General features: G+C 46.4%; 2 protein-coding genes across 2 annotated transcripts; both read left to right on the plus strand.

Moving 5' to 3' along the window:
• Positions 1–37,888: 37,888 nt before the first annotated feature.
• LOC306765750 (actin-related protein 2/3 complex subunit 1A-A) lies at positions 37,889–54,487 on the plus strand. Its single transcript, XM_079253250.1, has 10 exons — positions 37,889–37,955; positions 38,592–38,709; positions 41,954–42,058; positions 42,154–42,376; positions 42,732–42,839; positions 43,138–43,344; positions 43,424–43,499; positions 44,945–45,135; positions 53,221–53,311; positions 54,361–54,487. The coding sequence occupies exons 2-10, from the start codon at positions 38,646–38,648 to the stop codon at positions 54,364–54,366; spliced, it is 1,071 nt and encodes a 356-aa protein (XP_079109376.1). The 5' UTR covers positions 37,889–37,955; positions 38,592–38,645; the 3' UTR covers positions 54,367–54,487.
• Positions 54,488–55,096: 609 nt separating this feature from the next.
• On the plus strand, positions 55,097–115,958 carry wipi1 (WD repeat domain, phosphoinositide interacting 1). Its single transcript, XM_079252242.1, has 12 exons — positions 55,097–55,383; positions 94,975–95,057; positions 102,072–102,241; positions 103,857–103,953; positions 106,747–106,844; positions 109,468–109,560; positions 109,769–109,839; positions 114,221–114,328; positions 114,406–114,570; positions 114,712–114,819; positions 114,902–115,041; positions 115,826–115,958. Exons 1-12 carry the CDS (start codon positions 55,295–55,297, stop codon positions 115,945–115,947), a joined length of 1,344 nt encoding a protein of 447 aa, XP_079108368.1. The 5' UTR covers positions 55,097–55,294; the 3' UTR covers positions 115,948–115,958.
• The last annotated feature ends 16,219 nt before the right edge of the window (positions 115,959–132,177 follow it).

Below are 132,177 nucleotides of genomic sequence, written 5' to 3' on the forward strand. Positions count from 1 at the left end.
GAAGCTACAGTCAGGTGGAAGTTACAGTCAGATGGAAGTTTCAGTCAGGTGGAAGTTACAGTCAGGTGGAAGCTACAGTCAGATGGAAGTTACAGTCAGATGGAAGTTACAGTCAGATGGAAGTTACAGTCAGGTGGAAGTTACAGTCAGGTGGAAGTTACAGTCTGGTGGAAGTTAAAGTCTGGTGGAAGTTACAGTCATGTGGAAGATACTGTCAGGTGGAAGATACTGTCAGATGGAAGTTACAGTCAGATGGAAGTTACAGTCTGGTGGAAGTTACAGTCTGGTGGAAGTTACAGTCTGGTGGAAGTTACAGTCAGATGGAAGTTACAGTAAGATGGAAGTTACAGTCTGGTGGAAGTTACAGTCAGATGGAAGTTACAGTCTGGTGGAAGTTAAAGTCTGGTGGAAGTTACAGTCATGTGGAAGATACTGTCAGGTGGAAGTTACAGTCAGGTGGAAGTTACAGTCTGGTGGAAGTTACAGTCAGATGGAAGTTACAGTCAGATGGAAGTTACAGTAAGATGGAAGTTACAGTAAGATGGAAGTTACAGTCTGGTGGAAGCTATTGTCAAGTGCAAGCTATTGTCAGGTGGAAGTTACAGTCAGGTGGAAGTTACAGTCAGATGGAAGTTACAGTAAGATGGAAGTTAGAGTCTGGTGGAAGTTACAGTCGTGTGGAGGTTACAGTCTGGTGGAAGCTACAGTCAGGTGGAAGTTACAGTCATATGAAAGCTACAGTCTGGTTGAAGTTACAGTCTGGTTGAAGTTGCCGTCTGGTGGAAGTTACAGTCAGGTGGAAGTTACAGTCATGTGGAAGTTACTGTCAGGTGGAGTTTACAATCAAATGGAAGTTACAGTCAGGTGGAAGTTACAGTCAGGTGGAAGTTACAGTCAGATGGAAGTTACAGTCAGATGGAAGTTACAGTCTGGTGGAAGTTACAGTCAGGAGGAAGTTACAGTCAGGTGGAAGTTACAGTCAGATGGAAGTTACAGTAAGATTGAAGTTACAGTCAGATGGAAGTTGCAGTCGTGTGGAAGTTACAGTTAGGTAGAAGCTACAGTCAGATGGAAGTTACAGTCAGATGGAAGTTACAGTTAGGTGGAAGTTACAGTCATGTGGAAGCTACAGTCAAATGGAAGTTACTGTCAGATCGAAGTTACAGTCTGGTGGAAGTTACAGTCAGATGGAAGTTAAATTCAGATGGAAGCTACAGTCAGGTGGAAGTTACAGTCAGATGGAAGTTACAGTCAGATGGAAGCTACAGTCAGGTGGAAGCTACAGTCAGATGGAAGTTACAGTCAGATGGAAGCTACAGTCTGGTGGAAGTTACAGTCTGGTGGAAATTACAGGAAGATGGAAGTTACAGTCAGATGGAAGCTACAGTCAGATGGAAGTTACAGTCAGGTGGAAGTTTCAGTCAGATGAAAGTTACAGTCAGATGGAAGTTACAGTCAGATGGAAATTACAGTCAGATGGAAGTTACAGTCAGATGGAAGTTACAGTCAGGTGGAAGCTACAGTCTGGTGGAAGTTACAGTCATGTGGAAGTTACAGTCAGGTGGAAGCTACAGTCAGGTGGAAGTTACAGTCATGTGGAAGCTACAGTCAGATGGAAGTTACAGTCAGATGGAAGTTACAGTCAGATGGAAGTTACAGTCAGATGGAAGCTACAGTCTGGTGGAAGTTACAGTCTGGTGGAAATTACAGGAAGATGGAAGTTACAGTCAGATGGAAGCTACAGTCAGATGGAAGTTACAGTCAGGTGGAAGTTTCAGTCAGATGGAAGTTACAGTCAGATGGAAGTTACAGTCAGATGGAAATTACAGTCAGATGGAAGTTACAGTCAGATGGAAGTTACAGTCAGGTGGAAGCTGCAGTCTGGTGGAGGTTACAGTCATGTGGAAGTTACAGTCATGTGGAAGTTACAGTCATGTGGAAGTTACAGTCAGGTGGAAGTTACAGTCATGTGGAAGCTACAGTCAAATGGAAGTTACTGTCAGATCGAAGTTACAGTCTGGTGGAAGTTACAGTCAGATGGAAGTTAAATTCAGATGGAAGCTACAGTCAGGTGGAAGTTACAGTCAGATGGAAGTTACAGTCAGATGGAAGCTACAGTCTGGTGGAAGTTACAGTCAGATGGAAGTTACAGTCAGATGGAAGTTACAGTCAGATGGAAGTTACAGTCAGGTGGAAGTTACAGTCAGGTGGAAGCTACAGTCAGATGGAAGTTACAGTCAGGTGGAAGTTTCAGTCAGATGGAAGTTACAGTCAGATGGAAATTACAGTCAGATGGAAGTTACAGTTAGGTGGAAGTTACAGTCTGGTGGAAATTACAGTCAGATGGAAGTTACAGTCAGATGGAAGCTACAGTCAGATGGAAGTTACAGTCAGGTGGAAGTTACAGTCAGATGGAAGCTACAGTCTGGTGGAAGTTACAGTCTGGTGGAAATTACAGTCAGATGGAAGTTACAGTCAGATGGAAGCTACAGTCAGATGGAAGTTACAGTCAGGTGGAAGTTTCAGTCAGATGGAAGTTACAGTCAGATGGAAGTTACAGTCAGATGGAAATTACAGTCAGATGGAAGTTACAGTCAGATGGAAGTTACAGTCAGGTGGAAGTTACAGTCTGGTGGAAGCTACAGTCAGATGGAAGTTACAGTCAGATGGAAGTTACAGTCAGATGGAAGTTACAGTCAGGTGGAAGCTACAGTCAGATGGAAGTTACAGTCAGATGGAAGTTACAGTCAGGTGGAAGCTACAGTCAGGTGGAAGTTACAGTCAGGTGGAAGTTACAGTCAGGTGGAAGCTACAGTCAGGTGGAAGTTACAGTCAGATGGAAGTTTCAGTCAGGTGGAAGTTACAGTCAGGTGGAAGCTACAGTCAGATGGAAGTTACAGTCAGATGGAAGTTACAGTCAGATGGAAGTTACAGTCAGGTGGAAGTTACAGTCAGGTGGAAGTTACAGTCTGGTGGAAGTTAAAGTCTGGTGGAAGTTACAGTCATGTGGAAGATACTGTCAGGTGGAAGATACTGTCAGGTGGAAGTTACAGTCTGGTGGAAGTTACAGTCTGGTGGAAGTTACAGTCTGGTGGAAGTTACAGTCAGATGGAAGTTACAGTAAGATGGAAGTTACAGTCAGGTGGAAGCTACAGTCTGGTGGAAGTTACAGTCATGTGGAAGTTACAGTCAGGTGGAAGCTACAGTCAGGTGGAAGTTACAGTCATGTGGAAGCTACAGTCAGATGGAAGTTACAGTCAGATGGAAGTTACAGTCAGATGGAAGTTACAGTCAGATGGAAGCTACAGTCTGGTGGAAGTTACAGTCTGGTGGAAATTACAGGAAGATGGAAGTTACAGTCAGATGGAAGCTACAGTCAGATGGAAGTTACAGTCAGGTGGAAGTTTCAGTCAGATGGAAGTTACAGTCAGATGGAAGTTACAGTCAGATGGAAATTACAGTCAGATGGAAGTTACAGTCAGATGGAAGCTATTGTCAAGTGCAAGCTATTGTCAGGTGGAAGTTACAGTCAGGTGGAAGTTACAGTCAGATGGAAGTTACAGTAAGATGGAAGTTAGAGTCTGGTGGAAGTTACAGTCGTGTGGAGGTTACAGTCTGGTGGAAGCTACAGTCAGGTGGAAGTTACAGTCATATGAAAGCTACAGTCTGGTTGAAGTTACAGTCTGGTTGAAGTTGCCGTCTGGTGGAAGTTACAGTCAGGTGGAAGTTACAGTCATGTGGAAGTTACTGTCAGGTGGAGTTTACAATCAAATGGAAGTTACAGTCAGGTGGAAGTTACAGTCAGGTGGAAGTTACAGTCAGATGGAAGTTACAGTCAGATGGAAGTTACAGTCTGGTGGAAGTTACAGTCAGGAGGAAGTTACAGTCAGGTGGAAGTTACAGTCAGATGGAAGTTACAGTAAGATTGAAGTTACAGTCAGATGGAAGTTGCAGTCGTGTGGAAGTTACAGTTAGGTAGAAGCTACAGTCAGATGGAAGTTACAGTCAGATGGAAGTTACAGTTAGGTGGAAGTTACAGTCATGTGGAAGCTACAGTCAAATGGAAGTTACTGTCAGATCGAAGTTACAGTCTGGTGGAAGTTACAGTCAGATGGAAGTTAAATTCAGATGGAAGCTACAGTCAGGTGGAAGTTACAGTCAGATGGAAGTTACAGTCAGATGGAAGCTACAGTCAGGTGGAAGCTACAGTCAGATGGAAGTTACAGTCAGATGGAAGCTACAGTCTGGTGGAAGTTACAGTCTGGTGGAAATTACAGGAAGATGGAAGTTACAGTCAGATGGAAGCTACAGTCAGATGGAAGTTACAGTCAGGTGGAAGTTTCAGTCAGATGAAAGTTACAGTCAGATGGAAGTTACAGTCAGATGGAAATTACAGTCAGATGGAAGTTACAGTCAGATGGAAGTTACAGTCAGGTGGAAGCTACAGTCTGGTGGAAGTTACAGTCATGTGGAAGTTACAGTCAGGTGGAAGCTACAGTCAGGTGGAAGTTACAGTCATGTGGAAGCTACAGTCAGATGGAAGTTACAGTCAGATGGAAGTTACAGTCAGATGGAAGTTACAGTCAGATGGAAGCTACAGTCTGGTGGAAGTTACAGTCTGGTGGAAATTACAGGAAGATGGAAGTTACAGTCAGATGGAAGCTACAGTCAGATGGAAGTTACAGTCAGGTGGAAGTTTCAGTCAGATGGAAGTTACAGTCAGATGGAAGTTACAGTCAGATGGAAATTACAGTCAGATGGAAGTTACAGTCAGATGGAAGTTACAGTCAGGTGGAAGCTGCAGTCTGGTGGAGGTTACAGTCATGTGGAAGTTACAGTCATGTGGAAGTTACAGTCATGTGGAAGTTACAGTCAGGTGGAAGTTACAGTCATGTGGAAGCTACAGTCAAATGGAAGTTACTGTCAGATCGAAGTTACAGTCTGGTGGAAGTTACAGTCAGATGGAAGTTAAATTCAGATGGAAGCTACAGTCAGGTGGAAGTTACAGTCAGATGGAAGTTACAGTCAGATGGAAGCTACAGTCTGGTGGAAGTTACAGTCAGATGGAAGTTACAGTCAGATGGAAGTTACAGTCAGATGGAAGTTACAGTCAGGTGGAAGTTACAGTCAGGTGGAAGCTACAGTCAGATGGAAGTTACAGTCAGGTGGAAGTTTCAGTCAGATGGAAGTTACAGTCAGATGGAAATTACAGTCAGATGGAAGTTACAGTTAGGTGGAAGTTACAGTCTGGTGGAAATTACAGTCAGATGGAAGTTACAGTCAGATGGAAGCTACAGTCAGATGGAAGTTACAGTCAGGTGGAAGTTACAGTCAGATGGAAGCTACAGTCTGGTGGAAGTTACAGTCTGGTGGAAATTACAGTCAGATGGAAGTTACAGTCAGATGGAAGCTACAGTCAGATGGAAGTTACAGTCAGGTGGAAGTTTCAGTCAGATGGAAGTTACAGTCAGATGGAAGTTACAGTCAGATGGAAATTACAGTCAGATGGAAGTTACAGTCAGATGGAAGTTACAGTCAGGTGGAAGTTACAGTCTGGTGGAAGCTACAGTCAGATGGAAGTTACAGTCAGATGGAAGTTACAGTCAGATGGAAGTTACAGTCAGGTGGAAGCTACAGTCAGATGGAAGTTACAGTCAGATGGAAGTTACAGTCAGGTGGAAGCTACAGTCAGGTGGAAGTTACAGTCAGGTGGAAGTTACAGTCAGGTGGAAGCTACAGTCAGGTGGAAGTTACAGTCAGATGGAAGTTTCAGTCAGGTGGAAGTTACAGTCAGGTGGAAGCTACAGTCAGATGGAAGTTACAGTCAGATGGAAGTTACAGTCAGATGGAAGTTACAGTCAGGTGGAAGTTACAGTCAGGTGGAAGTTACAGTCTGGTGGAAGTTAAAGTCTGGTGGAAGTTACAGTCATGTGGAAGATACTGTCAGGTGGAAGATACTGTCAGGTGGAAGTTACAGTCTGGTGGAAGTTACAGTCTGGTGGAAGTTACAGTCTGGTGGAAGTTACAGTCAGATGGAAGTTACAGTAAGATGGAAGTTACAGTCAGGTGGAAGCTACAGTCTGGTGGAAGTTACAGTCATGTGGAAGTTACAGTCAGGTGGAAGCTACAGTCAGGTGGAAGTTACAGTCATGTGGAAGCTACAGTCAGATGGAAGTTACAGTCAGATGGAAGTTACAGTCAGATGGAAGTTACAGTCAGATGGAAGCTACAGTCTGGTGGAAGTTACAGTCTGGTGGAAATTACAGGAAGATGGAAGTTACAGTCAGATGGAAGCTACAGTCAGATGGAAGTTACAGTCAGGTGGAAGTTTCAGTCAGATGGAAGTTACAGTCAGATGGAAGTTACAGTCAGATGGAAATTACAGTCAGATGGAAGTTACAGTCAGATGGAAGTTACAGTCAGGTGGAAGCTGCAGTCTGGTGGAAGTTACAGTCATGTGGAAGTTACAGTCATGTGGAAGTTACAGTCATGTGGAAGTTACAGTCAGGTGGAAGTTACAGTCATGTGGAAGCTACAGTCAAATGGAAGTTACTGTCAGATCGAAGTTACAGTCTGGTGGAAGTTACAGTCAGATGGAAGTTAAATTCAGATGGAAGCTACAGTCAGGTGGAAGTTACAGTCAGATGGAAGTTACAGTCAGATGGAAGCTACAGTCTGGTGGAAGTTACAGTCAGATGGAAGTTACAGTCAGATGGAAGTTACAGTCAGATGGAAGTTACAGTCAGGTGGAAGTTACAGTCAGGTGGAAGCTACAGTCAGATGGAAGTTACAGTCAGGTGGAAGTTTCAGTCAGATGGAAGTTACAGTCAGATGGAAATTACAGTCAGATGGAAGTTACAGTTAGGTGGAAGTTACAGTCTGGTGGAAATTACAGTCAGATGGAAGTTACAGTCAGATGGAAGCTACAGTCAGATGGAAGTTACAGTCCGGTGGAAGTTACAGTCAGATGGAAGCTACAGTCTGGTGGAAGTTACAGTCTGGTGGAAATTACAGTCAGATGGAAGTTACAGTCAGATGGAAGCTACAGTCAGATGGAAGTTACAGTCAGGTGGAAGTTTCAGTCAGATGGAAGTTACAGTCAGATGGAAGTTACAGTCAGATGGAAATTACAGTCAGATGGAAGTTACAGTCAGATGGAAGTTACAGTCAGGTGGAAGTTACAGTCTGGTGGAAGCTACAGTCAGATGGAAGTTACAGTCAGATGGAAGTTACAGTCAGATGGAAGTTACAGTCAGGTGGAAGCTACAGTCAGATGGAAGTTACAGTCAGATGGAAGTTACAGTCAGGTGGAAGCTACAGTCAGGTGGAAGTTACAGTCAGGTGGAAGTTACAGTCAGGTGGAAGTTACAGTCATGTGGAAGTTACTGTCAGGTGGAGTTTACAATCAAATGGAAGTTACAGTCAGGTGGAAGTTACAGTCAGGTGGAAGTTACAGTCAGATGGAAGTTACAGTCAGATGGAAGTTACAGTCTGGTGGAAGTTACAGTCAGGAGGAAGTTACAGTCAGGTGGAAGTTACAGTCAGATGGAAGTTACAGTAAGATTGAAGTTACAGTCAGATGGAAGTTGCAGTCGTGTGGAAGTTACAGTTAGGTAGAAGCTACAGTCAGATGGAAGTTACAGTCAAGTGAAAGTTACAGTCAGATGGAAGTTACATTCTGGTGGAAGTTACAGTCAGGTTGAAGTTACAGTCTGCTGGAGGCTACAGTCAGGTGGAAGTTACAGTCATGTGGAAGTTACTGTCAGGTGGAGTTTACAATCAAATGGAAGTTACAGTCAGGTGGAAGTTACAGTCAGGTGGAAGTTACAGTCAGATGGAAGTTACAGTAAGATTGAAGTTACAGTCAGATGGAAGTTGCAGTCGTGTGGAAGTTACAGTTAGGTAGAAGCTACAGTCAGATGGAAGTTACAGTCAAGTGAAAGTTACAGTCAGATGGAAGTTCCATTCTGGTGGAAGTTACAGTCAGGTTGAAGTTACAGTCTGCTGGAGGCTACAGTCAGGTGGAAGTTACAGTCATGTGGAAGTTACTGTCAGGTGGAGTTTACAATCAAATGGAAGTTACAGTCAGGTGGAAGTTACAGTCAGGTGGAAGTTACAGTCAGATGGAAGTTACAGTCAGATGGAAGTTACAGTTAGGTGGAAGTTACAGTCATGTGGAAGCTACAGTCAAATGGAAGTTACTGTCAGATCGAAGTTACAGTCTGGTGGAAGTTACAGTCAGATGGAAGTTAAATTCAGATGGAAGCTACAGTCAGGTGGAAGTTACAGTCAGATGGAAGTTACAGTCAGATGGAAGCTACAGTCAGGTGGAAGCTACAGTCAGATGGAAGTTACAGTCAGATGGAAGCTACAGTCTGGTGGAAGTTACAGTCTGGTGGAAATTACAGGAAGATGGAAGTTACAGTCAGATGGAAGCTACAGTCAGATGGAAGTTACAGTCAGGTGGAAGTTTCAGTCAGATGAAAGTTACAGTCAGATGGAAGTTACAGTCAGATGGAAATTACAGTCAGATGGAAGTTACAGTCAGATGGAAGTTACAGTCAGGTGGAAGCTACAGTCTGGTGGAAGTTACAGTCATGTGGAAGTTACAGTCAGGTGGAAGCTACAGTCAGGTGGAAGTTACAGTCATGTGGAAGCTACAGTCAGATGGAAGTTACAGTCAGATGGAAGTTACAGTCAGATGGAAGTTACAGTCAGATGGAAGCTACAGTCTGGTGGAAGTTACAGTCTGGTGGAAATTACAGGAAGATGGAAGTTACAGTCAGATGGAAGCTACAGTCAGATGGAAGTTACAGTCAGGTGGAAGTTTCAGTCAGATGGAAGTTACAGTCAGATGGAAGTTACAGTCAGATGGAAATTACAGTCAGATGGAAGTTACAGTCAGATGGAAGTTACAGTCAGGTGGAAGCTGCAGTCTGGTGGAAGTTACAGTCATGTGGAAGTTACAGTCATGTGGAAGTTACAGTCATGTGGAAGTTACAGTCATGTGGAAGTTACAGTCATGTGGAAGCTACAGTCAAATGGAAGTTACTGTCAGATCGAAGTTACAGTCTGGTGGAAGTTACAGTCAGATGGAAGTTAAATTCAGATGGAAGCTACAGTCAGGTGGAAGTTACAGTCAGATGGAAGTTACAGTCAGATGGAAGCTACAGTCTGGTGGAAGTTACAGTCAGATGGAAGTTACAGTCAGATGGAAGTTACAGTCAGATGGAAGTTACAGTCAGGTGGAAGTTACAGTCAGGTGGAAGCTACAGTCAGATGGAAGTTACAGTCAGGTGGAAGTTTCAGTCAGATGGAAGTTACAGTCAGATGGAAATTACAGTCAGATGGAAGTTACAGTTAGGTGGAAGTTACAGTCTGGTGGAAATTACAGTCAGATGGAAGTTACAGTCAGATGGAAGCTACAGTCAGATGGAAGTTACAGTCAGGTGGAAGTTACAGTCAGATGGAAGCTACAGTCTGGTGGAAGTTACAGTCTGGTGGAAGCTACAGTCAGATGGAAGTTACAGTCAGGTGGAAGTTTCAGTCAGATGGAAGTTACAGTCAGATGGAAGTTACAGTCAGATGGAAATTACAGTCAGATGGAAGTTACAGTCAGGTGGAAGTTACAGTCTGGTGGAAGCTACAGTCAGATGGAAGTTACAGTCAGATGGAAGTTACAGTCAGATGGAAGTTACAGGCAGGTGGAAGCTACAGTCAGATGGAAGTTACAGTCAGATGGAAGTTACAGTCAGGTGGAAGCTACAGTCAGGTGGAAGTTACAGTCAGGTGGAAGTTACAGTCAGGTGGAAGCTACAGTCAGGTGGAAGTTACAGTCAGATGGAAGTTTCAGTCAGGTGGAAGTTACAGTCAGGTGGAAGCTACAGTCAGATGGAAGTTACAGTCAGATGGAAGTTACAGTCAGATGGAAGTTACAGTCAGGTGGAAGTTACAGTCAGGTGGAAGTTACAGTCTGGTGGAAGTTAAAGTCTGGTGGAAGTTACAGTCATGTGGAAGATACTGTCAGGTGGAAGATACTGTCAGGTGGAAGTTACAGTCTGGTGGAAGTTACAGTCTGGTGGAAGTTACAGTCAGATGGAAGTTACAGTAAGATGGAAGTTACAGTCAGGTGGAAGCTACAGTCTGGTGGAAGTTACAGTCATGTGGAAGTTACAGTCAGGTGGAAGCTACAGTCAGGTGGAAGTTACAGTCATGTGGAAGCTACAGTCAGATGGAAGTTACAGTCAGATGGAAGTTACAGTCAGATGGAAGTTACAGTCAGATGGAAGCTACAGTCTGGTGGAAGTTACAGTCTGGTGGAAATTACAGGAAGATGGAAGTTACAGTCAGATGGAAGCTACAGTCAGATGGAAGTTACAGTCAGGTGGAAGTTTCAGTCAGATGGAAGTTACAGTCAGATGGAAGTTACAGTCAGATGGAAGTTACAGTCAGATGGAAGTTACAGTCAGATGGAAGTTACAGTCAGGTGGAAGCTGCAGTCTGGTGGAAGTTACAGTCATGTGGAAGTTACAGTCATGTGGAAGTTACAGTCATGTGGAAGTTACAGTCAGGTGGAAGTTACAGTCATGTGGAAGCTACAGTCAAATGGAAGTTACTGTCAGATCGAAGTTACAGTCTGGTGGAAGTTACAGTCAGATGGAAGTTAAATTCAGATGGAAGCTACAGTCAGGTGGAAGTTACAGTCAGATGGAAGTTACAGTCAGATGGAAGCTACAGTCTGGTGGAAGTTACAGTCAGATGGAAGTTACAGTCAGATGGAAGTTACAGTCAGATGGAAGTTACAGTCAGGTGGAAGTTACAGTCAGGTGGAAGCTACAGTCAGATGGAAGTTACAGTCAGGTGGAAGTTTCAGTCAGATGGAAGTTACAGTCAGATGGAAATTACAGTCAGATGGAAGTTACAGTTAGGTGGAAGTTACAGTCTGGTGGAAATTACAGTCAGATGGAAGTTACAGTCAGATGGAAGCTACAGTCAGATGGAAGTTACAGTCAGGTGGAAGTTACAGTCAGATGGAAGCTACAGTCTGGTGGAAGTTACAGTCTGGTGGAAATTACAGTCAGATGGAAGTTACAGTCAGATGGAAGCTACAGTCAGATGGAAGTTACAGTCAGGTGGAAGTTTCAGTCAGATGGAAGTTACAGTCAGATGGAAGTTACAGTCAGATGGAAATTACAGTCAGATGGAAGTTACAGTCAGATGGAAGTTACAGTCAGGTGGAAGTTACAGTCTGGTGGAAGCTACAGTCAGATGGAAGTTACAGTCAGATGGAAGTTACAGTCAGATGGAAGTTACAGTCAGGTGGAAGCTACAGTCAGATGGAAGTTACAGTCAGATGGAAGTTACAGTCAGGTGGAAGCTACAGTCAGGTGGAAGTTACAGTCAGGTGGAAGTTACAGTCAGGTGGAAGCTACAGTCAGGTGGAAGTTACAGTCAGATGGAAGTTTCAGTCAGGTGGAAGTTACAGTCAGGTGGAAGCTACAGTCAGATGGAAGTTACAGTCAGATGGAAGTTACAGTCAGATGGAAGTTACAGTCAGGTGGAAGTTACAGTCAGGTGGAAGTTACAGTCTGGTGGAAGTTAAAGTCTGGTGGAAGTTACAGTCATGTGGAAGATACTGTCAGGTGGAAGATACTGTCAGGTGGAAGTTACAGTCTGGTGGAAGTTACAGTCTGGTGGAAGTTACAGTCTGGTGGAAGTTACAGTCAGATGGAAGTTACAGTAAGATGGAAGTTACAGTCTGGTGGAAGTTACAGTCAGATGGAAGTTACAGTCTGGTGGAAGTTAAAGTCTGGTGGAAGTTACAGTCATGTGGAAGATACTGTCAGGTGGAAGTTACAGTCAGGTGGAAGTTACAGTCTGGTGGAAGTTACAGTCAGATGGAAGTTACAGTCAGATGGAAGTTACAGTAAGATGGAAGTTACAGTAAGATGGAAGTTACAGTCTGGTGGAAGCTATTGTCAAGTGCAAGCTATTGTCAGGTGGAAGTTACAGTCAGGTGGAAGTTACAGTCAGATGGAAGTTACAGTAAGATGGAAGTTAGAGTCTGGTGGAAGTTACAGTCGTGTGGAGGTTACAGTCTGGTGGAAGCTACAGTCAGGTGGAAGTTACAGTCATATGAAAGCTACAGTCTGGTTGAAGTTACAGTCTGGTTGAAGTTGCCGTCTGGTGGAAGTTACAGTCAGGTGGAAGTTACAGTCATGTGGAAGTTACTGTCAGGTGGAGTTTACAATCAAATGGAAGTTACAGTCAGGTGGAAGTTACAGTCAGGTGGAAGTTACAGTCAGATGGAAGTTACAGTCAGATGGAAGTTACAGTCTGGTGGAAGTTACAGTCAGGAGGAAGTTACAGTCAGGTGGAAGTTACAGTCAGATGGAAGTTACAGTAAGATTGAAGTTACAGTCAGATGGAAGTTGCAGTCGTGTGGAAGTTACAGTTAGGTAGAAGCTACAGTCAGATGGAAGTTACAGTCAAGTGAAAGTTACAGTCAGATGGAAGTTACATTCTGGTGGAAGTTACAGTCAGGTTGAAGTTACAGTCTGCTGGAGGCTACAGTCAGGTGGAAGTTACAGTCATGTGGAAGTTACTGTCAGGTGGAGTTTACAATCAAATGGAAGTTACAGTCAGGTGGAAGTTACAGTCAGGTGGAAGTTACAGTCAGATGGAAGTTACAGTCAGATGGAAGTTACAGTCTGGTGGAAGTTACAGTCTGGTGGAAGTTACAGTCAGGTGGAAGTTACAGTCAGATGGAAGTTACAGTAAGATTGAAGTTACAGTCAGATGGAAGTTACAGTCGTGTGGAAGTTACAGTTAGGTATAAGCTACAGTCAGATGGAAGTTACAGTCAAGTGAAAGTTACAGTCAGATGGAAGTTACATTCTGGTGGAAGTTACAGTCAGATGGAAGTTACAGTCATATGAAAGCTACAGTCTAGTGGAAGTTACAGTCTGGTGGAAGTTGCAGTCTGGTGGAAGTTACATTCAGATGGAAGTTACATTCAGATGGAAGCTACAGTCTGGTGGAAGTTACAGTCTGGTTGAAGTTACAGTCTGGTGGAAGTTACAGTCAGATGGAAGTTACAGTCTGGTGGAAGTTAAAGTCTGGTGGAAGTTACAGTCATGTGGAAGATACTGTCAGGTGGAAGTTACAGTCAGGTGGAAGTTACAGTCATATGAAAGCTACAGTCTGGTGAAAGCTACAGTCTGGTGGAAGTTACAGTCTGGTGGAAGTTACAGTCAGATGGAAGTTACAGTAAGATGGAAGTTAGAGTCTGCTGGAAGTTACAGTCGTGTGGAGGTTACAGTCTGGTGGAAGCTACAGTCAGGTGGAAGTTACAGTCATATGAAAGCTACAGTCTGGTTGAAGTTGCAGTCTGGTGGAAGTTACAGTCAGATGGAAGTTACAGTCAGGTGGAAGTTACTGTTCGGTGGAGTTTACAATCAAATGGAAGTTACAGTCAGGTGGAAGTTACAGTCAGATGGAAGTTACAGTCAGATGGAAGTTACAGTCTGGTGGAAGTTACAGTCAGGAGGAAGTTACAGTCAGATGGAAGTTATAGTAAGATTGAAGTTACAGTCAGATGGAAGTTACAGTCGTGTGGAAGTTACAGTTAGGTAGAAGCTACAGTCAGATGGAAGTTACAGTCAAGTGAAAGTTACAGTCAGATGGAAGTTACATTCTGGTGGAAGTTACAGTCAGATGGAAGTTACAGTCTGGTGGAAGTTACAATCAGGTGGAAGTTACATTCAGATGGAAGCTACAGTCAGGTGGAAGTTACAGTCTGGTGGAAGTTACAGTCTGGTGGAAGTTACAGTCAGGTGGAAGTTACAGTCAGATGGAAGTTACAGTAAGATTGAAGTTACAGTCAGATGGAAGTTACAGTCGTGTGGAAGTTACAGTTAGGTAGAAGCTACAGTCAGATGGAAGTTACAGTCAAGTGAAAGTTACAGTCAGATGGAAGGTACAGTCAGGTGGAAGATACAGTCAGGTGGAAGTTACAGTCAGGTGGAAGTTACAGTCAGATGGAAGTTACAGTAAGATGGAAGTTAGAGTCTGGTGGAAGTTACAGTCGTGTGGAGGTTACAGTCTGGTGGAAGCTACAGTCAGGTGGAGTTTACAATCAAATGGAAGTTACAGTCAGGTGGAAGTTACAGTCAGATGGAAGTTACAGTCTGGTGGAAGTTACAGTCAGGAGGAAGTTACAGTCAGATGGAAGTTACAGTAAGATTGAAGTTACAGTCAGATGGAAGTTACAGTCAGGTGGAAGTTACAGTCTGGTGGAACCTACAGTCTGGTGGAAGTTACAGTCAGGTGGAAGTTACAGTCAGATGGAAGTTACAGTAAGATGGAAGTTACAGTCAGGTGGAAGTTACAGTCAGGTGGAACCTACAGTCAGGTGGAAGTTACAGTCAGATGGAAGTTACAGTCAGTTTGAAACTACAGTCTGGTGGAAGCTACTGTCAGATGGAAGTTAAAGTCAGATGGAAGCTACAGTCAGGTGGAAGTTATAATAAGATGGAAGTTACAGTCTGGTGGAAGTTACAGTCTGGTGGAAGCTACAGTCTGGTGGACGTTACAGTCAGATGGAAGTTACAGTCAGATGGAAGTTACAGTCAAGTGAAAGTTACAGTCAGATGGAAGTTACATTCTGGTGGAAGTTACAGTCAGGTTGAAGTTACAGTCTGCTGGAGGCTACAGTCAGGTGGAAGTTACAGTCATGTGGAAGTTACTGTCAGGTGGAGTTTACAATCAAATGGAAGTTACAGTCAGGTGGAAGTTACAGTCAGATGGAAGTTACAGTCAGATGGAAGTTACAGTCTGGTGGAAGTTACAGTCTGGTGGAAGTTACAGTCAGGTGGAAGTTACAGTCAGATGGAAGTTACAGTAAGATTGAAGTTACAGTCAGATGGAAGTTACAGTCGTGTGGAAGTTACAGTTAGGTAGAAGCTACAGTCAGATGGAAGTTGCAGTCAAGTGAAAGTTACAGTCAGATGGAAGTTACATTCTGGTGGAAGTTACAGTCAGATGGAAGTTACAGTCATATGAAAGCTACAGTCTAGTGGAAGTTACAGTCTGGTGGAAGTTGCAGTCTGGTGGAAGTTACAATCAGGTGGAAGTTACATTCAGATGGAAGTTACATTCAGATGGAAGCTACAGTCTGGTGGAAGTTACAGTCTGGTGGAAGTTACAGTCTGGTGGAAGTTACAGTCAGATGGAAGTTAAAGTCTGGTGGAAGTTAAAGTCTGGTGGAAGTTACAGTCATGTGGAAGATACTGTCAGGTGGAAGTTACAGTCAGGTGGAAGTTACAGTCATATGAAAGCTACAGTCTGGTGAAAGCTACAGTCTGGTGGAAGTTACAGTCTGGTGGAAGTTACAGTCTGGTGGAAGTTACAGTCAGATGGAAGTTACAGTAAGATGGAAGTTAGAGTCTGGTGGAAGTTACAGTCGTGTGGAGGTTACAGTCTGGTGGAAGCTACAGTCAGGTGGAAGTTACAGTCATATGAAAGCTACAGTCTGGTTGAAGTTACAGTCTGGTTGAAGTTGCAGTCTGGTGGAAGTTACAGTCAGATGGAAGTTACAGTCAGGTGGAAGTTACTGTTCGGTGGAGTTTACAATCAAATGGAAGTTACAGTCAGGTGGAAGTTACAGTCAGATGGAAGTTACAGTCAGATGGAAGTTACAGTCTGGTGGAAGTTACAGTCAGGAGGAAGTTACAGTCAGATGGAAGTTATAGTAAGATTGAAGTTACAGTCAGATGGAAGTTACAGTCGTGTGGAAGTTACAGTTAGGTAGAAGCTACAGTCAGATGGAAGTTACAGTCAAGTGAAAGTTACAGTCAGATGGAAGTTACATTCTGGTGGAAGTTACAGTCAGATGGAAGTTACAGTCTGGTGGAAGTTACAATCAGGTGGAAGTTACATTCAGATGGAAGCTACAGTCAGGTGGAAGTTACAGTCTGGTGGAAGTTACAGTCTGGTGGAAGTTACAGTCAGGTGGAAGTTACAGTCAGATGGAAGTTACAGTAAGATTGAAGTTACAGTCAGATGGAAGTTACAGTCGTGTGGAAGTTACAGTTAGGTAGAAGCTACAGTCAGATGGAAGTTACAGTCAAGTGAAAGTTACAGTTAGATGGAAGATACAGTCAGGTGGAAGATACAGTCAGGTGGAAGTTACAGTCAGGTGGAAGTTACAGTCAGATGGAAGTTACAGTAAGATGGAAGTTAGAGTCTGGTGGAAGTTACAGTCGTGTGGAGGTTACAGTCTGGTGGAAGCTACAGTCAGGTGGAGTTTACAATCAAATGGAAGTTACAGTCAGGTGGAAGTTACAGTCAGATGGAAGTTACAGTCTGGTGGAAGTTACAGTCAGGAGGAAGTTACAGTCAGATGGAAGTTACAGTAAGATTGAAGTTACAGTCAGATGGAAGTTACAGTCAGGTGGAAGTTACAGTCTGGTGGAACCTACAGTCTGGTGGAAGTTACAGTCAGGTGGAAGTTACAGTCAGATGGAAGTTACAGTAAGATGGAAGTTACAGTCAGGTGGAAGTTACAGTCAGGTGGAACCTACAGTCAGGTGGAAGTTACAGTCAGATGGAAGTTACAGTCAGTTTGAAACTACAGTCAGGTGGAAGCTACTGTCAGATGGAAGTTAAAGTCAGATGGAAGCTACAGTCAGGTGGAAGTTATAATAAGATGGAAGTTACAGTCTGGTGGAAGTTACAGTCTGGTGGAAGCTACAGTCTGGTGGACGTTACAGTCAGATGGAAGTTACAGTCAGATGGAAGCTACAGTCAGGAGAAGCTACAGTCAGGTGGAAGTTACAGTCAGGTGGAGGTTACAGTCAGGTGGAAGCTACAGTCAGGTGGAAGTTACAGTCAGGTGGAGGTTACAGTCTGGTGGAAGCTACAGTCAGGTGGAAGTTACAGTCAGATGGAAGTTACAGTCTGGTGGAAGTTACAGTCAGGTGGAAGCTACAGTCTGGTGGACGTTACAGTCTGGTGGAAGTTACAGTCGTGTGGAGGTTACAGTCTGGTGGAAGCTACAGTCAGATGGAAGTTACAGTCAGGTGGAAGTTACAGTCATATGAAAGCTACAGTCTGGTGGAAGTTACAGTCTGGTGGAAGTTACAGTCAGGAGGAAGTTACAGTCTGGTTGAAGTTGAAGTCACGTGGAAGCTACAGTCAGGTGGAAGCTAAAATCAGGTGGAAGCTACAGTCAGATGGAAGTTACAGTTAGGTCGAAGTTACATTCTGGTGGAAGTTACAGTCAAGTTGAAGTTACAGTCAGATGGAAGTTACTGTCAGGTGGAAGTTACAGTCAGATGGAAGTTACAGTCAGGTTGAAGTTACAGTCAGGTTGAAGTTACAGTCAGATGGAAGTTACAGTCAGGTTGAAGTTACAGTCAGGTTGAAGTTACAGTCAGATGGAAGTTACAGTCAGGTTGAAGTTACAGTCATGTGGAAGTTACAGTCAGGTGAAAGTTACTGTCAGGTGGAAGTTACAGTCAGGTTGAAGTTACAGTCAGATGGAAGTTACAGTCTGGTGGAAATTACAGTCATGTGGAAATTACAGTCAGATGGAAGTTACAGTAAGATGGAAGTTACAGTTAGGTGGAAGTTACTGTCAGGTGGAAGTTACAGTCAGATGGAAGCTACATTCAGATGGAAGTTACAGTCAGATGGAAGTTACAGTCTGGTGGAAATTACAGTCAGATGGAAGTTACAGTCTGGTGGAAGATACAGTCTGGTGGAAGCTACAGTCTGGTGGAAATTACAGTCAGATGGAAGTTACAGTCAGATGGAAGTTACAGTTAGGTGGAAGTTACAGTTTGGTGGAAATTACAGTCAGATGGAAGTTACAGTTAGGTGGAAGTTACTGTCAGGTGGAAGTTAAAGTCAGATGGAAGCTACATTCAGATGGAAGTTACAGTCAGATGGAAGATACAGTCTGGTGGAAATTACAGTCAGATGGAAGTTACAGTCTGGTGGAAATTACAGTCAGATGGAAGTTACAGTCTGGTGGAAGATACAGTCTGGTGGAAGCTACAGTCTGGTGGAAATTTCAGTAAGATGGAAGTTACAGTCTGGTGGAAGATACAGTCTGGTGGAAGCTACAGTCTGGTGGAAATTACAGTCAGATGGAAGTTACAGTCAGATGGAAGTTACAGTTAGGTGGAAGTTACAGTTTGGTGGAAATTACAGTCAGATGGAAGTTACAGTCTGGTGGAAATTACAGTCATGTGGAAGTTACAGTAAGATGGAAGTTACAGTTAGGTGGAAGTTACAGTCTGGTGGAAGTTACAGTCAGATGGAAGTTACAGTAAGATGGAAGTTACAGTTAGGTGGAAGTTACAGTCTGGTGGAAGTTACAGTCAGATGGAAGTTACAGTCTGGTGGAAGTTACAGTCAGATGGAAGTTACAGTCTGGTGGAAGTTACAGTCAGATGGAAGTTACAGTCTGGTGGAAGTTACAGTCAGGTGGAAGTTACAGTCTGGTGGAAGTTACAGTCTGGTGGAAGTTACAGTCTGGTGGAAATTACAGTAAGATGGAAGTTACAGTCTGGTGGAAGTTACAGTCAGGTGGAAGTTACAGTCTGGTGGAAGTTACAGTCAGATGGAAGTTACAGTAAGATGGAAGTTACAGTCAGATGGAAGTTACAGTCAGGTGGAAGTTACAGTCTGGTGGAAGTTACAATCTGGTGGAAATTACAGTCAGATGGAAGTTACAGTAAGATGGAAGTTACAGTTAGGTGGAAGTTACAGTCTGGTGGAAGTTACAGTCAGATGGAAGTTACAGTCTGGTGGAAGTTACAGTCAGATGGAAGTTACAGTCTGGTGGAAGTTACAGTCAGATGGAAGTTACAGTCTGGTGGAAGTTACAGTCAGGTTGTAGTTACAGTCAAATGGAAGTTGCAGTCTGGTGGAAGTTAAAGTAAGATGGAAGTTACAGTCTGGTTGAAGTTACTGTCAGGTGAAAGTTACAGTCTATTGGAAATTACAGTCATGTGGAAGTTACTGTCAGGTTGAAGTTACAGTCAGATGGAAGTTACAGTTTGATGGAAGTTACAGTAAGATGGAAGTTACAGTTAGGTGGAAGTTACAGTCTGGTGGAAGTTACAGTCTGGTGGAAATTACAGTCATGTGGAAGTTACTGTCAGGTGGAAGTTACAGTTAGGTGGAAGTTACAGTCTGGTGGAAGTTAAAGTAAGATGGAAGTTACAGTCTGGTGGAAATTACAGTAAAATGAAAGTTACAGTTAGGTGGAAGTTACAGTCTGGTGGAAGTTACAGTCAGATGGAAGTTACAGTCAGATGGAAGTTACAGTCAGGTGGAAGTTACAGTCAGGTGGAAGTTACAGTCTGGTGGAAGTTACAGTCATGTGGAAGTTACAGTCAGGTGGAAGCTACAGTCAGGTGGAAGTTACAGTCATGTGGAAGCTACAGTCAGATGGAAGTTACTGTCAGATCGAAGTTACAGTCAGGTGAAAGTTACAGTCAGGTGAAAGTTACAGTCAGATGGAAGTTACATTCTGGTGGAAGTTACAGTCAGATGGAAGTTACAGTCATATGAAAGCTACAGTCTAGTGGAAGTTACAGTCTGCTGGAAGATAACAGTCAGGTGGAAGTTACAGTCTGGTGGAAGTTACAGTCAGATGGAAGTTACAGTCATATGAAAGCTACAGTCTAGTGGAAGTTACAGTCTGCTGGAAGATAACAGTCAGGTGGAAGTTACTGTCAGGTGGAAGTTACAGTCAGATGGAAGTTACAGTCAGGTTGAAGTTACAGTCAGGTTGAAGTTACAGTCAGATGGAAGTTACAGTCAGGTTGAAGTTACAGTCAGGTTGAAGTTACAGTCAGATGGAAGTTACAGTCAGGTTGAAGTTACAGTCATGTGGAAGTTACAGTCAGGTGAAAGTTACTGTCAGGTGGAAGTTACAGTCTGGTTGAAGTTACAGTCTGGTTGAAGTTACAGTCTGGTGGAAGTTACAGTCTGGTGGAAATTACAGTCATGTGGAAGTTACTGTCAGGTGGAAGTTACAGTCAGATGGAAGCTACATTCAGATGGAAGCTACAGTCTGGTGGAAGTTACAGTCAGGTTGAAGTTACAGTCAGATGGAAGTTACAGTTTGATGGAAGTTACAGTCTGGTGGAAATTACAGTCAGATGGAAGTTACAGTAAGATGGAAGTTACAGTTAGGTGGAAGTTACTGTCAGATGGAAGTTACAGTCAGATGGAAGCTACATTCAGATGGAAGTTACAGTCAGATGGAAGTTACAGTCTGGTGGAAATTACAGTCAGATGGAAGTTACAGTCTGGTGGAAGATACAGTCTGGTGGAAGATACAGTCTGGTGGAAGCTACAGTCTGGTGGAAATTACAGTCAGATGGAAGTTACAGTCAGATGGAAGTTACAGTTAGGTGGAAGTTACAGTTAGGTGGAAGTTACTGTCAGGTGGAAGTTAAAGTCAGATGGAAGCTACATTCAGATGGAAGTTACAGTCAGATGGAAGATACAGTCTGGTGGAAATTACAGTCAGATGGAAGTTACAGTCTGGTGGAAATTACAGTCAGATGGAAGTTACAGTCATGTGGAAGTTACAGTCAGTTTGAAGTTACAGTAATATGGAAGTTACAGTTAGGTGAAAGTTACAGTCTGGTGGAAGTTACAGTAAGATGGAAGTTACAGTTAGGTGGAAGTTACAGTCTGGTGGAAGTTACAGTCAGATGGAAGTTACAGTCAGGTGGAAGTTACAGTCTGGTGGAAGTTACAGTCTGGTGGAAATTACAGTCAGATGGAAGTTACAGTAAGATGGAAGTTACAGTTAGGTGGAAGTTACAGTCTGGTGGAAGTTACAGTCAGATGGAAGTTACAGTCTGGTGGAAGTTACAGTCAGATGGAAGTTACAGTCTGGTGGAAGTTACAGTCAGATGGAAGTTACAGTCTGGTGGAAGTTACAGTCAGGTTGAAGTTACAGTCAAATGGAAGTTGCAGTCTGGTGGAAGTTACTGTCAGGTGAAAGTTACAGTCTATTGGAAATTACAGTCATGTGGAAGTTACTGTCAGGTTGAAGTTACAGTTTGATGGAAGTTACAGTAAGATGGAAGTTACAGTTAGGTGGAAGTTACAGTCTGGTGGAAGTTACAGTCTGGTGGAAGTTACAGTCTGGTGGAAATTACACTCATGTGGAAGTTACTGTCAGGTGGAAGTTACAGTCAGATGGAAGTTACAGTCTGGTGGAAGTTACAGTCTGGTGGAAGTTACAGTAAGATGGAAGTTACAGTCTGGTGGAAATTACAGTAAAATGAAAGGTACAGTTAGGTGGAAGTTACAGTCTGGTGGAAGTTACAGTCAGATGGAAGTTACAGTCAGATGGAAGTTACAGTCAGGTGGAAGTTACAGTCAGGTGGAAGTTACAGTCTGGTGGAAGTTACAGTCATGTGGAAGTTACAGTCAGGTGGAAGCTACAGTCAGGTGGAAGTTACAGTCATGTGGAAGCTACAGTCAAATGGAAGTTACTGTCAGATCGAAGTTACAGTCTGGTGGAAGTTACAGTCAGATGGAAGTTAAATTCAGATGGAAGCTACAGTCAGGTGGAAGTTACAGTCAGGTGGAAGTTACAGTCAGATGGAAGCTACAGTCAGGTGGAAGCTACAGTCAGATGGAAGTTACAGTCAGATGGAAGCTACAGTCTGGTGGAAGTTACAGTCTGGTGGAAATTACAGGAAGATGGAAGTTACAGTCAGATGGAAGCTACAGTCAGATGGAAGTTACAGTCAGGTGGAAGTTTCAGTCAGATGAAAGTTACAGTCAGATGGAAGTTACAGTCAGATGGAAATTACAGTCAGATGGAAGTTACAGTCAGATGGAAGTTACAGTCAGGTGGAAGCTACAGTCTGGTGGAAGTTACAGTCATGTGGAAGTTACAGTCAGGTGGAAGCTACAGTCAGGTGGAAGTTACAGTCATGTGGAAGCTACAGTCAGATGGAAGTTACAGTCAGATGGAAGTTACAGTCAGATGGAAGTTACAGTCAGATGGAAGCTACAGTCTGGTGGAAGTTACAGTCTGGTGGAAATTACAGGAAGATGGAAGTTACAGTCAGATGGAAGCTACAGTCAGATGGAAGTTACAGTCAGGTGGAAGTTTCAGTCAGATGGAAGTTACAGTCAGATGGAAGTTACAGTCAGATGGAAATTACAGTCAGATGGAAGTTACAGTCAGATGGAAGTTACAGTCAGGTGGAAGCTGCAGTCTGGTGGAAGTTACAGTCATGTGGAAGTTACAGTCAGGTGGAAGTTACAGTCATGTGGAAGCTACAGTCAAATGGAAGTTACTGTCAGATCGAAGTTACAGTCTGGTGGAAGTTACAGTCAGATGGAAGTTAAATTCAGATGGAAGCTACAGTCAGGTGGAAGTTACAGTCAGATGGAAGTTACAGTCAGATGGAAGCTACAGTCTGGTGGAAGTTACAGTCAGATGGAAGTTACAGTCAGATGGAAGTTACAGTCAGATGGAAGTTACAGTCAGGTGGAAGCTACAGTCAGATGGAAGTTACAGTCAGGTGGAAGTTTCAGTCAGATGGAAGTTACAGTCAGATGGAAGTTACAGTTAGGTGGAAGTTACAGTCTGGTGGAAATTACAGTCAGATGGAAGTTACAGTCAGATGGAAGCTACAGTCAGATGGAAGTTACAGTCAGGTGGAAGTTACAGTCAGATGGAAGCTACAGTCTGGTGGAAGTTACAGTCTGGTGGAAATTACAGTCAGATGGAAGTTACAGTCAGATGGAAGCTACAGTCAGATGGAAGTTACAGTCAGGTGGAAGTTTCAGTCAGATGGAAGTTACAGTCAGATGGAAGTTACAGTCAGATGGAAATTACAGTCAGATGGAAGTTACAGTCAGATGGAAGTTACAGTCAGGTGGAAGTTACAGTCTGGTGGAAGCTACAGTCAGATGGAAGTTACAGTCAGATGGAAGTTACAGTCAGATGGAAGTTACAGTCAGGTGGAAGCTACAGTCAGATGGAAGTTACAGTCAGATGGAAGTTACAGTCAGGTGGAAGCTACAGTCAGGTGGAAGTTACAGTCAGGTGGAAGTTACAGTCAGGTGGAAGCTACAGTCAGGTGGAAGTTACAGTCAGATGGAAGTTTCAGTCAGATGGAAGTTACAGTCAGGTGGAAGCTACAGTCAGATGGAAGTTACAGTCAGATGGAAGTTACAGTCAGATGGAAGTTACAGTCAGGTGGAAGCTACAGTCAGATGGAAGTTACAGTAAGATGGAAGTTACAGTTAGGTGGAAGTTACAGTCTGGTGGAAATTACAGTCAGATGGAAGTTACAGTAAGATGGAAGTTACAGTTAGGTGGAAGTTACAGTCTGGTGGAAGTTACAGTTAGGTGGAAGTTACATTCAGATGGAACCTACAGTGTGGTGGAAGTTACAGTCTGGTGGAAGTTACAGTCGGGTGGAAGTTACAGTCTGGTGGAAGTTACAGTTAGGTGGAAGTTACATTCAGATGGAACCTACAGTGTGGTGGAAGTTACAGTCTGGTGGAAATTACAGTCAGATGGAAGTTACAGTCAGGTGGAAGTTACAGTCAGGTGGAAGTTACAATCTGGTGGAAGTTACAGTAAGATGGAAGTTACAGTTAGGTGGAAGTTACAGTCTGGTGGAAATTACAGTCAGATGGAAGTTACAGTAAGATGGAAGTTACAGTTAGGTGGAAGTTACAGTCTGGTGGAAGTTACAGTCAGGTGGAAGTTACAATCTGGTGGAAGTTACAGTAAGATGGAAGTTACAGTTAGGTGGAAGTTACAGTCTGGTGGAAATTACAGTCAGATGGAAGTTACAGTAAGATGGAAGTTACAGTTAGGTGGAAGTTACAGTCTGGTCGAAGTTACAGTCAGATGGAAGTTACAGTCAGGTGGAAGTTACAGTCAGGTGGAATTTACAGTCTGGTGGAAGTTACAGTCTGGTGGAAGTTACAGTCTGGTGGAAGTTACAGTCATGTGGAAGTTACAGTCAGGTGGAAGCTACAGTCAGGTGGAGGTTACAGTCATGTGGAAGTTACAGTCTGGTTGAAGTTACTGTCTGGTGGAAATTACAGTCAGATGGAAGTTACAGTAAGATGGAAGTTACAGTCTGGTGGAAGTTACAGTCTGGTGGAAATTACAGTCATGTCGAAGTTACAGTCAGGTGGAAGTTACAGTCAGATGGAAGTTACAGTCTGGTGGAAGCTACAGTCAGATGGAAGCTACAGTCAGGTGGAAGCTACAGTCTGGTGGAAGCTACAGTCAGTGTGAAGCTACTGTCAGATGGAAGTTACAGTCAGATGGAAGTTACAGTCAGATGGACGTTACAGTCAGATGGAAATTACAGTCAGATGGAAGTTACAGTCAGATGGAAGTTACAGTCAGATGGAAGTTACAGTCAGATGGAAGTTACAGTCAGGTGGAAGTTACAGTCAGATGGAAGTTACAGTCAGGTGGAAGTTACAGTCAGATGGACGTTACAGTCAGATGGAAATTACAGTCAGATGGAAGTTACAGTCAGATGGAAGTTACAGTCAGGTGGAAGTTACAGTCAGATGGAAGTTACAGTCAGGTGGAAGCTACAGTCAGATGGAAGTTACAGTCAGATGGAAGTTACAGTCAGATGGAAGTTACAGTCAGATGGAAGCTACAGTCAGGTGGAAGCTACAGTCAGGTGGAAGCTACAGTCTGGTGGAAGTTACAGTCTAGTGGAAGCTACAGTCTGGTGGAAGCTACAGTCTGGTGGAAGTTACAGTCAGGTGGAAGTTACAGTCAGATGGAAGTTACAGTCAGGTGGAAGTTACAGTCAGGTGGAAGTTACAGTCAGATGGAAGTTACAGTCTGGTGGAAGCTACAGTCAGGTGGAAGCTACAGTCAGATGCAAGTTACAGTCTGGTGGAAGCTACAGTCTGGTGGAAGCTACAGTCTGGTGGAAGTTACAGTCAGGTGGAAGTTACAGTCAGGTGGAAGCTACAGTCTGGTGGAAGCTACAGTCTGGTGGAAGTTACAGTCAGGTGGAAGCTACAGTCTGGTGGAAGCTACAGTCAGGTGGAAGTTACAGTCAGATGGAAGTTACAGTCAGATGGAAGTTACAGTCAGGTGGAAGTTACAGTCAGGTGGAAGTTACAGTCAGATGGAAGTTACAGTCTGGTGGAAGTTACAGTCTGGTGGAAGTTACAGTCTGGAGGAAGTTATAGTCAGGTGGAAGCTACTGTCCGGTGGAAGCTACAGTCAGATGGAAGTTACAGTCTGGTGGAAGCTACAGTCAGGTGGAAGCTACAGTCAGGTGGAAGCTACTGTCCGGTGGAAGCTACAGTCAGATGGAAGTTACAGTCTGGTGGAAGCTACAGTCAGATGGAAGTTACAGTCTGGTGGAAGCTACAGTCAGGTGGAAGCTACAGTCAGGTGGAAGTTACAGTCTGGTGGAAGCTACAGTCAGATGGAAGTTACAGTCTGGTGGAAGCTACAGTCAGGTGGAAGCTACAGTCAGGTGGAAGCTACAGTCAGGTGGAAGTTACAGTCTGGTGGAAGCTACAGTCAGATGGAAGTTACAGTCAGGTGGAAGCTACAGTCTGGTGGAAGTTACAGTCTGGTGGAAGCTACAGTCAGTTTGAAGCTACTGTCCGGTGGAAGCTACAGTCTGGTGGAAGCTACAGTCTGGTGGAAGTTACAGTCAGGTGGAAGCTACAGTCAGATGGAACTTACAGTCTGGTGGAAGCTACAGTCTGGTGGAAGCTACAGTCAGGTGGAAGTTACAGTCTGGTGGAAGCTACAGTCAGTTTGAAGCTACAGTCTGGTGGAAGTTACAGTCTGGTGGAAGTTACAGTCAGTTTGAAGCTACTGTCCGGTGGAAGCTACAGTCTGGTGGAAGCTACAGTCTGGTGGAAGCTACAGTCAGGTGGAAGTTACAGTCTGGTGGAAGCTACAGTCTGGTGGAAGCTACAGTCAGATGGAAGCTACAGTCTGGTGGAAGCTACAGTCAGTTTGAAGCTACTGTCCGGTGGAAGCTACAGTCTGGTGGAAGCTACAGTCTGGTGGAAGCTACAGTCTGGTGGAAGTTACAGTCTGGTGGAAGTTACAGTCAGATGGAAGTTACAGTCAGATGGATGTTACAGTCAGGTGGAAGTTACAGTCAGATGGAAATTACAGTCAGATGGAAGTTACAGTCAGATGGAAGCTACAGTCAGATGGAAGTTACAGTCAGATGGAAGTTACAGTCAGGTGGAAGTTACAGTCAGATGGAAGTTACAGTCAGATGGAAGTTACAGTAAGATGGAAGTTACAGTCAGATGGAAGCTACACTCAGATGGAAGCTACAGTCTGGTGGAAATTACAGTCAGATGGAAGTTACAGTCAGATGGAAGCTACAGTCAGATGGAAGTTACAGTCAGGTGGAAGCTACAGTCAGATGGAAGTTACAGTCAGATGGAAGTTACAGTCAGGTGGAAGTTACAGTCAGATGGAAGTTACAGTCAGATGGAAGTTACAGTCAGGTGGAAGTTACAGTCAGATGGAAATTACAGTCAGATGGAAGTTACAGTCAGGTGGAAGCTACAGTCAGGTGGAAGTTACAGTCAGGTGGAAGCTACAGTCAGGTGGAAGTTACAGTCAGATGGAAGTTACAGTCAGATGGAAGTTACAGTCAGATGGAAGTTACAGTCAGGTGGAAGCTACAGTCAGATGGAAGTTACAGTCAGATGGAAATTACAGTCAGATGGAAGTTACAGTCAGATGGAAGTTACAGTCAGATGGAAATTACAGTCAGATGGAAGTTACAGTCAGATGGAAGTTACAGTCAGATGGAAGCTACAGTCAGGTGGAAGCTACAGTCTGGTGGAAGCTACAGTCAGTTTGAAGCTACTGTCCGGTGGAAGCTACAGTCAGATGGAAGTTACAGTCTGGTGGAAGCTACAGTCAGATGGAAGTTACAGTCTGGTGGAAGCTACAGTCAGATGGAAGTTACAGTCTGGTGGAAGCTACAGTCAGATGGAAGTTACAGTCTGGTGGAAGCTACAGTCTGGTGGAAGCTACAGTCAGGTGGAAGCTACAGTCAGGTGGAAGTTACAGTCAGATGGAAGTTACAGTCAGATGGAAGTTACAGTCAGGTGGAAGCTACAGTCAGATGGAAGCTACAGTCAGATGGAAGCTACAGTCAGATGGAAGCTACAGTCTGGTGGAAGCTACAGTCAGTTTGAAGCTACTGTCAGATGGAAGTTACAGTCAGATGGAAGTTACAGTCAGGTGGAAGTTACAGTCAGATGGAAGTTACAGTCAGATGGAAGTTACAGTCAGATGGAAGCTACAGTCAGGTGGAAGCTACAGTCTGGTGGAAGCTACAGTCAGATGGAAGTTACAGTCTGGTGGAAGCTACAGTCTGGTGGAAGCTACAGTCTGGTGGAAGTTACAGTCAGGTGGAAGCTACAGTCTGGTGGAAGCTACAGTCAGGTGGAAGTTACAGTCTGGTGGAAGCTACAGTCAGGTGGAAGTTACAGTCAGATGGAAGCTACAGTCAGTTTGAAGCTACTGTCAGATGGAAGTTACAGTCAGATGGAAGTTACAGTCAGATGGACGTTACAGTCAGATGGAAATTACAGTCAGATGGAAGTTACAGTCAGATGGAAGTTACAGTCAGGTGGAAGTTACAGTCAGATGGAAGTTACAGTCAGATGGACGTTACAGTCAGATGGAAATTACAGTCAGATGGAAGTTACAGTCAGATGGAAATTACAGTCAGATGGAAGTTACAGTCAGATGGAAGTTACAGTCAGATGGAAGTTACAGTCAGGTGGAAGTTACAGTCAGATGGAAGTTACAGTCAGGTGGAAGCTACAGTCAGATGGAAGTTACAGTCAGATGGAAGTTACAGTCAGATGGAAGTTACAGTCAGGTGGAAGCTACAGTCAGGTGGAAGCTACAGTCTGGTGGAAGTTACAGTCTAGTGGAAGCTACAGTCTGGTGGAAGCTACAGTCTGGTGGAAGCTACAGTCTGGTGGAAGTTACAGTCAGGTGGAAGTTACAGTCAGGTGGAAGTTACAGTCAGGTGGAAGTTACAGTCAGATGGAAGTTACAGTCTGGTGGAAGCTACAGTCAGGTGGAAGTTACAGTCAGATGGAAGTTACAGTCTGGTGGAAGTTACAGTCAGGTGGAAGCTACAGTCAGATGGAAGTTACAGTCAGATGGAAGCTACAGTCAGATGGAAGTTACAGTCTGGTGGAAGCTACAGTCTGGTGGAAGCTACAGTCTGGTGGAAGCTACAGTCTGGTGGAAGTTACAGTCAGGTGGAAGCTACAGTCAGATGGAAGTTACAGTCAGATGGAAGTTACAGTCAGATGGAAGTTACAGTCAGGTGGAAGCTACAGTCAGGTGGAAGCTACAGTCTGGTGGAAGTTACAGTCTAGTGGAAGCTACAGTCTGGTGGAAGCTACAGTCTGGTGGAAGCTACAGTCTGGTGGAAGTTACAGTCAGGTGGAAGTTACAGTCAGGTGGAAGTTACAGTCAGGTGGAAGTTACAGTCAGATGGAAGTTACAGTCTGGTGGAAGCTACAGTCAGGTGGAAGTTACAGTCAGATGGAAGTTACAGTCTGGTGGAAGTTACAGTCAGGTGGAAGCTACAGTCAGATGGAAGTTACAGTCAGATGGAAGCTACAGTCAGATGGAAGTTACAGTCTGGTGGAAGCTACAGTCTGGTGGAAGCTACAGTCTGGTGGAAGTTACAGTCAGTTGGAAGTTACATTCAGGTGGAAGTTACAGTCAGATGGAAGTTACAGTCTGGTGGAAGTTACAGTCAGGTGGAAGTTACAGTCAGATGGAAGTTACAGTCTGGTGGAAGTTACAGTCAGGTGGAAGCTACAGTCAGATGGAAGTTACAGTCAGATGGAAGCTACAGTCAGATGGAAGTTACAGTCTGGTGGAAGCTACAGTCTGGTGGAAGTTACAGTCTGGTGGAAGTTACAGTCAGGTGGAAGTTACAGTCAGATGGAAGCTACAGTCAGATGGAAGTTACAGTCTGGTGGAAGTTACAGTCAGGTGGAAGCTACAGTCAGATGGAAGTTACAGTCAGATGGAAGCTACAGTCAGATGGAAGTTACAGTCTGGTGGAAGCTACAGTCTGGTGGAAGCTACAGTCTGGTGGAAGTTACAGTCAGGTGGAAGTTACATTCAGGTGGAAGCTACAGTCAGGTGGAAGCTACAGTCTGGTGGAAGCTACAGTCTGGTGGAAGTTACAGTCTGGTGGAAGCTACAGTCAGATGGAAGTTACAGTCAGATGGAAGTTACAGTCAGATGGAAGTTACAGTCTGGTGGAAGCTACAGTCTGGTGGAAGCTACAGTCTGGTGGAAGTTACAGTCAGGTGGAAGTTACAGTCAGGTGGAAGCTACAGTCAGGTGGAAGGTACAGTCTGGTGGAAGCTACAGTCAGGTGGAAGTTACAGTCAGATGGAAGTTACAGTCAGGTGGAAGTTACAGTCAGGTGGAAGTTACAGTCTGGTGGAAGTTATAGTCAGGTGGAAGTTACAGTCTGGTGGAAGTTATAGTCAGGTGGAAGCTACTGTCCGGTGGAAGCTACAGTCAGATGGAAGTTACAGTCTGGTGGAAGTTACAGTCAGATGGAAGTTACAGTCTGGTGGAAGTTACAGTCAGATGGAAGTTACAGTCTGGTGGAAGTTATAGTCAGGTGGAAGTTACAGTCTGGTGGAAGCTACAGTCAGGTGGAAGCTACAGTCTGGTGGAAGCTACAGTCAGGTGGAAGTTACAGTCAGATGGAAGTTACAGTCTGGTGGAAGTTATAGTCAGGTGGAAGCTACTGTCCGGTGGAAGCTACAGTCAGATGGAAGTTACAGTCTGGTGGAAGTTACAGTCAGATGGAAGTTACAGTCTGGTGGAAGTTACAGTCAGATGGAAGTTACAGTCTGGTGGAAGTTACAGTCTGGTGGAAGTTATAGTCAGGTGGAAGCTACTGTCCGGTGGAAGCTACAGTCAGATGGAAGTTACAGTCTGGTGGAAGTTACAGTCAGATGGAAGTTACAGTCAGGTGGAAGCTACAGTCAGTTTGAAGCTACTGTCCGGTGGAAGCTACTGTCCGGTGGAAGCTACAGTCAGATGGAAGTTACAGTCTGGTGGAAGTTACAGTCAGATGGAAGTTACAGTCTGGTGGAAGCTACAGTCAGTTTGAAGCTACTGTCCGGTGGAAGCTACAGTCTGGTGGAAGTTACAGTCTGGTGGAAGCTACAGTCAGTTTGAAGCTACTGTCCGGTGGAAGCTACAGTCTGGTGGAAGCTACAGTCTGGTGGAAGCTACAGTCAGGTGGAAGCTACAGTCAGGTGGAAGTTACAGTCTGGTGGAAGCTACAGTCTGGTGGAAGCTACAGTCAGATGGAAGTTACAGTCTGGTGGAAGCTACAGTCTGGTGGAAGCTACAGTCTGGTGGAAGCTACAGTCTGGTGGAAGTTACAGTCTGGTGGAAGCTACAGTCTGGTGGAAGCTACAGTCTGGTGGAAGTTACAGTCTGGTGGAAGCTACAGTCTGGTGGAAGCTACAGTCAGGTGGAAGTTACAGTCTGGTGGAAGCTACAGTCTGGTGGAAGCTACAGTCTGGTGGAAGCTACAGTCTGGTGGAAGCTACAGTCAGGTGGAAGTTACAGTCTGGTGGAAGCTACAGTCAGGTGGAAGTTACAGTCTGGTGGAAGCTACAGTCAGGTGGAAGCTACAGTCAGGTGGAAGCTACAGTCTGGTGGAAGCTACAGTCTGGTGGAAGTTACAGTCTGGTGGAAGCTACAGTCAGGTGGAAGCTACAGTCTGGTGGAAGCTACAGTCAGGTGGAAGCTACAGTCTGGTGGAAGCTACAGTCTGGTGGAAGCTACAGTCTGGTGGAAGTTACAGTCTGGTGGAAGCTACAGTCAGGTGGAAGCTACAGTCTGGTGGAAGCTACAGTCTGGTGGAAGTTACAGTCTGGTGGAAGCTACAGTCTGGTGGAAGCTACAGTCTGGTGGAAGCTACAGTCTGGTGGAAGCTACAGTCAGGTGGAAGCTACAGTCTGGTGGAAGTTACAGTCTGGTGGAAGCTACAGTCTGGTGGAAGCTACAGTCTGGTGGAAGTTACAGTCTGGTGGAAGCTACAGTCTGGTGGAAGCTACAGTCTGGTGGAAGCTACAGTCTGGTGGAAGTTACAGTCTGGTGGAAGCTACAGTCAGGTGGAAGCTACAGTCTGGTGGAAGCTACAGTCTGGTGGAAGCTACAGTCAGGTGGAAGCTACAGTCTGGTGGAAGCTACAGTCTGGTGGAAGCTACAGTCTGGTGGAAGCTACAGTCAGGTGGAAGCTACAGTCAGGTGGAAGTTACAGTCTGGTGGAAGCTACAGTCAGGAGGAAGCTACAGTCTGGTGGAAGTTACAGTCAGATGGAAGTTACAGTCTGGTGGAAGCTACAGTCAGGAGGAAGCTACAGTCTGGTGGAAGTTACAGTCAGATGGAAGTTACAGTCTGGTGGAAGCTACAGTCAGGTGGAAGCTACAGTCAGGAGGAAGCTACAGTCAGGTGGAAGCTACAGTCAGATGGAAGTTACAGTCTGGTGGAAGCTACAGTCTGGTGGAAGCTACAGTCAGGTGGAAGCTAGAGTCTGGTGGAAGCTACAGTCTGGTGGAAGTTACAGTCAGGTGGAAGCTACAGTCTGGTTGAAGCTACAGTCTGGTGGAAGTTACAGTCAGGTTGAAGTTACTTTCAGATGGAAGTTACAGTCAGATGGAAGTTACAGTCAGATGGAAGTTACAGTCAGATGGAAGTTACAGTCAGATGGAAGTTACAGTCAGATGGAAGTTACAGTCAGGTGGAAGTTACAGTCAGATGGAAGTTACAGTCAGATGGACGTTACAGTCAGATGGAAATTACAGTCAGATGGAAGTTACAGTCAGATGGAAATTACAGTCAGATGGAAGTTACAGTCAGATGGAAGTTACAGTCAGATGGAAGTTACAGTCAGGTGGAAGTTACAGTCAGATGGAAGTTACAGTCAGGTGGAAGCTACAGTCAGATGGAAGTTACAGTCAGATGGAAGTTACAGTCAGATGGAAGTTACAGTCAGGTGGAAGCTACAGTCAGGTGGAAGCTACAGTCTGGTGGAAGTTACAGTCTAGTGGAAGCTACAGTCTGGTGGAAGCTACAGTCTGGTGGAAGCTACAGTCTGGTGGAAGTTACAGTCAGGTGGAAGTTACAGTCAGGTGGAAGTTACAGTCAGGTGGAAGTTACAGTCAGATGGAAGTTACAGTCTGGTGGAAGCTACAGTCAGGTGGAAGTTACAGTCAGATGGAAGTTACAGTCTGGTGGAAGTTACAGTCAGGTGGAAGCTACAGTCAGATGGAAGTTACAGTCAGATGGAAGCTACAGTCAGATGGAAGTTACAGTCTGGTGGAAGCTACAGTCTGGTGGAAGCTACAGTCTGGTGGAAGCTACAGTCTGGTGGAAGTTACAGTCAGGTGGAAGCTACAGTCAGATGGAAGTTACAGTCAGATGGAAGTTACAGTCAGATGGAAGTTACAGTCAGGTGGAAGCTACAGTCAGGTGGAAGCTACAGTCTGGTGGAAGTTACAGTCTAGTGGAAGCTACAGTCTGGTGGAAGCTACAGTCTGGTGGAAGCTACAGTCTGGTGGAAGTTACAGTCAGGTGGAAGTTACAGTCAGGTGGAAGTTACAGTCAGGTGGAAGTTACAGTCAGATGGAAGTTACAGTCTGGTGGAAGCTACAGTCAGGTGGAAGTTACAGTCAGATGGAAGTTACAGTCTGGTGGAAGTTACAGTCAGGTGGAAGCTACAGTCAGATGGAAGTTACAGTCAGATGGAAGCTACAGTCAGATGGAAGTTACAGTCTGGTGGAAGCTACAGTCTGGTGGAAGCTACAGTCTGGTGGAAGTTACAGTCAGTTGGAAGTTACATTCAGGTGGAAGTTACAGTCAGATGGAAGTTACAGTCTGGTGGAAGTTACAGTCAGGTGGAAGTTACAGTCAGATGGAAGTTACAGTCTGGTGGAAGTTACAGTCAGGTGGAAGCTACAGTCAGATGGAAGTTACAGTCAGATGGAAGCTACAGTCAGATGGAAGTTACAGTCTGGTGGAAGCTACAGTCTGGTGGAAGTTACAGTCTGGTGGAAGTTACAGTCAGGTGGAAGTTACAGTCAGATGGAAGCTACAGTCAGATGGAAGTTACAGTCTGGTGGAAGTTACAGTCAGGTGGAAGCTACAGTCAGATGGAAGTTACAGTCAGATGGAAGCTACAGTCAGATGGAAGTTACAGTCTGGTGGAAGCTACAGTCTGGTGGAAGCTACAGTCTGGTGGAAGTTACAGTCAGGTGGAAGTTACATTCAGGTGGAAGCTACAGTCAGGTGGAAGCTACAGTCTGGTGGAAGCTACAGTCTGGTGGAAGTTACAGTCTGGTGGAAGCTACAGTCAGATGGAAGTTACAGTCAGATGGAAGTTACAGTCAGATGGAAGTTACAGTCTGGTGGAAGCTACAGTCTGGTGGAAGCTACAGTCTGGTGGAAGTTACAGTCAGGTGGAAGTTACAGTCAGGTGGAAGCTACAGTCAGGTGGAAGGTACAGTCTGGTGGAAGCTACAGTCAGGTGGAAGTTACAGTCAGATGGAAGTTACAGTCAGGTGGAAGTTACAGTCAGGTGGAAGTTACAGTCTGGTGGAAGTTATAGTCAGGTGGAAGTTACAGTCTGGTGGAAGTTATAGTCAGGTGGAAGCTACTGTCCGGTGGAAGCTACAGTCAGATGGAAGTTACAGTCTGGTGGAAGTTACAGTCAGATGGAAGTTACAGTCTGGTGGAAGTTACAGTCAGATGGAAGTTACAGTCTGGTGGAAGTTATAGTCAGGTGGAAGTTACAGTCTGGTGGAAGCTACAGTCAGGTGGAAGCTACAGTCTGGTGGAAGCTACAGTCAGGTGGAAGTTACAGTCAGATGGAAGTTACAGTCTGGTGGAAGTTATAGTCAGGTGGAAGCTACTGTCCGGTGGAAGCTACAGTCAGATGGAAGTTACAGTCTGGTGGAAGTTACAGTCAGATGGAAGTTACAGTCTGGTGGAAGTTACAGTCAGATGGAAGTTACAGTCTGGTGGAAGTTACAGTCTGGTGGAAGTTATAGTCAGGTGGAAGCTACTGTCCGGTGGAAGCTACAGTCAGATGGAAGTTACAGTCTGGTGGAAGTTACAGTCAGATGGAAGTTACAGTCAGGTGGAAGCTACAGTCAGTTTGAAGCTACTGTCCGGTGGAAGCTACTGTCCGGTGGAAGCTACAGTCAGATGGAAGTTACAGTCTGGTGGAAGTTACAGTCAGATGGAAGTTACAGTCTGGTGGAAGCTACAGTCAGTTTGAAGCTACTGTCCGGTGGAAGCTACAGTCTGGTGGAAGTTACAGTCTGGTGGAAGCTACAGTCAGTTTGAAGCTACTGTCCGGTGGAAGCTACAGTCTGGTGGAAGCTACAGTCTGGTGGAAGCTACAGTCAGGTGGAAGCTACAGTCAGGTGGAAGTTACAGTCTGGTGGAAGCTACAGTCTGGTGGAAGCTACAGTCAGATGGAAGTTACAGTCTGGTGGAAGCTACAGTCTGGTGGAAGCTACAGTCTGGTGGAAGCTACAGTCTGGTGGAAGTTACAGTCTGGTGGAAGCTACAGTCTGGTGGAAGCTACAGTCTGGTGGAAGTTACAGTCTGGTGGAAGCTACAGTCTGGTGGAAGCTACAGTCAGGTGGAAGTTACAGTCTGGTGGAAGCTACAGTCTGGTGGAAGCTACAGTCTGGTGGAAGCTACAGTCTGGTGGAAGCTACAGTCAGGTGGAAGTTACAGTCTGGTGGAAGCTACAGTCAGGTGGAAGTTACAGTCTGGTGGAAGCTACAGTCAGGTGGAAGCTACAGTCAGGTGGAAGCTACAGTCTGGTGGAAGCTACAGTCTGGTGGAAGTTACAGTCTGGTGGAAGCTACAGTCAGGTGGAAGCTACAGTCTGGTGGAAGCTACAGTCAGGTGGAAGCTACAGTCTGGTGGAAGCTACAGTCTGGTGGAAGCTACAGTCTGGTGGAAGTTACAGTCTGGTGGAAGCTACAGTCAGGTGGAAGCTACAGTCTGGTGGAAGCTACAGTCTGGTGGAAGTTACAGTCTGGTGGAAGCTACAGTCTGGTGGAAGCTACAGTCTGGTGGAAGCTACAGTCTGGTGGAAGCTACAGTCAGGTGGAAGCTACAGTCTGGTGGAAGCTACAGTCTGGTGGAAGTTACAGTCTGGTGGAAGCTACAGTCTGGTGGAAGCTACAGTCTGGTGGAAGTTACAGTCTGGTGGAAGCTACAGTCTGGTGGAAGCTACAGTCTGGTGGAAGCTACAGTCTGGTGGAAGTTACAGTCTGGTGGAAGCTACAGTCAGGTGGAAGCTACAGTCTGGTGGAAGCTACAGTCTGGTGGAAGCTACAGTCAGGTGGAAGCTACAGTCTGGTGGAAGCTACAGTCTGGTGGAAGCTACAGTCTGGTGGAAGCTACAGTCAGGTGGAAGCTACAGTCAGGTGGAAGTTACAGTCTGGTGGAAGCTACAGTCAGGAGGAAGCTACAGTCTGGTGGAAGTTACAGTCAGATGGAAGTTACAGTCTGGTGGAAGCTACAGTCAGGAGGAAGCTACAGTCTGGTGGAAGTTACAGTCAGATGGAAGTTACAGTCTGGTGGAAGCTACAGTCAGGTGGAAGCTACAGTCAGGAGGAAGCTACAGTCAGGTGGAAGCTACAGTCAGATGGAAGTTACAGTCTGGTGGAAGCTACAGTCTGGTGGAAGCTACAGTCAGGTGGAAGCTACAGTCAGGTGGAAGCTACAGTCAGGTGGAAGCTAGAGTCTGGTGGAAGCTACAGTCAGATGGAAGTTACAGTCTGGTGGAAGCTACAGTCTGGTGGAAGCTACAGTCAGGTGGAAGCTAGAGTCTGGTGGAAGCTACAGTCTGGTGGAAGTTACAGTCAGGTGGAAGCTACAGTCTGGTTGAAGCTACAGTCTGGTGGAAGTTACAGTCAGGTTGAAGTTACTTTCAGATGGAAGTTACAGTCAGATGGAAGTTACAGTCAGATGGAAGTTACAGTCAGATGGAAGTTACAGTCAGATGGAAGCTACAGTCAGGTTACAGTCTTTGCCACCGTAGAGATAAAAATATTTACAACTTCAGCTCTTGAGTTCTTCGGGTGTGGTTCTGCCCTAGTTTGTGTGGCCTTGAAGGCAACAATGCCAGATCACAGAGACAGTACAGGAAAGAGTTTCTGGAACAAGCAGGAAGTTGACTTCTTGCTTGAAAGGTCATGTGACATAACTGTACAATGTCATAAAAAAAAAAAAACTCTAGACAACACTTTGAAACAACTAAACAAACCCTGAACCACTTTGGTTTACGTTTTCTCCTATATATCATACATAAAATATATCATATATATATGTATATATATATATATATATATATATATATATATATATATATATATATATATATATATATACATGTATATATATATATATATACAAATATATGTGTATATATATATATATACAAATATATGTGTATATATATATATATACAAATATATGTGTATATATATATATATATATATACAAATATATGTGTATATATATATATATATACAAATATGTATATATATATATTTATATATATATATATATATATATATATATATATATATATATATATATATATATATATATATATATGTATATGTACAGTGATCGCCAATTGTGGCTAGAGACCCAGAGATCAAAGATCCAGATAATGATTCCTAGCATCTGAAATCAATGTCCTCCTCAAGGTGTCTGGACTCTCCCTCAGAGAGAAAGCTAGCTCATCCAGGAGATCAAAGTTGTTGCTCCTCTACATCCAGAGGAGCCAGATGAGGTGATGGTCAGACTGCCTCCCAGAAGCCTCCCTGGTGTGCTTTTCTGGATGTGTCCCAACAGGATAAAACCCAGAGGACACCCAGGGCACAATGTATAACATATCTTTGCTGGCAGAGAACACTTCAGGATCCCTTGATGAGTTGCAAGAAGTGGCTGAAGAGATGGAATACGGGCTTCCTTGCTTCCTTGCTCGCCTTCAAGGCCACACAAGAGCTGCTCCCATGACCTGACTCAGCAAGAAGTAGCAAGACAGTGGATGGATGAGTGGATTATGTGTAAGTATGTAAACATTTAAATATGTTTATGTGTACACGTGTAAATGTGTTCATGTCTAAATGTGTAACATTGTATGTAAATATCTAAATATATAAATGTACAAATATGCACATATATAAACATGTGTAAATATATAAATACTGTATGTAAATATAAAAAAGTTTCCAATTTTTAAATTTGTATACGTTTAAATGTATAAATATTTAAATGTTTAAATATGTAAATAGATTGATGTGTAACTGTTTAAATATGTAAATAAATAAAGGTGTGAATTTGTTAATATGTATATGTATCAATGTGTAAAAGTGTAGATGTGCACATACTGTAAACAATTATATAAAAGTATAAACATGTAAATGTGTAAATACTTTATGCAGCTATATAAAAGTGTGAATTCGTGAAATGTTTAAATGTGTAGATGTGTAAACACGTAAATATTTTGATGTGTAGATGATGTAAATGTGTACATGTGTAAACATGTAAATATTTTGATGTGTAGATGATGTAAATGTGTACATGTTTAAACATGTATAGCTGATCTGTGTCATTCCAGACCAGCCTCTTGCTCAACAGTTACCAGCAGGCACACCCATCTTTCTTCCCTCCCTCCAGAAACACCACCGTCGTTCCCTCACTCAGACTCTCTTCTCTGCTCCATTCGTGTTGACTGTCCAGAGTCCACGAATACTCTGCTGCTCCTTCATCCACCACCCTGTTATCTTCACCACTCACAGCAAAGGTAAGAGATGATCTCACACAGGCTAGATCTGGTCTGCTAGCTGGGCTTCTGGTTGTTGCCCTACACTTTTCATTTAGCTCATTAGCTCTCTAACATCCAACATAAACTCAGATACATTGTTACTTTATGCTACTTTCTGATGAGAGAAAGGGTCACATTGCAGCAACACAAAAAGCAGTGGCTGGAATTTACTTCCTGATTTCCACCCGAGTTGGGACCTGTATGTTCACGCCTCCCATGCTGAGCGTTTCCAGTCAGTTCTCTGTTTTCTGACATCTAAAGTTTCCAGCAGTTAGTCAGCAGAGAAAAGCACAGACATAATCATAAAACATCCAGTAGTATTGATCCGGTAGTCATGACAGTTGATTACATGAAGGTGTGTCAGTCACACATACATATATATATATATATATATATATATATATATATATATATATATATATATATATATATATATATATATATATATATATATATATATATATATATACACATACACACACATGTATATGTACACATGGGATCAGGCAACACAGAGACATCAGTATGTATAATATCGTGTTTGTTTGACTGTAATTCAGGTGCTTTTAGAAGCTCTTGCTTTAGACTGAGTGTCTCCTGTGTTTAATCCTGCAGCTGCACATCTGTCCAGCAGCCACATTCCAGCAGCCTCCCGGCCTCTGCTCAGACATGTCGCGCTACAGTTTTGGCCTGGAGCCACTCTCCTGCCATGCCTGGAACAAAGACAGGAACCGTATGTCAAATGGCACAAATGCATGCAACTGTTTTTTGTTTTCCTTTCAGTGAATTAATACTGCAGTGAAATCTGATCATCAATACAGGAAATGGATGCAAAGAGCTTTAATGCCTGTGTGTAGCTCTGCTCCAGCGGCAGCATGTCTGATGTAGTCCGTATAAATGCTAGCAGGATTCTCAACTGACTTGTCCCAGACTTCACCACAGTATCAATACATACAGATCAATCAGCATGATTATTTTTCTTTCTTTACATAATAACTTAATTAATCATAAAACTTAGATCCATCTCAGTCATGCTGTTCAGGCTGTTTTCAGCTACATGCTAATGTTCAGCAGCAGAGCTACATCCAGGATGTGAAGGTGTGTGTGTGTGTGATTGTGTGTGTGTGTGTGTGTGGTATACTCGATGTGGAGCTCAGGCCCTCATCATGTTTCTTCATGTTTACATCAGGGTTCAGTAGGTTAGCATGTTAAAGACATGCCATGTCATGTGATGATCAAAACCAGTCCAGCTGACTGGAACGTGATGTTTTGATGGGTTTTGCTCATAAGCCACAGGACATATTTGATGGTTCGGCTTGACTAATGAAATCCTAACAAAGATGGAGGGAATGTGATGATTTACATGATCTTAAATGACACATTTTTCAGAGTTTTTTCCAGAGTACACCTGGCATCAGGATTCCCTGGGCCGCAGTTCGATGATCGATTTTGTAGTCGTATCGTCGGACCTGCGGCCACATGCCTTGGACACTCGGGTGAAGAGGGGGGCGGAGCTTCAACTGATCACCACCTGGTGGTGAGTTGGCTCAGATGGTGGGGGAGGAAGCCGGTCAGATCTGGAAGGCCCAAACGTGTTGTGAGGGTCTGCTGGGAACGTCTGGCTGAGTCCCCCGTCAGAGCGAGCTTCAACTCCCACCTTCAGCAGAGCTTCAACCATGTCCCGAGTGAGGCGGGGGACATTGAGTCCGAATGGGCTGTGTTCCGTGCCTCTATTGTTGAGGCGGCCAGCCGGAGCTGTGGCTGTAAGGTCGTTGGTGCCTGTCGTGTCGGTAATCCCAGGACTCGTTGGTGGACACCAGCAGTGAGGGATGCCGTCAAGCTGAAGAAGGAGTCCTATCGGGCCTTCTTGGCCTGTGGGACTCTGGAGGCAGCTGATGGGTACCGGCGGGCTAAGCGGCATGCGGCTTCGGCCGTTGCCGAGGCAAAAACTCGGGCATGGGAGGAGTTCGGCGAGGCCATGGAGAAAGACTTCCAGACGGCTTCGAGGAGATTCTGGTCCACCATCCGGCGGCTCAGGAGGGGGAAGCAGTGCTCCATCAATACTGTGTACAGTGGAGATGGGGAGCTGCTGACCTCAACTCGGGACGTTGTGGGTCGGTGGAGGGAATACTTCGAAGACCTGCTCAATCCTACCAACACGTCTTCCGATGAGGAAGCAGAGCTGGAGGACTCAGGGGTGGACTCTCCTATCTCTGGGGCTGAAGTCGCTGAGGTGGTCAAAAAGCTCCTTGGCGGCAAGGCCCCGGGGGTGGATGAGATCCGCCCGGAGTTCCTTAAGGCTCTGGATGCTGTGGGGCTGTCCTGGCTGACACGCCTCTGCAGCATCGCGTGGACATCGGGGGCAGTACCGCTGGACTGGCAGACTGGGGTAGTGGTCCCCCTTTTTAAGAAGGGGGACCGGAGGGTGTGTTCCAATTACAGGGGAATCACACTCCTCAGCCTCCCTGGTAAGGTCTATTCAGGGGTCCAGGAGAGGAGGGTCCGCCGGAAAGTCGAATCCCGGATTGAGGAGGAGCAGTGTGGTTTTCGTCCTGGTCGCGGAACAGTGGACCAGCTCTATACCCTCTTTGGGGCCTGGAGGGGGCATGGGAGTTTGCCCAACCAGTCTACATGTGCTTTGTGGACCTGGAGAAGGTGTTCGACTGTGTCCCCCTGGGGCTCCTGTGGGGGGTACTCCGGGAGTATGGGGTACCGGACCCCCTTGTACGGGCTGTCCGGTCCCTGTACGACAGGTGTCAGAGCTTGGTTCGCATTGCCGGTAGTAAGTCGGATTTGTTTCCGGTGAGGGTTGGACTCCGCCAAGGCTGCCCTTTATCACCGATTCTGTTCATAACGTATATACTGCTTAGGCTGCTGCCCCCCTGACCCAACCCTGGAAAAACAGCAGAAAATGATGGATGATATTATATGATATGATATATGATATGATATTGTTATAATAATATTTATGGATTTATTTCCACTGAAGTGGCTGAAAGTTTCAGTTTTATGTGGACAGTGTTGGTTGCCCCGCCCCCCTGCTGTCAGTCGCTCTGATCAATTAAAACATTTCCTGTTTAGACCCTGATGCTGAGGTATGTTATGATAATCCTCTGATCTATATTCCATCTCTTCCGGTTTATCTTCCCACACATCAGCTCTGGTTTGGTCCCTCTTTCAGCTGTGTGTCTCCTCTTCATGTGTTTGTTTTAAGCTTCCAATCCTCTTTCAGCAGAAATTCAGTGGAAGGAACAGCAGACAGGAGATAATTTAAGGAAACCAGCAACATCCTGGAGTTGAAGCCAGACATCCACCCAGCTGATGTTACTGATTAACACATCGCTGAAATCTTTTGGTTTCATGCTGGAAGCAAACATTCACACACTTGTAGATGTGTAAGAAAGGATCATTTTGTTCTATAAGTAAACAGAGTGCAATAACAGTCACTTTGTTTAATCCTAAAATACCTTCAGGGCAAAATTAATCAGATATTTCAGGTGAAAATTATGCAGAAATAAAGAAACTTGTCAAGATGCTGCTGGGGTGGGGACCCAAATGCAGAGTTGAGAGGCAGGGATGCAGACCCAAGACGGTGTCATGACGATCAGACGGAACTCAGGAAGCAAACACCATGAGCCAGCAAAGTAAAAACAAGTGAGGGATATAAATACACCGAACAAAACGAGACACAGATGAAGGAACTGAACGCAGGTGAAACACAGGCTAACCGGGAAACAAGACACAAGGGAACGGAACAGGAAAACTAGAAAATAAGACAGGAAACGGAAACTAAGACTCAAAATGTCCAAACATGAGGAACTTGTAAAGTGTTCCCAAACTTACGACTTTCAGCCTTTCCTGTCTTCATGCTAGCAGCACCGCAGACATGATGTGAAGTTACCATGACAACAGCTGCATTCCTGGAAGATGGCTACAGGGCAGACATGGCTGAAAAGTGATGATGTTTGTGCTTCCAGAGATCGCTGTGAGCCCCAACAACAACGTCGTGAACATCTATGAGAAAAAAGGCAAAGAATGGGTGAAGATCCACGAGCTGACGGAGCACAGCGGTCGCATCACAGGTAGCATAAAGTCGCCCCGTTTACATCCTAACAGTCTATAAACAAAAACATGGAGCAACAGCTGATGAAGAGCTCTGATCTCGGCCTGTTTCCAGGTATCGACTGGGCCCCGGAGTCCAACCGGATTGTGACATGTGCCTCTGATCGTAATGCCTATGTGTGGACCCTGAAGGATGCTGCGTGGAAGCCCACCCTGGTGCTGGTGCGCATCAACCGTGCAGCCACCTGCGTGAAGTGGTCCCCACTGGAGAACAAGTTCGCTCTGGGCAGCGGAGCCCAACTCGTCTCCATCTGCTACTTTGAGAAGGAGAACGACTGGTGAGAATGGTTTCCAGGGCAGGCTTGGTACTGGCTGGTGAACATGGCGAAGCCTCAGAACTGGGCGGCTGCAGCTCAGGAGGAAGAGCAGTTGTCCTTCAACTGGAAAGTTGGGGGATTGATTCCAGGCTTCCCTGAATGCCGAAGTGTCCTAGGGCAAGACACTGAACCCCAAGCTGCCCCCCGATGTGCCTATCGGGGTATGAGTGTGTGTGTGAATGGGTGAATGTGACAAGTAGTGTAAAGCGCTTTGAGTGGTCTGCATGACTAGAAAAGCGCTGTAGAAGTACAAGTCCATTTACCATTCACCAACTTCAGCCGCCCTGCAGACCTGAGCTGTTCCTCCTCTCTGCAGGTGGTTGAGTAAGCACATTAAGAAGGCCATTCGTTCCACTGTCCTGAGTCTAGACTGGCACCCCAACAACATCCTGCTGGCGACCGGGTCTGCAGACCTTCACTGCAGGTGAGACCACCACCAAAACCAGTACATGAAGGAAGCTCGATCAACTCTCTACCATGCTGAAATGACGCAACACTATATGGCATCGTAGTTTATGGGGACAATAGAGACGTGTTTGTGAGGGCCAGTGGACGAAGCAGCAAACAGAAAAGTTCTCCTGCAGACACCTTTTCAACTCCTTCCCTCATATGGACCCTTCCACAGTCATCCAGCCGCAGTCGTCCTGGCCACAGACGGACAAACGTGAAGCCCAACAACAGATCAGACCTGGTGAATCCTGATAGATCTGATCTCTTCTCAGGGTTTTTTCTGCCTATATCAAGGACATCGAGGACAAGCCTGGACCCACGGCATGGGGAGCCAAGATGCCATTTGGGGAGATGCTACTGGATCACAAGGACTGCGGTGGGTGGGTGCACAGCGTCTCTTTCTCCCCGAGTGGAGACCAGCTGTCCTGGGTGGCCCACAACAGCAGCATCGCTGTGGTTGATGCTGCTCAGGGGAAAGAGTGAGTCCTGCAGACAAAGCCATCACTGCATCACTGACCTTTATTTTCCCCTCAAACCACCACCTTTCTGTTTGCACAGGGTTACGCAGCTCACCACCAGCCGCCTGCCACTGCTGAGCGTCCTCTTCCTCAGCCCGACAGAGATCGTTGCTGCGGTAACCGTGTCCTCCTTCTCATTACATAGACATATTACATATTACATTACATATCACAAAACGGTTAAAACAATAAAGTTTGGTTCAGACAGACAGAGTTCTTCTGTTTCTAAAGAATCAGCCAGGAGGACTTCATATCAGTGCTTCCTACTGCCCCCAAGTGGCTGGAAATTTACTGCAGCCTGTTGAAGTCAAAACCAAACCTTTAGTTTACATCGGGGGCGCACAGGTCCGGTCCTGGAGGTCTGCTATCCTGCAGCTTCTGGATGCATCCCTCTCCAGCACACCTGGCAGGTGTTTGAATCCCCTCGTCTTCATCTCATTCAGCCCTGCAAAGGCCTGGTAATGAAACCTTCACCTGTTCAGGTGAGTTTAGGAGTTGCAGCTAAAACCTGCATGATGGTAGACCTCCAGGACCGCACTTACACTACACAGAAAGACACTAGTTTTTTATTCCTTTAAACACACACATTTCCTCTCAACTCATCTTCATATTTTATTGAGTAACAGTGTGTAACGGCAGATGGCAGATAGATCAGAGGCCTTAAGATCAGACAGTATAGCTTTTATTAAGACTCCGACAGGTGCTTCCAGGAAACAGCATCAGGTTCTGCTGGCTCTTCTGAGGAAGCCAGATAGAGGTGAGAATCTCTGAATAACTGCAACAACACTGAAAAGTGAAAGAATGCATCAGCAGAAAGGAAGAGATTCTTACGGATATCCTCATCAGAGAGCTGCGGGCAACATGTGGAAATCTGGAATACGTGGTAAAACACTCAACTCAGGCAGAGAATTTCTAGAGAACTGGTGTTCCTTTCCATCTGTCAATCCTTGGAAAAATGAGCTTGCCCAAGAATCCAAAACCAATCCCTCAAAAACATCCAAGACCCAAAAAACTAAGAAGAGGGAGGCAGAGGTAACAAGGCTGCAGCAGGCAGGTAACAACAGTTTTCCCCCGTGTCCTGTCCAGCAGAACGGCGCTCTACCTGCTGTATTGTGCCAAGCAAATTTGCTTTACCAAGAGGAGCTTTATGGATATATACAGATATATAATATGTTGGCACAGCTGTATTTTTCCTTCGTACGGTACAAAGCACTTCTACATTCTGTCTCCGAGACACCACGCAGGACAAGAGAAGGCTTCTCCATCTCTAAAAGGCTCAGTTTGAGGGAGGAGAGGATGTGAGTGGAGGAGGTGTTTGTAGCCTTCGAGCATGCCTGAGTCACTTTCTAAGGTTTTATAGGTAATGATGTAGTCAGTCAGCAACACAGACTAATATCACAATCTGCCAACATAAAAACTTGTAAAAAAAAAAATGCTATGATGATAATGCTATTTGAGGTGAACCATAGGCCATCTTTTATCTTAGGTTTAGGGAGGTGTTAATCTTTTCATGTTTTAAATCTTTAAAATCTAAATGCTACATTTTTAATGTCCATGTCAGGGTCATGACTGTTGCCCCTACCAGTTTTCATACAACAGTCCTGGGAATCTGCAGTTTGTGAAGAAGCTGGACATCCCCAAGCATACCTCCAAGGCCAGTATGTCAGCCATGCAGCACTTCCGCAACCTGGACAAAAAAGCCACGGAGGAGGAGGACAACGAGCTGGACATGATTCACCAGAACAGCATCACGTGAGGCAGCCCTCCTCTTTGTTAATGTGTCCAATAAAAGACTTTGGTTGAAATAATAAACAATAAGAAAAAAAACAAAAAAACAAATGGAGGCAAATATAAGGCTTCTAAAAAACACTGAAGAAAGAGTTTTCAAATCACACACCGTTACTTTGGGGGAAAAAAAATTAGGGTGAAATGTGCAGCTACTTACGAGCCAAAATCAAGACCTGAAAGAGGTCTTCTTTGGGAGCCCAGATAAAATGGACTCTCTGAAAAAACTAAACATCCCATCACAATCTGATGGTGGTAAAGTGAAGGAAGCTAACCCTGCAGCTAGCTGATGGTGGGGAAAGTGAAGGAAGCTAACCCTGCTGCTAGCTGATGGTGGGGAAAGTGAAGGAAGCTAACCCTGCTGCTAGCTGATGGTGGGGAAAGTGAAGGGAGCTAACCATGCAGCTAGCTGATGGTGGGGAAAGTTAAGGGAGCTAACCATACAGCTAGCTGATGGTGGGGAAAGTGAAGGGAGCTAACCATGCAGCTAGCTGATGGTGGCGAAAGTTAAGGGAGCTAACCATGCAGCTAGCTGATGGTGGGGAAAGTGAAGGGAGCTAACCCTGCTGCTAGCTGATGGTGGGGACAGTTAAGGAAGCTAACCATGCAGCTAGCTGATGGTGGGGAAAGTGGAGGAAGCTAACCATGCAGCTAGCTGATGGTGGGTAAAGTTAAAGAAGCTAACCTGCAGCTAGCTGATGGTGGTAAAGTGAAGGAAGCTAACCTGCAGCTAGTTGATGGTGGGGAAAGTTAAGGAAGCTAACCATGCAGCCAGCTGATGGTGGGGAAAGTGAAGGAAGCTAACCATGCAGCTAGCTGATCGTGGGTAAAGTGAAGGGAGTGTGGTGGAAAATACTCTGGTCTTGAGAAGTTGTAATACATCTAAGAGTCAACTGTCTTCTTACAATGAACATTTTATTATAAACTAATACAAGCACACGCTGGAGCTTGGAGAGAGAACTCTCTCTGCAGATGCTGAAGTAACACCCAATTATAAACCATGCTTAACTCCTCCTAGTTGCTGGGCAGACCATATGAAACAATCATTATCTCTTATTTAAGACTAAACTGAACTCACTAAGCATCAATCACTTACTATATTACTTTATTACCTTTAACCTCTAACCTTTAGACAACTGGTCAACCAAGCAGTTGACAAAAACAGATGCCCTGCATGAAACTCTTCCTGTCTCAGACTTTGTCTGCACATTCCAGACAAGGATCATATAACTTAAAGAAAGCTTTGTGCATAGACACAAAACACAGCAGGATCACAGCAAATCAATGCATATATGTCTAATACTTAATACAAACCAAACTCATAACAATTTTCCCCAACACTCTCCCTCCTCTTGGTCCTACAGGACCAACAATAAGAAGAGAAATTGTTATCAGAACGCAAAAATACATACAGAAGACAACATTCTCAAAACATCAGGAGCCTCATGCCTATCAGGTTTTAAAAGAATCTTTCAGAAATTACAATAGTGAGGAGCTATTTACTTCAGCTTCAAAATCTGAGTCTAACAATAAATGTAAGAAAAGTGGAAACAAATCATTCCTCTTAGGTGGTGACAGAGGTGTAGTGAAGACACTGTCGGCGTTCTGGTGGGACTTGGCATATCACAGTTGCAGTGGAGCGCTTCTTTCACCTTTCACTGATCTTGCTTGAGAGCGAAGGCTGGTCTTCAGGTGTGAGAGTAGACTATCTCACTTACCCACGCAACCACAGGGATTATTCTGCCCTTTGTTGGGTGGTGCGTTATTCTTCTGTAATTTCAGACTGAAGAGCTTCAGGAGGTTCAAGCAATCTGTAGTGCCAAGCAGCTCACTCTGCGACCTTTACCGCTGTCTGGGTCGTCAGGAAAACCTGAAATGGCCTAAACCATCGATGTTGGTTCCAGCGCTGATGTTTAAAGCTTCTTATCAGGACAAAATCTCCCGGCTGAAGTGAATAGAGCTGCGTAGATGCTGATTCATGAAGGGCAGCTTTCACCTGTGTGCAAATGCCTGAAAAGGGTTCTTATGAGGTTAGGACAGTATGTTAAAACATTACTTTCACACAGAGCTGTGTCTGAACAGGCAGTCTTGGAAGGAACCATGCCCACTTGGGTGAGGGTCCTGCAAAAAGAATCACAAAAAGGCCCATGTTTCCATGTTACACATGCGCATGTACATCAGAACCAGAAAAAGTACTTTTGGTCCAAGGAAGACCTGAAAAGAGAGCCAGAAGGAAATTTCCCCGTCTGCAACCTGTGGGAGGAAAACATTCAGGAAAATGGCATCCAGAAAGTCATTCATAAGAGAGCGCCAAAACATGGACTTGTTTTCAGCTAAAGAGTAAGCTCAAGTAACGAGAACTGAGACGGGAGAGCTGCAGCCTCCACCGCGTCACAGTCAGAGCAAACAGCATCAAAAGGAAAATCAAGTCAGGGTCAACTAGAGGTCGGTCAGGGGCCAGGCCTGGGGGGTGCAGAGGATAGTCAGTTTCAGCTAAACAGTCAAAGAGTAAATCATGAACAATACAAAGCAACAGTTAGGGCCACTCAGTTATCTGGTAGGTAATCATTCAAAGTAACCAAATTCATTTAATTACTTATTGCAAAGTTCCTATCAGGTAGTCTCATCTTAACCAACAACCAGAAAAATCCTCTAGTACTGCATAGCAGAACATGTGTCAAACTGGACTCCCAGCAGTCTGACCAACACTTATCCATGCTGGAATTTCCTTTCTGATTTACTGCTCGTGTTGTTTATGTCATGTCTGCTAAATGACAGAAGCAGAACCACACTGAAGAATCTCTGCATATATTAAATAAAGCTCATTCAGAACTGTTGATTTAATCAGTAATGTAGTCTAGTTTAGTCTCATGGTTTACTCTGATTTGTCTCTCTTAGACTCCAACAGACCCATTCAGGAGCAACACACACAAAACTGAGATCATGATAAGACTGGCTTTCTATTCCAAATATATTGTAAACATAAGCATAAGCATAAAGCAACAAGATGTAAACCCATCTTTAACAGCTGGACTTCAGGTACTGAACAGCCAGAGACCTTCAGGTCATAATAAAGCTGTTTGTTTTCTATCTACATTTGAACTAAAGCAGCATTTAGAAACAAACTTCTAATACTGATGGCAAAACTGTTTTCATCTACAACAACACGACACACACATGTACGTGCACACACTCACAGCAGCATTTCTTCCTTAATGATTTTAATGCAAACGTGTGTAACAGAAAAGGCCAAGGCTAACGGTTTAGCATAGTTAGCTTAACTTTGGAAGTATCAATACTGTTCAAATAATCTGCCTCATATTCATGTTATTTTGAGGACATACAGGGCTTAAATGACTTGTTTGTTTACTTATTAAGCGTGTTAACTAAGAGACTGGTCTATTTACTGGCAGCCATCGCAAGAGTTGGTTCTACTCTTTAAACAAAAATCATCTGATGTGTATTTTAACCGCTGAGCATATCTGCTTTAATTCAAAATAATGAATTCTGATTAGGGATAAAACACCAGCTGTCAGCAAATAAAACACGGAGATTGTTGTACTTGTGTTGCATTCACTGAAGTCGGGAAATTACAAAGCTACCTTCTTATTTAATGTCATATAGCGGCTTATTTTTTCTCTTTTGACATCTATTCTGTCTCAAACATTAAAAACTTAGTATTCATCACTTTTTTTCTTTTTTTTTTTTTTTTTATATAAGGCACAGCGTGCCAGAAGTTGACTTGTCTGTATGAACTGTTCAGCTTCCCTGCAGCAGAGCAGAGATGTCTGTGTCATTGTTCAGTTGCAGAAGTCTGCAGGAATGCAAAATTTTATGCATGCTCATAAATGTGGTATAAAGCTAAGCAGAAACAGTGAGTAAATGTTTGGTTGTAGGGCCTTATTCCTTGGCCTGGTCTTGTGGATAATCATTCAGCTCGTATCACTCGATCTGCTCAGGAGTCAGACGCACCACAGCCACCATGCTCTCCTCCAATCAGCATACAATCAGAAATTCATGCCAGGAAGTGCCCGACACATGTTCATCAAAACTTCCTGGTAGATAAATCAGATTCATATGTGTAATTAATTAAGAGTAACATGTAAAGGATCAGAAAGTAGGCAAAAGTTCAAGGAAGGAGATCCAGGTTTTCCACAGAGAACTGAGTGAACCCAACAGTCTTTCTGACAGAATCAGGGTGCAGCTTATTCCAGAAAACATCATCTGATTCTGTAGTCGGGGTGGGATCTTGCTGCCTGCCGGCCACATCCGTTAGTCTTTTACTTCCAGAAAATCCCACAACTGAAACACAGTCTGAGGACAAGGAGGATCCATCACCTCCAGAGGTCAAAGGTGAAAATCCAGCTCACATGTCCACCATAGGAGCCATATCCACACTGCTCACAGTCACAACCAACAGGGCTCTGCCAGACCCTCTGGTTCTGGGATCTCCAGGCCATCAGCAGCGGCCGGGTCCATGCAGCCACATCTGCATATCAGGTTCTGCTCCAGGACTCAGATCAGTCACAGAAGGGAGGTGGAATGATGCTTTAGGTTGTAGGGACCGTTTCTGCTCCAGTCTCCTGACTGACCACGCGTGACACCCAGAACTCTGCAGTGACCCGGATCAAGAACTCACTCTCCCCCAGCCCCTCCTCTGAATCCCCTTCAGGCAAGATAGACATTTGAGGTCCCTGTGGACCAAGCTGCATGCTGACAAGGGTTTAGAAGGGAAACGCTGCAATGTGTCCAACACCATACAGCAGATGAGCTTTTGAGACTGAACCATTTGGTCATGTAGTGTATTTTCTTCTCCAGTAAGGGGAAAATAAAGATCATAGCCTCATAATTATAATAGTTTTCTTCTGAATCCTGTGGCAAACATATTATGTGGACCATGTTCTGTGCTGTGAACATCATGTAACTTGAATATTACATTGTAATTGTGTGTGTGAGACTATATTATCAGTGGATTCATGACTCAGTTCTCTCCTGGGAAAGCTGAACATGATCTTGCTAAGAAGATACACTTGTTCTGAGAACTTCTCTTCTCGCCGTTAGCTCACATTTAGCTAAAGTGAATTTATTGCAAGAGAAATTTACTCTAGCAAAGTTACGTTGGTTCACCATTCCTATTTTAAGGTCAAGAATTTTCTTTTTTTCCTAACATTATGCTTAGTTTCAGCATCCTTCAGCTGCATTATTTATTTCCAGTTTATCTAAATTTATTTAGACATGCTAGGCATAAATTAATAATTGCAGTAGTAAAGGAATAAAAATCACCTTATGAATGTCTGAAAGGGAACAGACAGAAACCTAAGCTTATTGCCCACACAATGTACAGTAATTTAACATAGTAAGTTCCTAATACTATAAATCACATCTCTCACATTTCTGATTTTTCATTCTTAATATGTTGTTGCTCTTTAAAATGTTCTCAGGTGATAATAAAGAATTGCTTTTCCTTAGGAAAAGGTTCCACATTCATACAGGGAGTGGCTTTTATGCTCTTATAAAAGCTTTAGGAAGAAAAGCACAAGCAGCTATTTTACACAGAATTTATATGTTTGTTTCTGCCTAACATGCTATGACATCATCTCCTTCAGTGAGCAGAAGGCCTTTAATGAACACACTCTTTTCCTCACTTCCATCTCTCATACATTTTTTGTTGTTTGTTTGTTTGTTTTTTTCTTACTGCAGTAAATTAGATTTTACACAAACAATTCACTTCAACAGTTCGATGAATGCATGTGAATGGGTCGTGCCCCCACGTTTGTCTACCCCCACACAAGCTTCTAGGCTCTCCTGCGAGAGTCCGGTGTGGCTTCACAAGACGTGGTTTTAATTCTCCACACAATCAGTCCAATCAAGTTTAACACAGGAAATTTTACACAACCACCCCAGTTTCCTCTCACATGAAGACAGAGATTTCAACTTCTTAATGGTGCTGTACATCAACCTCCTACTGCAAAGGAACTAGTTCTGTTTGCAGCGGATGTACACAGAGGGTCAATCCCACACCTTTGTAGAATTATCAGGCAAAATTCTCAATGTCTCCAGAAACCAGCCCACACAGTTTCTTCTCTGTTCCTCCTCACTCAAGATGGCTTTCCTCTCAGTCTTCTAACTCAAGGTTGGCCTGGTCTTGCTTCTCGAGCTCACAGGACTTACTGACTAATTTACTGGTCTCGGTCTTGTAACTCACAAGATTTACTGGTCTGGTCTTGCTACGTCTAGCTCACAGCACTTACGACTTGGTCTTGTTACTCACGATTTTTAACTTAAACTTTAACTTAAACTTAACTTAAACTCACAGGATTTTATTTATGACGTCAACCTGATCTCGTCTTAAGTTATTCTCTTATCCCTTGAGTTATTCTTTCGATGAGGAGGTGAGGAGGAGAATCCCTGTCACAATGAGAATAATGAAGACAATTGACCACAAAACAGAAAAATATTGTGATTATTAATTAAGATATTGATTATTAATTTGTGATAAATTTCTAGTAATGTTTGACTCCAGTTTGAGTCTGAAAATTAATATAAATTTAGAATAACACTTCTCACCATTGTCTTTTCACACTGGTTCAGAAGGAGTCCTGGCGTAGTCGACCACGGGTGGGAGAAAGACGTCCTGTCCTCTGAAATTCTCTAATTGAGGTTCTTAGGATGAATCTGTGGATTCAGGTGGCCAACCCGTCTAACCCCAACCTGGGCGGACTGACGCAGGATCCCGGACGAGCCCCCAAAAACTGTGGTGGAAAATACTCTGGTCTTGAGAAGTTGTAATACATCTAAGAGTCAACTGTCTTCTTACAATGAACATTTTATTATAAACTAATACAAGCACACGCTGGAGCTTGGAGAGAGAATTCTCTCTGCAGATGCTGAAGTAACACCCAATTATAAACCATGCTTAACTCCTCCTAGTTGCTGGGCACACCATATGAAACAATCATTATCTCTTATTTAAGACTAAACTGAACTCACTAAGCATCAATCACTCACTATATTACTTTATTACCTTTAACCTCTAACCTTTAGACAACTGGTCAACCAAGCAGTTGACAAAAACAGATGCCCTGCATGAAACTCTTCCTGTCTCAGACTTTGTATGCACATTCCAGACAAGGATCATATAACTTAAAGAAAGCTTTGTGCATAGACACAAAACACAGCAGGATCACAGCAAATCAATGCATATATGTCTAATACTTAATACAAACCAAACTCATAACAATTTTCCCCAACAGGAGCTAACCCTGCTGCTAGCTGATGGTGGAGACAGTTAAGGAAGCTAACCATGCAGCTAGCTGATGGTGGGGAAAGTTAAAGAAGCTAACCTGCTGCTAGCTGATGGTGGGGACAGTTAAGGAAGCTAACCATGCAGCTAGCTGATGGTGGGGACAGTTAAGGAAGCTAACCATGCAGCTAGCTGATGGTGGGGACAGTTAAGGAAGCTAACCATGCAGCTAGCTGATGGTGGGTAAAGTTAAAGAAGCTAATCTGCAGCTAGCTGATGGTGGGGACAGTTAAGGAAGCTAACCATGCAGCTAGCTGATGGTGGGGACAGTTAAGGAAGCTAACCATGCAGCTAGCTGATGGTGGTAAAGTGAAGGAAGCTAACCTGCAACTAGTTGATGGTGGGGAAAGTTAAGGAAGCTAACAATGCAGCTAGCTGATGGTGGGGAAAGTGAAAGCTTTGTAAACCATGAAGCAACTCCATTTCCTTCTTCAACAACCACGTTCGATCACCTTTAACTTGGAGGCTGCATCCCATGCATTTCTTTGTGTGTTTTCCATGGCGTGTGCATGAAGAACAAGATGACTTGTTAGCAAGTAAAACTTGCTAAAAAAAAAAAAAAAAAAAAAAGGTTTCAAATCATGTGAAAATGTAGTGGCTTATAGTCCGGTAATCATGATGTGTCAGTTTCTCACATGTATGATGTTTTTCCAACCAGAACTGTTCCTCAGCTTCTGGACACGGCTGATGCTGGAAAAACAGTAATGAAGTTAGCTTGGCTTTTCTAAGCTCTGTACTGTCTTGTGCAGCCAGCTGTGCATCGTATCAGGCCAGAAAGCCAAAGTGGAGAAGTACAGCAGCGTGGGTTTGGATGGAGCCATGGTCATCTGGGAGTTTAAGGTACATATCAATCAGTCAGCAATCAATCGTCAATCAGTCAAACTTAAGTTCACCTTTCATACAGAACATTTACACATTAAAGTAGTTTCTATTGTGAAACAACAAAACAGTTCCAGATCCATCCAGCCATCCAATTACCCATGGGAAAAGTTAGGAAGATTCCAAGAGCCCATGACTTGATAAGGGACCAAAAAGATATGTAAAATAAATGAGATGGTAATGAGAATTATTAAACCTTCAGTGAAAATAATGGGGGTTTTTTTTCTATCAAAGGTAATAAGAAAATATAGGAGTAACATAAATTACCACTCTGTTCTCATTTGTTTTTCAGCAGTAAACTGATACAAAAGGTGACAATTAAAATCAACCAAACACCCCCATGAAAGTGCATGAAATGGTTTGGTTCTGTTAGTGTGCAGTTTGCAAGAGTTGTTTATTAACCTTTTATGCAGCGCGCCAAGAAAGGAAGTTGGTTTTTTAAAAGGACAAAAAGAAATAAGAGGGTTTCAATATGTGAAGAAAGGTTTCTTGTCTTTTGTGATTGGTTGAAATGAACATGTTGCTCAGTGAAGTAAGCCAGCTATGTACAGGCTACTGCTAACTCTACTGCTAACCCTCTTCAGCATCCCAGCTCACATCATTCATGGTGTCAGCTAGTGGTGTTGGTCGACCCGCGACCCTCAGGTCCTGCATGTTTCCTGCAGGTTGGGTCGGGTTGGGTCCAGCAGTCTTCCCTTATCGGGGCAGTTCATTGAGTGTATGGGTGCTGTGCGTTTAGTGATCATGATTTGTTGTTTCCATATTCAACCTTTTCTCAAACTCATATCAGGCCAAATAAAATCAGCCTTGGTGTGCATATTCAGCGTGTGTGGCAACGGTTTGGACAGGAAAGGATTTTATAAACGTGGACATTAGGAAACAATCAGCCAATGTTTAATTTTAGCTTCAGACAGTTTAAAAGAAATAATTCAGAAAAACGTTAGAAGCCATCAGACTCCCAGAAACAACACTAAAGGGTTGTAACGTGATTTTTCTCCTTGTTATTGCAGCACTGAGTTGGATTTCAGCGGTGGATCTGTAGAAGATGTCCGGCCTTCATTTTTTCTTTCACAGCAAACCTGCACACTGGCTTTGTCATTTCACTCAAGGAGAAAACTGATCTGTGAAATCAATAAAGAGGAAATTTTGTTGACTTCTCTGCGTTTTTATGTTGTATATTTATTGCATTGACATTAAATACACACACACACACACACACACTCCCGCACAAACACACGTGTGTTTGTGCGGGAGTGTGTGTGTGTGTGCGTGCGTGGAGATGTGTGTGTGGATCTCTGAGAGCACAGTTGATAATAAAGATGAGAAGAAGTTATTAAAGTGATCATTATAAACGGGGTTGTTTCTGGATTTCTGGATGAATAAATAAACAACGTCACATCAACATTATTTACCTGTAAACCTGCTCTAATTGGTTGGTTCCACCCACGCGTTCTCAATGCGCGTGCTCACCGGATAAGCCGTTTTATCTGAGGGGTTCACCGGGATTTCCACCCGGTTCAAATGGAGTAAACCCCGCCCGCCCGGAGAACTGCTCGGTTGTCCGGTAGTATAAATGGAACGGACCCATAAAGCTCCCAGCCAATAGAAAAACGTCACTGAGCTGTTGACCAATGAGAATAAAAGCAGCGTGAACTTGACTTCACGCGCAGAGTGAGAAGACGGAATGTGACGTCACCGTCAGCTGTTTTACTGGCGTTTTCTCCTCTCGCGCTCCGGGTTCTGGATCCCTCAACAAACCCAGCTTTACCCAGTTCGGACTGGTTTAGGCGGGGAAAGGCTCTGCGTCGGAACCGAAGCACACCCTCAGGACTACTTTTCTGCCAGATTGGAGCCGTCCTCCGCCGACATCGAGCGACGAGTTGCAGCCGATCCCAGTCCTCCAGTCCGGGTTGGAGGGAGGGAAGGAGGTCGCAGGGGATCGGGATGGAGACCGGGGAGGGTGCGGGCACGGCTGCCGGGGCGGACGGGCCGCGGTTCCGGTTCGGATGCGCCTCCTTCAACCAAGACTCCACGTAAGCAGAGAGGAGGAGAGTCAGTATCTCCTGGAAGGAGGTGCAAATCAGATCCTGAGAACAGATGTGGTGAAAACATCTGGAAAAATTCAGCAGCTGTTTCAGTCAGGAAGTCATTTAGTTTTACAGATGTTCAGGTGGAATATCCAGATGTAGAGATGTTCAGGTGGAAGATCCAGATGTGGAGGAGATGTTCAGGTGGAATATCCAGATGTGGAGGAGATGTTCAGGTGGAAGATCCAGATGTGGAGGAGATGTTCAGGTGGAAGATCCAGATGTGGAGGTGTTCAGGTGGAAGATCCAGATGTGGAGGAGATGTTCAGGTGGAAGATCCAGATGTGGAGGAGATGTTCAGGTGGAAGATCCAGATGTGGAGGTGTTCAGGTGGAAGATCCAGATGTGGAGGAGATGTTCAGGTGGAAGATCCAGATGTGGAGGTGTTCAGGTGGAAGATCCAGATGTGGAGATGTTCAGGTAGAAGATCCAGATGTGGAGATGTTCAGGTGGAAGATCCAGATGTAGAGATGTTCAGGTGGAAGATGCAGATGTAGAGATATTCAGGTGGAAGATGCAGATGTAGAGATGTTCAGGTGGAAGATCCAGATGTAGAGATGTTCAGGTGGAAGATCCAGATGTGGAGATGTTCAGGTGGAAGATCCAGATGTGGAGGAGATATTCAGGTGGAAGATCCAGATGTGGAGATGTTCAGGTGGAAGATCCAGATGTAGAGATGTTCAGGTGGAAGATCCAGATGTGGAGATGTTCAGGTGGAAGATCCAGATGTGGAGATGTTCAGGTGGAAGATCCAGATGTAGAGATGTTCAGGTGGAAGATCCAGATGTGGAGATGTTCAGGTGGAAGATCCAGATGTGGAGATGTTCAGGTGGAAGATCCAGATGTGGAGATGTTCAGGTGGAAGATGCAGATGTGGAGATGTTCAGGTGGAAGATCCAGATGTGGAGATGTTCAGGTGGAAGATCCAGATGTGGAGATGTTCAGGTGGAAGATCCAGATGTGGAGATGTTCAGGTGGAAGATGCAGATGTGGAGATGTTCAGGTGGAATATGCAGATGTGGAGATGTTCAGGTGGAAGATCCAGATGTGGAGGAGATGTTCAGGTGGGAGATCCAGATGTTGAGATGTTCAGGTGGAAGATGCAGATGTGGAGGAGATGTTCAGGTGGAAGATGCAGATGTGGAGGAGATGTTCAGGTGGAAGACCCAGATGTGGAGACGTTCAGGTGGAAGATCCAGATGTGGAGACGTTCAGGTGGAAGATCCAGATGTGGAGATGTTCAGGTGGAAGATGCAGATGTAGAGATGATGTTCAGGTGGAAGATCCAGATGTGGAGGAGATGTTCAGGTGGAAGATCCAGATGTGGAGATGTTCAGGTGGAAGATCCAGATGTGGAGATGTTCAGGTGGAAGATCCAGATGTGGAGATGTTCAGGTGGATGATCCAGATGTGGAGGAGATGTTCAGGTGGAATATGCAGATGTGGAGGAGATGTTCAGGTGGAAGATCCAGATGTGGAGGAGATGTTCAGGTGGAAGATCCAGATGTGGAGGAGATGTTCAGGTGGAAGATGCAGATGTGGTGATGTTCAGGTGGAAGATGCAGATGTGGAGATGTTCAGGTGGAAGATCCAGATGTGGAGATGTTCAGGTGGAAGATCCAGATGTGGAGGAGATGTTCAGGTGGAAGATGCAGATGTGGAGATGTTCAGCTGGAAGATCCAGATGTAGAGATGTTCAGGTGGAAGATGCAGATGTGGAGGAGATGTTCAGGTGGAAGATGCAGATGTGGAGATGTTCAGGTGGAAGATGTAGATGTGGAGATGTTCAGGTGGAAGATCCAGATGTGGAGATGTTCAGGTGGAAGATCCAAATGTGGAGGAGATGTTCAGGTGGATGATCCAGATGTGGAGGAGATGTTCAGGTGGAAGATCCAGATGTGGAGGAGATGTTCAGGTGGAAGATGCAGATGTTCAGGTGGAAGATCCAGATGTGGAGGAGATGTTCAGGTGGAAGATGTAGATGTGGAGATGTTCAGGTGGAAAATGCAGATGTGGAGATGTTCAGGTGGAAGATGCAGATGTGGAGGAGATGTTCAGGTGGAAGATGCAGATGTGGAGGAGATATTCAGGTGGAAGATCCAGATGTGGAGATGTTCAGGTGGAAGATGCAGATGTGGAGGAGATTTTCAGGTGGAAGATGCAGATGTGGAGATGTTCAGGTGGAAGATCCAGATGTGGAGATGTTCAGGTGGAAGATCCAGATGTGGAGATGTTCAGGTGGAAGATCCAGATGTGGAGATATTCAGGTGGAAGATCCAGATGTAGAGATATTCAGGTGGATGATCCAGATGTGGAGATGTTCAGGTGGAAGATCCAGATGTAGAGATGTTCAGGTGGAAGATCCAGATGTGGAGATGTTCAGGTGGAAGATCCAGATGTGGAGATGTTCAGGTGGAAGATCCAGATGTGGAGATGTTCAGGTGGAAGATGCAGATGTGGAGATGTTCAGGTGGAAGATCCAGATGTGGAGATGTTCAGGTGGAAGCTGCAGATGTGGAGATGTTCAGCTGGAATATGCAGATGTGGAGATGTTCAGGTGGAAGATCCAGATGTGGAGGAGATGTTCAGGTGGAAGATCCAGATGTGGAGGAGATGTTCAGGTGGAAGATCCAGATGTGGAGGTGTTCAGGTGGAAGATCCAGATGTGGAGGAGATGTTCAGGTGGAAGATCCAGATGTGGAGGTGTTCAGGTGGAAGATCCAGATGTGGAGATGTCCAGGTGGAAGATCCAGATGTGGAGATGTTCAGGTGGAAGATCCAGATGTAGAGATGTTCAGGTGGAAGATGCAGATGTAGAGATATTCAGGTGGAAGATGCAGATGTAGAGATGTTCAGGTGGAAGATCCAGATGTAGAGATGTTCAGGTGGAAGATCCAGATGTGGAGATGTTCAGGTGGAAGATCCAGATGTGGAGATGTTCAGGTGGAAGATCCAGATGTGGAGGAGATATTCAGGTGGAAGATCCAGATGTGGAGATGTTCAGGTGGAAGATCCAGATGTAGAGATGTTCAGGTGGAAGATCCAGATGTGGAGATGTTCAGGTGGAAGATCCAGATGTGGAGATGTTCAGGTGGAAGATCCAGATGTGGAGATGTTCAGGTGGAAGATGCAGATGTGGAGATGTTCAGGTGGAAGATGCAGATGTGGAGATGTTCAGGTGGAAGATGCAGATGTGGAGATGTTCAGGTGGAAGATCCAGATGTGGAGATGTTCAGGTGGAAGATGCAGATGTGGAGATGTTCAGGTGGAATATGCAGATGTGGAGATGTTCAGGTGGAAGATCCAGATGTGGAGGAGATGTTCAGGTGGAAGATCCAGATGTTGAGATGTTCAGGTGGAAGATGCAGATGTGGAGGAGATGTTCAGGTGGAAGATGCAGATGTGGAGGAGATGTTCAGGTGGAAGACCCAGATGTGGAGACGTTCAGGTGGAAGATCCAGATGTGGAGACGTTCAGGTGGAAGATCCAGATGTGGAGATGTTCAGGTGGAAGATGCAGATGTAGAGATGATGTTCAGGTGGAAGATCCAGATGTGGAGGAGATGTTCAGGTGGAAGATCCAGATGTGGAGATGTTCAGGTGGATGATCCAGATGTGGAGGAGATGTTCAGGTGGAATATGCAGATGTGGAGGAGATGTTCAGGTGGAAGATCCAGATGTGGAGGAGATGTTCAGGTGGAAGATCCAGATGTGGAGGAGATGTTCAGGTGGAAGATGCAGATGTGGTGATGTTCAGGTGGAAGATGCAGATGTGGAGATGTTCAGGTGGAAGATCCAGATGTGGAGATGTTCAGGTGGAAGATCCAGATGTGGAGGAGATGTTCAGGTGGAAGATGCAGATGTGGAGATGTTCAGCTGGAAGATCCAGATGTAGAGATGTTCAGGTGGAAGATGCAGATGTGGAGGAGATGTTCAGGTGGAAGATGCAGATGTGGAGATGTTCAGGTGGAAGATGTAGATGTGGAGATGTTCAGGTGGAAGATCCAGATGTGGAGATGTTCAGGTGGAAGATCCAAATGTGGAGGAGATGTTCAGGTGGATGATCCAGATGTGGAGGAGATGTTCAGGTGGAAGATCCAGATGTGGAGGAGATGTTCAGGTGGAAGATGCAGATGTTCAGGTGGAAGATCCAGATGTGGAGGAGATGTTCAGGTGGAAGATGTAGATGTGGAGATGTTCAGGTGGAAAATGCAGATGTGGAGATGTTCAGGTGGAAGATGCAGATGTGGAGGAGATGTTCAGGTGGAAGATGCAGATGTGGAGGAGATATTCAGGTGGAAGATCCAGATGTGGAGATGTTCAGGTGGAAGATGCAGATGTGGAGGAGATTTTCAGGTGGAAGATGCAGATGTGGAGATGTTCAGGTGGAAGATCCAGATGTGGAGATGTTCAGGTGGAAGATCCAGATGTGGAGATGTTCAGGTGGAAGATCCAGATGTGGAGATATTCAGGTGGAAGATCCAGATGTAGAGATATTCAGGTGGATGATCCAGATGTGGAGATGTTCAGGTGGAAGATCCAGATGTAGAGATGTTCAGGTGGAAGATCCAGATGTGGAGATGTTCAGGTGGAAGATCCAGATGTGGAGATGTTCAGGTGGAAGATCCAGATGTGGAGATGTTCAGGTGGAAGATGCAGATGTGGAGATGTTCAGGTGGAAGATCCAGATGTGGAGATGTTCAGGTGGAAGCTGCAGATGTGGAGATGTTCAGCTGGAATATGCAGATGTGGAGATGTTCAGGTGGAAGATCCAGATGTGGAGGAGATGTTCAGGTGGAAGATCCAGATGTTGAGATGTTCAGGTGGAAGATGCAGATGTGGAGATGTTCAGGTGGAAGATGCAGATGTGGAGATGTTCAGGTGGAAGATCCAGATGTGGAGACGTTCAGGTGGAAGATCCAGATGTGGAGATGTTCAGGTGGAAGATCCAGATGTGGAGATGTTCAGGTGGAAGATCCAGATGTGGAGATGTTCAGGTGGAAGATCCAGATGTGGAGATGTTCAGGTGGATGATCCAGATGTGGAGGAGATGTTCAGGTGGAATATGCAGATGTGGAGGAGATGTTCAGGTGGAAGATCCAGATGTGGAGGAGATGTTCAGGTGGAAGATCCAGATGTGGAGGAGATGTTCAGGTGGAAGATGCAGATGTGGAGGAGATGTTCAGGTGGAAGATGCAGATGTGGAGGAGATGTTCAGGTGGAAGATGCAGATGTGGAGATGTTCAGGTGGAAGATGCAGATGTGGAGATGTTCAGGTGGAAGATGCAGATGTGGAGATGTTCAGGTGGAAGATCCAGATGTGGAGATGTTCAGGTGGAAGATCCAGATGTGGAGATGTTCAGGTGGAAGATCCAGATGTGGAGATGTTCAGGTGGAAGATGCAGATGTGGAGATGTTCAGGTGGAATATGCAGATGTGGAGATGTTCAGGTGGAAGATCCAGATGTGGAGGAGATGTTCAGGTGGAAGATCCAGATGTTGAGATGTTCAGGTGGAAGATGCAGATGTGGAGGAGATGTTCAGGTGGAAGATGCAGATGTGGAGGAGATGTTCAGGTGGAAGACCCAGATGTGGAGACGTTCAGGTGGAAGATCCAGATGTGGAGACGTTCAGGTGGAAGATCCAGATGTGGAGATGTTCAGGTGGAAGATGCAGATGTAGAGATGATGTTCAGGTGGAAGATCCAGATGTGGAGGAGATGTTCAGGTGGAAGATCCAGATGTGGAGATGTTCAGGTGGAAGATCCAGATGTGGAGATGTTCAGGTGGAAGATCCAGATGTGGAGATGTTCAGGTGGATGATCCAGATGTGGAGGAGATGTTCAGGTGGAATATGCAGATGTGGAGGAGATGTTCAGGTGGAAGATCCAGATGTGGAGGAGATGTTCAGGTGGAAGATCCAGATGTGGAGGAGATGTTCAGGTGGAAGATGCAGATGTGGTGATGTTCAGGTGGAAGATGCAGATGTGGAGATGTTCAGGTGGAAGATCCAGATGTGGAGATGTTCAGGTGGAAGATCCAGATGTGGAGGAGATGTTCAGGTGGAAGATGCAGATGTGGAGATGTTCAGCTGGAAGATCCAGATGTAGAGATGTTCAGGTGGAAGATGCAGATGTGGAGGAGATGTTCAGGTGGAAGATGCAGATGTGGAGATGTTCAGGTGGAAGATGTAGATGTGGAGATGTTCAGGTGGAAGATCCAGATGTGGAGATGTTCAGGTGGAAGATCCAAATGTGGAGGAGATGTTCAGGTGGATGATCCAGATGTGGAGGAGATGTTCAGGTGGAAGATCCAGATGTGGAGGAGATGTTCAGGTGGAAGATGCAGATGTTCAGGTGGAAGATCCAGATGTGGAGGAGATGTTCAGGTGGAAGATGTAGATGTGGAGATGTTCAGGTGGAAAATGCAGATGTGGAGATGTTCAGGTGGAAGATGCAGATGTGGAGGAGATGTTCAGGTGGAAGATGCAGATGTGGAGGAGATATTCAGGTGGAAGATCCAGATGTGGAGATGTTCAGGTGGAAGATGCAGATGTGGAGGAGATTTTCAGGTGGAAGATGCAGATGTGGAGATGTTCAGGTGGAAGATCCAGATGTGGAGATGTTCAGGTGGAAGATCCAGATGTGGAGATGTTCAGGTGGAAGATCCAGATGTGGAGATATTCAGGTGGAAGATCCAGATGTAGAGATATTCAGGTGGATGATCCAGATGTGGAGATGTTCAGGTGGAAGATCCAGATGTAGAGATGTTCAGGTGGAAGATCCAGATGTGGAGATGTTCAGGTGGAAGATCCAGATGTGGAGATGTTCAGGTGGAAGATCCAGATGTGGAGATGTTCAGGTGGAAGATGCAGATGTGGAGATGTTCAGGTGGAAGATCCAGATGTGGAGATGTTCAGGTGGAAGCTGCAGATGTGGAGATGTTCAGCTGGAATATGCAGATGTGGAGATGTTCAGGTGGAAGATCCAGATGTGGAGGAGATGTTCAGGTGGAAGATCCAGATGTTGAGATGTTCAGGTGGAAGATGCAGATGTGGAGATGTTCAGGTGGAAGATGCAGATGTGGAGATGTTCAGGTGGAAGATCCAGATGTGGAGACGTTCAGGTGGAAGATCCAGATGTAGAGATGTTCAGGTGGAAGATCCAGATGTGGAGGAGATGTTCAGGTGGAAGATCCAGATGTGGAGATGTTCAGATGTGGAGATGTTCAGGTGGAAGATCCAGATGTGGAGATGTTCAGGTGGAAGATCCAGATGTGGAGATGTTCAGGTGGAAGATCCAGATGTGGAGGAGATGTTCAGGTGGAATATGCAGATGTGGAGGAGATGTTCAGGTGGAAGATCCAGATGTGGAGGAGATGTTCAGGTGGAAGATCCAGATGTGGAGGAGATGTTCAGGTGGAAGATGCAGATGTGGAGGAGATGTTCAGGTGGAAGATGCAGATGTGGAGATGTTCAGGTGGAAGATCCAGATGTGGAGGAGATGTTCAGGTGGATGATCCAGATGTGGAGGAGATGTTCAGGTGGAAGATCCAGATGTGGAGGAGATGTTCAGGTGGAAGATGCAGATGTGGAGATGTTCAGGTGGAAGATCCAGATGTGGAGGAGATGTTCAGGTGGAAGATGCAGATGTGGAGATGTTCAGGTGGAAGATCCAGATGTGGAAATGTTCAGGTGGAAGATCCAGATGTGGAGATGTTCAGGTGGAAAATGCAGATGTGGAGATGTTCAGGTGGAAGATGCAGATGTGGAGGAGATGTTCAGGTGGAAGATCCAGATGTGGAGATGTTCAGGTGGAAGATGCAGATGTGGAGGAGATGTTCAGGTGGAAGATGCAGATGTGGAGATGTTCAGGTGGAAGATCCAGATGTGGAGATGTTCAGGTGGAAGATGCAGATGTGGAGGAGATGTTCAGGTGGAAGATCCAGATGTGGAGGAGATGTTCAGGTGGAAGATCCAGATGTGGAGGAGATGTTCAGGTGGAAGATGCAGATGTGGAGGAGATATTCAGGTGGAAGATCCAGATGTGGAGATGTTCAGGTGGAAGATCCAGATGTGGAGGAGATGTTCAGGTGGAAGATCCAGATGTGGAGGAGATGTTCAGGTGGAAGATCCAGATGTGGAGATGTTCAGGTGGAAGATCCAGATGTGGAGGAGATGTTCAGGTGGAAGATCCAGATGTGGAGGAGATGTTCAGGTGGAAGATCCAAATGTGGAGGAGATGTTCAGGTGGAATATGCAGATGTGGAGGAGATGTTCAGGTGGAAGATCCAGATGTGGAGGAGATGTTCAGGTGGAAGATCCAGATGTGGAGATGTTCAGGTGGAAGATCCAGATGTGGAGGAGATGTTCAGGTGGAAGATCCAGATGTGGAGGAGATGTTCAGGTGGAAGATCCAGATGTGGAGGAGATGTTCAGGTGGAAGATCCAGATGTGGAGGAGATGTTCAGGTGGAAGATCCAGATGTGGAGATGTTCAGGTGGAAGATCCAGATGTGGAGGAGATGTTCAGGTGGAAGATCCAGATGTGGAGGAGATGTTCAGGTGGAAGATCCAAATGTGGAGGAGATGTTCAGGTGGAAGATGCAGATGTGGAGATGTTCAGGTGGAAGATGTAGATGTGGAGATGTTCAGGTGGATGATCCAGATGTGGAGATGTTCAGGTGGAAGATCCAGATGTGGAGGAGATGTTCAGGTGGAAGATGCAGATGTGGAGATGTTCAGGTGGAAGATCCAGATGTGGAGGAGATGTTCAGGTGGAAGATGCAGATGTGGAGATGTTCAGGTGGAAAATGCAGATGTGGAGATGTTCAGGTGGAAGATCCAGATGTGGAGGAGATGTTCAGGTGGAAGATCCAAATGTGGAGGAGATGTTCAGGTGGAATATGCAGATGTGGAGGAGATGTTCAGGTGGAAGATGCAGATGTGGAGATGTTCAGGTGGAAGATGTAGATGTGGAGATGTTCAGGTGGAAGATCCAGATGTGGAAATGTTCAGGTGGAAGATGCAGATGTGGAGATGTTCAGGTGGAAGATGCAGATGTGGAGATGTTCAGGTGGAAGATGTAGATGTGGAGATGTTCAGGTGGAAAATGCAGATGTGGAGATGTTCAGGTGGAAGATGCAGATGTGGAGGAGATGTTCAGGTGGAAGATGCAGATGTGGAGGAGATATTCAGGTGGAAGATCCAGATGTGGAGATGTTCACGTGGAAGATGCAGATGTGGAGGAGATGTTCAGGTGGAAGATGCAGATGTGGAGGAGATATTCAGGTGGAAGATCCAGATGTGGAGATGTTCACGTGGAAGATCCAGATGTGGAGGAGATGTTCAGGTGGATGATCCAGATGTGGAGGAGATGTTCAGGTGGAAGATGCAGATGTGGAGATGTTCAGGTGGAAGATCCAGATGTGGAGATGTTCAGGTGGAAGATCCAGATGTGGAGATGTTCAGGTGGAAGATGTAGATGTGGAGATGTTCAGGTGGAAAATGCAGATGTGGAGATGTTCAGGTGGAAGATGCAGATGTGGAGGAGATGTTCAGGTGGAAGATGCAGATGTGGAGGAGATATTCAGGTGGAAGATCCAGATGTGGAGGAGATGTTCAGGTGGAAGATGCAGATGTGGAGATGTTCAGGTGGAAGATCCAGATGTGGAGGAGATGTTCAGGTGGAAGATCCAGATGTGGAGGAGATGTTCAGGTGGAAGATCCAAATGTGGAGGAGATGTTCAGGTGGAATATGCAGATGTGGAGGAGATGTTCAGGTGGAAGATGCAGATGTGGAGATGTTCAGGTGGATGATCCAGATGTGGAGATGTTCAGGTGGAAGATCCAGATGTGGAGGAGATGTTCAGGTGGAAGATGCAGATGTGGAGATGTTCAGGTGGAAGATGCAGATGTGGAGATGTTCAGGTGGAAGATCCAGATGTGGAGATGTTCAGGTGGAAGATGCAGATGTGGAGGAGATGTTCAGGTGGAAGATGCAGATGTGGAGATGTTCAGGTGGAAGATGCAGATGTGGAGATGTTCAGGTGGAAGATGCAGATGTGGAGATGTTCAGGTGGATGATCCAGATGTAGAAGAGATGTTCAGGTGGAAGATCCAAATGTGGAGGAGATGTTCAGGTGGAAGATGCAGATGTGGAGATGTTCAGGTGGAAGATGTAGATGTGGAGATGTTCAGGTGGAAGATCCAGATGTGGAGATGTTCAGGTGGAAGATGTAGATGTGGAGATGTTCAGGTGGAAGATGTAGATGTGGAGATGCTCAGGTGGAAGATCCAGATGTGGAGATGTTCAGGTGGAAGATGTAGATGTGGAGATGTTCAGGTGGAAGATGTAGATGTGGAGATGTTCAGGTGGATGATCCAGATGTAGAAGAGATGTTCAGGTGGAAGATGCAGATGTGGAGGAGATGTTCAGGTGGAAGATGCAGATGTGGAGATGTTCAGGTGGAAGATGCAGATGTGGAGATGTTCAGGTGGAAGATCCAGATGTGGAGATGTTCAGGTGGAAGATCCAGATGTGGAGATGTTCAGGTGGAAGATCCAGATGTGGAGGAGATGTTCAGGTGGAAGATGCAGATGTGGAGGAGATGTTCAGGTGGATGATCCAGATGTGGAGATTTTCAGGTGGAAGATCCAAATGTGGAGGAGATGTTCAGGTGGAAGATCCAGATGTGGAGATGTTCAGGTGGAAGATGTAGATGTGGAGATGTTCAGGTGGAAGATCCAGATGTGGAGATGTTCAGGTGGAAGATGCAGATGTGGAGATGTTCAGTTGGAAGATGTAGATGTGGAGATGTTCAGGTGGAAGATCCAGATGTGGAGGAGATTTTCAGGTGGAAGATGCAGATGTGGAGGAGATATTCAGGTGGAAGATCCAGATGTGGAGATGTTCACGTGGAAGATGCAGATGTGGAGGAGATGTTCAGGTGGAAGATGCAGATGTGGAGGAGATATTCAGGTGGAAGATCCAGATGTGGAGATGTTCACGTGGAAGATCCAGATGTGGAGGAGATGTTCAGGTGGATGATCCAGATGTGGAGGAGATGTTCAGGTGGAAGATGCAGATGTGGAGATGTTCAGGTGGAAGATCCAGATGTGGAGGAGATGTTCAGGTGGAAGATGCAGATGTGGAGATGTTCAGGTGGAAGATCCAGATGTGGAGATGTTCAGGTGGAAGATCCAGATGTGGAGATGTTCAGGTGGAAGATGTAGATGTGGAGATGTTCAGGTGGAAAATGCAGATGTGGAGATGTTCAGGTGGAAGATGCAGATGTGGAGGAGATGTTCAGGTGGAAGATGCAGATGTGGAGGAGATATTCAGGTGGAAGATCCAGATGTGGAGGAGATGTTCAGGTGGAAGATGCAGATGTGGAGATGTTCAGGTGGAAGATCCAGATGTGGAGGAGATGTTCAGGTGGAAGATCCAGATGTGGAGGAGATGTTCAGGTGGAAGATCCAAATGTGGAGGAGATGTTCAGGTGGAATATGCAGATGTGGAGGAGATGTTCAGGTGGAAGATGCAGATGTGGAGATGTTCAGGTGGATGATCCAGATGTGGAGATGTTCAGGTGGAAGATCCAGATGTGGAGGAGATGTTCAGGTGGAAGATGCAGATGTGGAGATGTTCAGGTGGAAGATGCAGATGTGGAGATGTTCAGGTGGAAGATCCAGATGTGGAGATGTTCAGGTGGAAGATGCAGATGTGGAGGAGATGTTCAGGTGGAAGATGCAGATGTGGAGATGTTCAGGTGGAAGATGCAGATGTGGAGATGTTCAGGGGGAAGATGCAGATGTGGAGATGTTCAGGTGGATGATCCAGATGTAGAAGAGATGTTCAGGTGGAAGATCCAAATGTGGAGGAGATGTTCAGGTGGAAGATGCAGATGTGGAGATGTTCAGGTGGAAGATGTAGATGTGGAGATGTTCAGGTGGAAGATCCAGATGTGGAGATGTTCAGGTGGAAGATGTAGATGTGGAGATGTTCAGGTGGAAGATGTAGATGTGGAGATGCTCAGGTGGAAGATCCAGATGTGGAGATGTTCAGGTGGAAGATGTAGATGTGGAGATGTTCAGGTGGAAGATGTAGATGTGGAGATGTTCAGGTGGATGATCCAGATGTAGAAGAGATGTTCAGGTGGAAGATGCAGATGTGGAGGAGATGTTCAGGTGGAAGATGCAGATGTGGAGATGTTCAGGTGGAAGATGCAGATGTGGAGATGTTCAGGTGGAAGATCCAGATGTGGAGGAGATGTTCAGGTGGAAGATGCAGATGTGGAGGAGATGTTCAGGTGGATGATCCAGATGTGGAGATTTTCAGGTGGAAGATCCAAATGTGGAGGAGATGTTCAGGTGGAAGATCCAGATGTGGAGATGTTCAGGTGGAAGATGTAGATGTGGAGATGTTCAGGTGGAAGATCCAGATGTGGAGATGTTCAGGTGGAAGATGCAGATGTGGAGATGTTCAGTTGGAAGATGTAGATGTGGAGATGTTCAGGTGGAAGATCCAGATGTGGAGGAGATTTTCAGGTGGAAGATCCAAATGTGGAGATGTTCAGGTGGAAGATGCAGATGTGGAGATGTTCAGGTGGAAGATGCAGATGTGGAGATGTTCAGGTGGAAGATCCAGATGTGGAGGAGATGTTCAGGTGGATGATCCAGATGTGGAGATGTTCAGGTGGAAGATCCAGATGTGGAGGAGATGTTCAGGTGGAAGATGCAGATGTGGAGATGTTCAGGTGGAAGATGCAGATGTGGAGGAGATGTTCAGGTGGAAGATGCAGATGTGGAGATGTTCAGGTGGAAGATCCAGATGTGGAGATGTTCAGGTGGAAGATCCAGATGTGGAGATGTTCAGGTGGAAGATCCAGATGTGGAGGAGATGTTCAGGTGGAAGATCCAGATGTGGAGGAGATGTTCAGGTGGAAGATGCAGATGTGGAGGAGATGTTCAGGTGGAAGATCCAGATGTGGAGATGTTCAGGTGGATGATCCAGATGTAGAAGAGATGTTCAGGTGGAAGATCCAAATGTGGAGGAGATGTTCAGGTGGAAGATCCAGATGTGGAGATGTTCAGGTGGAAGATGTAGATGTGGAGATGTTCAGGTGGAAGATCCAGATGTGGAGATGTTCAGGTGGAAGATGTAGATGTGGAGATGTTCAGGTGGAAGATCCAGATGTGGAGGAGATGTTCAGGTGGATGATCCAGATGTGGAGGAGATGTTCAGGTGGAAGATCCAGATGTGGAGATGTTCAGGTGGATGATCCAGATGTAGAAGAGATGTTCAGGTGGAAGATCCAAATGTGGAGGAGATGTTCAGGTGGAAGATGCAGATGTGGAGATGTTCAGGTGGAAGATGCAGATGTGGAGATGTTCAGGTGGAAGATCCAGATGTGGAGATGTTCAGGTGGAAGATGTAGATGTGGAGATGTTCAGGTGGAAGATCCAGATGTGGAGATGTTCAGGTGGAAGATCCAGATGTGGAGATGTTCAGGTGGAAGATCCAAATGTCGAGGAGATGTTCAGGTGGAAGATCCAGATGTGGAGGAGATTTTCAGGTGGAAGATCCAAATGTGGAGATGTTCAGGTGGAAGATGCAGATGTGGAGATGTTCAGGTGGAAGATGCAGATGTGGAGATGTTCAGGTGGAAGATCCAGATGTGGAGATGTTCAGGTGGAAGATGTAGATGTGGAGATGTTCAGGTGGAAAATGCAGATGTGGAGATGTTCAGGTGGAAGATGCAGATGTGGAGGAGATGTTCAGGTGGAAGATGCAGATGTGGAGGAGATATTCATGTGGAAGATCCAGATGTGGAGATGTTCAGGTGGAAGATGCAGATGTGGAGGAGATGTTCAGGTGGAAGATGCAGATGTGGAGATGTTCAGGTGGAAGATCCAGATGTGGAGGAGATGTTCAGGTGGAAGATCCAAATGTGGAGGAGATGTTCAGGTGGAAGATGCAGATGTGGAGATGTTCAGTTGGAAGATGTAGATGTGGAGATGTTCAGGTGGAAGATCCAGATGTGGAGGAGATGTTCAGGTGGAAGATCCAGATGTGGAGGAGATGTTCAGGTGGAAGATCCAGATGTGGAGATGTTCAGGTGGAAGATGTAGATGTGGAGATGTTCAGGTGGAAGATCCAGATGTGGAGATGTTCAGGTGGAAGATGTAGATGTGGAGATGTTCAGGTGGAAGATCCAGATGTGGAGGAGATGTTCAGGTGGATGATCCAGATGTGGAGGAGATGTTCAGGTGGAAGATCCAGATGTGGAGATGTTCAGGTGGATGATCCAGATGTAGAAGAGATGTTCAGGTGGAAGATCCAAATGTGGAGGAGATGTTCAGGTGGAAGATGCAGATGTGGAGATGTTCAGGTGGAAGATGCAGATGTGGAGATGTTCAGGTGGAAGATCCAGATGTGGAGATGTTCAGGTGGAAGATGTAGATGTGGAGATGTTCAGGTGGAAGATCCAGATGTGGAGATGTTCAGGTGGAAGATCCAGATGTGGAGATGTTCAGGTGGAAGATCCAAATGTCGAGGAGATGTTCAGGTGGAAGATCCAGATGTGGAGGAGATTTTCAGGTGGAAGATCCAAATGTGGAGATGTTCAGGTGGAAGATGCAGATGTGGAGATGTTCAGGTGGAAGATGCAGATGTGGAGATGTTCAGGTGGAAGATCCAGATGTGGAGATGTTCAGGTGGAAGATGTAGATGTGGAGATGTTCAGGTGGAAAATGCAGATGTGGAGATGTTCAGGTGGAAGATGCAGATGTGGAGGAGATGTTCAGGTGGAAGATGCAGATGTGGAGGAGATATTCAGGTGGAAGATCCAGATGTGGAGATGTTCAGGTGGAAGATGCAGATGTGGAGGAGATGTTCAGGTGGAAGATGCAGATGTGGAGATGTTCAGGTGGAAGATCCAGATGTGGAGGAGATGTTCAGGTGGAAGATCCAAATGTGGAGGAGATGTTCAGGTGGAAGATGCAGATGTGGAGATGTTCAGTTGGAAGATGTAGATGTGGAGATGTTCAGGTGGAAGATCCAGATGTGGAGGAGATGTTCAGGTGGAAGATCCAAATGTGGAGGAGATGTTCAGGTGGAAGATGCAGATGTGGAGGAGATGTTCAGGTGGAAGATGCAGATGTGGAGATGTTCAGGTGGAAGATGCAGATGTGGAGATGTTCAGGTGGAAGATGCAGATGTGGAGATGTTCAGGTGGAAGATCCAGATGTGGAGGAGATGTTCAGGTGGATGATCCAGATGCGGAGGAGATGTTCAGGTGGAAGATCCAGATGTGGAGGAGATGTTCAGGTGGAAGATGCAGATGTGGAGATGTTCAGGTGGAAGATCCAGATGTGGAGGAGATGTTCAGGTGGAAGATGCAGATGTGGAGATGTTCAGGTGGAAGATCCAGATGTGGAGATGTTCAGGTGGAAGATCCAGATGTGGAGATGTTCAGGTGGAAGATGTAGATGTGGAGATGTTCAGGTGGAAAATGCAGATGTGGAGATGTTCAGGTGGAAGATTCAGATGTGGAGATGTTCAGGTGGAAGATCCAGATGTGGAGATGTTCAGGTGGAAGATGTAGATGTGGAGATGTTCAGGTGGAAAATGCAGATGTTGAGATGTTCAGGTGGAAGATCCAGATGTGGAGATGTTCAATTGGAAGATGCAGATGTGGAGGAGATGTTCAGGTGGAAGATGCAGATGGGGAGATGTTCAGGTGGAAGATCCAGATGTGGAGATGTTCAGATGGAATATGCAGATGTGGAGGAGATGTTCAGGTGGAAGATGTAGATGTGGAGATGTTCAGGTGGATGATCCAGATGTGGAGATGTTCAGGTGGAAGATCCAGATGTGGAGGAGATGTTCAGGTGGAAGATGCAGATGTGGAGATGTTCAGGTGGAAGATCCAAATGTGGAGGAGATGTTCAGGTGGAATATGCAGATGTGGAGGAGATGTTCAGGTGGACGATCCAGATGTGGAGATGTTCAGGTGGAAGATCCAGATGTGGAGGAGATTTTCAGGTGGAAGATCCAAATGTGGAGATGTTCAGGTGGAAGATGCAGATGTGGAGATGTTCAGGTGGAAGATCCAGATGTGGAGGAGATGTTCAGGTGGATGATCCAGATGTGGAGGAGATGTTCAGGTGGAAGATGCAGATGTGGAGGAGATGTTCAGGTGGAAGATGCAGATGTGGAGATGTTCAGGTGGAAGATCCAGATGTGGAGATGTTCAGGTGGAAGATCCAGATGTGGAGATGTTCAGGTGGAAGATCCAGATGTGGAGATGTTCAGGTGGAAGATCCAGATGTGGAGGAGATGTTCAGGTGGAAGATCCAGATGTGGAGGAGATGTTCAGGTGGAAGATCCAGATGTGGAGATGTTCAGGTGGATGATCCAGATGTAGAAGAGATGTTCAGGTGGAAGATCCAAATGTGGAGGAGATGTTCAGGTGGAAGATCCAGATGAGGAGATGTTCAGGTGGAAGATGTAGATGTGGAGATGTTCAGGTGGAAGATCCAGATGTGGAGATGTTCAGGTGGAAGATGTAGATGTGGAGATGTTCAGGTGGAAGATCCAGATGTGGAGGAGATGTTCAGGTGGATGATCCAGATGTAGAAGAGATGTTCAGGTGGAAGATCCAGATGTGGAGATGTTCAGGTGGAAGATGCAGATGTGGAGATGTTCAGGTGGAAGATGCAGATGTGGAGATGTTCAGGTGGAAGATCCAGATGTGGAGATGTTCAGGTGGAAGATGTAGATGTGGAGATGTTCAGGTGGAAGATCCAGATGTGGAGATGTTCAGGTGGAAGATCCAGATGTGGAGGAGATGTTCAGGTGGAAGATCCAAATGTCGAGGAGATGTTCGGGTGGAATATGCAGATGTGGAGGAGATGTTCAGGTGGAAGATCCAGATGTGGAGGAGATTTTCAGGTGGAAGATCCAAATGTGGAGATGTTCAGGTGGAAGATGCAGATGTGGAGATGTTCAGGTGGAAGATGCAGATGTGGAGATGTTCAGGTGGAAGATCCAGATGTGGAGATGTTCAGGTGGAAGATGTAGATGTGGAGATGTTCAGGTGGAAAATGCAGATGTGGAGATGTTCAGGTGGAAGATGCAGATGTGGAGGAGATGTTCAGGTGGAAGATGCAGATGTGGAGGAGATATTCAGGTGGAAGATCCAGATGTGGAGATGTTCAGGTGGAAGATGCAGATGTGGAGGAGATGTTCAGGTGGAAGATGCAGATGTGGAGATGTTCAGGTGGAAGATCCAGATGTGGAGGAGATGTTCAGGTGGAAGATCCAAATGTGGAGGAGATGTTCAGGTGGAAGATGCAGATGTGGAGATGTTCAGTTGGAAGATGTAGATGTGGAGATGTTCAGGTGGAAGATCCAGATGTGGAGGAGATGTTCAGGTGGAAGATCCAAATGTGGAGGAGATGTTCAGGTGGAAGATGCAGATGTGGAGGAGATGTTCAGGTGGAAGATGCAGATGTGGAGATGTTCAGGTGGAAGATGCAGATGTGGAGATGTTCAGGTGGAAGATGCAGATGTGGAGATGTTCAGGTGGAAGATCCAGATGTGGAGGAGATGTTCAGGTGGATGATCCAGATGTGGAGGAGATGTTCAGGTGGAAGATCCAGATGTGGAGGAGATGTTCAGGTGGAAGATGCAGATGTGGAGATGTTCAGGTGGAAGATACAGATGTGGAGGAGATGTTCAGGTGGAAGATGCAGATGTGGAGATGTTCAGGTGGAAGATCCAGATGTGGAGATGTTCAGGTGGAAGATCCAGATGTGGAGATGTTCAGGTGGAAGATGTAGATGTGGAGATGTTCAGGTGGAAAATGCAGATGTGGAGATGTTCAGGTGGAAGATTCAGATGTGGAGAGAGATGTTCAGGTGGAAGATCCAGATGTGGAGATGTTCAATTGGAAGATGCAGATGTGGAGGAGATGTTCAGGTGGAAGATGCAGATGGGGAGATGTTCAGGTGGAAGATCCAGATGTGGAGATGTTCAGATGGAATATGCAGATGTGGAGATGTTCAGGTGGAAGATCCAAATGTGGAGGAGATGTTCAGGTGGAATATGCAGATGTGGAGATGTTCAGGTGGATGATCCAGATGTGGAGATGTTCAGGTGGAAGATCCAGATGTGGAGGAGATGTTCAGGTGGAAGATGCAGATGTGGAGATGTTCAGGTGGAAGATCCAAATGTGGAGGAGATGTTCAGGTGGAATATGCAGATGTGGAGGAGATGTTCAGGTGGACGATCCAGATGTGGAGATGTTCAGGTGGACGATCCAGATGTGGAGGAGATTTTCAGGTGGAAGATCCAAATGTGGAGATGTTCAGGTGGAAGATGCAGATGTGGAGATGTTCAGGTGGAAGATCCAGATGTGGAGGAGATGTTCAGGTGGATGATCCAGATGTGGAGGAGATGTTCAGGTGGAAGATGCAGATGTGGAGATGTTCAGGTGGAAGATCCAGATGTGGAGATGTTCAGGTGGAAGATGCAGATGTGGAGATGTTCAGGTGGAAGATCCAGATGTGGAGGAGATGTTCAGGTGGAAGATCCAGATGTGGAGGAGATGTTCAGGTGGAAGATGCAGATGTGGAGGAGATTTTCAGGTGGAAGATCCAAATGTGGAGGAGATGTTCAGGTGGATGATCCAGATGTGGAGGAGATGTTCAGGTGGAAGATCCAGATGTGGAGATGTTCAGGTGGAAGATCCAGATGTGGAGATGTTCAGGTGGAAGATGCAGATGTGGAGATGTTCAGGTGGAAGATGCAGCTGTGGAGATGTTCAGGTGGAAGATCCAGATGTGGAGGAGATGTTCAGGTGGAAGATGCAGATGTGGAGATGTTCAGGTGGAAGATGCAGATGTGGAGGAGATATTCAGGTGGAAGATCCAGATGTGGAGATGTTCAGGTGGAAGATGCAGATGTGGAGATGTTCAGGTGGAAGATCCAGATGTGGAGATGTTCAGGTGGAAGATCCAGATGTGGAGGAGATGTTCAGGTGGAAGATCCAGATGTGGAGGAGATGTTCAGGTGGAAGATCCAAATGTGGAGGAGATGTTCAGGTGGAATATGCAGATGTGGAGATGTTCAGGTGGAAGATCCAGATGTGGAGGAGATATTCAGGTGGAAGATCCAGATGTGGAGGAGATATTCAGGTGGAAGATCCAGATGTGGAGATGTTCAGGTGGAAAATGCAGATGTGGAGATGTTCAGGTGGAAGATGCAGATGTGGAGATGTTCAGGTGGAAGATCCAGATGTGGAGGAGATGTTCAGGTGGAAGATGCAGATGTGGAGATGTTCAGGTGGAAGATCCAGATGTGGAGATGTTCAGGTGGAAGATGTAGATGTGGAGATGTTCAGGTGGAAAATGCAGATGTGGAGATGTTCAGGTGGAAGATGCAGATGTGGAGGAGATGTTCAGGTGGAAGATGCAGATGTGGAGGAGATATTCAGGTGGAAGATCCAGATGTGGAGATGTTCAGGTGGAAGATGCAGATGTGGAGGAGATGTTCAGGTGGAAGATGCAGATGTGGAGATGTTCAGGTGGAAGATCCAGATGTGGAGGAGATGTTCAGGTGGAAGATGCAGATGTGGAGGAGATTTTCAGGTGGAAGATCCAAATGTGGAGGAGATGTTCAGGTGGATGATCCAGATGTGGAGGAGATGTTCAGGTGGAAGATCCAGATGTGGAGATGTTCAGGTGGAAGATCCAGATGTGGAGATGTTCAGGTGGAAGATGCAGATGTGGAGATGTTCAGGTGGAAGATGCAGATGTGGAGATGTTCAGGTGGAAGATGCAGCTGTGGAGATGTTCAGGTGGAAGATCCAGATGTGGAGGAGATGTTCAGGTGGAAGATGCAGCTGTGGAGATGTTCAGGTGGAAGATCCAGATGTGGAGGAGATGTTCAGGTGGAAGATGCAGCTGTGGAGATGTTCAGGTGGAAGATCCAGATGTGGAGATGTTCAGGTGGAAGATGCAGATGTGGAGATGTTCAGGTGGAAGATGCAGATGTGGAGATGTTCAGGTGGAAAATGCAGATGTGGAGATGTTCAGGTGGAAGATGCAGATGTGGAGAGAGATGTTCAGGTGGAAGATCCAGATGTGGAGATGTTCAATTGGAAGATGCAGATGTGGAGGAGATGTTCAGGTGGAAGATGCAGATGGGGAGATGTTCAGGTGGAAGATCCAGATGTGGAGATGTTCAGGTGGAAGATCCAGATGTGGAGGAGATGTTCAGGTGGAAGATCCAAATGTGGAGGAGATGTTCAGGTGGAATATGCAGATGTGGAGGAGATGTTCAGGTGGAAGATGCAGATGTGGAGATGTTCAGGTGGAAGATGTAGATGTGGAGATGTTCAGGTGGATGATCCAGATGTGGAGATGTTCAGGTGGAAGATCCAGATGTGGAGGAGATGTTCAGGTAGAAGATGCAGATGTGGAGATGTTCAGGTGGATGATCCAGATGTGGAGGAGATGTTCAGGTGGAAGATCCAGATGTGGAGGAGATGTTCAGGTGGAAGATGCAGATGTGGAGATGTTCAGGTGGAAGATCCAGATGTGGAGGAGATGTTCAGGTGGAAGATGCAGATGTGGAGATGTTCAGGTGGAAGATCCAGATGTGGAGATGTTCAGGTGGAAGATCCAGATGTGGAGATGTTCAGGTGGAAGATGTAGATGTGGAGATGTTCAGGTGGAAAATGCAGATGTGGAGATGTTCAGGTGGAAGATGCAGATGTGGAGAGAGATGTTCAGGTGGAAGATCCAGATGTGGAGATGTTCAATTGGAAGATGCAGATGTGGAGGAGATGTTCAGGTGGAAGATGCAGATGGGGAGATGTTCAGGTGGAAGATCCAGATGTGGAGATGTTCAGGTGGAAGATCCAGATGTGGAGGAGATGTTCAGGTGGAAGATCCAAATGTGGAGGAGATGTTCAGGTGGAATATGCAGATGTGGAGGAGATGTTCAGGTGGAAGATGCAGATGTGGAGATGTTCAGGTGGAAGATGTAGATGTGGAGATGTTCAGGTGGATGATCCAGATGTGGAGATGTTCAGGTGGAAGATCCAGATGTGGAGGAGATGTTCAGGTAGAAGATGCAGATGTGGATATGTTCAGGTGGATGATCCAGATGTGGAGGAGATGTTCAGGTGGAAGATCCAGATGTGGAGGAGATGTTCAGGTGGAAGATGCAGATGTGGAGATGTTCAGGTGGAAGATCCAGATGTGGAGGAGATGTTCAGGTGGAAGATGCAGATGTGGAGATGTTCAGGTGGAAGATCCAGATGTGGAGATGTTCAGGTGGAAGATCCAGATGTGGAGATGTTCAGGTGGAAGATGTAGATGTGGAGATGTTCAGGTGGAAAATGCAGATGTGGAGATGTTCAGGTGGAAGATGCAGATGTGGAGAGAGATGTTCAGGTGGAAGATCCAGATGTGGAGATGTTCAATTGGAAGATGCAGATGTGGAGGAGATGTTCAGGTGGAAGATGCAGATGGGGAGATGTTCAGGTGGAAGATCCAGATGTGGAGATGTTCAGGTGGAAGATCCAGATGTGGAGGAGATGTTCAGGTGGAAGATCCAAATGTGGAGGAGATGTTCAGGTGGAATATGCAGATGTGGAGGAGATGTTCAGGTGGAAGATGCAGATGTGGAGATGTTCAGGTGGAAGATGTAGATGTGGAGATGTTCAGGTGGATGATCCAGATGTGGAGATGTTCAGGTGGAAGATCCAGATGTGGAGGAGATGTTCAGGTAGAAGATGCAGATGTGGAGATGTTCAGGTGGAAGATCCAGATGTGGAGATGTTCAGGTGGATTCCAGATGTGGAGATGTTCAGGTGGAAGATCCAGATGTGGAGATGTTCAGGTGGAAGATCCAGATGTGGAGGAGATGTTCAGGTGGAAGATCCAAATGTGGAGGAGATGTTCAGGTGGAATATGCAGATGTGGAGGAGATGTTCAGGTGGAAGATCCAGATGTGGAGATGTTCAGGTGGAAGATCCAGATGTGGAGGAGATTTTCAGGTGGAAGATCCAAATGTGGAGATGTTCAGGTGGAAGATGCAGATGTGGAGATGTTCAGGTGGAAGATGCAGATGTGGAGGAGATGTTCAGGTGGAAGATGCAGATGTGGAGATGTTCAGGTGGAAGATCCAGATGTGGAGGAGATGTTCAGGTGGAAGATCCAAATGTGGAGGAGATGTTCAGGTGGATGATCCAGATGTGGAGGAGATGTTCAGGTGGAAGATCCAGATGTGGAGATGTTCAGGTGGAAGATCCAGATGTGGAGATGTTCAGGTGGAAGATGCAGATGTGGAGATGTTCAGGTGGAAGATGCAGATGTGGAGATGTTCAGGTGGAAGATCCAGATGTGGAGGAGATGTTCAGGTGGAAGATCCAGATGTGGAGGAGATGTTCAGGTGGAAGATGCAGATGTGGAGATGTTCAGGTGGAAGATCCAGATGTGGAGGAGATGTTCAGGTGGAAGATGCAGATGTGGAGATGTTCAGGTGGAAGATCCAGATGTGGAGATGTTCAGGTGGAAGATCCAGATGTGGAGATGTTCAGGTGGAAGATGCAGATGTGGAGATGTTCAGGTGGAAGATCCAGATGTGGAGATGTTCAGGTGGAAGATCCAGATGTGGAGGAGATGTTCAGGTGGAAGATCCAGATGTGGAGGAGATGTTCAGGTGGAAGATCCAAATGTGGAGGAGATGTTCAGGTGGAATATGCAGATGTGGAGATGTTCAGGTGGAAGATCCAGATGTGGAGGAGATATTCAGGTGGAAGATCCAGATGTGGAGGAGATATTCAGGTGGAAGATCCAGATGTGGAGATGTTCAGGTGGAAAATGCAGATGTGGAGATGTTCAGGTGGAAGATGCAGATGTGGAGATGTTCAGGTGGAAGATCCAGATGTGGAGGAGATGTTCAGGTGGAAGATGCAGATGTGGAGATGTTCAGGTGGAAGATCCAGATGTGGAGATGTTCAGGTGGAAGATGTAGATGTGGAGATGTTCAGGTGGAAAATGCAGATGTGGAGATGTTCAGGTGGAAGATGCAGATGTGGAGGAGATGTTCAGGTGGAAGATGCAGATGTGGAGGAGATATTCAGGTGGAAGATCCAGATGTGGAGATGTTCAGGTGGAAGATGCAGATGTGGAGGAGATGTTCAGGTGGAAGATGCAGATGTGGAGATGTTCAGGTGGAAGATCCAGATGTGGAGGAGATGTTCAGGTGGAAGATGCAGATGTGGAGGAGATTTTCAGGTGGAAGATCCAAATGTGGAGGAGATGTTCAGGTGGATGATCCAGATGTGGAGGAGATGTTCAGGTGGAAGATCCAGATGTGGAGATGTTCAGGTGGAAGATCCAGATGTGGAGATGTTCAGGTGGAAGATGCAGATGTGGAGATGTTCAGGTGGAAGATGCAGATGTGGAGATGTTCAGGTGGAAGATGCAGCTGTGGAGATGTTCAGGTGGAAGATCCAGATGTGGAGGAGATGTTCAGGTGGAAGATGCAGATGTGGAGGAGATGTTCAGGTGGAAGATGCAGATGTGGAGATGTTCAGGTGGAAGATCCAAATGTGGAGGAGATGTTCAGGTGGAAGATGCAGATGTGGAGATGTTCAGTTGGAAGATGTAGATGTGGAGGTGTTCAGGTGGAAGAGCCAGATGTGGAGGAGATGTTCAGGTGGAAGATCCAAATGTGGAGATGTTCAGGTGGAAGATGCAGATGTGGAGATGTTCAGGTGGAAGATGCAGATGTGGAGATGTTCAGGTGGAAGAACCAGATGTGGAGGAGATGTTCAGGTGGAAGATCCAGATGTGGAGATGTTCAGGTGGAAGATCCAGATGTGGAGGAGATGTTCAGGTGGAAGATCCAGATGTGGAGGAGATGTTCAGGTGGAAGATGCAGATGTGGAGATGTTCAGGTGGAAGATCCAGATGTGGAGGAGATGTTCAGGTGGAAGATGCAGATGTGGAGATGTTCAGGTGGAAGATCCAGATGTGGAGATGTTCAGGTGGAAGATCCAGATGTGGAGATGTTCAGGTGGAAGATGTAGATGTGGAGATGTTCAGGTGGAAAATGCAGATGTGGAGATGTTCAGGTGGAAGATGCAGATGTGGAGAGAGATGTTCAGGTGGAAGATCCAGATGTGGAGATGTTCAATTGGAAGATGCAGATGTGGAGGAGATGTTCAGGTGGAAGATGCAGATGGGGAGATGTTCAGGTGGAAGATCCAGATGTGGAGATGTTCAGGTGGAAGATCCAGATGTGGAGGAGATGTTCAGGTGGAAGATCCAAATGTGGAGGAGATGTTCAGGTGGAATATGCAGATGTGGAGGAGATGTTCAGGTGGAAGATGCAGATGTGGAGATGTTCAGGTGGAAGATGTAGATGTGGAGATGTTCAGGTGGATGATCCAGATGTGGAGATGTTCAGGTGGAAGATCCAGATGTGGAGGAGATGTTCAGGTAGAAGATGCAGATGTGGAGATGTTCAGGTGGATGATCCAGATGTGGAGGAGATGTTCAGGTGGAAGATCCAGATGTGGAGGAGATGTTCAGGTGGAAGATGCAGATGTGGAGATGTTCAGGTGGAAGATCCAGATGTGGAGGAGATGTTCAGGTGGAAGATGCAGATGTGGAGATGTTCAGGTGGAAGATCCAGATGTGGAGATGTTCAGGTGGAAGATCCAGATGTGGAGATGTTCAGGTGGAAGATGTAGATGTGGAGATGTTCAGGTGGAAAATGCAGATGTGGAGATGTTCAGGTGGAAGATGCAGATGTGGAGAGAGATGTTCAGGTGGAAGATCCAGATGTGGAGATGTTCAATTGGAAGATGCAGATGTGGAGGAGATGTTCAGGTGGAAGATGCAGATGGGGAGATGTTCAGGTGGAAGATCCAGATGTGGAGATGTTCAGGTGGAAGATCCAGATGTGGAGGAGATGTTCAGGTGGAAGATGCAGATGTGGAGATGTTCAGTTGGAAGATGTAGATGTGGAGGTGTTCAGGTGGAAGATCCAGATGTGGAGGAGATGTTCAGGTGGAAGATCCAAATGTGGAGATGTTCAGGTGGAAGATGCAGATGTGGAGATGTTCAGGTGGAAGATGCAGATGTGGAGATGTTCAGGTGGAAGAACCAGATGTGGAGGAGATGTTCAGGTGGAAGATCCAGATGTGGAGATGTTCAGGTGGAAGATCCAGATGTGGAGGAGATGTTCAGGTGGAAGATCCAGATGTGGAGGAGATGTTCAGGTGGAAGATGCAGATGTGGAGATGTTCAGGTGGAAGATCCAGATGTGGAGGAGATGTTCAGGTGGAAGATGCAGATGTGGAGATGTTCAGGTGGAAGATCCAGATGTGGAGATGTTCAGGTGGAAGATCCAGATGTGGAGATGTTCAGGTGGAAGATGTAGATGTGGAGATGTTCAGGTGGAAAATGCAGATGTGGAGATGTTCAGGTGGAAGATGCAGATGTGGAGAGAGATGTTCAGGTGGAAGATCCAGATGTGGAGATGTTCAATTGGAAGATGCAGATGTGGAGGAGATGTTCAGGTGGAAGATGCAGATGGGGAGATGTTCAGGTGGAAGATCCAGATGTGGAGATGTTCAGGTGGAAGATCCAGATGTGGAGGAGATGTTCAGGTGGAAGATCCAAATGTGGAGGAGATGTTCAGGTGGAATATGCAGATGTGGAGGAGATGTTCAGGTGGAAGATGCAGATGTGGAGATGTTCAGGTGGAAGATGTAGATGTGGAGATGTTCAGGTGGATGATCCAGATGTGGAGATGTTCAGGTGGAAGATCCAGATGTGGAGGAGATGTTCAGGTAGAAGATGCAGATGTGGAGATGTTCAGGTGGATGATCCAGATGTGGAGGAGATGTTCAGGTGGAAGATCCAGATGTGGAGGAGATGTTCAGGTGGAAGATGCAGATGTGGAGATGTTCAGGTGGAAGATCCAGATGTGGAGGAGATGTTCAGGTGGAAGATGCAGATGTGGAGATGTTCAGGTGGAAGATCCAGATGTGGAGATGTTCAGGTGGAAGATCCAGATGTGGAGATGTTCAGGTGGAAGATGTAGATGTGGAGATGTTCAGGTGGAAAATGCAGATGTGGAGATGTTCAGGTGGAAGATGCAGATGTGGAGAGAGATGTTCAGGTGGAAGATCCAGATGTGGAGATGTTCAATTGGAAGATGCAGATGTGGAGGAGATGTTCAGGTGGAAGATGCAGATGGGGAGATGTTCAGGTGGAAGATCCAGATGTGGAGATGTTCAGGTGGAAGATCCAGATGTGGAGGAGATGTTCAGGTGGAAGATCCAAATGTGGAGGAGATGTTCAGGTGGAATATGCAGATGTGGAGGAGATGTTCAGGTGGAAGATGCAGATGTGGAGATGTTCAGGTGGAAGATGTAGATGTGGAGATGTTCAGGTGGATGATCCAGATGTGGAGATGTTCAGGTGGAAGATCCAGATGTGGAGGAGATGTTCAGGTAGAAGATGCAGATGTGGAGATGTTCAGGTGGAAGATCCAGATGTGGAGATGTTCAGGTGGATTCCAGATGTGGAGATGTTCAGGTGGAAGATCCAGATGTGGAGATGTTCAGGTGGAAGATCCAGATGTGGAGGAGATGTTCAGGTGGAAGATCCAAATGTGGAGGAGATGTTCAGGTGGAATATGCAGATGTGGAGGAGATGTTCAGGTGGAAGATCCAGATGTGGAGATGTTCAGGTGGAAGATCCAGATGTGGAGGAGATTTTCAGGTGGAAGATCCAAATGTGGAGATGTTCAGGTGGAAGATGCAGATGTGGAGATGTTCAGGTGGAAGATGCAGATGTGGAGGAGATGTTCAGGTGGAAGATGCAGATGTGGAGATGTTCAGGTGGAAGATCCAGATGTGGAGGAGATGTTCAGGTGGAAGATCCAAATGTGGAGGAGATGTTCAGGTGGATGATCCAGATGTGGAGGAGATGTTCAGGTGGAAGATCCAGATGTGGAGATGTTCAGGTGGAAGATCCAGATGTGGAGATGTTCAGGTGGAAGATGCAGATGTGGAGATGTTCAGGTGGAAGATGCAGATGTGGAGATGTTCAGGTGGAAGATCCAGATGTGGAGGAGATGTTCAGGTGGAAGATCCAGATGTGGAGGAGATGTTCAGGTGGAAGATGCAGATGTGGAGATGTTCAGGTGGAAGATCCAGATGTGGAGGAGATGTTCAGGTGGAAGATGCAGATGTGGAGATGTTCAGGTGGAAGATCCAGATGTGGAGATGTTCAGGTGGAAGATCCAGATGTGGAGATGTTCAGGTGGAAGATGTAGATGTGGAGATGTTCAGGTGGAAAATGCAGATGTGGAGATGTTCAGGTGGAAGATGCAGATGTGGAGAGAGATGTTCAGGTGGAAGATCCAGATGTGGAGATGTTCAATTGGAAGATGCAGATGTGGAGGAGATGTTCAGGTGGAAGATGCAGATGGGGAGATGTTCAGGTGGAAGATCCAGATGTGGAGATGTTCAGGTGGAAGATCCAGATGTGGAGGAGATGTTCAGGTGGAAGATCCAAATGTGGAGGAGATGTTCAGGTGGAATATGCAGATGTGGAGGAGATGTTCAGGTGGAAGATGCAGATGTGGAGATGTTCAGGTGGAAGATGTAGATGTGGAGATGTTCAGGTGGATGATCCAGATGTGGAGATGTTCAGGTGGAAGATCCAGATGTGGAGGAGATGTTCAGGTAGAAGATGCAGATGTGGAGATGTTCAGGTGGATGATCCAGATGTGGAGGAGATGTTCAGGTGGAAGATGCAGATGTGGAGATGTTCAGGTGGAAGATCCAGATGTGGAGGAGATGTTCAGGTGGAAGATGCAGATGTGGAGATGTTCAGGTGGAAGATCCAGATGTGGAGATGTTCAGGTGGAAGATCCAGATGTGGAGATGTTCAGGTGGAAGATGTAGATGTGGAGATGTTCAGGTGGAAAATGCAGATGTGGAGATGTTCAGGTGGAAGATGCAGATGTGGAGAGAGATGTTCAGGTGGAAGATCCAGATGTGGAGATGTTCAATTGGAAGATGCAGATGTGGAGGAGATGTTCAGGTGGAAAATGCAGATGGGGAGATGTTCAGGTGGAAGATCCAGATGTGGAGATGTTCAGGTGGAAGATCCAGATGTGGAGGAGATGTTCAGGTGGAAGATCCAAATGTGGAGGAGATGTTCAGGTGGAATATGCAGATGTGGAGGAGATGTTCAGGTGGAAGATGCAGATGTGGAGATGTTCAGGTGGAAGATGTAGATGTGGAGATGTTCAGGTGGATGATCCAGATGTGGAGATGTTCAGGTGGAAGATCCAGATGTGGAGGAGATGTTCAGGTAGAAGATGCAGATGTGGAGATGTTCAGGTGGAAGATCCAGATGTGGAGATGTTCAGGTGGATTCCAGATGTGGAGATGTTCAGGTGGAAGATCCAGATGTGGAGATGTTCAGGTGGAAGATCCAGATGTGGAGGAGATGTTCAGGTGGAAGATCCAAATGTGGAGGAGATGTTCAGGTGGAATATGCAGATGTGGAGGAGATGTTCAGGTGGAAGATCCAGATGTGGAGATGTTCAGGTGGAAGATCCAGATGTGGAGGAGATTTTCAGGTGGAAGATCCAAATGTGGAGATGTTCAGGTGGAAGATGCAGATGTGGAGATGTTCAGGTGGAAGATGCAGATGTGGAGGAGATGTTCATGTGGAAGATGCAGATGTGGAGATGTTCAGGTGGAAGATCCAGATGTGGAGGAGATGTTCAGGTGGAAGATCCAAATGTGGAGGAGATGTTCAGGTGGATGATCCAGATGTGGAGGAGATGTTCAGGTGGAAGATCCAGATGTGGAGATGTTCAGGTGGAAGATCCAGATGTGGAGATGTTCAGGTGGAAGATGCAGATGTGGAGATGTTCAGGTGGAAGATGCAGATGTGGAGATGTTCAGGTGGAAGATCCAGATGTGGAGGAGATGTTCAGGTGGATGATCCAGATGTGGAGGAGATGTTCAGGTGGAAGATCCAGATGTGGAGGAGATGTTCAGGTGGAATATGCAGATGTGGAGATGTTCAGGTGGAAGATCCAGATGTGGAGGAGATATTCAGGTGGAAGATGTAGATGTGGAGGAGATATTCAGGTGGAAGATCCAGATGTGGAGGAGATATTCAGGTGGAAAATGCAGATGTGGAGATGTTCAGGTGGAAGATGCAGATGTGGAGATGTTCAGGTGGAAGATCCAGATGTGGAGGAGATATTCAGGTGGAAGATCCAGATGTGGAGGAGATATTCAGGTGGAAGATCCAGATGTGGAGATGTTCAGGTGGATGATCCAGATGTGGAGGCGATGTTCAGGTGGAAGATACAGATGTGGAGATGTTCAGGTGGAAGATACAGATGTGGAGATATTCAGGTGGAAGATCCAGATGTGGAAGAGGTGTTCAGGTGGAAGATGCAGCTGTGGAGATGTTCAGGTGGAAGATCCAGATGTGGAAGAGGTGTTCAGGTGGAAGATGCAGATGTGGAGATGTTCAGGTGGAAGATCCAGATGTAGAGATGTTCAGGTGGAAGATGCAGATGTGGAAGAGGTGTTCAGGTGGAAGATGCAGCTGTGGAGATGTTCAGGTGGAAGATCCAGATGTAGAGATGTTCAGGTGGAAGATGCAGATGTGGAAGAGGTGTTCAGGTGGAAGATGCAGCTGTGGAGATGTTCAGGTGGAAGATCCAGATGTGGAAGAGGTTTTCAGGTGGAAGATGCAGATGTGGAGATGTTCAGGTGGAAGATCCAGATGTAGAGATGTTCAGGTGGAAGATGCAGATGTGGAGATGTTCAGGTGGAAGATGGAGATGTGGAGATGTTCAGGTGGAAGATGCAGATGTGGAGGAGATGTTCAGGTGGAAGATCCAGATGTGGAGATGTTCAGGTGGAAGATCCAGATGTAGAGATGTTCAGGTGGAAGATGCAGATGTGGAGATGTTCAGGTGGAAGATCCAGATGTGGAGATGTTCAGGTGGAAGATCCAGATGTGGAGGAGATGTTCAGGTGGAAGATCCAAATGTGGAGGAGATGTTCAGGTGGAATATGCAGATGTGGAGGAGATGTTCAGGTGGAAGATCCAGATGTGGAGATGTTCAGGTGGAAGATCCAGATGTGGAGGAGATTTTCAGGTGGAAGATCCAAATGTGGAGATGTTCAGGTGGATGATCCAGATGTGGAGATGTTCAGGTGGACGATCCAGATGTAGAGATGTTCAGGTGGAAGATGCAGATGTGGAGATGTTCAGGTGGAAGATCCAGATGTGGAGATGTTCAGGTGGAAGATCCAGATGTGGAGAAGATGTTCAGGTGGAAGATCCAAATGTGGAGGAGATGTTCAGGTGGAATATGCAGATGTGGAGGAGATGTTCAGGTGGAAGATCCAGATGTGGAGATGTTCAGGTGGAAGATGCAGATGTGGAGATGTTCAGGTGGAAGATGCAGATGTGGAGATGTTCAGGTGGAAGATCCAGATGTGGAGATGTTCAGGTGGAAGATCCAGATGTGGAGGAGATGTTCAGGTGGAAGATCCAAATGTGGAGGAGATGTTCAGGTGGAATATGCAGATGTGGAGGAGATGTTCAGGTGGAAGATCCAGATGTGGAGATGTTCAGGTGGAAGATCCAGATGTGGAGGAGATTTTCAGGTGGAAGATCCAAATGTGGAGATGTTCAGGTGGATGATCCAGATGTGGAGATGTTCAGGTGGAAGATCCAGATGTGGAGAAGATGTTCAGGTGGAAGATCCAAATGTGGAGGAGATGTTCAGGTGGAATATGCAGATGTGGAGGAGATGTTCAGGTGGAAGATCCAGATGTGGAGATGTTCAGGTGGAAGATCCAGATGAGGAGGAGATTTTCAGGTGGAAGATGCAGATGTGGAAGAGGTGTTCAGGTGGAAGATCCAGATGTGGAAGAGGTGTTCAGGTGGAAGATGCAGATGTGGAAGAGGTGTTCAGATGGAAGATGCAGATGTGGAGATGTTCAGGTGGAAGATCCAGATGTAGATGTTCAGGTGGAAGATGCAGATGTGGAAGAGGTTTTCAGGTGGAAGATGCAGATGTGGAGATGTTCAGGTGGAAGATCCAGATGTGGAAGAGGTGTTCAGGTGGAAGATGCAGATGTGGAGATGTTCAGGTGGAAGATGCAGCTGTGGAGATGTTCAGGTGGAAGATCCAGATGTGGAAGAGGTTTTCAGGTGGAAGATGCAGATGTGGAGATGTTCAGGTGGAAGATCCAGATGTGGAAGAGGTGTTCAGGTGGAAGATGCAGATGTGGAGATATTCAGGTGGAAGATCCAGATGTAGAGATGTTCAGGTGGAAGATGCAGATGTGGAAGAGGTGTTCAGGTGGAAGATGCAAATGTGGAGATGTTCAGGTGGAAGATGGAGATGTGGAGATGTTCAGGTGGAAGATCCAGATGTGGAGATGTTCAGGTGGAAGATGCAGATGTGGAGGAGATGTTCAGGTGGAAGATCCACATGTGGAGATGTTCAGGTGGATGATCCAGATGTGGAGATGTTCAGGTGGAAGATCCAGATGTGGAGGAGATGTTCAGGTGGAAGATCCAGATGTGGAGATGTTCAGGTGGATGATCCAGATGTGGAGATGTTCAGGTGGAAGATCCAGATGTAGAGATGTTCAGGTGGAAGATGCAGCTGTGGAGATGTTCAGGTGGAAGATCCAGATGTGGAGATGTTCAGGTGGAAGATGCAGATGTGGAGGAGATGTTCAGGTGGAAGATGCAGATGTGGAGATGTTCAGGTGGAAGATCCAGATGTGGAGATGTTCAGGTGGAAGATCCAAAAGTGGAGATGTTCAGGTGGAAGATCCAGATGTGGAGATGTTCAGGTGGAAGATGCAGATGTGGAGGAGATGTTCAGGTGGAAGATCCAAATGTGGAGATGTTCAGGTGGAAGATCCAGATGTGGAGACGTTCAGGTGGAAGATGCAGATGTAGAGATGTTCAGGTGGATGATCCAGATGTGGAGGAGATGTTCAGGTGGAAGATGCAGATGTGGAGATTTTCAGGTGGAAGATGCAGATGTGGAGGAGATGTTCAGGTGGAAGATGCAGATGTAGAGATGTTCAGGTGGAAGATCCAGATGTGGAGGAGATATTCAGGTGGAAGATCCAGATGTGGAGATGTTCAGGTGGAAGATCCAGATGTGGAGACGTTCAGGTGGAAGATGCAGATGTGGAGATTTTCAGGTGGAAGATGCAGATGTGGAGGAGATGTTCAGGTGGAAGATGCAGATGTAGAGATGTTCAGGTGGAAGATCCAGATGTGGAGGAGATATTCAGGTGGAAGATCCAGATGTGGAGATGTTCAGGTGGAAGATCCAGATGTGGAGATGTTCAGGTGGAAGATGCAGATGTGGAGATGTTCAGGTGGAAGATCCAGATGTGGAGGAGATGTTCAGGTGGAAGATGCAGATTGGGAGATGTTCAGGTGGAAGATCCAGATGTGGAGGAGATGTTCAGGTGGAAGATGCAGATGTGGAGATTTTCAGGTGGAAGATCCAGATGTGGAGATGTTCTGGTGGAAATTGCAGATGTGGAGATGTTCAGGTGGAAGATGCAGATGTGGAGATGTTCAGGTGGAAGATGCAGATGTGGAGATGTTCAGGTGGAAGATGCAGATGTGGAGATGTTCAGGTGGAAGATGCAGATGTGGAGATGTTCAGGTGGAAGATGCAGATGTGGAGGAGATGTTCAGGTGGAAGATGCAGATGTGGAGATGTTCAGGTGGAAGATCCAGATGTGGAGGAGATGTTCAGGTGGAAGATCCAGATGTGGAGGAGATGTTCAGGTGGAAGATCCAGATGTGGAGGAGATGTTCAGGTGGAAGATGCAGATGTGGAGATGTTCAGGTGGAAGATCCAGATGTGGAGGAGATGTTCAGGTGGAAGATGCAGATGTGGAGATGTTCAGGTGGAAGATCCAGATGTGGAGATGTTCAGGTGGAAGATCCAGATGTGGAGATGTTCAGGTGGAAGATGTAGATGTGGAGATGTTCAGGTGGAAAATGCAGATGTGGAGATGTTCAGGTGGAAGATGCAGATGTGGAGAGAGATGTTCAGGTGGAAGATCCAGATGTGGAGATGTTCAATTGGAAGATGCAGATGTGGAGGAGATGTTCAGGTGGAAGATGCAGATGGGGAGATGTTCAGGTGGAAGATCCAGATGTGGAGATGTTCAGGTGGAAGATCCAGATGTGGAGGAGATGTTCAGGTGGAAGATCCAAATGTGGAGGAGATGTTCAGGTGGAATATGCAGATGTGGAGGAGATGTTCAGGTGGAAGATGCAGATGTGGAGATGTTCAGGTGGAAGATGTAGATGTGGAGATGTTCAGGTGGATGATCCAGATGTGGAGATGTTCAGGTGGAAGATCCAGATGTGGAGGAGATGTTCAGGTAGAAGATGCAGATGTGGAGATGTTCAGGTGGATGATCCAGATGTGGAGGAGATGTTCAGGTGGAAGATGCAGATGTGGAGATGTTCAGGTGGAAGATCCAGATGTGGAGGAGATGTTCAGGTGGAAGATGCAGATGTGGAGATGTTCAGGTGGAAGATCCAGATGTGGAGATGTTCAGGTGGAAGATCCAGATGTGGAGATGTTCAGGTGGAAGATGTAGATGTGGAGATGTTCAGGTGGAAAATGCAGATGTGGAGATGTTCAGGTGGAAGATGCAGATGTGGAGAGAGATGTTCAGGTGGAAGATCCAGATGTGGAGATGTTCAATTGGAAGATGCAGATGTGGAGGAGATGTTCAGGTGGAAAATGCAGATGGGGAGATGTTCAGGTGGAAGATCCAGATGTGGAGATGTTCAGGTGGAAGATCCAGATGTGGAGGAGATGTTCAGGTGGAAGATCCAAATGTGGAGGAGATGTTCAGGTGGAATATGCAGATGTGGAGGAGATGTTCAGGTGGAAGATGCAGATGTGGAGATGTTCAGGTGGAAGATGTAGATGTGGAGATGTTCAGGTGGATGATCCAGATGTGGAGATGTTCAGGTGGAAGATCCAGATGTGGAGGAGATGTTCAGGTAGAAGATGCAGATGTGGAGATGTTCAGGTGGAAGATCCAGATGTGGAGATGTTCAGGTGGATTCCAGATGTGGAGATGTTCAGGTGGAAGATCCAGATGTGGAGATGTTCAGGTGGAAGATCCAGATGTGGAGGAGATGTTCAGGTGGAAGATCCAAATGTGGAGGAGATGTTCAGGTGGAATATGCAGATGTGGAGGAGATGTTCAGGTGGAAGATCCAGATGTGGAGATGTTCAGGTGGAAGATCCAGATGTGGAGGAGATGTTCAGGTGGAAGATGCAGATGTGGAGATGTTCAGGTGGAAGATGCAGATGTGGAGGAGATGTTCAGGTGGAAGATGCAGATGTGGAGATGTTCAGGTGGAAGATCCAGATGTGGAGGAGATGTTCAGGTGGAAGATCCAAATGTGGAGGAGATGTTCAGGTGGATGATCCAGATGTGGAGGAGATGTTCAGGTGGAAGATCCAGATGTGGAGATGTTCAGGTGGAAGATCCAGATGTGGAGATGTTCAGGTGGAAGATGCAGATGTGGAGATGTTCAGGTGGAAGATGCAGATGTGGAGATGTTCAGGTGGAAGATGCAGATGTGGAGATGTTCAGGTGGAAGATCCAGATGTGGAGGAGATGTTCAGGTGGATGATCCAGATGTGGAGGAGATGTTCAGGTGGAAGATCCAGTTGTGGAGGAGATGTTCAGGTGGAATATGCAGATGTGGAGATGTTCAGGTGGAAGATCCAGATGTGGAGGAGATATTCAGGTGGAAGATGTAGATGTGGAGGAGATATTCAGGTGGAAGATCCAGATGTGGAGGAGATATTCAGGTGGAAAATGCAGATGTGGAGATGTTCAGGTGGAAGATGCAGATGTGGAGATGTTCAGGTGGAAGATCCAGATGTGGAGGAGATATTCAGGTGGAAGATCCAGATGTGGAGGAGATATTCAGGTGGAAGATCCAGATGTGGAGATGTTCAGGTGGATGATCCAGATGTGGAGGCGATGTTCAGGTGGAAGATACAGATGTGGAGATGTTCAGGTGGAAGATACAGATGTGGAGATATTCAGGTGGAAGATCCAGATGTGGAAGAGGTTTTCAGGTGGAAGATGCAGCTGTGGAGATGTTCAGGTGGAAGATCCAGATGTGGAAGAGGTGTTCAGGTGGAAGATGCAGATGTGGAGATGTTCAGGTGGAAGATCCAGATGTAGAGATGTTCAGGTGGAAGATGCAGATGTGGAAGAGGTGTTCAGGTGGAAGATGCAGCTGTGGAGATGTTCAGGTGGAAGATCCAGATGTAGAGATGTTCAGGTGGAAGATGCAGATGTGGAAGAGGTGTTCAGGTGGAAGATGCAGCTGTGGAGATGTTCAGGTGGAAGATCCAGATGTGGAAGAGGTTTTCAGGTGGAAGATGCAGATGTGGAGATGTTCAGGTGGAAGATCCAGATGTAGAGATGTTCAGGTGGAAGATGCAGATGTGGAGATGTTCAGGTGGAAGATGGAGATGTGGAGATGTTCAGGTGGAAGATGCAGATGTGGAGGAGATGTTCAGGTGGATGATCCAGATGTGGAGATGTTCAGGTGGAAGATCCAGATGTAGAGATGTTCAGGTGGAAGATGCAGATGTGGAGATGTTCAGGTGGAAGATCCAGATGTGGAGATGTTCAGGTGGAAGATCCAGATGTGGAGAAGATGTTCAGGTGGAAGATCCAAATGTGGAGGAGATGTTCAGGTGGAATATGCAGATGTGGAGGAGATGTTCAGGTGGAAGATCCAGATGTGGAGATGTTCAGGTGGAAGATGCAGATGTGGAGATGTTCAGGTGGAAGATGCAGATGTGGAGATGTTCAGGTGGAAGATCCAGATGTGGAGATGTTCAGGTGGAAGATCCAGATGTGGAGGAGATGTTCAGGTGGAAGATCCAAATGTGGAGGAGATGTTCAGGTGGAATATGCAGATGTGGAGGAGATGTTCAGGTGGAAGATCCAGATGTGGAGATGTTCAGGTGGAAGATCCAGATGTGGAGGAGATTTTCAGGTGGAAGATCCAAATGTGGAGATGTTCAGGTGGATGATCCAGATGTGGAGATGTTCAGGTGGAAGATCCAGATGTGGAGAAGATGTTCAGGTGGAAGATCCAAATGTGGAGGAGATGTTCAGGTGGAATATGCAGATGTGGAGGAGATGTTCAGGTGGAAGATCCAGATGTGGAGATGTTCAGGTGGAAGATCCAGATGTGGAGGAGATTTTCAGGTGGAAGATCCAAATGTGGAGATGTTCAGGTGGATGATCCAGATGTGGAGATGTTCAGGTGGAAGATCCAGATGAGGAGGAGATTTTCAGGTGGAAGATGCAGATGTGGAAGAGGTGTTCAGGTGGAAGATCCAGATGTGGAAGAGGTGTTCAGGTGGAAGATGCAGATGTGGAAGAGGTGTTCAGATGGAAGATGCAGATGTGGAGATGTTCAGGTGGAAGATCCAGATGTAGATGTTCAGGTGGAAGATGCAGATGTGGAAGAGGTTTTCAGGTGGAAGATGCAGATGTGGAGATGTTCAGGTGGAAGATCCAGATGTGGAAGAGGTGTTCAGGTGGAAGATGCAGATGTGGAGATGTTCAGGTGGAAGATCCAGATGTGGAAGAGGTTTTCAGGTGGAAGATGCAGATGTGGAGATGTTCAGGTGGAAGATCCAGATGTGGAAGAGGTGTTCAGGTGGAAGATGCAGATGTGGAGATATTCAGGTGGAAGATCCAGATGTAGAGATGTTCAGGTGGAAGATGCAGATGTGGAAGAGGTGTTCAGGTGGAAGATGCAAATGTGGAGATGTTCAGGTGGAAGATGGAGATGTGGAGATGTTCAGGTGGAAGATCCAGATGTGGAGATGTTCAGGTGGAAGATGCAGATGTGGAGGAGATGTTCAGGTGGAAGATCCACATGTGGAGATGTTCAGGTGGATGATCCAGATGTGGAGATGTTCAGGTGGAAGATCCAGATGTGGAGGAGATGTTCAGGTGGAAGATCCAGATGTGGAGATGTTCAGGTGGATGATCCAGATGTGGAGATGTTCAGGTGGAAGATCCAGATGTAGAGATGTTCAGGTGGAAGATGCAGCTGTGGAGATGTTCAGGTGGAAGATCCAGATGTGGAGATGTTCAGGTGGAAGATGCAGATGTGGAGGAGATGTTCAGGTGGAAGATGCAGATGTGGAGATGTTCAGGTGGAAGATCCAGATGTGGAGATGTTCAGGTGGAAGATCCAAAAGTGGAGATGTTCAGGTGGAAGATCCAGATGTGGAGATGTTCAGGTGGAAGATGCAGATGTGGAGGAGATGTTCAGGTGGAAGATCCAAATGTGGAGATGTTCAGGTGGAAGATCCAGATGTGGAGACGTTCAGGTGGAAGATGCAGATGTAGAGATGTTCAGGTGGATGATCCAGATGTGGAGGAGATGTTCAGGTGGAAGATGCAGATGTGGAGATTTTCAGGTGGAAGATGCAGATGTGGAGGAGATGTTCAGGTGGAAGATGCAGATGTAGAGATGTTCAGGTGGAAGATCCAGATGTGGAGGAGATATTCAGGTGGAAGATCCAGATGTGGAGATGTTCAGGTGGAAGATCCAGATGTGGAGACGTTCAGGTGGAAGATGCAGATGTGGAGATTTTCAGGTGGAAGATGCAGATGTGGAGGAGATGTTCAGGTGGAAGATGCAGATGTAGAGATGTTCAGGTGGAAGATCCAGATGTGGAGGAGATATTCAGGTGGAAGATCCAGATGTGGAGATGTTCAGGTGGAAGATCCAGATGTGGAGATGTTCAGGTGGAAGATGCAGATGTGGAGATGTTCAGGTGGAAGATCCAGATGTGGAGGAGATGTTCAGGTGGAAGATGCAGATTGGGAGATGTTCAGGTGGAAGATCCAGATGTGGAGGAGATGTTCAGGTGGAAGATGCAGATGTGGAGATTTTCAGGTGGAAGATCCAGATGTGGAGATGTTCTGGTGGAAGATGCAGATGTGGAGATGTTCAGGTGGAAGATGCAGATGTGGAGATGTTCAGGTGGAAGATGCAGATGTGGAGATGTTCAGGTGGAAGATGCAGATGTGGAGGAGATGTTCAGGTGGAAGATGCAGATGTGGAGATGTTCAGGTGGAAGATCCAGATGTGGAGGAGATGTTCAGGTGGAAGATCCAGATGTGGAGGAGATATTCAGGTGGAAGATCCAGATGTGGAGGAGATATTCAGGTGGAAGATCCAGATGTGGAGATGTTCAGGTGGAAGATCCAGATGTGGAGACGTTCAGGTGGAAGATGCTGATGTGGAGACGTTCAGGTGGAAGATGCAGATGTGGAGGAGATTTTCAGGTGGACGATACAGATGTGGAGGTGTTCAGGTGGAAGATCCAGATGTGGAGATGTTCAGGTGGAAGATGCAGATGTGGAGGAGATATTCAGGTGGAAGATCCAGATGTGGAGATGTTCAGGTGGAAGATCCAGATGTGGAGATGTTCAGGTGGAAGATCCAGATGTGGAGACGTTCAGGTGGAAGATCCAGATGTGGAGGAGATATTCAGGTGGAAGATCCAGATGTGGAGATGTTCAGGTGGGAGATCCAGATGTGGAGATGTTCAGGTGGAAGGTCCAGATGTGGAGACGTTCAGGTGGAAGATGCAGATGTGGAGATGTTCAGGTGGAAGATGCAGATGTGGAGGAGATATTCAGGTGGAAGATCCAGATGTGGAGATGTTCAGGTGGAAGATGCAGATGTGGAGGAGATGTTCAGGTGGAAGATCCAGATGTGGAGGAGATATTCAGGTGGAAGATCCAGATGTGGAGGAGATATTCAGGTGGAAGATCCAGATGTGGAGATGTTCAGGTGGAAGATCCAGATGTGGAGACGTTCAGGTGGAAGATGCTGATGTGGAGACGTTCAGGTGGAAGATGCAGATGTGGAGGAGATTTTCAGGTGGACGATACAGATGTGGAGGTGTTCAGGTGGAAGATCCAGATGTGGAGATGTTCAGGTGGAAGATGCAGATGTGGAGATTTTCAGGTGGAAGATCCAGATGTGGAGGAGATGTTCAGGTGGAAGATGCAGATGTGGAGATTTTCAGGTGGAAGATCCAGATGTGGAGATGTTCAGGTGGAAAATGCAGATGTGGAGATGTTCAGGTGGAAGATCCAGATGTGGAGGAGATGTTCAGGTGGAATATGCAGATGTGGAGATGTTCAGGTGGAAGATCCAGATGTGGGAGATCTGAAGGACGGGATCCTTCATCTGAATTTCCTCCTGAAAGAAAGTCTAGTTTATTTGAACACATTTACTCTCTATGTGAGTAGGATTCATTGTGTGTGTGTGTGTGTGTGTGTGTGTGTGTGTGTGTGTGTGTGTGTGTTGCAGGTCTCTGGCTGTGGGAACTCGGACCGGCTACAAGCTGTTTTCTCTGACCATGGTGGAAAAACTGGACTGTATTCATGAGAGCGGTCAGTATGGAGCATCCTGCAACCTAGTTCTCCCAGTTTACCCAGTTTAACCAGTTTACCCAGGCCAAACCAGGAGGAACCAGGCTGAACCAGGAGGAACCAGGTTAAACCAGGAGGAACCAGGCTGAACCAGGTTGAACCAGGTTAAACCAGGAGGAACCAGGCTGAACCAGGAGGAACCAGGTTAAACCAGGAGGAACCAGGCTGAACCAGGAGGAACCAGGCTGAACCAGGTTGAACCAGGAGGAACCAGGTTAAACCAGGAGGAACCAGGCCGATCCAGGTGGAACCAGGTTAAACCAGGAGGAACCAGGCTGAACCAGGCTGAACCAGGTTGAACCAGGTTAAACCAGGAGGAACCAGGCTGAACCAGGAGGAACCAGGCTGAACCAGGCTGAACCAGGTTGAACCAGGTTAAACCAGGAGGAACCAGGCTGAACCAGGAGGAACCAGGTTAAACCAGGAGGAACCAGGCTGAACCAGGAGGAACCAGGCTGAACCAGGCCGAACCAGGTGGAACCAGGTTAAACCAGGAGGAACCAGGCCGAAACAGGAGGAACCAGGCTGAACCAGGTGGAACCAGGCCGAACCAGTCCGAACCAGACGGAACCAGGCCGAACCAGGTGGAACCAGGCCGAACCAGGCTGAACCAGGCCGAACCAGACCGAACCAGGCCGAACCAGGAGAAACCAGGAGGAACCAGGCTGAACCAGGAGGAACCAGGTTAAACCAGGAGGAACCAGGCTGAACCAGGAGGAACCAGGCTGAACCAGGAGGAACCAGGTTAAACCAGGAGGAACCAGGCTGAACCAGGAGGAACCAGTCTGAACCAGGTTGAACCAGGAGGAACCAGGTTAAACCAGGAGGAACCAGGCCGAACCAGGTGGAACCAGGTTAAACCAGGAGGAACCAGGCCGAAACAGGAGGAACCAGGCTGAACCAGGAGGAACCAGGTTAAACCAGGAGGAACCAGGAGGAACCAGGCTGAACCAGGTTAAACCAGGAGGAACCAGGTTAAACCAGGAGGAACCAGGCCGAACCAGGTGGAACCAGGTTAAACCAGGAGGAACCAGGCCGAAACAGGAGGAACCAGGCTGAACCAGGTGGAACCAGGCTGAACCAGTCCGAACCAGACGGAACCAGGCCGAACCAGGTGGAACCAGGCCGAACCAGGCTGAACCAGGCCGAACCAGACCGAACCAGGCCGAACCAGGAGAAACCAGGTGGAACCAGGCTGAACCAGGTGGAACCAGGCTGAACCAGGCCGAACCAGACGGAACCAGGCCGAACCAGGAGGAACCAGGTTAAACCAGGAGGAACCAGGCCGAACCAGGAGGAACCAGGTTAAACCAGGAGGAACCAGGCCGAACCAGGTGGAACCAGGCCGAACCAGACGGAACCAGGCCGAACCAGGTGGAACCAGGCCGAACCAGGAGGAACCAGGCCGAACCAGGTGGAACCAGGCTGAACCAGGTGGAACCAGGCTGAACCAGGAGGAACCAGGCTGAACCAGGTTAAACCAGGAGGAACCAGGCCGAACCAGGAGAAACCAGGTGGAACCAGGCTGAACCAGGTGGAACCAGGCTGAACCAGGCCGAACCAGGCCGAACCAGACGGAACCAGGCCGAACCAGGTTAAACCAGGAGGAACCAGGCCGAACCAGGTGGAACCAGGTTAAACCAGGAGGAACCAGGCCGAACCAGGTGGAACCAGGCTGAACCAGGCCGAACCAGACGGAACCAGGCCGAACCAGGTGGAACCAGGAGGAACCAGGTTAAACCAGGTGGAACCAGGCCGAACCAGGAGGAACCAGGTTAAACCAGGAGGAACCAGGCCGAACCAGGTGGAACCAGGCTGAACCAGGTGGAACCAGGCTGAACCAGGCCGAACCAGGTGGAACCAGGCCGAACCAGGTTAAACCAGGCCGAACCAGGAGGAACCAGGCCGAATCAGGAGGAACCAGGCTGAAACAGGTGGAACCAGGCTGAACCAGGCCGAACCAGGCTGAACCAGGAGGAACCAGGCCGAACCAGACGGAACCAGGCCGAACCAGGTTAAACCAGGAGGAACCAGGCCGAACCAGGTGGAACCAGGTTAAACCAGGAGGAACCAGGCCGAACCAGGTGGAACCAGGCTGAACCAGGTGGAACCAGGCTGAACCAGGTTAAACCAGGCCGAACCAGGAGGAACCAGGCCGAATCAGGAGGAACCAGGCTGAAACAGGTGGAACCAGGCTGAACCAGGCCGAACCAGGTGGAACCAGGCTGAACCAGGAGGAACCAGGCTGAACCAGGTTAAACCAGGAGGAACCAGGCCGAACCAGGAGAAACCAGGCTGAACCAGGTGGAACCAGGCTGAACCAGGCCGAACCAGGCTGAACCAGGCCGAACCAGACGGAACCAGGTTGAACCAGGAGGAACCAGGCCGAACCAGGTGGAACCAGGTTAAACCAGGAGGAACCAGGCCGAACCAGGTGGAACCAGGCCGAACCAGACGGAACCAGGCCGAACCAGGTGCAACCAAGCCGAACCAGGAGGAACCAGGCTGAACCAGGCCGAACCAGGTGGAACCAGGCCGAATCAGGAGGAACCAGGCTGAACCAGGTGGAACCAGGCTGAACCAGGCCGAACCAGGTGGAACCAGGCCGAACCAGGAGGAACCAGGCGGAACCAGGCTGAACCAGGTGGAACCAGGCTGAACCAGGAGGAACCAGGCTGAACCAGGTTAAACCAGGAGGAACCAGGCCGAACCAGGCTGAACCAGGTGGAACCAGGTTAAACCAGGAGGAACCAGGCCGAACCAGGAGGAACCAGGCTGAACCAGGTTAAACCAGGAGGAACCAGGCCGAACCAGGAGGAACCAGGCTGGAGCAGGTTAAACCAGGAGGGACCAGGTTAAACCAGGAGGAACCAGGCTGAACCAGGTTAAACCAGGAGGAACCAGGTCGAACCAGGAGGAACCAGGCAGAACCAGGAAGAACCAGGCTGAACCAGGCTGAACCAGGCCGAACCAGGTGGAACCAGGCCGAACCAGGAGGAACCAGGCCGAACCAGGTTAAACCAGGAGGAACCAGGAGGAACCAGGCATAACCAGGTTAAACCAGAAGGAACCAGGCTGAACCAGGTGGAACCAGGCTGAACCAGGTGGAACTAGGCCGAACCAGGAGGAACCAGGCCGAACCAGGAGGAACCAGGCTGAACCAGGTGGAACCAGGCTGAACCAGTCCGAACCAGGTGGAACCAGGAGGAACCAGGCCGAACCAGGAGGAACCAGGCTGAACCAGGCCGAACCAGGAGGAACCAGGCTGAACCAGGAGGAACCAGGCTGAACCAGGTGGAACCAGGCTGAACCAGTCCGAACCAGGTGGAACCAGGCCGAACCAGGAGGAACCAGGCTGAACCAGGTGGAACCAGGCTGAACCAGGATGAACCAGGCTGAACCAGGTTAAACCAGGAGGAACCAGGCTGAACCAGGTGGAACCAGGCTGAACCAGGTTAAACCAGGAGGAACCAGGCCGAACCAGGAGGAACCAGGCTGAAGCAGGTTAAACCAGGAGAGACCAGGTTAAACCAGGAGGAACCAGGCTGAACCAGGTTAAACCAGGAGGAACCAGGCCGAACCAGGAGGAACCAGGCTGAACCAGGAGGAACCAGGCTGAACCAGGCCGAACCAGGTGGAACCAGGCCGAACCAGGAGGAACCAGGCCGAACCAGGTTAAACCAGGAGGAACCAGGAGGAACCAGGCATAACCAGGTTAAACCAGAAGGAACCAGGCTGAACCAGGTGGAACCAGGCTGAACCAGGTGGAACTAGGCCGAACCAGGAGGAACCAGGCCGAACCAGGAGGAACCAGGCTGAACCAGGTGGAACCAGGCTGAACCAGTCCGAACCAGGTGGAACCAGGAGGAACCAGGCCGAACCAGGAGGAACCAGGCTGAACCAGGCCGAACCAGGAGGAACCAGGCTGAACCAGGAGGAACCAGGCTGAACCAGGTGGAACCAGGCTGAACCAGTCCGAACCAGGTGGAACCAGGCCGAACCAGGAGGAACCAGGCTGAACCAGGTGGAACCAGGCTGAACCAGGATGAACCAGGCTGAACCAGGTTAAACCAGGAGGAACCAGGCTGAACCAGGTGGAACCAGGCTGAACCAGGTTAAACCAGGAGGAACCAGGCCGAACCAGGAGGAACCAGGCTGAAGCAGGTTAAACCAGGAGAGACCAGGTTAAACCAGGAGGAACCAGGCTGAACCAGGTTAAACCAGGAGGAACCAGGCCGAACCAGGAGGAACCAGGCTGAACCAGGAGGAACCAGGCTGAACCAGGCCGAACCAGGTGGAACCAGGCCGAACCAGGAGGAACCAGGCCGAACCAGGTTAAACCAGGAGGAACCAGGCTGAACCAGGTTAAACCAGAAGGAACCAGGCTGAACCAGGCCGAACCAGGTGGATCCAGGAGGAACCAGGTTAAACCAGGAGGAACCAGGCTGAACCAGGTTAAACCAGGAGGAACCAGGCTGAACCAGGCCAAACCAGGTTAAACCAGGAGGAACCAGGCTGAACCAGGAGGAACCAGGCTGAACCAGGCCGAACCAGGAGGAACCAGGTTAAACCAGGAGGAACCAGGCTGAACCAGGAAGAACCAGGCTGAACCAGGTTAAACCAGGCCGAACCAGGTTAAACCAGGCCGAACCAGGAGGAACCAGTTTAAACCAGGAGGAACCAGGCTGAACCAGGAGGAACCAGGCTGAACCAGGAGGGACCAGGCCGAACCAGGAGGAACCAGGCTGAACCAGGTTAAACCAGGAGGAACCAGGCCGAACCAGGAGGAACCACCCGAACCAGGTTAAACCAGGAGGAACCAGGTTAAACCAGGAGGAACCAGGCCGAACCAGGAGGAACCAGGCTGAACCAGGTTAAACCAGGAGGAACCAGGCCGAACCAGGTTAAACCAGGAGGAACCAGGCCGAACCAGGCTGAACCAGGAGGAACCAGGCTGAACCAGGATGAACCAGGAGGAACCAGGTTGAACCAGGTGGAACCAGGCTGAACCAGGCCGAACCAGGAGGAACCAGGTCGAACCAAGTGGAACCAGGCTGAACCAGGATGAACCAGGAGGAACCAGGTCGAACCAGGAGGAACCAGGAGGAACCAGGAGGAACCAGGTCGAACCAGGAGGAACCAGGCTGAACCAGGTTAAACCAGAAGGAACCAGGATGAACCAGGAGGAACCAGGTCGAACCAGGAGGAACCAGGCTGAACCAGGTTAAACCAGAAGGAACCAGGTTGAACCAGGAGGAACCAGGCTGAACCAGGTTAAACCAGGAGGAACCAGGTCGAACCAGGAGGAACCAGTCTGAACCAGGCTGAACCAGGTTAAACCAGGAGGAACCAGGCTGAACCAGGAGGAACCAGGCTGAACCAGGTTAAACCAGGAGGAACCAGGCCGAACCAGGAGGAACCAGGCTGAACCAGGTTAAACCAGGAGGAACCAGGCTGAACCAGGTTAAACCAGGAGGAACCAGGTCGAACCAGGAGGAACCAGGCTGAACCAGGTTAAACCAGAAGGAACCAGGTTGAACCAGGAGGAACCAGGCTGAACCAGGAGGAACCAGGCTGAACCAGGTTAAACCAGGAGGAACCAGGCTGAACCAGGAGGAACCAGGCTGAACCAGGTTAAACCAGGAGGAACCAGGTCGAACCAGGAGGAACCAGTCTGAACCAGGCTGAACCAGGAGGAACCAGGCCGAACCAGGAGGAACCAGGCTGAACCAGGTTAAACCAGAAGGAACCAGGATGAACCAGGAGGAACCAGGCCTAACCAGGAGGAACCAGGCTGAACCAGGCTGAACCAGGACATGCGCTGCATACCAGGGCAGTAAAGGTGGAGACCAGACGACCTCCCATTGTCATGTTGGAACCAAACGGCTGCTTTACATCTGGAAGTGAAGCAACACAAGAGGTGGAGGATTCTCATTTATTCAACTTTTTCTCCTAGTTTCATTTCTGCTGGGTGGTCCTCACTGCCCCCCCGTCCCCGTCTGCAAACCCAGCAGGGACACAGAGGAACTCCAGTATGTTCCCAGTAAATAAACTGGAGTCAGAGACGCCTCATTTTTCACTCCTTTTCCCTCCACTTTAATGTGTGACGGCTTGTTGGTCCTTTCTGGAAGTGTCCGGGGGTCAGACGAGACGCCTGCTGACGCTCCTCTGCCTTCCTGGCGGTGCTGATGTCCCTCCCGCCTCCACCACATCACATAGTTTTACATTTTACAACCTGGTCTGCTAGAATTTCTTCCTCACATTCCAGAAAATTCCTCCTCCTGCTTTTTCCCTGCTGAGCATCATGGAAATGAGATGATTAATATTTATCAGCCTGAGCTTTTCTAGACATGTGGGCGGGACCAGAAGCTCCAGGTTTACTGTTGATCCTGATGGAAGAAGGGAAACAGGCTCTGCTTTAGGAACCGGGAAGTTTTCCTGTTTTCCATTCATACGCCGCCTGGAGTCATCGTTGCTACATACAGATTCATGAAGGAGGCTGCTGGACTGAGAAATACTCCTCTAGATTATTCTGGTTTATTCATTTTTCTGGTTTATTTTTCTGGTTTATTTTTCTTTATTTTTCTGGTTTATTTTTCTGGTTTATTTTTCTTTATTTTTCTGGTTTATTCTTCTTTATTTCTCTGGTTTATTCTTCTTTATTTTTTTGGTTTATTCTTCTTTATTTTTCTGGTTTATTCTTCTTTATTTTTCTGGTTTATTCTTCTTTATTTTTCTGGTTTATTCTTCTTTATTTTTCTGGTTTATTGTAGTTTATTCCACTTCAGTCTGGCTTATCCTCATTTGCTATAGTTTATTCTGAGCATATCCGCTCGATCTGAGCCGTCTTCTGTCTCAGACCCAGTTCAAATTGGGATCAGTTGGAGGTGTCCTGATCCTGGGCTGGTCAGGATTTCATCCAGCCGTCCACGCAGCCGGTGGTTTGATGCCGCTCTGTTCTCTCCGTCTGCTTAGCAGAGACTCCAGATGTTTACATCGTGGAGCGTCTGTTCTCCAGCAGTCTGGTCGTGGTGGTGAGCGCTGCCATGCCGCAACGCATGAACATCTACCACTTCAAGAAAGGGATGGAGATCTGCAGCTACAGCTACCCCAGCAGCATCCTGGCCGTCCAGCTCAACAGGCAGGTCAGTGATTGGCTGGATGTCCTCCATCTTCAGCTGGCCGAGGGCCTTCCACTGTACTTCCATCTATGACCCACATAAATCAAATGGACATAGATGTGCTGGACATAGATCAGCTGTTTAATATTCAGTCCCAGATCCTAGAAGGTTTTTGCTGTGCATAATATCCCCAGTTTAACCAGTGGAATTTCTGCTGACCGGACCAGCAGACCCACAATATTACTAAATGTTTAATACGACGGAAACTTTTCCAGACAAAGTTTGTTCATTTTTTCTATACGACTTAAAACTCCTGTTCAGTCATGGATCCAAAAAGCAACTGAAACCATCTTAGACCAGCTGAGACCATCTTAGACCAGCTGAGACCATCTTAGACCAGCTGAGACCATCTTAGATCAGCTGAGACCATCTTAGACCAGCTGAGACCATCTTAGACCAGCTGAGGCCATCTTAGACCAGCTGAGACCATCTTAGACCAGCTGAGACCATCTTAGACCAGCTGAGGCCATCTTAGACCAGCTGAGACCATCTTAGACCAGCTGAGACCATCTTAGACCAGCTGAGACCATCTTAGATCAGCTGAGACCATCTTAGACCAGCTGAGACCATCTTAGATCAGCTGAGACCATCTTAGATCAGCTGAAACCATCTTAGACCAGCTGAGACCATCTTAGACCAGCTGAGACCATCTTAGATCAGCTGAGACCATCTTAGATCAGCTGAGACCATCTTAGACCAGCTGAGACCATCTTAGACCAGCTGATACCATCTTAGATCAGCTGAGACCATCTTAGATCAGCTGAGACCATCTTAGACCAGCTGATACCATCTTAGATCAGCTGAGACCATCTTAGACCAGCTGAGACCATCTTAGACCAGCTGAGACCATCTTAGATCAGCTGAGACTATCTTAGACCAGCTGAGACCATCTTAGACCAGCTGATACCATCTTAGATCAGCTGAAACCATCTTAGACCAGCTGATACCATCTTAGATCAGCTGATACCATCTTAGATCAGCTGAGACCATCTTAGACCAGCTGATACCATCTTAGACCAGCTGAGACCATCTTAGACCAGCTGAGACCATCTTAGACCAGCTGATACCATCTTAGATCAGCTGAAACCATCTTAGACCAGCTGATACCATCTTAGACCAGCTGAGACCATCTTAGATCAGCTGAGACCATCTTAGATCAACTGAGACCATCTTAGACCAGCTGAGACCATCTTAGACCAGCTGAGACTATCTTAGACCAGCTGATACCATCTTAGATGGTCTCAGCTGATACCATCTTAGACCAGCTGATACCATCTTAGACCAGCTGATACCATCTTAGACCAGCTGAGACTATCTTAGACCAGCTGAGACCATCTTAGACCAGCTGATACCATCTTAGACCAGCTGAGACTATCTTAGACCAGCTGAGACTATCTCAGACCAGCTGAGACTATCTTAGACCAGCTGAGACCATCTTAGACCAGCTGAGACTATCTCAGACCAGCTGAGACTATCTTAGACCAGCTGAGACCATCTTAGACTAACCTGAGACCAGCTGTGATGCGGTCTCCATGCTTTTGTCTGCCTTGACGTCCTGCTGGACTGCCGTGTCTTGCAGAGACTGGTGGTGTGCCTTGAAGAGTCCATTTACATCCACAACATCAAAGACATGAAGCTGCTGAAGACCCTGCTCAACGTTCCTTCCAACCCCTCTGGTACAGTAAAACACAGAGACACGTCCTCCAGCTGATAACAGGTCCAATACAACGAGGTCCGGTTGAGTCAGAAGGTTCTGTCTCCGTCTCACTCAGCGGCTTTAGGGAGATGATAAACAAACATGACCAGATTCAGAACAAAATCTGTTGAACGGAGAGGATGTGTCTCCAAAGACGTATGAATCACACATGATCTGTCCTTCAGCTGTCCAGAGACGAGAAGACAGGTCCAGACAGCGTTTCTGTCTCTTCTCTGGGACCAGAATCTTGCCGTAATCTGAAACCAAAAGAAAACCTTCTGAAACCTTAAAAATCTGTGTTTGAAAACTGGAAACCTGAAAAAAGCAGAACTTTGTCCTTGTTTACATTTCATGCGTGCAGCATGCATCTTACAGAGTTTCACCCTGACGTGTTCACAGATTCAGACCTCTTGTTGCAGCCTTGCTGTTATCCAAATGTTCAGTTTGAAATGTTCCACCACATAAACTGCTGTCTGCATGTTTACAAAAACGTTCTGAAACCTGGGATCCTCCAGTTAACAGGTGCAGTTTTCAGCCTCACGTCCAGAGTGTCACCGTTCTCTCGCTCTGTTAGGTTTGCAATCAGAGCGCTGACTGCCGTAATCATCAGGTTTGCAAGGATGAATGTTTGTTTTTTTTTTTTTATCTGAACATATGTGCTTTTGTTCTCGTAACATTAGATTATTTGCATCACCCGATGGGAGCTCCATTACCCGATGGCGGCTCCATCACCCGATGGCGGCTCCATTACCCGATGGCGGCTCCATCACCCGATGGGAGCTCCATTACCCGATGGCGGCTCCATTACCCGATGGCGGCTCCATCACCCAATGGCGGCTCCATTACCCGATGGCGGCTCCATTACCCGATGGGAGCTCCATTACCCGATGGCGGCTCCATCACCCGATGGGAGCTCCATTACCCGATGGCGGCTCCATCACCCGATGGCGGCTCCATTACCCGATGGCGGCTCCATCACCCAATGGCGGCTCCATTACCCGATGGCGGCTCCATCACCCGATGGCGGCTCCATCACCCGATGGCAGCTCCATTACCCGATGGCGGCTCCATCACCCGATGGGACCTCCATTACCCGATGGCGGCTCCATCACCCGATGGGAGCTCCATTACCCGATGGCGGCTCCATCACCCGATGGGAGCTCCATTACCCGATGGCGGCTCCATCACCCGATGGGAGCTCCATTACCCGATGGCGGCTCCATCACCCGATGGGAGCTCCATCACCCGATGGCGGCTCCATTACCCGATGGCGGCTCCATCACCCGATGGGAGCTCCATTACCCGATGGCGGCTCCATCACCCGATGGCGGCTCCATTACCCGATGGCGGCTCCATCACCCGATGGCGGCTCCATCACCCGATGGCGGCTCCATCAGTCCGATGGGAGCTCCATCACCCGATGTCGGCTCCATCACCCGATGTCGGCTCCATCACCCGATGGGAGCTCCATCACCCGATGGCGGCTCCATCACCCGATGGGAGCTCCATCACCCGATGGGAGCTCCATCACCCGATGGCGGCTCCATCACCGGATGGGAGCTCCATCACCCGATGGGAGCTCCATCACCCGATGTCGGCTCCATCACCCGATGTCGGCTCCATCACCCGATGGGAGCTCCATCACCCGATGGGAGCTCCATCACCCAATGGCGGCTCCATCACCCGATGTCGGCTCCATCACCCGATGGCGGCTCCATCACCGGATGGGAGCTCCATCACCCGATGGGAGCTCCATCACCCGATGTCGGCTCCATCACCCGATGGGAGCTCCATCACCCGATGGCGGCTCCACCACCCGATGTCGGCTCCATCACCCGATGGCGGCTCCATCACCCGATGTCGGCTCCATCACCCGATGGGAGCTCCATCACCCGATGTCGGCTCCATCAGTCCGATGGGAGCTCCATCAGTCCGATGGGAGCTCCATCACCCGATGGGAGCTCCATCAGTCCGATGAGAGCTCCATCACCCGATGGCGGCTCCATCACCCGATGGGAGCTCCATCACCCGATGTCGGCTCCATCACCCGATGGGAGCCCTCATCGGACTGATGGTGGCTCCATCAGTCCAATGGGGGCTCCATCTGTCATGTTTTTGCCATTCTGATCTCCTGGCGCTCATCATTGGTAACTCGATCCACCTGTTGGCTTCCTAATTGCCTCTGCTGTCTCATTCAGTTCACCTGGTTTCCTTTTCTCACTGCCTACTTAAGCTCCCTCCAATCTCTCCTTCTCTGCCAGATAATAATCAGACCTATGTCTAGTTGTGTTCCAGCGTTCTACGGATTGTTCCTCAGTTGCCGACCTTCTGCTTCATGCCCCCGGATTACCCACCTTGCCTTGCCCTTGACGGACACCGCTGCTTTTCGGATCTTCTGGTTACCGACCCTGCTTGTCTTTGGATCTCCGAGCCTTGTCTTTGCCTGGACGAGTAATTTGCCCTTCCGTTTACCTCCCAGCTGGAGCCTGGTTTCTTCAGCAGACCAGTCACCCGGAGTGATCCTCTGCTCATTCTCCTTCGCCAATAAACTGTTCATTTGTCCAGAACTCCTTGTGTGTGGCTGTAATTACGGATCCTCACAGTAACTCATTACACCACCCGATGGTGGCTTTGATGGACTATCAATATGAAACATTATTATTTCTTCATTTGTGTTTGTTTTCTCCTATCTTACACCACTGGGACAATAAAGTTTATCTTGAAGTGCAACTTTAGATAATGTGGAGAAAATGATTGGTTTTTCTTCCTGCAGGTCTCTGTGCTCTCTCCATCAATCATTCCAACTCCTACTTGGGGTATCCAGGCAGCGCCACCATCGGAGAGATAATAGTGTACGATGCCAACAGTCTGGTAAGAAACCTGCCTATTGATCGCCTTCATTGCCATGGAAACACTCAGTTTTATTGCAGGATCATTATTCATCAGGATCTTTGACCGTTGTGTCGGTCTAGCAGGTCTACTATCAGGTCTCTCAGGTCTGCTATCAGGTCTTTGAGGTCCTTCAGGCCTGCTATCAGGTTCTTCAGTCCTGCTATCAGGTCTATCAAGTCCTTCATGTCTTCTATCAGGTCCTTCAGGTCTGCTATCAGGTCTATCAGGTCCTTCAGGTCTGCTAGCAGGTCTATCAGGTCCTTCAGGTCTGCTAGCAGGTCCTTCAGGTCTGCTAGCAGGTCTATCAGGTCCTTCAGGTCTGCTATCAGGTCTATCAGGTCCTTCAGGTCTGCTATCAGGTCTATCAGGTCCTTCAGGTCTGCTATCAGGTCCTTCAGGTCTGCTATCAGGTCTATCAGGTCCTTCAGGTCTGCTATCAGGTCTATCAGGTCCTTCAGGTCTGCTATCAGGTCCTTCAGGTCTGCTAGCAGGTCTATCAGGTCCTTCAGGTCTGCTATCAGGTCTATCAGGTCCTTCAGGTCTGCTATCAGGTCTATCAGGTCCTTCAGGTCTGCTATCAGGTCCTTCAGGTCTGCTATCAGGTCTATCAGGTCCTTCAGGTCTCTGAGGTGAGTTTATTTGCAGCTACAAGCCATAGTAGAAGCTGCTGGGATTACTGGAAAGACCATTATGTGTCTTACTGGTGAAGAGGCAAAAACTGTGGAAAGATGTCGCCTCCATCAGATCAGAGATCAATAAATCATCATTATTTCTGATAAATTCCACCAGAACAAAGTCTCAGAGACGCTTAAACAACATGGACCTTTTGGGACGGTTTGTGCCATTTGTCCTCACTGTCCCCCCAGTTTGTCAAGCTGCGCTGGGTTAACCAGTATATACTGGTCAACTGGACCATTGTGCACCAGCATGGAGACAAGCCAATGTTGTTTATAGATTATTAATCTGCAGGAAATCCGGGTTTCTTGTCCCAATTTCCTGTGACCTGGATCCTTCAGTCCAGACTCCAGGACCTACCCCTCATTCTGGAGGAGGCCTGAGTTTCCCGACCCAGTGTGTTCCTGCAACAGCTGACGTCGGTCACATGACCAGTGGTCACAGAGAGACCTTAGACGCGACTTTCTTCTTCATGGCCTTTTTCACACAGCAAGACAAACAAGATTCCACAGTCAGGGCTCAGAACTGGTCTCCGATACACCAGGACTTCCATCCTTCTGAGACCACCATCAAGCCAGTCTGGATGAGTCTTGACAGACATCATGTGTAGCTTTGAATAAGCTCCATGTCTGCACAAACAACTCAAACGGAACATGATAACAGATGTCCCGTTTCCATCAGTGTCAGCTCATCTCAACTCGCCTCGACTCGGTTTGCAGGCTTTCCCACTCAGCTTTTGTCCTGGTTTACCGTACCGTTTCGGAACTCCTCAGCCCAGGTTCTCAGAGAGCTGGGTCGGGTTGTGTGTGACGTCGCCAGACTGCATGCTGCTATTGGTCAGGGGCGTGGCCAATCAGAGGTCAGAGAGTGACATCACTGGAAGAGCGACTCCAAGTTGTTTACGTTACAACAGACGATGGCGCTACAAAAGTCTGTTCCGTGGTCCAACCCCGAGGTGGAGACGTTTCTTTGGTTGCTGAGGAAAGGATACAGAGGGAACCAGATGGAGCGACACCAAATGAAAAAAATCTGTCATGAGCTTTCCGACTCGATGTTACGGCTAGCAATGGAGTTTCCAGCAGCGGCAAGAGAAGCTGAAAAAGATCCAAAGTGACTCTCGGCGGGTTGAGGACCACGATGGTCGGACTGGATCAGACAGACGGGAAGTGGTTCCAACAGATGGAGACGATTCATGGTCGGCGACCGGCGAGACACAGACCAAGGTTGTCTCTAGGTCCTGTGTTGTTATAGAGCTCGTCGTACACAACACTGATGTCACAGTGATGTCACACAAACCCCGCCCCTTTTAGACCTGGTACTGAATTATAACGGGAAAGAAACCGGACCAAGCTGAGACGGGTCAAGATGAACTGGTACTGATGGAAGCAGAGTCTAGTCTGGGTAGTACTGACAGGTCCAAGCAGAGTCCAGACCGGTTCTGGGTTCGGGTCCGAGCGGAGTCCAGACCGGTTCTGGGTTCGGGTCCGAGCGGAGTCCAGACCGGGTCTGGGTTCGGGTCCGAGCGGAGTCCAGACCGGGTCTGGGTTCGGGTCCGAGCGGAGTCCAGACCGGGTCTGGGTTCGGGTCCGAGCGGAGTCCAGACCGGGTCTGGGTTCGGGTCCGAGCGGAGTCCAGACCGGGTCTGGGTTCGGGTCCGAGCGGAGTCCAGACCGAGTCTGGGTTCGGGTCCGAGCGGAGTCCAGACCGAGTCTGGGTTCGGGTCCGAGCGGAGTCCAGACCGGGTCTGGGTTCGGGTCCGAGCGGAGTCCAGACCGGGTCTGGGTTCGGGTCCGAGCGGAGTCCAGACCGGGTCTGGGTTCGGGTCCGAGCGGAGTCCAGACCGAGTCTGGGTTCGGGTCCGAGCGGAGTCCAGACCAGGTTTTTGTGGCTCCTGCGGTCTCTGACTAGTGCTCCCCGTGTCTTCCAGAGCGCTGTTACCATGGTACCCGCTCATCACAGCCCCCTGGCAGCTCTTGCTTTCAACACTTCAGCCACTAAACTCGCCAGCGCTTCAGAGAGGGTAAGAAAGACAAACATGTCCACTTCTAGCAGCCAGGATCAAGGTGGTCCCGACTGTGTGAGCCCGCTGGGGGTCCTCAGGGTCCTCCTGACGCCCTCTGCCAGACTTCTGTCCACACAGTGTCCAGATCCAGATGGGGGAAGCTGGACTCGGTCCCCGGGATGCAGAACATGTGTAAACAGCAGGTTGCTGGTGTTTGTCTCTACAGGGCACCGTCATTCGGGTCTTCTCTGTCCCTGAGGGTCTCCGGCTGTTCGAGTTTCGTCGAGGAATGAAGAGGTCAGATTTCCTGTCATTTTTTCAGATGTGCAAGCAGCCAGCTGTCCCCTCCTCTCAGTCCCGGATGGGACCTCAGACCTGATACTCCAACAGGAAAACACCATCATCAGGGGGACTTCTGGAACCAGGGGTCTCATTTAGGACCGGTCCGTACACACAAAACCGGCCCTGAAACATGCAAAGTTAGCGACTTACAGGGGCGGCTGGTGAAAAATGTTCTAGGTGGGGCGGACGCGACAATACATTGCTTTGCCTGGTCGAGTGTAAGAAGTCACATCAGCAGTCAGACGATTATAATCACAGTAATGATTTAATCTCCTCAAATCACCATTTTCACAGATAAAGAAACTTAAACAGTTTTCAACAATATATTACTCTAAGCATGCTTTAGAAAAAATATCAAATAAGTCAAATATTAAACTGAATTTATACAAATCAACAGTGTGTGAGAGAATCAGAGAAAGAAGGATGTGTTTGTGTCCCTGAGGTGAGTATCGTGTGATAGCTGAGTGGAAGGGATGGACAGGTTTTATTTGGACAGGAACTTTGCAAATTTCTCAAAGACTCTGGTGTTGAAATCAGAATGTCCCGTGTTAGATGTTTCTCTCTGGAGAGCAGAGCCAAAGCACTGCCGTTGTATTCCTGAGGAAGGTTTTTATTCTCTTTAACGTTGAGAAGCGCCTCTCTGACTCTGATGTGGACATTGGCGTGATAATCAGGATGTTGAGAAGACTTACAGTTTCTGTCTTGGAGATTATTCTCCTCAGAACCTGAAAGAGAGCCACTGCACCACTGCAGCTCTGGATCTCTTCATGACTGTAGATCAAGGACAGCTCTGTTTTAAGCCTGGCCTTGTCCAGTGAGAGATATGCTTCCACCGTAGTATCCAGCGGGGAATCTGGGAACTTCTTGTCGTGTTCTGGGAACAAGTCTCCTTGCAGCAGAGCGGCACTGACCAGGTGTTTGGTGAAGGAAAACCTCTCCTTGGCACGGCACATAATGGTGTCACATACCTATAACATAAGTCATTTTTTAAAAAAGGTAAAAAACTAAGTTTTGACATTTTATTTTAAACAATAAGCTCTATAGTTTTTTTAAAAAAAGTAATTATTTTTATTTTTATTTATATCTGATGACTTTAATTATTTTTTTTAACTTTTTGTACTGAATGTACACTGAGAGCAAGTAACCACCGGAAGTAAATGACTTGTTTGTATGTGAAGACTTGTTAAAAAAAATTATTCAGATTGCAATTCTCCTTTCCTTTCCTGAACAGCTAAATTGTATGAGCCAGTATGTACTCTGTTACTCTGTACCAGGGGTCTCCAGCTCCAGTTTTCATGAGCTACCATCCTGCAAGTTTTAGTTTTCCCAGGTACAACACACTTTATTCAAATGAAGAGGTTCTCCAACAACTTGTTGTCATCTTCTGCACCTGCCTGTTAATGAGACATTGATTTGGGTCAGGTGTGTCACAGCAGGGAAACACCAAAGCCTGCAGGATGATAGCCCACAAGGACTGGAGTTGGAGACCCCTGATCCATGTATTCATATCATCACATGACAAAGTATATTTCAGTCAGTAGCATTATTTCAAACAGCTAGTGTGGTGAAAAGTTGTTATTCTTCTGTCCACCAGGTGGCAGCAGTAAGCGTTTACCTCCAATGCCAAATGGTGTTTCCTGTCTTCTCCCAATGTCCACCGTTTCTTTGTGGGTTATTCTTATTAACATATAATATAACTCTAAGACTGTATTAAATGATGAGTTACTGTATTTGAGCGTTAAGCTACATAGAGTCTATTCAGAGACAATTAACATTTGGGTAACACTGTGCACAGAAGCTTACCTGATAGCCTGCATGGTTTCAATGAATCTCTGGATGATTCCTGAGAGGTAGACAGTTTTGGTCTCAAAACACCTGACCAGATCAGCCTTGTGTTCATACACTGTGTTAACAGCATGACTGCTGAACTTCCAACGTGTTGCTGATACACTTGGAAGGCGATGCGCGACCACCTCATCAAGCACTGCCGTTCTCTTGCTTGACTTGGAAAAAAAAAGAAGAAAATCCCCCAATGTCAGAAAAAAAGTGACTGATCTGGGGAATGTGAGGTGTTGCTTGCTGCATTACTAAGTTTAGCTGGTGGGCATAACAGTGAACATAGTAAGCATTTCCATAGATGTCCTGAACTCCTGCAGTGGCACCCCTCATCACTGAAGCCCCATCATAGACCTGGGCGATCCGCTTCTTTTCTTGTCCCTCAGGAAGGATGATGCGCGGCCTTTCTAATAAGGCGCTGGCGATTGTGTCCGAGCTGGCATTGGAGAGCTTAATAAACTCGTAAAAACGCTCCTGGACATTGTGGCTTCTGTCAATGTATCTTAGAACCAGGACTAACTGACAGTGTGTGGAAATGTCAGTTGTTTCATCAGCTTGGATGGCTAAAAATCAGCTGTTTTTACTTCATCAATTTTTTTTCTCTCAGAACTGCCAGCATACAGTCTAGTAACTCGCTTTGCACGGTCTTTGAGGTGCCTCTAAAAACAGTTGTATTTTCAAGATGGTCGTTCAAGTCCCGGTCAATGGACGTGAAGTCAACTAAACCTCTGAAAATTCCAGGGTTTTCAGAAGTGTCCCTTTCATCGTGCCCCCGCAATGCCAGTTCAAAAGCACCACAAAACTTAATGCAGTCTATGAGTTTCGATAAAACATGACGATTCTTATCAACCTCATACTGTGCTTTCTTACCGCAATGCGGTGTCCGTCGTCCAACTGCGTTGCTATGCTAATCTTTCCTAGCACAGCTAGCTTGATGCAGTTTTCCATGTGAACTCTTGATCGTTCGTGCTTCTTGATGTGTTCGGAGAGGTGTTTCAAGTCGGTTTGTCCTGACTGTGTCCATGTTAAATCACATCTGTCACTTTTAAAAAGAATGCAGGGAAAACAGAAAAGTGCATTGGCGAGTCCACAACCTGTACGCCACGACTTCCGCTCGAACCGACTCCTGCAAAAACTCCGGTTGTAAACTTTGCCTTTCTCCTTGGTCTGCTGGTTAATGTTAAGGTCGGGCTTGTCGGGTCCCAATTCCTTAACACGGATTTTCTCCTCCATTGTCCTTCTTGCAAAGGGGGAAATAAATAAGGATCTCACCGAATTTGGTGGAAATTGCTCCTTGCTCGTTAAACTCGCCATCACTCCGCAAACTGACCGCACCACACAAGCTTCTCTCTCGCGCCCTCTCTCTGTCGCTCTTGTTTTTTCTTTTTTTTTTACATCTTAAATATCGCGGCATTTCCTGCTGAGGGGCAATATTTTTAGCGCCCCAAGACGAGAAATTTCAGCGACACTGATTGGTCATATATTTATGAATTCGCCCTAGTTACACTGCATGATTGGCTATTTGGGTGCACTGCTAGGGCAGTCAGACTAGAGCCCCACGACACTAACGTCTGTGTAAATTTATTGTCAAATGAACGTCAGCAGGTGGAAAATGTAGCTGATACATTTCATATTGCATGTAAGTATATACTAGTGGGTAAAACCAACATTTATGAACATGAAATGAAGATATGATGAAAAATAAATTTTACATTCTCCCCATTTTATGAGGGGAGGGGGGGGGGGGGGGGGGGGGGGGGTTTGTTAAGGCAAGTTCTGCACAGCCTGGACTGAGGCATGGCCTCCATCTCACTCCCAGCCCCTCCTGAGAATAACGACCCCTCCCAACGAGCAGGGCTCCAGGTCATGTTTAATAGTCTTAACGTGTTTGAAATGTCGGACAGAACGACACACGACATACTGTCGAGGGCAGAACTCGAGGCGGACCTTGTTGGGTGCAGGTGGGATTTATGAAGGTGAAATTGCTGGTAGGAGTGCGGTGCATGGTTTCATAATGTGGATTCTTTTTGGTGTCTGCTTTTGTACGTCCACTTTTAGTGTAGAGCCTACTAATGTTCCATAAAAGAGAACCTTACATGTTGGAGTTATACATCAGTCACTGGTTAAATTGTCTGTGCAGATCCCAGTATGAGCGTTCCCATAAAGCTGAAGTCGGATCTGCTGGACATAAACTGTTTATCCTCGCAGCAAATAGTGTCGATTGCCGGTTTCATCAAAGACTTTCATAGAATCCCCAAAAATAACGGTTTCAGTCTTCTTATGATTGAAATGCAGGAAATTTAATGCCATCCAGGTTTTATATCTAAAAGACAGTCAAGTCGCTGCGCCACCGAACCGTCTTTACACTTTTAGGGCACATAAATTTGTAGGTTGTCCGCTAATGATGGTACAAAATACGAGTACAGGAGAACAGAAGGGGGCTTAGAATGAAGCCCTGCGGTGCTCCACACTGACATACAGTATGTGTGTGTGTCTGCAGGTATGTGAACATTAGCTCTCTGTCCTTCAGCCTTGATAGCCAGTTTCTCTGCGCCTCCAGCAACACGGAGACGGTTCATATCTTTAAACTGGAACAAGTGGGACCGAGGTATGAACATTCACGCTGCTAACATGCTCCATGTTTGTGTTCTGCTGGAGCTGAATGGAAACTCTTCCTCTGTGCAGCGGAGAGGACGAGGCGGACACCTGGACATCCTACGTAGGGAAGATGTTTTCAGCAGCCAGCAGCTACCTCCCTGCTCAGGTGTCAGGCATGATGAGCCAGGACCGGGCATTCGCCACTGTTCACCTCCTCTCATCCGGTCAGAGGAATGTCTGCAGCTTGGTCACGTGAGCTTCCTACTCTTCATAACCTGCAGCCTTGAGGTCCTGAAGGACATTCGGACCAGCATCAGGATGAGCTGGTTGGCAGACATCTTTTGGCAGAATGTAGTTGCACTTGTTCCAAAGCAGATCAATCTAATGTTTCAGGATCCAGAAGCTTCCCCGGCTGCTGGTGGCCACAGCTGACGGCCAGCTGTTCATCTACAACTTAGATCCACAGGATGGAGGCGAGTGTCAGCTGGCCCACAAGCACAGGTGAAGCTGCCTTCTTTCCCGGATCTGTTCCCCATTCGCCCACACAGCTTCACCAGTAAGCTTCTGTCTGGTTGGTCCTCAGGATCCTCGGGGTCGATGACGACAGCGAAGAAGGACCAGAACCGGGCGGGTCAGAGGTCGCCCGGCAGGTGCAGCCTTCTCCATCATACGCTGAGACTGCAGCGTTACCAGCATCCGGTCCAGTCACAGCCACCCTCACTGGTTAGTTATCAGAGACCAGAACCCAACCAATCTCTGGTTTTATCCAGTATACCTCATTGGTTAGTTATCGGAGACGAGAACCCGACCAATCTCTGGTTTTATCCAGTATACCTCACTGGTTAGTTATCGGAGACCAGAACCCGACCAATCTCTGGTTTTATCCAGTATACCTCACTGGTTAGTTATCGGAGACGAGAACCCGACCAATCTCTGGTTTTATCCAGTATACCTCACTGGTTAGTTATCGGAGACCAGAACCCGACCAATCTCTGGTTTTATCCAGTATACCTCACTGGTTAGTTATCGGAGACCAGAACCCGACCAATCTCTGGTTTTATCCAGTATACCTCACTGGTTAGTTATCGGAGACCAGAACCCGACCAATCTCTGGTTTTATCCAGTATACCTCACTGGTTAGTTATCGGAGACCAGAACCCGACCAATCTCTGGTTTTATCCAGTATACCTCACTGGTTAGTTATCGGAGACCAGAACCCGACCAATCTCTGGTTTTATCCAGTATACCTCACTGGTTAGTTATCGGAGACCAGAACCCGACCAATCTCTGGTTTTATCCAGTATACCTCACTGGTTAGTTATCGGAGACCAGAACCCAACCCGACTGGGAACCAGAACCCGACCAGAGCCAGACTGCGTTTTTGTGTGTGTTTACTTGTCTCTTTTTTCCACCATCTTTTTGGTGCGTGGGAACATCTCATACCTGGATGCTGCACCTGAGGACAGGTAGGACACCTTGCTAAGGCTGCTGTTCTGTGTCCATCCAGGTTACTCTGAGGACGGCGGGACTAGGAAGGGTGAAGTCATCCCGGAGCACGAGTTGGCAGTCGGTCCTGTGTGTCTGGACGACGAGAACGAGTTTCCTCCTGTTAGCATCCAGAGGTGCTAAATGTTACCCTTTAGCTGGATTTCCAGCTTCCTGTCAGCTGATTGGAGACGATGTGATCATGTGATATACGTTTTCTTTTTTTTTTCAGACAAAAAGTATTTTCAGGAAGTGTGTTACCTTGGTGTCCTTTTTGACATGTTTCAATGCTCACTTAGTCTTCCTCAGAAATGCCCTGTCCTGTTCAGCTGGTGGTGGAACCCGGGTGGAAGCCTGGAGGCGTAGCACACCTGGCAGTCCGACCAATTTGCCCAGTAGGCCAAGCCTCCTGATGAAATACGCAATGGGAGACCTCCTGTCAGCCATTATGAGCAGTTTCTCTATAGAACATCTGCAAAATAAATCTGGAAATATGAAGTAAAAGGAATAAACCATCACCAAAGAACCACAAGCGGGAACGAGAGTATGGTCACAATACCATACATCAGGGGAACCAGTGGACATATTCAGGAGACTATGAAAAAACACAAAACCAGCACCAGTAGTAAAACCATACATCCTACAGATAAGATTCACTCGGACCAAAAATGCTGTGTCATATGCAGAATCCCATGTAAAACATGCTTCAACACAAGATGGAAAGAACACGGAAAAGAACACAACAAGGAAACAACAGGACCACTCACTAATTCACAAAGAGAAAAAGCAGAAGAAGTAAACCTAAAATTTGCCATATTCTTAACCACATCATAGAAAGCAACAAGTTCAAGCGCTGGATTAAGGAGATGAAATCAGGATGCAGGCAAAGGAGACCGTCAACCACGACAAGGACAGGACCTTCTCCTGAAAATACGAGCGGGTAGCAGGAGGCTGGAATCTGATTGATCTGGGCCACACCTCCAGGAATCCACCAGTCTTCCACCATCATCTGCGAAAGACACGTCACAACGAGCGTCATGACGTTTCTGGGGAAGACTGAACAGTCGAAACGTGAAAAAGCTAAAACCATCTACTTTCTAAAAATGCTCTTTGGGAAAAAAACTGTATCTTATGATGTGATGATGTTTCATCAGTCGTAGCAAGTCAGAAACGTCCAACTGCAAAACGTCTCGAATGTGTTTCCCTCCAGAAACTAGATTTATCTGCAGTCCTCATTGGTTCATCCAGCTGACAACGTTACGCACTTCAAACAGCCATTAAAGGGTTAAAATGGTCTGAATAGTTACACATTCTGTGTTTTTCACAAGGACTGAAGTGGAAAAAAGTGGAAAAGTTTTTCTGGAATATTTTATCAGTTTTTGGAAAAGAGAGACTTTATTGCCCTGTAATGGACCGGTTGATTTGTCCTACTGACGTTTCAGAAAAACTTAACGTGGAAATTAGAAAACAACCAGTTAAACTCCTGTCTGAGAAACCAGGACCAGATCGGAGGAAAATTACTTTGAAGGGCAGAAACATCACAGATGGCCTAGAAGGAGACATAACTTCCCGGTTTGATGATTTGGGAAGCGATACCAGACCAGGTCACAGACGAGTGTAAGACGGAATGCTTCCAGAAACATCCACAGAGCTTCAGCCTGCTTCACACCAATGATTCCAGCTTCGCTTTTCCTTTAGAGTCCTCTCCACACTTCGTCATGACAACATGAAGTTAGATATTTATGCAAATGTGTTTACTATGAAAAGCACATGTATGTTGTAGCAGCCTCCAGCTGGCTCTGCAGAACCACTCCAACTCCATCCAGTTGGATACGGAACGTCTGCCATTTTTAGACCTTTCCAGGGATGTTCAGACGGGTTCCGGCAGGATTACTGAGGGATGTTCCCAGGCTCTGTGTTCTGATTGGTTGATCTGTTGGACGAGGATCCTTTGGTCCAGTCTGAAGTCCCCAGATTCTCCAGGTTGGTCGTTCTGCCCACTGCCTGTCCAAAAACAAGTCCTCTACTCTAACGTCTGATTGGTCCTCCTCCATCTCTGATTCCTGCACCATTCTCTGTGTCATTGTCTCCAAGAGCTTCTGCATGATGATCCAACCACAACACAAAGCCTTTAACAGATCATCCCAATGATCCTCCATGGGATTCAGATGTGGATTTTGGTTGTGAAGAAGATGTATCATGTTCCCTGAACCACTCTTTAACAATCTAAGCCCCATGAATCCTGGAGGAAGAAGGAATAACCTGCTCATTCAGGATATTTAGACAGTCAGCTGGACCTGAATGTACACCTGAACCTAGGAAGGTTTATTTGTATAGCACAGTTTGACCTCAGGGTGATTCAAACCTAGGCCTGAACCTCATTCTAGACCTGAAACTAGAACTGAACATAGACGGGCTGGTATAGTAGGCACTAGGCATCTGTCTCAGCTGTTACTGAGGAGTGGCTTCCATCTGGATACTCTCGCAGGTGAGATTAGTGAGGTGAAGGCAACTTTACATCATTGTTTTATCAAGTGTGTTACACAGACACTCCTGGGCACACTCATATGTCACTACGGGATCCGTTACCACTGCTATAGCCGGGCGATACGACCAAAACCTCATCTCCCCATACAGCTCCTCTTATATCCCTATAATGATCCATAACCATATAAAACTGTGTAACGTTGTGTCAGTCATCAGTTATGTATCAGATGTTGCTAGGCAACAACAGCAGGGATCTCCTTCCATCTGGGGGAACTATGGCCGTATGACGTTCCACAGGTAAATACCTGCTGCAGCGTCTGGACTTTATTCTGAGCTTTCTCCTCCACTAGACGCTGCTTTTGTTGACTCTATTCTTTATTCTGTGTTCTTTATTCCTAATTCCTGCAGGTGATGAAATGAGTTAGTTGTGTCGGAGTCCGTTGTTGGGACTGTGAGCTAGTCTGTTGTCGGCTCCACGTCGCTCTTTTTATATCCAAACCGCATCCAGACAGAAATTTCCCTCTTTTAGGAACAAGCTCATCAGTTTAGGTTGGCTGCTCATCTTTTAGTGAATATCCTCTGAAACACGTCTGCTACCGTCTTCCTCCAGGTTTCTTTACATAAAGCGCATATAGACGTAAAATACTGCAGTAAAACAGCTTATCGTGGCGTAAACGATAGAGCCTCATATGAAATGATAAACATTTCCTATCGTCCAAACGATATACATCGTCATATCGCCCAGCCCTAACCGCTGCTATGCCGATGACACACAGCTTTACATCTCTTCCAAACCAAACAATGCCATCCCTCCCTCCTGCCCTCATCACCTGCTTGGAACATATCCAGCGCTGGATGAGCAGGAATTTCCTGAAGTTGGACAGAAGTAAAACTGCAGCCCTGCTCATCAGCCCCAAATCCAGCCTCACCAACTCACAACACAATCCGATCCCTACCAATGTTACTGACGGAGTCCCCATACCTATTTCCTCCCACATCAAGAGCCTTGGTGTCACCTTTGAAATTTGATAAAGAATCAGATCATCCCTGACCACACCACCCCTATTCTCATCCAACTTCTGTGACTCCCAGTTCAGGATTGCATTATTTACAAAAACCTCTTCCTCACCCACAAAGCTTACCCCTCCTCCATACAATATAATACAGCTCCTCTCGCACCCTCCACTCAACCTCTGCTGGATTATTAACTGCCCCACCATCCCGCCTCAGTGCCCGAGCCTCCAGCTGCTCGGCCCCTCTATCAGACTGGAAGACTCCATCATCACATTTAAATTGTAAATCGAAATCCATCTGTGATGGGCCGAGCAGTGAAGCAGTCAGGCACAGGTTTAAAGTAAAAAAAATAGGTTTTTTTTATTTTGACCCAAAAAAGAAAAAGTTGTTTTAACACAAATGAATAAATCAGGCCTATAAAAGAGTTCAACTTAACAAAACTATAATCAAACAATTTGTAACAGAAGTAACTCAAACAAAATGGAACAAACTGACCTAACAAATGACACACAAGGGTAAACTTAAATAGTGGCTGATCAGCCCAAACAAAACAGACAAAGGGGATGACACACAAAAACATAACTAAATGAACAGAAGAAAACCCTAAATCCCCCGACCCCACCCCCACCCTCCCACCCCCCATTTCTGCCACTGGTTCTGTCCAATTAGCTGGCTCCACCCCGTGGCCACCTGCTGGTTCACAGCCAAGGGACTGGAGCTGCTGGAACTCAAGGAAAAAACAAATGAAAACCATCCCATCACAACAAACTAAAATGCGCGCTTTTTCAGAATATTTGTGATGCTACATGAAATGGATGTCTGACAAAAATATTGGTCTGCAAATTAAATCCTGGTTAAATAAAAATAAATCTAAGTGTATGTGTAATGCATTTGATCACCCATGTGTGGCTGTAGACACAACAATCACACCATCTGTTGAAATTAGCATTCTCACTCTGACTGGACACAGTACAACAAACCAGTTTGTTACGCTGTTTGATTGTTCTCTTTCCATTGTCTGATACTGGTTTTAATGTCCGTGCTGTTTTTATGCTCTTAAAGTTAGGGGACCTGAAAGGCGCCAACAGATGAAATGTATTATTATTATCACTGCTATTATTGTTAAAGACAGGTGTGTAACACAGACAGGTGTGTAACACAGACAGGAGTGTTACAGAGACAGGTGTGTAACACAGAGAGGTGTGTAACACAGACACACAGACAGGTGTGTAACACAGACAGGTGTGTAACACAGACAGGTGTGTTACACAGACACACAGAGAGGTGTGTAACACAGACAGGTGTGTTACACAGACAGGAGTGTTACAGAGACAGGTGTGTAACACAGAGAGGTGTGTAACACAGACACACAGACAGGTGTGTAACACAGACAGGTGTGTTACACAGACACACAGAGAGGTGTGTAACACAGACAGGTGTGTTACACAGAGAGGTGTGTTACAGAGACAGGTGTGTAACACAGACAGGTGTGTTACAGAGACAGGTGTGTTACAGAGACAGGTGTGTAACACAGACAGGTGTGTAACACAGACAGGTGTGTTACAGAGACAGGTGTGTAACACAGAGAGGTGTGTAACACAGACAGGTGTGTTACAGAGACAGGTGTGTAACACAGAGACAGGTGTGTAACACAGACAGGTGTGTTACAGAGACAGGTGTGTAACACAGACACACAGACAGGTGTGTAACACAGACAGGTGTGTTACACAGACAGGTGTGTTACAGAGAAAGGTGTGTAACACAGACAGGTGTGTTACAGAGACAGGTGTGTAACACAGACAGGTGTGTTACAGAGACAGGTGTGTAACACCGACAGGTGTGTAACACAGACAGGTGTGTTACAGAGACAGGTGTGTAACACAGACAGGTGTGTAACACAGACAGGTGTGTTACAGAGACAGGTGTGTAACACAGACAGGTGTGTAACACAGACAGGTGTGTAACACAGACAGGAGTGTTACAGAGACAGGTGTGTAACACAGAGAGGTGTGTAACACAGACACACAGACAGGTGTGTAACACAGACAGGTGTGTTACACAGACACACAGAGAGGTGTGTAACACAGACAGGTGTGTTACACAGAGAGGTGTGTTACAGAGACAGGTGTGTAACACAGACAGGTGTGTTACAGAGACAGGTGTGTTACAGAGACAGGTGTGTAACACAGACAGGTGTGTAACACAGACAGGTGTGTTACAGAGACAGGTGTGTAACACAGAGAGGTGTGTAACACAGACAGGTGTGTTACAGAGACAGGTGTGTAACACAGAGAGGTGTGTAACACAGACAGGTGTGTTACAGAGACAGGTGTGTAACACAGACAGGTGTGTTACACAGAGAGGTGTGTTACAGAGACAGGTGTGTAACACAGAGAGGTGTGTAACACAGACAGGTGTGTTACAGAGACAGGTGTGTAACGCAGACACACAGAGAGGTGTGTAACACAGACAGGTGTGTTACAGAGACAGGTGTGTTACACAGACAGGTGTGTAACACAGACAGGTGTGTTACACAGACAGGTGTGTTACAGAGACAGGTGTGTAACACAGACAGGTGTGTAACACAGACAGGTGTGTTACAGAGACAGGTGTGTAACACAGACAGGTGTGTTACACAGACAGGTGTGTTACAGAGAAAGGTGTGTAACACAGACAGGTGTGTTACAGAGACAGGTGTGTAACACAGACAGGTGTGTTACAGAGACAGGTGTGTAACACAGACAGGTGTGTAACACAGACAGGTGTGTTACAGAGACAGGTGTGTAACACAGACAGGTGTGTAACACAGACAGGTGTGTTACAGAGACAGGTGTGTAACACAGACAGGTGTGTAACACAGACAGGAGTGTTACAGAGACAGGTGTGTAACACAGAGAGGTGTGTAACACAGACACACAGACAGGTGTGTAACACAGACAGGTGTGTTACACAGACACACAGAGAGGTGTGTAACACAGACAGGTGTGTTACACAGAGAGGTGTGTTACAGAGACAGGTGTGTAACACAGACAGGTGTGTTACAGAGACAGGTGTGTTACAGAGACAGGTGTGTAACACAGACAGGTGTGTAACACAGACAGGTGTGTTACAGAGACAGGTGTGTAACACAGAGAGGTGTGTAACACAGACAGGTGTGTTACAGAGACAGGTGTGTAACACAGAGAGGTGTGTAACACAGACAGGTGTGTTACAGAGACAGGTGTGTTACAGAGACAGGTGTGTTACACAGACAGGTGTGTAACACAGACAGGTGTGTTACACAGACAGGTGTGTAACACAGACAGGTGTGTTACAGAGACAGGTGTGTAACACAGACAGGTGTGTAACACAGACAGGTGTGTTACAGAGACAGGTGTGTAACACAGACAGGTGTGTAACACAGACAGGTGTGTTACAGAGAAAGGTGTGTAACACAGACACACAGACAGGTGTGTAACACAGACAGGTGTGTTACACAGACAGGTGTGTTACAGAGAAAGGTGTGTAACACAGACAGGTGTGTTACAGAGACAGGTGTGTAACACAGACAGGTGTGTTACAGAGACAGGTGTGTAACACAGACAGGTGTGTAACACAGACAGGTGTGTTACAGAGACAGGTGTGTAACACAGACAGGTGTGTAACACAGACAGGTGTGTTACAGAGACAGGTGTGTAACACAGACACACAGACAGGTGTGTAACACAGACAGGTGTGTTACACAGACAGGTGTGTTACAGAGAAAGGTGTGTAACACAGACAGGTGTGTTACAGAGACAGGTGTGTAACACAGACAGGTGTGTTACAGAGAGGTGTGTAACACAGACAGGTGTGTTACAGAGACAGGTGTGTAACACAGACACACAGACAGGTGTGTAACACAGACACACAGACAGGTGTGTTACACAGAGAGGTGTGTTACAGAGACAGGTGTGTAACACAGACAGGTGTGTTACAGAGACAGGTGTGTAACACAGACAGGTGTGTTACAGAGACAGGTGTGTAACACAGAGGTGTGTAACACAGACAGGTGTATTACAGAGACAGGTGTGTAACACAGACACACAGACAGGTGTGTTACACAGACACACAGAGAGGTGTGTAACACAGACAGCTGTGTTACACAGAGATGTGTGTTACAGAGACAGGTGTGTAACACAGACAGGTGTGTAACACAGACAGGTGTGTTACAGAGACAGGTGTGTAACACAGACAGGTGTGTCACAGAGACAGGTGTGTTACAGAGACAGGTGTGTAACACAGACAGGTGTGTTACAGAGACAGGTGTGTCACAGAGACAGGTGTGTTACAGAGACAGGTGTGTAACACAGACAGGTGTGTTACACAGACAGGTGTGTAACACAGACAGGTGTGTTACAGAGACAGGTGTGTAACACAGACAGGTGTGTTACAGAGACAGGTGTGTAACACAGACAGGTGTGTTACAGAGACAGGTGTGTTACAGAGACAGGTGTGTCACAGAGACAGGTGTGTAACACAGACAGGTGTGTCACAGAGACAGGTGTGTCACAGAGACAGGTGTGTTACAGAGACAGGTGTGTTACAGAGACAGGTGTGTAACACAGACAGGTGTGTTACACAGACAGGTGTGTTATCTGTGTTGGCAGATAAATTGTATGAACGATGGAGCTCTGTGAAGACATTCTGTAACTGCCCCACCATCGAGGCGGGATGATCACCTGTGAGCGTGGTAAACGTTTCAGCAGATGTCGGCTGTAAACCGTCTTTATGTTCGCATGCTAGAAGAAGAAGATTATTGAAGTTTTATAGCATCATTACTTGACAGATATTAAGTTGCATAATGTAGCAACATGTTTATTTTCTGAATAATTTTTTATTTGACTTGTTTTTTCTACCTGCATCGAGGTGTACCTGGTAATTGTGTGGATGCCTCCTCTGAATGCACAAAACTGTAAGAAACTAAACCAATAAACTCTTAAAGCAGAGTGAGAATCAAACTCTGTAAAGACACCTGATTTCTGTCCTCATTTACATTTTTCTTTAGGCTGATTTATGATTTATTTATTCATGCCAGATTCTCCCCAGTAATAAATATGCGACTTCTATAATTAATCATTGGATCAGTTCAAGTTTCTCTGCAGTTTCTTTATGTCTGTTGCCTCATCAACATGTTGCTTCGTGTCCAAAACTGATAAAGAGATGAAGGGTTGAAGTTCCAGCTGATTTGGTTTATGGTGATTCTATCAGTCTTCTTGTGTAACATACTGACATCATTTCTGTGTCCCGAGCAGGTCTGACTGTAACCTGCTGCTGAACCGTCAGGTCTTTTCATGACTTATAAGTCCAATACGTTTATGACATGTTGTCCTGCTACCAGCCTCAACAGACTGCAGAGACGTGGTCCAGACAGTCTGTCCTCAGCTCTTACTGGGTGATGTCAGAGCTTTAACACAACACCTGGTTGGACTTCAGACTGGTGGTTTGGTCATTACAGAAAGGTCACATTGAAGATCCGGTCAGCGAAAACCCAGTTCCACAAAAACATCATGACAAAGTCATCAGGACCCACTTTTACACTCAGTCCAGTTTAGCACAACCGTCTTCTTATAATGACCAAACTAAGAAAGGCCTCCACCAGAACCAGAACCAGGAAGTAAACCCTGTTGGGGAAAATTGTTATGAGTTTGGTTTGTATTAAGTATTAGACATATATGCATTGATTTGCTGTGATCCTGCTGTGTTTTGTGTCTATGCACAAAGCTTTCTTTAAGTTATATGATCCTTGTCTGGAATGTGCAGACAAAGTCTGAGACAGGAAGAGTTTCCTGCAGGGCATCTGTTTTTGTCAACTGCTTGGTTGACCAGTTGTCTAAAGGTTAGAGGTTAAAGGTAATAAAGTAATATAGTGAGTGATTGATGCTTAGTGAGTTCAGTTTAGTCTTAAATAAGAGATAATGATTGTTTCATATGGTGTGCTCAGCAACTAGGAGGAGTTAAGCATGGTTTATAATTGGGTGTTACTTCAGCATCTGCAGAGAGAGTTCTCTCTCCAAGCTCCAGCGTGTGCTTGTATTAGTTTATAATAAAATGTTCATTGTAAGAAGACAGTTGACTCTTAGATGTATTACAACTTCTCAAGACCAGAGTATTTTCCACCACAGTTTTTGGGGGCTCGTCCGGGATCCTGCGTCAGTCCGCCCAGGTTGGGGTTAGACGGGTTGGCCACCTGAATCCACAGATTCATCCTAAGAACCTCAATTAGAGAATTTCAGAGGACAGGACGTCTTTCTCCCACCCGTGGTCGACTACGCCAGGACTCCTTCTGAACCAGTGTGAAAAGACAATGGTGAGAAGTGTTATTCTAAATTTACATTAATTTTCAGACTCAAACTGGAGTCAAACATTACTAGAAATTTATCTCAAATTAATAATCAATATCTTAATTAATAATCACAATATTTTTCTGTTTTGTGGTCAATTGTCTTCATTATTCTCATTGTGACAGGGATTCTCCTCCTCACCTCCTCATCGAAAGAATAACTCAAGGGATAAGAGAATAACTTAAGACGAGATCAGGTTGACGTCATAAATAAAATCCTGTGAGTTTAAGTTAAGTTTAAGTTAAAGTTTAAGTTAAAAATCGTGAGTAACAAGACCAAGTCGTAAGTGCTGTGAGCTAGACGTAGCAAGACCAGACCAGTAAATCTTGTGAGTTACAAAACCGAGACCAGTAAATTAGTCAGTAAGTCCTGTGAGCTCGAGAAGCAAGACCAGGCCAACCTTGAGTTAGAAGACTGAGAGGAAAGCCATCTTGAGTGAGGAGGAACAGAGAAGAAACTGTGTGGGCTGGTTTCTGGAGACATTGAGAATTTTGCCTGATAATTCTACAAAGGTGTGGGATTGACCCTCTGTGTACATCCGCTGCAAACAGAACTAGTTCCTTTGCAGTAGGAGGTTGATGTACAGCACCATTAAGAAGTTGAAATCTCTGTCTTCATGTGAGAGGAAACTGGGGTGGTTGTGTAAAATTTCCTGTGTTAAACTTGATTGGACTGATTGTGTGGAGAATTAAAACCACGTCTTGTGAAGCCACACCGGACTCTCGCAGGAGAGCCAAGAAGCTTGTGTGGGGGTAGACAAACGTGGGGGCACGACCCATTCACATGCATTCATCCAACTGTTGAAGTGAATTGTTTGTGTAAAATCTACTTTACTGCAGTAAGAAAAAAAAAAAAGAGAAAAAAACAAACAACAAAAAATGTATGAGAGAAGGAAGTGAGGAAAAGAGTGTGTTCATTAAAGGCCTTCTGCTCACTGAAGGAGATGATGTCATAGCATGTTAGGCAGAAACAAACATATAAATCCTGTGTAAAATAGCTGCTTGTGCTTTTCTTCCTAAAGCTTTTATAAGAGCATAAAAGCCACTCCCTGTATGAATGTGGAACCCTTTTCCTAAGGAAAAGCATTCTTTATTATCACCTGAGAACATTTTAAAGAGCAACAACATATTAAGAATGAAAAATCTGAAATGTGAGAGATGTGATTTATAGTATTAGGAACTTACTATGTTAAATTACTGTACATTGTGTGGGCAATAAGCTTAGGTTTCTGTCTGTTCCCTTTCAGACATTCATAAGGTGATTTTTATTCCTTTACTACTGCAATTATTAATTTATGCCTAGCATGTCTAAATAAATCTAGATAAACTGGAAATAAATAATGCAGCTGAAGGATGCTGAAAATAAGCATAATGTTAGGAAAAAAAGAAAATTCTTGACCTTAAAATAGGAATGGTGAACCAACGTAACTTTGCCAGAGTAAATTTCCCTTGCAATAAATTCACTTTAGCTAAATGTGAGCTAACGGCGAGAAGAGAAGTTCTCAGAACAAGTGTATCTTCTTAGCAAGATCATGTTCAGCTTTCCCAGGAGAGAACTGAGTTATGAATCCACTGATAATATAGTCTCACACACACAATTACAATGTAATATTCAAGTTACATGATGTTCACAGCACAGAACATGGTCCACATAATATGTTTGCCACAGGATTCAGAAGAAAACTATTATAATTATGAGGCTATGATCTTTATTTTCCCCTTACTGGAGAAGAAAATACACCACATGACCAAATGGTTCAGTCTCAAAAGCTCGTCTGCTGTATGGTGTTGGACACATTGCAGCGTTCCCTTCTAAACCCTTGTCAGCATGCAGCTTGGTCCACAGGGACCTCAAATGTCTATCTTGCCTGAAGGGGATTCAGAGGAGGGGCTGGGGGAAAGTGAGTTCTTGATCCGGGTCACCGTAGAGTTCTGGGTGTCACGCGTGGTCAGTCAGGAGACTGGAGCAGAAACGGTCCCTACAACCTAAAGCATCATTCCACCTCCCTTCTGTGTCAGCTCTGAGTCCTGGAGCAGAACCTGATATGCAGATGTGGCTGCATGGACCCGGCCGCTGCTGATGGCCTGGAGATCCCAGAACCAGAGGGTCTGGCAGAGCCCTGTTGGTTGTGACTGTGAACAGTGTGGATATGGCTCCTATGGTGGACATGTGAGCTGGATTTTCACCTTTGACCTCTGGAGGTGATGGATCCTCCTTGTCCTCAGACTGTGTTTCAGTTGTGGGATTTTCTGGAAGTAAAAGACTAACGGATGTGGCCGGCAGGCAGCAAGATCCCACCACAACTACAGAATCAGATGATGTTTTCTGGAATAAGCTGCACCCTGATTCTGTCAGAAAGACTGTTGGGTTCACTCAGTTCTCTGTGGAAAACCTGGATCTGCTTCCTGGAACTTTTGCCCACTCTCTGATCCTTTACATGTTACTCTTAATTAATTACACATATGAATCTGATTTATCTACCAGGAAGCTTTGATGAACATGTGTCGGGCACTTCCTGGCATGAATTTCTGATTGTATGCTGATTGGAGGAGAGCATGGTGGCTGTGGCGCGTCTGACTCCTGAGCAGATCGAGTGATACGAGCTGAATGATTATCCACAAGACCAGGCCAAGAAATGAGGCCCTACAACCAAACATTTACTCGCTGTTTCTGCTTAGCTTTATACCACATTTATGAGCATGTATAAAATTTCGCACTCCTGCAGACTTCTGCAACTGAACAATGACACAGACATCTCTGCTCTGCTGCAGGGAAGCTGAACAGTTCATACAGACTAGTCAACTTCTGGCACGCTGTGCCTTATAAAAAAAAATAATTAAAAAAAAAAGTGATGAATACTAAGTTTTTAATGTTTGAGACAGAATAGATGTCAAAAGAGAAAAAATAAGCCGCTATATGACATTAAATAAGAAGGTAGTTTTGTAATTTCCTGACTTCAGCGAATGCAACACAAGTACAACAATCTCCGTGTTTTATTTGCTGACAGCTTGGTGTTTTATCCCTAATCTGAATTCATTATTTTGAATTAAAGCAGATATGCTCAGTGGTTAAAATACACATCAGATGATTTTTGTTTAAAGAGTAGAACCAACTCTTGCGATGGCTGCCAGTAAACAGACCAGTCTCTTAGTTAACACGCTTAATAAGTAAACAAACAAGTCATTTAAGCCCTGTATGTCCTCAAAATAACATGAATATGAGGCAGATTATTTGTAACAGTATTGATACTTCCAAAGTTAAGCTAACTATGCTAAACCGTTAGCCTTGGCCTTTTCTGTTACACACGTTTGCATTAAAATCATTAAGGAAGAAATGCTGCTGTGAGTGTGTGCACGTACATGTGTGCGTCGTGTTGTTGTAGATGTAAACAGCTTTACCATCAGTATTAGAAGTTTGTTTCTAAATGCTGCTTTAGTTCAAATGTAGATAGAAAACAAACAGCTTTATTATGACCTGAAGGTCTCTGGCTGTTCAGTACCTGAAGTCCAGCTGTTAAAGATGGGTTTACATCTTGTTGCTTTATGCTTATGCTTATGTTTACAATATATTTGGAATAGAAAGCCAGTCTTATTATGATCTCAGTTTTGTGTGTGTTGCTCCTGAATGGGTCTGTTGGAGTCTAAGAGAGACAAATCAGAGTAAACCATGAGACTAAACTAGACTACATTACTGATTAAATCAACAGTTCTGAATGAGCTTTATTTAATATATGCAGAGATTCTTCAGTTTGGTTCTGCTTCTGTCATTTAGCAGACATGACATAAACAACACGAGCAGTAAATCAGAAAGGAAATTCCAGCATGGATAAGTGTTGGTCAGACTGCTGGGAGTCCAGTTTAACACATGTTCTGCTATGCAGTACTAGAGGATTTTTTCTGGTTGTTGGTTAAGATGAGACGACCTGATAGGAACTTTGCAATAAGTAATTAAATGAATTTGGTTACTTCGAATGATTACCTACCAGATAACTGAGTGGCCCTAACTGTTGTTTTGTATTGTTCATGTTTTACTCCATGACTGTTTAGCTTAAACTGACTATCCTCTGCACCCCCCAGGCCTGGCCCCTGACCGACCTCTAGTTGACCCTGACTTGATTTTCCTTTTGATGCTGTTTGCTCTGACTGTGACGCGGTGGAGGCTGCAGCTCTCCCGTCTCAGTTCTCGTTACTTGAGCTTACTCTTTAGCTGAAAACAAGTCCATGTTTTGGCGCTCTCTTATGAATGACTCTCTGGATGCCATTTTCCTGAATGTTTTCCTCCCACAGGTTGCAGACGGGGAAATTTCCTTCTGGCTCTCTTTTCAGGTCTTCCTTGGACCAAAAGTACTTTTTCTGGTTCTGATGTACATGCACATGCGTAACATGGAAACATGGGCTTTTTTGTGATTCTTTTTGCAGGACCCTCACCCAAGCGGGCATGGTTCCTTCCAAGACTGCCTGTTCAGACACAGCTCTGTGTGAAAGTAATGTTTTAACATATTGTCCTAACCTCATAGGAACCCTTTTCAGGCATTTGCACACAGGTGAAAGCTGCCCTTCATGAATCAGCATCTATGCAGCTCTATTCACTTCATTTTGTCCTGATGAGAAGCTTTAAACATCAGCGCTGGAACCAACATCGATGGTTTAGGCCATTTCAGGTTGTCCTGACGACCCAGACAGTGGTAAAGGTCGCAGAGTGAGCTGCTTGGCACTACAGATTGCTTGAACCTCCTGAAGCTCTTCAGTCTGAAATTACAGAAGAATAACGCACCACCCAACAAAGGGCAGAATAATCCCTGTGGTTGCGTGGGTAAGTGAGATAGTCTACTCTCACGCCTGAAGACCAGCCTTCGCTCTCAAGCAACATTTGAGAAACATTTATTGTTAGACTCAGATTTTGAAGCTGAAGTAAATAGCTCCTCACTATTGTAATTTCTGAAAGATTCTTTAAAACCTGATAGGCATGAGGTTCCTGATGTTTTGAGAATGTTGTCTTCTGTATGTATTTTTGCGTTCTGATAACAATTTCTCTTCTTATTGTTGGTCCTGTAGGACCAAGAGGAGGGAGAGTGTTGGGGAAAATTGTTATGAGTTTGGTTTGTATTAAGTATTAGACATATATGCATTGATTTGCTGTGATCCTGCTGTGTTTTGTGTCTATGCACAAAGCTTTCTTTAAGTCATATGATCCTTGTCTGGAATGTGCAGACAAAGTCTGAGACAGGAAGAGTTTCATGCAGGGCATCTGTTTTTGTCAACTGCTTGGTTGACCAGTTGTCTAAAGGTTAGAGGTTAAAGGTAATAAAGTAATATAGTGAGTGATTGATGCTTAGTGAGTTCAGTTTAGTCTTAAATAAGAGATAATGATTGTTTCATATGGTGTGCTCAGCAACTAGGAGGAGTTAAGCATGGTTTATAATTGGGTGTTACTTCAGCATCTGCAGAGAGAGTTCTCTCTCCAAGCTCCAGCGTGTGCTTGTATTAGTTTATAATAAAATGTTCATTGTAAGAAGACAGTTGACTCTTAGATGTATTACAACTTCTCAAGACCAGAGTATTTTCCACCACAACCCTCCATCAGGACCAGAACCAGGAGGGAAAACCTCCATCAGGACCAGAACCAGGAGGGAAAACCTCCATCAGGACCAGAACCAGTAAGGAAAACCTCCATCAGGACCAGAACCAGGAAGGAAAACCTCCAACAGGACCAGAACCAGGAAGGAAAACCTCCATCAGGACCAGAACCAGGAAGGAAAACCTCCACCAGGACCAGAACCAGGAAGGAAAACCTCCAACAGGACCAGAACCAGGAAGGAAAACCTCCATCAGGACCAGAACCAGGAGGGAAAACCTCCATCAGGACCAGAACCAGGAAGTAAACCCTCCATCAGGACCAGAACCAGGAAGGAAAACCTCCATCAGGACCAGAACCAGGAGGGAAAACCTCCATCAGGACCAGAACCAGTAAGGAAAACCTCCATCAGGACCAGAACCAGGAGGGAAAACCTCCATCAGGACCAGAACCAGGAAGGAAAACCTCCAACAGGACCAGAACCAGGAAGGAAAACCTCCATCAGGACCAGAACCAGGAAGGAAAACCTCCACCAGGACCAGAACCAGGAAGGAAAACCTCCATCAGGACCAGAACCAGTAAGGAAAACCTCCATCAGGACCAGAACCAGGAGGGAAAACCTCCATCAGGACCAGAACCAGGAAGGAAAACCTCCATCAGGACCAGAACCAGGAAGGAAAACCTCCAACAGGACCAGAACCAGGAGGGAAAACCTCCAACAGGACCAGGAAGTAGCAGGAGCTTCTGCTTTGAACCTGACATGTGATTTATTTCAAGCAGCTAAAAGCTCAGTAAAACTGGCATCATAAAACCAGAAGATCATCCAAACCACAGTCTGTTCAACAGATGAAAAGAGGCCATCTGTAAAATCCCGAGTTTCGTTACTGTTAGGGATGTAAACCCGCAGGGCGTTACGTCTGGAAAACCTCGGGTTTTG

This window comes from Telmatherina bonti (assembly GCF_933228915.1).
Source record: "Telmatherina bonti genome assembly, chromosome: 14".
Classification (NCBI taxonomy): domain Eukaryota; kingdom Metazoa; phylum Chordata; class Actinopteri; order Atheriniformes; family Telmatherinidae; genus Telmatherina; species Telmatherina bonti.

Bases quoted from the DNA above. Each gene is read 5' to 3' on its own strand.
- LOC306765750 (XM_079253250.1), top strand. From the start codon at position 38,646: ATGTCGCGCTACAGTTTTGGCCTGGAGCCACTCTCCTGCCATGCCTGG. The intron at 42,377-42,731 runs GTGAGAATGGTT...TCCTCTCTGCAG, and splicing joins TTTGAGAAGGAGAACGACTG to GTGGTTGAGTAAGCACATTA. The intron at 43,500-44,944 runs GTAACCGTGTCC...TGTCCATGTCAG, and splicing joins CGACAGAGATCGTTGCTGCG to GGTCATGACTGTTGCCCCTA.
- wipi1 (XM_079252242.1), top strand. From the start codon at position 55,295: ATGGAGACCGGGGAGGGTGCGGGCACGGCTGCCGGGGCGGACGGGCCG. The intron at 103,954-106,746 runs GTACAGTAAAAC...TTCTTCCTGCAG, and splicing joins CGTTCCTTCCAACCCCTCTG to GTCTCTGTGCTCTCTCCATC. The intron at 114,571-114,711 runs GTGAGCTTCCTA...CTAATGTTTCAG, and splicing joins AATGTCTGCAGCTTGGTCAC to GATCCAGAAGCTTCCCCGGC.